General features: G+C 36.8%; 3 protein-coding genes and 6 pseudogenes across 5 annotated transcripts; all 9 read left to right on the top strand.

Moving 5' to 3' along the window:
• Positions 1 to 9,298: 9,298 nt before the first annotated feature.
• On the top strand, positions 9,299 to 13,538 carry LOC143548063 (casein kinase 1-like protein 10). The gene is made up of 14 exons (XM_077039329.1): positions 9,299 to 9,750; positions 9,847 to 9,887; positions 10,569 to 10,638; positions 10,762 to 10,910; positions 10,982 to 11,077; positions 11,179 to 11,249; positions 11,354 to 11,415; positions 11,522 to 11,585; positions 11,666 to 11,750; positions 11,873 to 11,999; positions 12,173 to 12,252; positions 12,335 to 12,395; positions 12,776 to 12,897; positions 12,970 to 13,538. Exons 1-14 carry the CDS (start codon positions 9,675 to 9,677, stop codon positions 13,249 to 13,251), a joined length of 1,386 nt encoding a protein of 461 aa, XP_076895444.1. The 5' UTR covers positions 9,299 to 9,674; the 3' UTR covers positions 13,252 to 13,538.
• A 326-nt stretch (positions 13,539 to 13,864) lies between these two features.
• LOC143548068 (putative disease resistance RPP13-like protein 1) lies at positions 13,865 to 16,168 on the top strand (annotated as a pseudogene).
• A 36,220-nt stretch (positions 16,169 to 52,388) lies between these two features.
• Positions 52,389 to 56,618, top strand: LOC143548061 (casein kinase 1-like protein 10; annotated as a pseudogene). The gene is made up of 14 exons (XR_013137880.1): positions 52,389 to 52,840; positions 52,937 to 52,977; positions 53,659 to 53,728; positions 53,852 to 54,000; positions 54,072 to 54,167; positions 54,269 to 54,339; positions 54,444 to 54,505; positions 54,611 to 54,674; positions 54,755 to 54,839; positions 54,962 to 55,088; positions 55,256 to 55,335; positions 55,418 to 55,478; positions 55,863 to 55,984; positions 56,057 to 56,618. The product of XR_013137880.1 is annotated as a casein kinase 1-like protein 10 (transcript).
• A 313-nt stretch (positions 56,619 to 56,931) lies between these two features.
• On the top strand, positions 56,932 to 59,256 carry LOC143548066 (putative disease resistance RPP13-like protein 1; annotated as a pseudogene).
• Positions 59,257 to 90,166: 30,910 nt separating this feature from the next.
• Positions 90,167 to 93,696, top strand: LOC143548060 (putative disease resistance RPP13-like protein 1; annotated as a pseudogene).
• On the top strand, positions 93,196 to 94,056 carry LOC143548065 (uncharacterized). Its single transcript, XM_077039331.1, has one exon. It carries the CDS (start codon positions 93,196 to 93,198, stop codon positions 94,054 to 94,056), a length of 861 nt encoding a protein of 286 aa, XP_076895446.1.
• A 9,505-nt stretch (positions 94,057 to 103,561) lies between these two features.
• On the top strand, positions 103,562 to 107,767 carry LOC143548059 (putative disease resistance RPP13-like protein 1; annotated as a pseudogene). Its single transcript, XR_013137879.1, has 2 exons — positions 103,562 to 107,116; positions 107,254 to 107,767. The product of XR_013137879.1 is annotated as a putative disease resistance RPP13-like protein 1 (transcript).
• Positions 107,768 to 110,372: 2,605 nt separating this feature from the next.
• On the top strand, positions 110,373 to 114,715 carry LOC143548058 (putative disease resistance RPP13-like protein 1). The gene has a single exon (XM_077039327.1). It carries the CDS (start codon positions 110,629 to 110,631, stop codon positions 114,586 to 114,588), a length of 3,960 nt encoding a protein of 1,319 aa, XP_076895442.1. The 5' UTR covers positions 110,373 to 110,628; the 3' UTR covers positions 114,589 to 114,715.
• Positions 114,716 to 131,490: 16,775 nt separating this feature from the next.
• LOC143548057 (putative disease resistance RPP13-like protein 1) lies at positions 131,491 to 138,241 on the top strand (annotated as a pseudogene).
• Positions 138,242 to 144,179: the final 5,938 nt, after the last annotated feature.

Below are 144,179 nucleotides of genomic sequence, written 5' to 3'. Positions count from 1 at the left end.
CTAATTTTGAAAGTTGTTCCAATTAGGTCACTGATAAAAACTTTTGTTCTAATCAGGTCATTGAACTTTCATTTTTGTTCCAATCCTATATATTTTACCTAGATATCAGGTAATCTAGGTTTTTTTTTTAATTTTTCAATGTTTTTACTTTGCATAATAACTTTTAAAGGTTGCGAAAATTAGTAAAAATGCGAAATATAATTTTAAAATTCCGAAAATTTGCAAAAAAAAGTTCGGAAAATTGAGGTTCGGGTTAGAACGGGTCAAGGCCGGAACGGATCAAAACGGGTTTCGGGTCAGTTTTTTAACCAACGAATCAGCGCGTTTTCAACACGTTACAACTCGTTTTAACATCAAAAGCTCGTTTAAGCGATTTTTCAGTTCGTTTCAGCACCTAACAGCTCGTTTAAGCGGTTTTTCAGTTTGTTTCAGCACTTAACAGCTCGTTTAAGCGATTTTTCAGTTCGTTTCAGCACTTAACATCTCGTTTAAGCGATTTTCAGTTCGTTTCAGCACCTAACAGCTCGTTTAAGCGGTTTTTTAGTTCGTTTCAGCACCTAACAGCTCGTTTAAGCGATTTTTCAGTTCGTTTCAGCACCTAACAGCTCGTTTAAGCGATTTTTCAGTTCGTTTCAGCACCTAACAGCTCATTTAAGCGGTTTTTCAGTTCGTTTCAGCACTTAACAGCTCGTTTAAGCGGTTTTTCAGTTCGTTTCAGCACCTAACAGCTCGTTTAAGCGATTAGGTGAAGTGACCTGATTGGAACAACTTTCAAAGTTTGATACTATTATATAGAGTAATCCCCGTAAAAAATGCAATTCGCATACAATTTTTAAACTCAATTTTATAATAGTAGTAATAGTTTATGCTAAATTTTAATGGATAAACGTTACCTACTACTTTATTAAAATGAATAATTTTTGAAAATTTAATGGCCACAGAATGTCAAAAACTAGTGTCTTCAAAGAGTAAAAAGAAAAAGAATTTAATAAATATGAAATCACTCTTTTTATCACAAGAAACTCACCACCTTGTTCTTCATTTTCTACACTTCTCTCTCTCTCTCTCCCCCTCTCCTGTATATAGCTCTCACTTACACTTTTATTCATGCTTAATGAGAGAATAGTTAAGAGTTTGAGGTGCATATTCCGGTTAACATAAAATCCGACGATCGGAGGTTGGGCACTTGAGCTTTAACAAGAATATCGGTCTATTAACTACACTAAGAACATAGGTTGAACACGGGTCTGACGGTGGGCCTTTGCCCACCGTCATTTGGCCTTGAATCTGCCCCTGTCGCGGAGGTGGTGAAGGTTCTGGCGACTGCGGTGGTGAAGATACCGAAGGCAACGACGATGGTTGAAGTTTGGTGACCAGGATCGATAAACACAAAATAATAGTTTAGATCATAAGCTCGATCTTTGTAATTCTCATTACCTCGAAAATTACAATTCTTAAACTCACCATAATATAACCCACAAGCTCGGGTATGTATACTAGTTTAAACATGAAAACCTAATTAGACTAGAATACAAATTCCTTATCATACGGAAATACTAAATAGTAAAACATATTTAAATAATAATTAATAAATAAATTCCTTGTTGTCCAAGTCATTGGCTCAACTTGTTCATCAAGTAATTTACTTCATGTAAACCAAGTTACGTGCTCAACTTAATAAACACAACACCAACTCATCATTGACTCAATGGGTCGATCTAACGGAAATTACGTCCAACAGTGGTGAAGGTTCTGTCGACGGCGGTGAAGGTTCTGACGTATAAGCTAGGGCGGCGTTAGGGATTGCTACTGATGCATGCCAAATTGGTAAATTTGTGAAAGGTTATGGTGCCGTCGGAGGTAAGAAGTCTGAAAATGATATGAAGGTGAAGGCAGGTTCCGTCGAAGGTGGTGAAGGTTCCGGCGGCGGCGGCGATGGTAAAGGTTCTGCCACCGTCGGTGGCGTTTCTGGATCTATTAAGAAGAAATTGTCTGGACTAACCCTGAACAAGGCTAGGGCGGGGTTAGGGATTGTTGCTGATGCATGCCGCATTAGTAAGTTTTTGAAAGGTTATGGTGTTGGTTCTCGTAGCATCGGAGTGAATGATGAAACTAAAGTGTTGAAGGACGGTGTTAGGAATGGGAAAGAAACAGATTCGGGTAGTGATGAGGAGAGGGCTAGTGAGGATGGTGCTGAAGAGAGTAAAGAAGATGGTGAAGATGGTTAAGGGGCTTCTGTGGAGAAGAAAAAAGGTGATTCGGATGATGAGGGTGGTTCAGGTGAAGTTGGTTCGGATGTTACTCTGGATAATGCAGATATCTTGAACATTTTTAACAATTGAGTGGGGTATCATTGGTAGTACTTTGGTATAGCTTTTGGAGGGGGATATAAAGTGATTGGAGGTAGGTATAGGTTAATATTGACTGAACAATTTTGATTGTGAACCATATTATATTGGAGGTATGGGTAGTATATGTTGAACAATCATTTAGTTGATGATATACTGTTTTGGTAAGCAATATGAAATTTCATTACTTGTTTTAGTTAAGTACCCTTGAAACATGTTTGTTGATTACTTGATTTGTTTATTTGTTTGTTTTTCCTACTTTGGTGCCAATGTTGAGACATGCCACCGTGAAATCTTGATCCGTTTGCTAAAAGTGAACATGTTTACTAAAAATGAAAAAAAATCAAAAATACTATAAATATAGACAAGTCAACCTTGATCTGTTTACTAAAAGTGATATCATGTTTACTAAAAATGCAAAAAATCAAAAATACTATAAATATAAACAAGTCAACCTGAAAAAGCTTTCAAAAGATACCCATGTAACTACGTAATTTTACCGATTTAAAGATATATCTCAACTCAAGTCTGTAAATTTTGTGTTATTGTATAGAAAATTTACACCCTAGAAAAAATTAATAAAAAACAAGAAATAGTCTAGTGAAATAAAAGAAGCATATTTGGAAGCTTATTAAAAATGTTGGAATAATTATAATGAAAATGAATTTTCCACTTATTAAAAATGTTAGAATAATTATAAAAGAAGCATATTTAGAAGCTTATTAAAAAAATAAGAAATAGTCTAGTGAAATAAAAGAAGCATATTTGGAACTCTTGATCATCTTTAATTGATTGGGGTAGCATTGTGAATAATTTGGTATAGCTTGCATTGGAGGGATATAAAGTGACATTGGAGGTATAGGTTGATACTGTGACTTTTGATTGAGAACAATTTTGATTGTGAATAAAATACTAAATCATTTGTGAACCATATTGGAGGTATAGGTTGATATAATAATTTGTAGCCACTCAATGTTCTTGATAAGCAATTTGAAAATTTCATTACTTGATTTAGTTAAGTATCCTTAAAACATGTTTGTTGATTACATGATTGTTTATTTGTTTGTTTTTCCTACTTTGGTGCTAATGTTGAGACATGTCACCAATGATGCTATAGGAAGGAGATATACGTAGGGGTGACAATTGTTATTTAATGGGTTGGTTGAATGAATTGTATTAAAATGTAAAATCATGAGTCAGAATGGGTCAAACTAAAAAAAGAAAATAATTGAAATGGGTCAAAATGGGTTGACATTTATCGGGGTTTTTTTATGGAACGAGAAAAACGGAGGAAATCTTTTAGTATTTTTACTTGTAAAATTTTTGATTCATATTTCGAGTTATAACTTTTTTAATTATATTTTTTTTTGAATTTTTCTGTGAAGGATTTCTGAAATCTCAACCCATTTTGACTCATTTCAAAACCTATCATTAAAATTCAAAAAAAAAATAAAAATAAAAAATCATAACTTGGAATATAAATCAAAAACTAAAAATGTAAAAGTACTAAAAAATTTCCTCCATTTTTCTTGTTCCATAAATAAAAACTCGAGAAATGTCAACTTGTTTTGACCTGTTTCAATCAAATTCTTTTTTTAGTTTGACCCATTCTGACCAATTATATACATCTGAATACAACTCATTCAACCTAATGAGTCATATTTGTCACCTCTAGATTTACGCAAGCCAGAACATATATTAAATAAGAACAACAAAGGGTTAACTAATCATTATTCCTCCATGTTCCCATAAGTAGAATAAATTTGATGGTTTTGGGTTAACAAGAACAAGATTTGCTTAGCATTTGAAACGTAAATCTGATTATTTTGGTTAAAATTATCCATCTAAGTCCAAGATCTTAGGTAAATTTGATGAATTACCCCCATTTTTTGGAAAAAGGCTTTATGTGTCCATACTAGTAATTATTCTTAGGTTGTCCACAATGATATCCCAACATGTGGATTACGTGGCAACGTCCCTTTAAAATGTAGTGTTGGTTAAGATAACATAAATATATACGTAATGTTTATACTTTTAAATCATTATTAATATAATTAGTATTTTACAATGGCCTATATTTATACTTCTACCAAAAAAAAGGTATTCTGCCCCTCAAAAGATCCGCTCATGTCCGTCTACTTGTTATGATTTAGCTTACTAACTTCCGTCAATGACATTCACATGAGTCACTAAAAAAATGCTTAAGCTTTCTCGTGCTCATGATTCAAATGGCGTCCATGGATCCGTGAATGGGGTTAACGGAAATGAGCTACTTTAGTACTTTCTAAATGACGGCAACGTAGGGCGCTTCTTTAAATGGGATTTACGAACCACCCAAAACCAAAAAAGCCTCCTCTCTTAATCGCTAACATAAACTAGTTTCATACACATCCGGTATCCGGTGGATGGGTAGTTTAATGTCAAAATGACAAAATCATAATTATTTGCATTTTAAACTAAAGCAATATATATGTTTAAGATACAAGTTCAACACGTTTAGTATCAACACAAATTGAAGTAAATGAATTAAATACAAGGCCCGACACCCCGCTAGACCCGATTTTTTTTATAAATTAAATGTATTTTTATTAAAGCAATATGTATATTTAGTGTTTAAACTCAATTACATAACCACTAGCTTGGTCTAGTGGCAAAGATGTATTACTCTCAACTAAAATGTTATGGGTTATAGTCTCATTTGAGACATGTTTAACCATATTTTTATACAAAATTTTTTACACTACCCAATTTATAACCAAGTAAGCTCGTATAAAAATTAAATTGTTTAAACTCAACAAAATACTTTTACTTAAAGCCCAAAATTTTTTTGGCATTCTCGAAGCCGGCCCTGATCTCAATTCTACCTTTGAAAAGATATTAAAATTGGTTATGTTTATTTATTAATGCGTTAACTCATCTAATCTATCACACAATGACATATTAACTCCCATTATGAGATTTACAATATTAAATTCGTCAAAAAGTTGTTCAACTGACATCTCAACCACTCTTTAAATTGATGCCTTTCAATGGGGAAAGAAAAATGGTTAACTTGGTTCACTCTTAACAAGTATATAACAGGAATTGAAATGCATACCCCAAATTCTTTTTAGTAAATAAATTCAACCAAACAAACTCAAATCTCTCGTTCCCACAACACCTTAAAAGAGTGATATTCGACAAGTTTAAGTATAAAATTACATGAAACAAATAAACATTCACAACTGTATATAACATTCACAATTAGTATTTTGTAACACCTATTTAATATTCATTACTAATATCATTATTTTTATTTATCTATTTTTATTACCATCACTTTAAGTTACTATTACCTATTTAGTTATTTATTTATTATAGGGATACACTTTTCCTTTATAGTCTAAAGGTTTAGTGTTAAACTTTATGTTTCTTTTACTTGGTTTTATGCATATGGTCTCCGAGCCGAGGGTCTCTTTAAAGATAACCTCTTTATCCTTTGTGATAGAGGTATGATCTGCGTATATCTCATCCTCGCCAGATCCCTGCTGAGGACTTGTTGTTGATGAGATTTCTGTATGGTTGTTGTTATATAACATGCTTTCCATAGTCTATTTTCCCTTTTCTTTCATTACCACATAATTATCATATCCACCATGGACAAATGTTTATCATACTTCCTTTCTAGAGTTTGAGAGTTTAAATTCTAAAAGGTGTGTACCATATTTTTTTTCTTTTAATGTTTTAAATATACATTATCATAAAGCAGTATTATTTATCATGATTTTAATCAAGCAACAACATAAAGTATTGTTATATGAGTTTTAGCTCAACTTGCATTGAAGAGAAAATGAAGATTTGGAATAAAGACTGCAAGTCTGAAGCCGATACCAACCGGGTTTTACCCCAGTGAGTGAGTTTCCCAGAAATATGAGATGGTGGGGCTGGACTATCTAACGCTGTTTGCGATCGTGGATAGTGTCGCAAACGAAACGAACAAAGCCTTGTTCATGTTCGTTTGTTAAGGAATTAATATGTTCACGAACAGTTCACAAACACTTACTGAACGAGATATTATGTTCGTGTTTTTCATTAAGAAAATGAATGTGTTCACAAACACAAATAAATTTGATGGAGACTAGAGATTGAGATCAATGTATTCAGCAATAAGAAAGGAAATGAAAAGAAAAAAAAATACAAAAACAATGTGAAAATATGGTTTTTTTTTATTTTATGCTACGGGTAATACATTAAAAAATATATAATGTGTTGGTTTCTCAATCTGTCCCGCCCACACGAAGTCCCTTTAGGGAAAGATTTAATGCACCCAAGCACACTATCAACGTCCGCAATAAGGGGATGCTCAGAAAGTAAGGAAGCATACATAATCGGAGGGGCCATGATGGAATGCTTAGACAACAATGCGTCCAAAGTATCCTTACCGACATGTGCGACCCCTGAAGAGCATAAAACTTTGACCGCAACAATGAAATGCACGTCCGCAACTTTCCGCAAACATTGTTTAACATTGGCGCACAACCAGAGTTATCAGACTCGGGGAAAAACGCATCACCACCCGGGGCATCACCAAAGGGTTGGTTAAAAAGCGATAGGATAAGCTCAAAGAAACTGTCACCGTCACCCCAAGATGATAGCGACCGTTGAATACTTCAGCATTGCAGAGACTTTCTATTGCCAGACCTGCGTTGTTGATGATTAGAAGGTCTGAAAACTCGTAATGCGCAACATGGTAACAACAAAAGTTTCACCCACACCTCAACAGACTCTAGTATAGCCGTCACCTTACCCAGAGCACCCACTAAGGCCTGGGAAAAAACCATACGACAACTATGAGGAATGTTTTAACAGTCGTGATAGGAAGAGTGAAGACACGCTCAAGGAGAGCTACATCCATCCCCACCGCGACAACTTCCCTCCAACATGCTGACGACAGATTAACTCCATTATGAGATTTACAGTATTAAATTCGTCAAAAAGTTGTTCCACAAACATCTCAACCACTCTTTAAATTGATGTCTTTCAATGGGGAAAGGAAAAATGGTTAACTTGGTTCACCAAGTATATAACAGGAATTGAAATGCATACCCCCAAATTCTTTTTAGTAAATAATTTCAACGTCCGTTAGTTGCTAAATTCAACCAAAGAAAGAGTGATATCGATACAAAACCAAATTCAAGTATAACACATTACATGAAACAAATAAACATTCACAAATCACAACTATATATAACATGCTTTCCATAGTCTATTTTTCTCTCTTTTTGATTACCACATAATTATCATATCCAGCATGGACAAATGTTTATCGTACTTCCAAACTTAAAAGTTAAATTTGATAGTGTATGCTTGCGTTAATAAATATAGTCAACACATCATTGTCATAATATGTCACCTTTCTAGAATTTGAGAGTTTAAATCCTAAAAGATGCATACCATATATATATATATATGAGAGGGTTATCCTAAAAATAAATAGTTTTCTAGGAAGACTAGAAATAAATCATAGCCATTGGATTATGTTGATCAATGGTTGAGATTTAAAACTACAAAAAACCGACATAGTTTCCTAGAATTACTCTTTCACCATTATAATCGACATAGTTTCCTAGATTTATTCTTGCACCATAGTTTGTAATGTCAAATGTCAAAAAATTGTCGGTTCTTACTATTTTTAGGAAACTCTTTATTCTTATTTAAACCCTTTTCTCTCTCTCTCTCTCTCTATATATATATATTCTTTTAATGATTTAATTTTACATTATCATAAAGCAAATATTATTTTCCATGGTTTCCATGATTTTAATCAAGCAACAACATAAAACTAGTTTATGAGTTTTAGCTCAACTTGCATAAGAGAAAAAATGGAGATTTGGAATAGAGGCTGCAAGTTTAAAGCCGATACCAACCGGGTTTTCAGTGACCGTTCGATTGATGAGTTTTCTCAGGAACATGAGATGGTGGTTTTGGACTATCTAACGCTGTTTGCGATCGTGGATAGTGCTGCAAACGAAACGAACAAACATGAACAAAACCTTGTTCATCTTCGTTTGTTAAGGAATTAATATGTTCACGAACGATTCACAAAAACTTACTGGACGGGATTTTATGTTCGTGATTTTTCATTAAGGAAATGAATGTGTTCACAAACACAAATAAATTTGACGGAGACTAGAGATTGAGACCAATGTATTCAGCAATAAGAAAGAAAATAGAAAAACAAAATACAAAAACAATGTGAAAATATGGTTTTTAATTTTATGTTACGAGTAATACATTAAAGAATATAAAATGTTCATGAACAACATATACAAAACATGAACGAACATTGATGAACACATTACCGAATGCTCACAAACACAATTGACCGAACAATGGCTTTGTTCAGGTTCGCATGTTTAACTAAGACCATGTGTAACAGATGAAGCCTCTATGGGGGCATTTTACGTCATGTGACGTCACGCCACCATATGACACCATATGAGTGTTTCTTTTCTTTTTTTTTTTTTTGCTAAAAATGATGTACCTGCTCAAACCATTACCTCATTATTATTAATTTTTATTAAAATATTATTAATTTTTATTAAATAAAATAAAAACCCACCAATCATCTCCTTGCTGGCGCTTTGTGGGAAACACTTTCTCCTCCAAAGCACCTAATGTTCCCGGTGCTTTGGGGCGCCATGAGAGTGGGAAGCGCCCACTTCACATGATGTAATCGAACGGAATTTGTTGTTCATGTTAGTTCATTTATTAAACGGACATATATAAACGAACTTATGTCAAACAGTTCACAAACTGTTCGCTCGCTGAACGTTTAGTTTGTTACTGCCCTAATCACAGACATAAGAGGTCGTCTTTTGCCATTGGGCTTTCGGGTGGGAAAAAAAAGTTAATAATATTGATAAGCAAAATTTGGTAACAAAGTAAAAGGTCGCGGTGCCCTACTAATCCTTGTTATCCGTCGTCTGCTTTTCTTCTTCACTTGTTTCCAATCTCAAACCCTAGACTCAATCAATCAATCAATCAATCAATCAATACATTATTTTATCACTGTTGTTGATGACTTCTTAATTACTTTTTTACACAAACCCACTATCTTATCTTAATTAATAATTATTCCCCTTTTTATCTATCCACTTCTAGGGTTTGTTCTTAATCAACCAATTCTTAATCTTCATACCAAAGTTTCTGTTTTTCGAATCTGGGTTTTGATTTTGATGGATCTAAGTGGGTTTTGAGGATCTTAGCTTTTGATGCCGTGAAACTGTTTCAACTAATTAACTTGTAGTTGAGTTGGTTGTTTGAAGAATAAGTTAGGGTTTAATAATGGATCATGTGATTGGTAGCAAGTTTAAGCTTGGTAGGAAGATTGGTAGTGGATCTTTTGGAGAGCTTTATTTAGGTAATAATAATTTATTTAATTTTATTTAGTTTTTTTTTTAATATTCTATGGTTATGTTGCATTTGTGATTGGTTTTGTTAATATTATTACTTGCAGGAGTGAATCTTCAAACTAAAGAAGAAGTTGCTGTCAAATTGGTATGTGTTTATGGTTTTTTACATTTATGCATGTGATGCATATTAATCATATGTAACTGTGTTTGTTTGCTTAAAGTGGCAAGTAGATTTTGCTATTTAAGGTTTTTGTGTTCTGTTTTGTGTATTACTATTTATGTTATGTGGAAATTTTTTACCAAGTTATGTTTTTAGAGTTTTAAGTTTTAATTAGATTGGAAGACTGTAAATGAGTATTTATAAGGATATAGCTACATTTAGCAAAGTGAATGAATTTAAAACACTTTATATATATAAATAGAATTATTTCAAAAGTTACAGAATTACCAAAGAGTTAGCAACTAGTAGTGAAATTTGTGCTTAAGTTTGACTAAACATAAGAGTAATTAGCTTACATTCAAATGTAAATGCCGTTAAGTTAATGGCTACAGTAACAGAGGTAAAATTTGAGGCTATAGGTTGACCAAACATAAGAGTAAATGACTTAAGTTTAAATGTAAATGGAAGAGTAAAGATCAGTAACTTAATACCTCAAGTAACAGGTAGTAATATCATTCATTTTTTTAATACTGAATTTAAAATTTAATTGATTTTACAGCAATGGCTAGTCAAATAAACCAGCAGAGTAATCAGCTAAAGTTCACCTAAAATATATTTCATTGCTCTTTTCGTGTGTGTGTGGCCTTATTTTGTATGTGTTCTCAGGAATCTGTTAAGACCAAGCACCCGCAGCTTCACTATGAGGCCAAATTGTACATGCTGCTTCAAGGAGGAAGTGAGTTTCATGTTTTTTTATTTTTTATCATTATTCTCATCTTTCTATTTGTATATATATATTGTTTTATTTATGTCAAAACACTAAAGAAACTTATCGTACGCTCTTTTTAAACTAACACAGCTGGTGTTCCACACCTCAAATGGATTGGAGTTGAAGGAGAGTATAATGCTATGGTCATTGATCTTCTTGGACCAAGTTTAGAAGATTTATTTAATTACTGTAATCGCAAGTTCACTTTGAAAACAGTGTTAATGCTTGCAGATCAGATGGTACGTATCACACCTTCTGTAGCTAGTTTAATTGAGCATACTGCATCAACATTTTTTATTGCTTTACGCAGATAAATAGAGTTGAATATATGCATTCAAGAGGTTTTCTTCACCGCGATATAAAACCAGACAACTTTTTGATGGGTTTAGGACGAAAGGCAAATCAGGTATTCTAGTTCACAAGTTATGATCTTTATAATGTTAAATTTGGATAGTTTTGTTTTAAACTTATTTATCAACATATGTCTGTTTGTTTATATTGAAACAGGTTTATATTATAGATTATGGTCTTGCAAAAAAGTATAGAGATGCTCAGACACACAAGCATATACCATACAGGTTTGGAATTGATTATGCCAAAACTTGAATGGAAATGATATTTTTATATTCTTTATTTTGCTTGTTTTGTATCATAACTAATATTTTCTTGTAATTTTTATCAGGGAAAATAAAAATCTTACGGGTACAGCCCGTTACGCGAGTGTTAATACTCACCTTGGTGTTGGTAAGTAATTATGCTCGTTCGGAATATTCCATGATTATAATATTTTTAATAATAATTTTCTCGGCTCAAATTATTTGTCATGATTTTGGTTTATTTATAATTGTAGAGCAAAGCAGGAGGGATGATCTGGAGTCTCTTGGTTACGTGCTCATGTATTTCTTGAGAGGAAGGTTGAATATATAACATTTTATTTAATTATTTCTTTTTAAAAATTTCCACTAACATTATACCTGTGTTTATGTGGTTGCAGCCTTCCTTGGCAGGGTCTGAAAGCCGGCACTAAGAAGCAAAAGTATGATAAAATTAGTGAAAAGAAGATGATTACTTCTATAGAGGTATTCTTAAGATCAAACATATTCTAAGCACTTCTTGATTATAATTAAGTGACATGGGAATCATAAGAATGCTCATTGTTAACTTCTTAATAAAGTGACTTTTAAATGAACAAAATCTACAGGTGCTCTGCAAGTCTTATCCAACCGAATTCACATCGTATTTTCATTATTGTCGATCATTGCGGTTTGATGACAAACCAGATTACTCTTACCTGAAAAGGCTTTTCCGGGACCTCTTCATTCGAGAAGGTGAAAGTCTGAATACTGTGTTTTAAGAGAATTTGTTGTTGATTCTCAATTCTTTATCATCACATAAACTATGCGTTATCATCGTACCATTATTATTCTTATTATTGTTATTGTTATTGTTATTGTTAGTTATTGCTATTGAAATAGATCTATGCGCGGTGTTTGTGTTTCAGGTTATCAGTTTGACTATGTTTTTGACTGGACTGTTTTGAAGTATCCTCAAGTTGGTTCTGGTTCCAGTTCTAGAGGACGGGTAAGAATTTCTTATATTATTTTTTATTTCATCAATCATTTAGATGTGCTTTCTGTAATTGTTAACTTCTACTACAAATCAGACTGCTGGCAAATTACCACTGAATCCAGGGCCTTCAGCAGAAAGAGGAGAAAAAACACCAGGTATGTTTTTTTTTGTTTATTTGCACTCTACTTTTTTTTGTAACTCTGTATTTAGGAGTTTTTTTTGTGTGTTGGTATATATATGTGTGTGTGTGTGTGTATACATATAATGTCAAGATTCTTTATGGTTTGTTTTGAATAATGGATGGTAGCAGGGGTGTTCAATATTCGAATCGGACTTGAAAATTTTGAAATTTGATTTGAATCATATTCGGGATTGTCGAATTTATTTCGAATCTGAATCCAGCTTTAAAATATCAGAATCTGAATATTTGACATTCGATTTGTTGAACACCCCTAGATGGCAGTGTTTGTATAATTATAACTTACAATAATGTGGGGTGGAAAGCCTGGTGATAATTTATATTTATATGTTTTAGTGAGAGCAGAGGTTAAAGATAGATTCCCGGGCACAGTGGAGTCATTTGCTAGACGTTCTGGTTTGCATGGTGATTATACAAGACACAGATCATCAGAACACACAACACCATCTAAAGAAGCGGTGGGTTATTTTAATTACATAACAAAATAATTTCATTCATGCTTAAAATTACATTTTCATTTGTGTATTCAGCATGGCGAGTCAGACAGAACCCGCATTACACGAACAAGTAGTACTTCAAAGCGAGCAGTCATATCAAGCAGCAGACCAAGCTCATCTGTCGAGCCAAGTGAGAGCCGGTCGAACCGGCTGGGTTCAGGCAGCGGTCGCATATCAACCACTCAAAGGCTCCACTCACAACCCGGGTTCGAGTCCAAGTCATCATCTTTCACACGGGCGGTACCCTCATCAAGAGGTGGTCGTGATGACGCCATGAGAAGCTTTGAACTGTTAACTATTGGCAAGAGGAAATAAAAAGCCGGTTGTTTGGTTGTGGGCTCATCCGAATAACCGTTCTCTCTCATTACAACAGAAATCTTTAAGAAAGATTTATTCCTGATCTTGCGGCTTTGAAGGAAGAGTGTATCTCACTTCGAGGTGGATGTTCATATGCTCTTGTCAAAATGTTTATGTTGAAGAATCATTGAAACTGGATTTGGCTTTTTATTTTCTTGTATTTATGTCTAATCAACCCTACAATTATGTCAGTTCACTAATATTTTGTGGATTAAATTTGAAAATATGGATATACTCTTGTTTTATTTTTATGCGTGTGATATTTTTCTTATCAATGTTATATTATATAGGTTTTGTAAAGGTTCCATTTCAAAATTTTTGTATTTAGCAGTTATTGTTAAAGGCAGACAATGATCAAGCAAAGAATATATTTTTTTCTTCAGAGGCAGATAGAAGAATATATTTTTTTCTTCAAAAGCAGATAGAAGAATATATACTGCTGCTTTTTCTTATTGGCCGACAATTGATGCTTTGAGTGTGCAAAACAATACTTGACATGTTGGTCATAAATCTAAATGAACCATTCACAACTTTACCCGTACGTTTCATCAACAATCTCACCTCTACAATCATGGCTGAAATGGTGGTTTCTGCGTTCGTCAATGTGCTCTTTGATAAGCTGGCCTCTGCAGCTTTGAAAAATTGCTCGCTACAACGGAATTGATGCTGAGATGAAGAAATGGCAGAGATCCTTGAAACAAATCCAACGTGTGCTTGCTGATGCTTCTCAGAAGGAGATAACCGATGATTCTGTGAAAAAAGGGCTGAAAGATCTGCATCATTTAGCTTATGACATAGATGACGTACTCGATGGTTGGGTTACCGAAGCCATGAGTCGTGAGTTCACCCACGACTCAAGAACCATCAGCAGCAAGGTAAGAAAGCTAATCCCATGTTGCACAAATTTCTCACGGAGTACCACGATGCTTGCCCAGTTAGATGATATTAACAACAAACTAGAATATCTAGTTAAGCAGAAAGATGATTTTGGTTTGAGAGTAGAGGTGGATTCCAGGCCAAAAATTAATAACAATAATAATAATAGAAGATTACAATCGTCTGTTGTTGATCTATCTGGTATTGTTGGAAGGCAAGCTGAGAAAGAAGCATTGGTCCAAAATTTATTGTCACTGGCTGCTGAACCATGTGGTCAAAACTATGGCGTTGTTCCCATAGTTGGTATGGGCGGGGTTGGGAAAACTACTCTTGCAAGACTTGTGTATGACGAAAAAGAAGTCAAGGATCACTTTGAACTCAAGGCATGGGTTTGTGTCTCCGATGAGTTTGATGGATTTCGTATAAGCAAAGAGATCTTTGAAGCTATGGCAAAGATAAACAAAGAGTTTACAAATTTTAATTTGCTTCAAGAAGCCCTTAGAGATCACATAAGGGGGAAACGATTTTTATTGGTGTTAGATGATGTATGGAGTGAGAGTTATGAGGATTGGAAAACCCTGGTTGCCCCATTTCATGCATGCGCTCCTGGAAGCAAAATCATCATGACAACACGGAAGGATCAATTGCTCAAATAGTTGGTTTGCAATCCTCTAAACAAGCAATTGCACAGCCTGTTAGACGACGATGCTCTGTCTTTAGTTGCTCGACATGCATTAGGTGTAAATAACTTTGATTCACATTCGTCACTCCGACCATATGCTGAAGGTATTGTGAAAAAATGTGGGGGACTACCTTTGGCTTTGATAGCAATTGGCAGATTGTTGAGAACAAAAAATGATGAAATAGAGCACTGGAAGGAAGTGTCAAACAGCGAGATATGGAGACTAAAAGATGAAGGTGGAATTCTCCCGGCCCTTAGAATAAGTTACCATGATCTTTCTGCACCCTTGAAGCAGTTATTTGCATACTGCTCCTTGTTCCCCACAGATTACCAGTTTGACAAAGAGGAATTGGTTTTATTATGGATGGCCGAAGGATTTTTGCATCTACCAACCCCAAGCGGTTTAACCGAAGAACTATCGGGTCATATATTATTTGAAGAGTTGTTGTCAAGGTCATTTTTTCAACGTGCGCCTAATAATTAATCGTTGTTTGTGATGCATGACTTGATAAATGAGTTGGCAACAACTGTTTCTAGTGAGTTTTTTTAAGGGTAGACAATGAGACAGAGAAGAATATTAAGAAGGAAATGCTGGAAAAGTATCGTCATATGTCATTTGGTAGTGAGGATTATGTACCTAACAAGAAGTTTGAGGCATTTACAAGAGCCAAAAGTGTAAGGACATTCTTGGCAACGTCTATTGGGGTGGATAACAAATGGAAACGTTTCTACTTATCAAATAAGGTTCTTGTTGACTTATTTCGTGAGTTATCATTATTAAGGGTTCTATCCTTGAGTAATTTTGAAATAAGCGAGGTACCAGAGACCATTGGTACTTTAAGACACTTGAGGTATATTAATCTATCTCGAACTAGAATCACACATCTACCGGAAAACGTGTGCAATCTCTATAACTTAGAGACATTGATCCTAGTCAGCTGTAATCAATTAAATCAGTTGCCTAATAACTTCTTGAAGCTTAAAAATCTGCGACATCTTGACATTAGAGACACTCCGTCTTTGAGTCAAATGCCATTAGGGGTTGGTGAGTTGAAAAGCCTACAAACCCTCTCGAAAATTATCATCGGAGATGAAAGCCAATTTAAAATTTCCAAACTTAAATATTTCAATAATCTAAGTGGGAAAATTTCCATTTTAGGTTTGGACAAAGTGGAAAATGCAGTTCAAGCACATGAGGCGAACTTCTCACAAAAACAGTTTAGTGAGTTGGAGCTTGTATGGAGTGATGAGCCATATGGTTCAAGAAACAAAGTGCTTGAAAAAGAGGTCTTAAGGAGAAAAGATACCAATGCTTGAAAAGGTCTGGATATACAATTGGGCGAATCTGAAATCAATTAGTGAACTCAACTGCTTGGTTCGCCTCACAGAATTGAGAATAGAAGATTGTGAAAGTCTGGAGTCATTTCCTGACTATGAGCTTCCCAATGTGACCTTGTTAAAGACACTAGAAGTAACAAATTGTCCAAGAATGGATGCTTCTTTCCCTCGTGGGCTTTGGCCTCCCAATTTATGTTCCCTAACAATAGGTAAGTTGAAGAAGCCCATTTCAGAGTGGGGGCCACAAAACTTTCCCAGATGACTTGTGGAACTATGGTTAGATGGGTTCGGGGATGCTTGTAGTAGTAATGAATTATTTTCTACTCGTCATCTTCTTCCTTCCTCTCTTACTCAACTTACAATTACTAAATTTGAGAAATTGGAGTCATTTACGTTTACGATGGGATTCCAACACCTCCAATCTCTCTTTTTTGACGATTGCCGCAAACTGAAGAAATTGCCGCATCCACAACACCTCCCCTCCCTCCAGCATCTCACTTTTAGTCATTGCCCTGAAATGACGGATCTACCCCAAGGACTGCTTTCTTCACTTTTGAGATTACAATTCCTCAATTGCCCAGGTCTGAAAGAAAGATACAGGAAAGGAGGCACTTGCTGGAACCTCGTCTCCTGAAGAAACATTAAATGACCCCGGCAGATTATGGATAATCTTGGGTTAAGTAGATGTTTCCCACGAGGGTTAGGTCCGGCAAAGATGGTTATTCTTCTTGACCTGCAAAACAGACACCGTGAGCTCGTCACTGAGAGAGGGGGGGGGGGGGGTTCCTCCTTGTGACCACCCTCCGGCGTGAGAATCAGACTAGATTGCTCTGAATATAAGTGTATATTAAGAGAAATAGATGGAGAAGATCAGATGATGATATACCGTTCCAAGGTGTTGGAGTATTTATAGCCGAAGGTAGGTTTCCAAGCAGGTACGCCCAGCTGTATAATATTCCTTTTCCACCAACTACGGGCTATGTACGTGCCACGATGGGAGTTGGTGGGTAGGCAGCGGCTGATAGTGACATGGCCGGCTGTATACTATTCCTTTTCCACCAACTACGGGCTATGTACGTGCCACGATGGGAGCTGGTGGGTAGGCAGCGGCTGATAGTGACGTTTTGTACTAGAGCGTACTCCTCCTCGTACTATTGTCGGTGAGCTGTCACCCTGTGATTGGTTCATGGGCTGCTTTGGTCAGATCTTGTCTATTTTGTCCATACCTTGGCAGGTATAGTACAAAAGATCTTCCAGAAGCGTACGGACTGGCTCTTTTGGGCGGGAATATTCCCGCCTTGCTCATTCCTTCTTCCGGTGACATTGCTGAAGTATAAGAGTTAGTGCCTCATGCGTGTAGCCTTACCGTTAGTGCGGGTAGCCTTCCTTCTTGGCTTGTACCCATAGCTGTGGGAACAGGCAGGGTACTGTACCAAGGGAGGCTTTCCTGCGGGAACAGCTGGCTTACTGCGTGTAAGGTCTTCATCTCTCTGAGCATGGTGGCTCCTGCGGGACCAGTTAGTCTTTGCGCAGACGTACCTCTTCAAGGTGTGACTTGCGGGTCCAACTGGGCTTTGCGGGGACCTACCTCTTCAAGTCCCCCCAGTCCATTGTTCTTCTCATGAATTGTTAATAAGTGAGGTGAACTTTTGGACTTTAAGCAAGGGGTTTTAAAGAGGTTTTTGTTTTTTAAGGTTTTCCGTGGGGATTCTTCCCGCGGTTTTCCTAATGTCACTTGCAGAAATTCCCGACTTTTCTGCCTGATCTTTGGTTATGATGCGGGTAGGTGTTTAACCTCTTCGCAAGTCGGGAGCGTTGACTTTCACTTGTATAGACTCTTCACGAGGTTTTGGTAGTTTTGGACATAGTGATCAGTTATGTTAAACTACCAATTCCACCTTGAAGTTTCAAACAATCTAGTTGTCCACGTTCCCGCCATGCGGAGGTGTTATTTCCCTTTCCACAAGCATGGCCCACAAGATCCTTCTTGGCTTCAATTCCCTGCAAGTGCTAAGTATGTGAAGGGTTTCGCCTTGACACTGTACCCGCACTTGTCTTATGGTCTTTTGCTTCCCAAGGTGAGGGGGTATATTCCCTCTTATTTTTGAATCTTTTTGAAATTCGAAGAGTTGGTGAAAGGATAAGAACAGTCCAAACTGTTGAAGGGACGTTAGCGTCTTCCGACGGTTTCTTCTGACAGTTCAGGATGTGCAGGAAGTTATGGCGACGTGACAGTATATGGTCATTCCAGACGCTTTTTCAGGCGCGTGGGCGCGAGTTTCTGGGCGCGTGGGCCCGAATTTTACGGCACACGTCCTGTGCCATAGCTGTTGCCAGCTTGCGCTTTCCACGTGTCGCCATTTCATTGCACCTGCGCTTTCTCTCTCCTCCGCATTAAATTCATCGCATTCATTGCGATGAGTATATAAAGGGGGGAGAGGGTGCATTTCAATTCACACCTTCACTTCACTCTTCTTCTTCTAAGCGATTTCCGGCGAATACTCTAACTTTTCTGTCGAGCATTCTCCTGAAATCGTTCTCTTTCCTACCTTAAAACATGTCTTCCGTTCACGATCCTGAGGTTACTGCCGAAGAGTCCGACGTATACCCTGAGAACCCGATGTCCGCGTCTGACAAGGACGACAAGAGTACTGCTGGCGAGTGCCAGTGTGCTCTTTCTGTCGATTTGTATCACTACATCGTCAAGAAGTTCATGCTCGAGCCCTACGAGCCTGAGTTTCCAGAGCCTCACCAGACGGTGTATGATGCCCCCAAGGGCAAGATAGGGGTTTATGCCTCATTCTTCATGTATGGGAATCTCAGATTCCCATTAACAAAGTTTGTATACCGTGTTTTGGAGAAACACGGTGTACACTTGACGGAGGTACACCCAATGGCGATCGCTAAGGTCCGCCATTTTGAATGGGTGTGCCACATTCTGGGCATCGGGCCCCGTGTCGACCGCCTGATGACCTTCTACTCCTGGAGGTGCATCCAAGGCTGGTATACCTTGGTCACCCGGATCAAGGGTTTGAAGATCTGCGCTACCGAGCGCAGTCTTCGGTCTTGGAAACGTGAGTTCTTTTACATCTCTGCCCGTGTCGTCCCCATTGTGATGACATTCAAGAACAGGAGAGCACTCCCCAACCTTCACGCCTCCAACTACCAGGAGACGGAATGGTTTACCAAGATCTCCCAGATCCAGACTCCGGTTTACCGCTTTGCGGAGTCTGGGATGGTGATGCTCGGGATGAGCCGGGTATGGAAGGATGCCGGTTCTGGGACGCCGCAAGTACCTATCATCCTTGAATACGGTTTGAATTCTACTCCTTACGGTATGCTCCGTCTTTTTTGCTGGCTTAGGGTTTTTCTTCTAACTGTTTCTCTTTTTATTTTCAGAGGGGAACAATTTGCAATCGCTTCTGCAACCGCGGGAGACTGGTGGTCCCGCTCGACTGGGTACTCATGATCTCGACGAGAACGAGTTGCCCATTTTGGAGCGAACGGCGGATAAGTTCGTGGAGGTTTACCCGCTGGGCCACGAGATTTTGAGCGCCACGCGGCCAGGTAAGGGATTCTTTAATCCTCGCCCTCTACATGCTCAGACTTCTGCTGGAGTTCCTCTGATTTTGTCATCTTCTGATGAGGAATCCGCAGATGGGCCTGTCTTCGTGAAGAAGAAGAAAGCTGCCGCCGTGAAGGGCAAGGCAAAGGTTACCTCCGCCGTCGACCTAGGAAATCAGTCTGACTCCGAGACTGAAAGCGAGGGGGCGGCGAGGAACCCTGGTGGTGGTGAGACGATTGTCTCGGAGGTTGAGACAGCTGTCACCTCCGAGCCACCAAGTTCTACGATGGTGACTGGCGTGAAGAGGGCAGTTCCATCGGGTTCGTCCCCGCCCGTCAGAACCTTCAAGATTAAGAAAACCCGTAAGTATACTTTTTATTTATCTTTCCCGCGTTTCTTTCCGCCATTGTTTTTAATATTGTTTTATCTTCATGCAGGCGTGGATGCAACCGCATTCCAAAGTGGTGCGGGAAGGAGCAGTTCTGGACCCACGACGGTAGGTTTGGTCAACCTACCTGAGGCGATGATCCAGGCGGCTACGCCTGTTTGCACTGTTGGTTCAGTTGCTCATCCCGTTGAGGCAACTGTTCCAATTGTGACGTCATCTCCGCCGGCTGTCAGTGCCATCTTCACCACATCCTTCACTGAGCCGGCGGTGATTTTTTCTGCGGGCTCTTCCGCAGCGGTGGCAACGGTTGTGAGTTCACCTCCAGTGAGTTCACCTCCGATGGTCTCTACCGCGGCGACTTCAACCATGCCTCCTCCGGCACCGACGACTACCTCGTCCATGGCCGGTTCATCAGGTATGTTCAGGGTTGGGGCTTCTAGCCAATCTTTGCCTCTTTCCCATCTCCCTGACCTCTTGGATGGATATCCCTTAGGTTTGGGTGATGGGTTTGGCGGCTACCGGCCTGTTGTCGACCCTACAGGTGCGTAGGGTTATTTTGGCCTATTATATTTTTTTTTATCATTTTTTCCTAACTGTTTTTTGTTTTTGCAGTTTCAGATTCCAATGAGGTGTATGTTCCACGGTGGAACATCCGCCGGGGAACAACCCTTCGAACGGCTGTGGACTGCGTCGAATGGGCGCGCCACGCCGCCCCAAGCGGTGCGTTAGGGGAGGCCATGGCTAGCTACCAGGAGGGTAGGCTAACCAATGAGCTTCGAATTCTCCTTGCTCGAATGCAGTCGCGCGTCGAGTTGCTTTGTCGTGAAAACGACAAGTTAAAGACGGCGCGTAGCCTGGAAGTGGCTCAGGCGCGTGCATTGCGGGAGGAAAACAAAAGGCTTGCCATGGTTGCTGCGGAGAAGGAGAAGGCCTTCAAGGACCTTGAGGTCGAGGTCCAGGCCCGGCATGAGGCCCGTTCCAAGGCTACCCAAGCTGTTAACGAACAGCTTAGGTTGGCTAAGGAAACTGCGCGGAACGCGACCGAGAGGGCCACCAAGGCTGAAGCTGTTGCTGAGCCTCTACGCACTGAAAACGAAGAGCTTAAAGCCAAATTAGAGAAGCTCCAGCAGGCCATGATGCCTTGGCCTTAGAAGACGCCAAGAAGATCCAAGAGCTTCTGGATCAGAAGGGTATGCTTGACCGCACTGAGCGTAAGCTGAAGGGCGTTGAAGAGGCTGCTGCTAAGGATGTGTTGCTCGCAAACCTTAACAAAAACGAAGCCGAACGCGCCCGTGATCAAGCTCAAGCCGCCCTCCAGGAAGCTCTGATCACCAAGGAATGGCTTCTACGAGAAGCGTTGTCGCAGGTATGCGTAATTCCGTAACTTCTTTACGCTTTTCTTCATACGTAGATAAGTTTTTGATATATTTTTATTCTGTAGGTTGTGCATCGGATCTTCACGAACACATCATATGACGATGCTATGAGCGCAACCCTCAACGCTTCTCATGAGGATGGGGAAAAGGCTGGTTTCCTGCTTGGTCTGGGGTTTGTTGAGCAGGGCATCCCGCCTTCCAACTTCCCTCTTTATGACGTGGACACTAAAGCTGCTTACGACCAAGCAGTGAACCAGTATGCTGCCTTCCCACATCCGGTGGTGGAGAAGGTGAACGAGATTGCTGCTGCTGATGATGGGCTAACTATTCTCAAGGCTTTCCTTGAACCGCCACAGCCAACTGATGGTGCGGGTTCAAGTGGGTTTGGAGGGAGTGGCCCTGAAGCTTGAACCCTGAGATCCCTTCCACCCGCTAGGATAGATTTACATTTTTGTAAGCGGGTAGATGCCCAGCCATTCTTGTAATATTTGAATTTTTATGGAATATAAATGTTTTTGTTAATGCCTTGCCTTGTAAACCTTATATGTTTTATTCATGCATATTTTAGTTTAACTTAGCAATTTTCTAAGTGTTTAGGATAAGTTAACCTGTCAACGTGGTAGATAATAAGTTCAAGTTTTGCTTCCTGTATCATGATTGTGCGGGTAAGACCGTCAGTTTCACTTAGTAGGATGGCCAAACTTTACCTATATCTGACCTGCGTGAAGGTTTTCCTCATCTTTTCCTTAGAAATTTTTACCGTTTTTATGTTTATGCGGGTTTTGCCGCCTTCCACACGCAACGACTTACTTCTTTCCACACTTATTTATGCGGTGAATACCGGCATATCAGTCTGGAAAGTTCATAAGTATAAACGTAAGGCTATCAACACAATGTGATAAAGGAGAATCATTTCCGTTAGAAGTGGCTCTATGCCTTTTCTTTACAAGTTTGGAATTGATCTACATGTAACATTTGCGTAATTGAGCTCCATTCCATGTTCTTGGGATGGGGGTGCCATCGAGCCTTTCGAGCCGGTATGCGCCTTTTCCCAAAACTTCTTTGATAATGAATGGCCCTTCCCAAACCGGGGCCAGCTTTCCTGGGCGCTCTTGGTTTGAAGGCTCGTTGTTACGCAGTATGTAGTCTCCGATATTGAAGTTGCAGAGTTTTACCCGCATATTGTAGTACTTTTGCATTTGTCATTTGTAATTCTCTTCAGGCGCTGCGGCTAAGTCTCTGCGTTCTTCGGTTAGCATAAGGTCTAACCGTCTTTCCGCATCATTGTCTTCTGGTTGAGCCAAGACCCTTGGTGAGGGTAGACCAATTTCGACCGGGACCATGGCTTCAGTGCCATAGGTGAGGCTGAACGGGGTTTCTCCCGTACTTGCCTTTTTCAGCGTTCTGTTTGCCCAAAGGACGTGTGGAACTTCGTCCACCCAGCCGGATCTATGTTCCAAGAGTCTTTTCTTTATGCCGTCGACGATGCTCTTATTTGCTCTTTCCACCTCACTATTACCCTGCGGGTGCGCCACTGAGGTAAAGGTGTGGGTGATTTGAAGTTCTTCCAGCCACTTTTGTAGCTTCTTGTCAGCAAAGTTGGTGCCGTTATCGCTCACCAAATTCTGTGGAAGTCCAAAACGACAAATAATAAATTCCCAAATAAATTTTTTGATATGTTTTGCGGTTGTTTGGGCTAAGGGTTTTGCTTCTATCCACTTGGTGAAGTAATCGATAGCTACCGCTAGGAACTGAACGTTCCCTGCTGCTGTGGGAAACGGGCCCGTCACATCGATGGCCAACTTCTGAAATGGCCATGAAGAAGTGACTGGAACAAGTTCATTTTTTGGGCGATGCGTGTTGGGTGCGTAAAGTTGGCAGGACCTGCATTTCCTGATGTATGCCAGCGCATCCGTATGTATCCCCGGCCAAAAGTATCCCGCGTAGTTTAGCTTAGCTACAACTGCGCGTGGACCTGCGTGTACTCCGCAGATGCCTTCGTGTACTTTCCTTAGGAGGTAATCAGCATCTTGGTTGTCCACACATCTTAGGAGTTGGCCAAGAAAATTACGCCTGTAAAGTATGTCATCAACGAGTTGATAGTTCAGTGCTTTACAGCGTATCTTTCTTGCCTGTGTTTTTGACTCTGGTAGTATACCCGCCGCAAGGTAATTTATGATTGGTGTCATCCACGTTTTCGTACCGGTTTGGATGACACAAATTTCCTTGTGCTGGACTGACGGTGTTCCAAGGAGTTCAATGCGGATGTCCTTTCCCAAGTGGGTGAAGGCTAACGATGCAAGCTTGCTTAATGCATCCGCATATTTGTTTTCGCTTCGCTTGACGTGTATGACTTTACAATCGTTGAAATCGCGCATAAGGGCTTTTGCTTGTGCGAGGTACAGGGCCATTGTGTCGTTCACGGCCTTGTACGTCCCGTTTATTTGGTTGGCTACTAACATGGAATCCACGTGGGCTTCCAAGTTTTTCACTCCCATCTTACGCGCAATTCTCAATCCGGCCAAGAATGCTTCGTACTCCGCTTCGTTATTCGTACTTGGAAAATCCAGTTGAATAGCATAAGTGTACTCTTGGCCTGTTGGGTTGGTTAGTATCAACCCTGCGCCTGAACCCTCGTTGTTGGCTGCTCCATCTGTGTAGAGTTGCCAGACATCATCTATGTCCTGTGCTGGAGAGGGTTGAGCCTCTTCCTGGCACTCTTTCTCCCGCGAAGCGGGGACTTCTGCAATAAATTCGGTTGCTCTATCTGTGGCGGAGAGGTATAGGATTAACTCCCCCGCTTCTGGTGCTGTGAGCGTTGGGAGTTCGATCAAGCAAGACCGAATCTCTTGAAAAGCTGCTTCCGCTTCTGGTGTCCAGCGGAAGTGCGTTTTCTTTAAACAGTTTCTCAATGTTGACACGAATGGCAACGACCTATCCGCATGATTCGCCAAAAAGCGGTTAAGTGCGACTAGTCGTCCATTCAGTGTCTGAGCTTGTTTGATGGTAGTAGGTGATTCCATTTTGATAATGGCTTCGACCTTTTCAGGGTTTGCTCTGAAGCCATCTTTGGTAACGATGACTCCTAAGAACTTCCCTTCTTCCATTCCAAAAGAACACTTGCTCGGGTTGAGCTTCATGTTTATCTTTCTGAGCGTGTTGAAAGTTTCTTCGATGTCTTTCAACATCGCTTCTGGCTCAGGGCTTTTGATGACCAAGTCATCCATGTAAACTTCCAAGTTCCTCTCAATTTAGGCATGAAACTCTTTGTCCATCAGGCGTTGGTATGTGGACCCGGCATTCTTAAGTCCGAATGGCATCATTTGATAACAAAACGTGCCATCGGGCATCCGAAATGCGGTTTTGTCCGGATCGTCAACGGCCATGTGGATTTGATGGTATCCCTTATACGCATCAAGGAAGCATTTAAGGCGAAACGGTGCTAATGAATCAACCTTAAGGTCAATTTCGGGTAACGGGTAACAATCTTTGGGGCATGCTTTGTTTAGGTCTTTGAAATCTATGCACATGCGCCATTGTTTGTTAGATTTCGGTACCATGACGGGATTTGCAACCCATGTTTGATATCTACTAACGCGTACGATGCCCGCATCAAGGAGTTCCTTAACTTGGGTTCTACACGCGTTAGCCTGTTCCGCCCCCATTACTCGACGCTTTTGTATGACCGGCGTAAAAGCCGGGTCACACTTGAGCTTATGCTCTGCCTTACTTCGAGGTACACCAGTCATGTCAGCTGGTGTCCACGCGAAGATGTCAGCGTTTTTCTGCAGTAAGCGTTTGAGCAAGGTGCGTGTGGGATCGGTGATTGTTGGGCCAATGGTAACAGCCTGGTCAGGGTATTTGCCATTGAAGGCCCATTCTTCTGGTTCGGTAATGGTTGGTTTAGCCATCTTTGGTTTGGGTTTAGATGAGACAGATGCGATGCATACCTGGGGAATACCGGTGATCATCGCTACACCCTCAGCTGTTGGCCACCCCATCATGCCGTGGACTGAAGATACCACGGCATTGAATCTTGCCATCCCGTCTCTCCCGAAGAGAATGTCGTATGTGTGGTGTGGCTTACTCATTACGACGAAGTCCACGTCTTCTGTGCGGGAGTGTTTCCCGTCCGTGAGAGTGACGGGGAAAGATAGGATACCCAGGGGGGTGTTTGTGCTGCCATCGAACCCTTCCATCGAGGCGTAGACCGTTTCCAGGCGTTCTTTGTCATCGTCGTCTAGCTTGTCGAAGAACTGCCTGTACATGACCGTTGACGAAGCGCCGTTATCAGCAAGAGTGCGGGAAGTGATGTAGTACCCCAGTTGGCTTTTGATGACTATAGGGCCTTCTTTGTTGGGCCCTACTGGCACTCATGGGAAGCGCACTTCAGCTTCCTTCCACGCACATGGTTCTGTCGTTCGTCGTTTTCTTCCTCTGACGTTACCATGAACCATGTGAATGCTGATGTCGACGGGCTTTCGTCCGTTGCCCTTGTACCGATTATCATTTCTCCCCCCATTCTTGATTGATGCCACAAGGTGTGTAAGTTTTCCATCTTTGACGAATGTTTCGACAATATCTTTCAAAGATGTACACTCCTCGGTGGTGTGGCCCTTTGTCCCTGGAAGTCACAGGATTTGCTCTGATCAGCGTTATGGCGCTGTCGGATCATTGGAGCTTTTGGCCATGGGAGTTTCTCAGTGGCAAATATCTCTGTGACGCTTTTGGTGAGTGGCGTCCATCTAGGATTCCGGCTTGATGAGTGCGTGTTATCCCTTCCGCCTAATAGAGGGCGAGAGCTGGATGAGGTGTCAAAGTTTACCCTTGACTGCCAAATACCAAGCTTCCTCTTCTTGTTTTGTCGGGCGGTGCGGACATTATTCTCTCTGGTCCTTTGCGTGTAGAGGTTTGTACTCTGGGGAAGATTCCTACCCAGTTGCTTCTCCGTTTCGGCAAAGCGCTTGGCTGCCGTCATAATGGCATCCCATGTGGATAGCATGCCGTCTTTACCCATGAGCGTGCGGATAAGCTCTGGGTATTCGGCGCCCTGGATGAAAGCGGCGCGAACAAGATCTTCACTTATGGTGCCCAGACTCAGCTTCTTTGAGTTGAAGCGAGTGATGAAGTCTAACAAAGATTCATCCTCCTCTCTAACGCAGTTAAGGATCGTCCACTGCTCTTCAGTATATTTTCTCTGTTGACTGAAGTGTTGGCTGAACTTGTGCTGGAAGTCCGCCCAATCGTAGATGTGGTGGACCGGTAAACGATCAAACCACGCCCTGGCCGCTCCGACCAGCATCATCTGGAACATATAACACCACGTGGGTTCCGTCCCGTTGCTGACGGTTGCCCCCGCTATGAATCTGTTCAAGTGATTGTCTGGGTCGGATATGCCATCATAAGTGCCGATGTTGGACATTTGTTTGGCACTCTTTGGGGCGATTGCTTCCTCAATGTCCCTTGCAAACTTGGACGTTCCCGCATTTGCAACAGTTGGCCTGAAGGTTTTTGAGAAGTCACGTGGGTTTCCCCCCGCGTTCCTTGGTTTAAAGGTTTCTCCAAAATTTCTTCTCGGATGGAAGTCCGTTTCCTTACGCTTCTTTTTCGCCCTATGACGAGGGTTTGCGTCGCTGTCGGACTCCTCCCAGTCATCGTCTAAGTACTCGCAATCATTGCTCATATTGATCTGTTGTCGAGTGCTTCCGAATTCGTCATTAGCCTGTTGGAGTGAACGTAAACGTTCATCCAACTCAGCTTGGAATTCTTTCTGACGTGCTTCTGCCCACGCTTTAACTTGATCAAGTGTTTGGCGGGGGAGCCTCGTCTGTTGTTTCTCCAACTGGGTATCAATGAATCCCAGGGGAGGATTGTTTACTGCACTTGTCCCGGCTTGGGTAACCGGGGTAGTGTTCGTAAAAATTGTGTACTCGCCGGTGTTCCCCCAGTAGCTGGGGTTACGGTTACCGGAGTTTCTTGGTCACTCGTTGGCCTTGGCATCGGAGTAACCTTAACCATCTTTCCAAAGGTTTTGAAAAAACTGAGAGAGAATTAGTTCTAGCTTTATGCACGGATGGCGCCAATGAAGAAACACTAAATGACCCCGGCAGATTATGGATAATCTTAGGGTTAAGTAGATGTTTCCCACGAGGGTTAGGTCCGGCAAAGATGGTTATTTTTCTTGACCTGCAAAACAGACACCGTGAGCTCGTCACTGAGAAGGGGGGGGGGGTGTTCCTCCTTGTGACACCCTCCGGCGTGAGAATCAGACTAGATTGCTCTGAATATAAGTGTATATTAAGAGAAATAGCTGTAGAAGATCAGATGATGATACCGTTCCAAGGTGTTGGAGTATTTATAGCCGAATATAGGTTTCCAAGCAGGTACGACCAGCTGTATAATATTCATTTTCCACCAACTACGGGCTATGTACATGCCACGATGGGAGTTGGTGGGTTGGCAGCGGCTGATAATGACATGGCCGGCTGTATATTATTCCTTTTCCACCAACTACGGGCTATGTACGTGCCACGATGGGAGCTGGTGAACTAGAGTGTACTCCTCCTCGTACTATTGTCGGTGAGCTGTCACCCTGTGATTGGTTCATGGGCTGCTTTGGTTAGATCTTGTCTATTTTGTCCATACCTTGGCAGGTATAGTACAAAAGATCTTCCAGAAGCGTACGGACTGGCTCTTTTGGGCGGGAATATTCCCGCCTTGCTCATTCATTCTTCCAGTGACATTGCTGAAGTATAAGAGTTAGTGCCTCATGCGTGTAGCCTTACCGTTAGTGCGGGTAGCCTTCCTTCTTGGCTTGTACCCATAGCTGCGGGAACAGGCAGGGTACTGTACCAAGGGAGGCTTTCCTGCGGGAACAACTGACTTACTACATGTAAGGTTTTCATCTCTCTGAGCATGGTGGGTCCTGCGGGACCAGTTAGTCTTTGCGCAGACGTACCTCTTCAAGGTGTGACTTGCGGGTCCAACTGGGCTTTGCGGGGACCTACCTCTTCATCTCCCATATCCCCTGTTTTAGCACAAACAATGTGGACTATCTCCATTCATAAAATTCTTGTTTTTTGATCTTCTTTTGGGTGAAAATTGTCTATTAAATTGTCCAGCTAATATTACGTGTGTTTGAGGAGTAATATTTTAACTTCAAACCCATTACAACCTATTTATTTTAATTCAAACGGCTTTAGTGGATTATAGATTTATTTTCGTACAATATTTGATTTTAAGTTACGTCATATTTAGTCAAATTCATATGGCTTCACTTTGGCTTCATTTGCATGGAACACTAGCGTATTGGTCTATGGTTTAATAATGTCAAGCTTGAAAGTGGATTAAGAGAGGAACATGCAACATCTGGTCAAGTCTGGCGTTGATTACTCACGTTAAACTGAGTTATTTTAAAATCCATATCAGATAGTACTACATTTGTTAAGTTTATGTGATCATCTTACTCTTTTACTCTTTTCTTGATTCGTGGTTTGCTGTATATGATTCATTATCCAGATTTCTCTATGTAGATCAAAAATCTGAACTCATTTATTTAGCCGATTTATTCAATGATTTGTTTATTTGTACAAGACTGATGATACTTTAATTATTGTATGATTATTGATGAAGGCCCAAGTATTGACGAACAGGCCATGTTATATTTGGAGGCCCCATAATCGTGTCTCTAACGGTGGCCCACGAAAACGGGCATAACTTGGCCCACGAAGCTCCATTTCAGGCCTATTACTAGTCAAATCGAAGCTTGAGACGAGGAGCCCATTATGGCAAACTGCCTTCCGAAGCCCAAAAACGCCTCCTAAATGAAGTTTTGGGCATTTTTATATTTTTTCAGTACTTTTTGTCTTTTTGTTTTTGGGTTTGTGTTTGGCCCATGGCCCATTTTAGGCCCATTTCGTATTTGGAAGTCTTTTTATATGCTTGTGATGTAATTCCAAAAGTTAGACTTGAATATTAATAAATTTCGTTTTCTCTTCATTTTCCCTAGACCTTTGGGTGGGATTTGGGAGTTCTGAAGTTCATCACGGGTATTCACTGAATCAACGTGATTCGATCTTCGTTTTGTTTATACCGCTGCATCAATTATTCTTTTAGCTCTTTTTTTCTCTCTCTTAAATTTACAAGTTGATGTATCAAGAAACTGACCATGATTATTATATCCATGGTTGATTTACTATAATTCGCAGCATGGAGCAAAACCTTAGAATTGATTGGAAGATAGATTGCAGATTGTATTATTGTGGTTTACTGTTCTCTCTTTTGTGAAAATTGTCTATCAAGTTGTTACACTTAATATGAAAATTAATATATGTACTCGTTTGACAATGCCAATTAATATTATGTGTGTGAGTACCAGTACTCTTTTATATCTTACAACCTATTTAATTTCAAATGGGTTTAGTGGATTGAATTTGCATGAAATATCTAGTGGTTAAGCATGTCTGTGAATATATATATATATATATATATATATATATATGGATCAAGAGAGAACTCCTCTAAAAGAGAAAACTATATAACTCCACTAGAACTATTGATTTTACTTAATAAATGGCTAAAAAAGGGTGTGGCTAAATGTACCCTCTGGTTGCTTGTCATACCCCCCCTGGAAAAACCAACTTTCATATTACCCCTTTAAATTATATAATTACCAAATTAGCACAAAAATAAGATTTCATATTATTTTTTTTACAAGTTGTGTTTTTTATGATTTCGAGTTTATGGTTTAGGGTTCGGGTTTAGGTTTAGGGTTTAGGGTTCGAGTTTAGGGTTTAGGGTTTAGGGTTTAGGGTTTAGGGTTTCGGGTTTAGGGTTTAGCGTTTCGGGTTTAGGGTTTATTTTTCAAAAGATAAAGAGGTAAAATAAGGATATTATAAATATATATACTATTAAAATTAAAAAAAAAATAGATTATAAATATTTACAATATTAATACTAAAAAAATATATTAATAGTAATACTTGATATGGACTAATATGTATATAAAGAATGTTAAGAGGTAATAGTAATTTATCTAATAAGTTAAGGGGGTGTATATTTAGTAAAAATGGTGTAGGGGGGTACGTTTAGCAACACCCCTAAAAAAAAGAAGGAGAAAAAGAAAAAAGAAATGGGTTTCAAATGAGGGAGGGTAAAATTGGAATATGCACAAAAAAACACAATCGGTCTTTCTTCTATCATCATTCAATCATCAAGCAGACTATCAATCGGATCATCTGTTTCGTCCAATTGACTATGAATTCAACAGAAAAACTTCGTCCAATTGACTATGAATTCAAGCAGAAAAACGATGAACACTATTAGGTAAGCAATAATACTAGTCAATTTCATACATTATCTACATCAATTAGGCACATTAAACTAAAATCACGTTCAACCGTCTCTGTTTTTGCTTTTTCTTGTTAATCGAAGAACAATATTGTTGATTAGTTACATAAGTGTTGATTAGGCATATATTGCGTCTATTATGAATGATTTGTGTATATACTGTATATTAGGTGTGTTATAGGTGCCCATTAGGTGTACAATGCGTCAAATCTGAACAGATCGTATGTACAGTGTCTAAACGTCCATAATACCAGTTATGAGTGTTTTGTATATGTGGTGTCATACATCAGTCCATTATTTACATTATTAATGGAATATTACATAGATATAATACATGAATGTTATATTTCACTATAGAATTATTAATTATAGTGCACATATGTACTGTTGAAAATAGTAATGGTAATGTTATTTAGCATGTATCTTTATACTGCACATGTAAATCTGTAATAAGAATATTAAGTCATTTTTATAGTTCAGTTGTGATGATAATGTCCATATGTAATGATAATGTTAAGGTAGTCATGTTAATACATAAATGCAATACATATTAAGATACTAATCTTCATCTTTGATGATAATGTTCTGAGTGTTTGTTAGATATAATACATATATGTAATAAAGATAATAATGTCTAGACTGATAGCAAAACTGTGGAAAATTACTAACGACGAAAGTGAAGACGTTTCATAAAACAATGACGAATATAAGAGTATTGATAGTATGGTTAGACAAGCTGATGCATTTTATTCATATAGTATTCTTATTACATATATTTGAATTGATTATATTACATAGGTATGTAGTACATGTGATCAATGAATGACAATTACCTATTTCAGAAATGTTGTTTTCAATCGTCTAATTTGTCCAAATATGTAACGAAACCGAACATAAATCATAAGAAAAAAAGTAGGCAACTGTTGTTCAAATTTCATAAATTATGTCATCTTTTAGGCTTACATTAATTATTGATGCATTAGATTCAATTTACACTTTATCATTGTTGATTAGGTGTTCTACATGCATCTCGTAGCAATACTCTGTTTTTTAATGAACACAGCATAACGTGACGAACATTAATAACATTGGTTGTTGATGAAAGTTATGAATGGTGTGTATATGTAGCGTCACACATTGATATCAATTTAGGTATCTTACATGAGTAGTCGAATATTGCATATATGTAGTATATAATGTATTTTATTGCATATTTTTAGTTATATTGCATATGAGTAGTGTTAAACACAAGAATGTTAACGTGAATGTATATATTTTAGTACATATAATGTGTTATAGTATTGTGATTGCATACTTTCATATCAATGACCTTACATAGAAATTTCACAGGCATGAAAAACAGAAAAGGTCACAAAAAAATGAAACAAACACCACTAGTGGACAAGGAATACAAGCATGAGAAGTATGGGGAAAAAACAATGACGAAGAGGGCCAACTTAGATATATGCTATGTTGAAGTTATGTGAAGTGATGATTATACAACATTTCCTATATTTTTTTGAAACACAGTTATATAATTGTATTAATTGTATCACATATACATAGTACTACTGTATTACATATATGCAGTACCATCTTATTACATATATGTAGTACTGCAGTATTACATATATGCATTACTTATAAACAATAACCGTTTAATTTAGTTTATAACTGGGTGACGAAGATATGACATCAAGGAAGTGACCAAGAATAAGAAACACTTTGTTGAAAATAAAATAGCATTTTATAAAAATGAAGGAGGACCGTCAAACATATGGCCTGGAAAAATGATAATGTTCGACTCTGCATAAACATTTTGTTTGTGTTAAAGCAGTGTTGGAGAAAGATAAATCTAAGATTAAATATAAGTAGAATGGGTTTTTCATAATCACAAATCAAATATATATATATATATATATATATATATATATATATATATATATATTATCTATTAAACATATAAGGAGGACAAAATGGTAACTGACACTTTTTCGGTGAGACGTCGGTATATTAAATGCATTCTAAGTTTCCGGCCGACTTCCCTACATTCGCTGATATTATTAGGGTCCGTTCCCTACATTTGCGGATATTATTAGGGTCCGTTCTCTATATTCGCGGATATTATTAGGGTCCGTTCCATACATTCGCGGATATTATTAGGGTCCGTTCCCTACATTCACGGATATTATTAGGGTCCGTTCCCTACATTCACGGATATTATTAGCGTCCGTTCCCTACATTCGTGGATATTATTAGAGTCTGTTACCTTTCTAACCATACCTTCCATACCTTTCTATACATTCTTAATTATAACTTCCATACGTACATACATCATTTATATATCATGTATATATATATATCTCATATCTTTAAACTATCCCTTGACGGAACATGCAGTATCCGAAGATCGTTCATGCATCGTCAAACATTCATTCATACATAAATCATATAAGGCATACACTTACCACTTAAGGTAAGTGTATTAACTAATCACATCGAGTATGCACACAACCTTGAATACATAACAAAGAATAGGACTAGAAACTCACCTGAATGCGATTACGTTGAGAGTTAATGGTAATCCTTTTATTTAGTTGTGCACGACTAACTGTATAACAATTACGCGTATTAATTACTATCTCTATCCATATCGTATTTCTAGTTTAATTATAACCCTCAACGAACGGGGGTCGGGGCAGCGCCCCTGGCAGCGGGGTTCTAGGGGCGGCAACCCCTAGTGGGGTCTAAGGAGCAGAGCCCCTGGCTGGGGTCGAGCTGTCAGGTCAACCTGGAAAAATTTTTATTTCTATTAACTGTCTTAACACATTTTCCATTAGAATTTTAAATTATTATCTACTTCGCTCACTTGTTGCTATAACGAATTAAGCCTAATTCATTATTTGAACATAGTCTGATTTGTGGCCTAATTCGTTATCATAACATAGCCTGATTCCTTACCTTAACTTAGAGAATTGGTGATTTGATTCGTTATCTTACATGATCTGATTCGTCATCCTAGTTCGTTAACCTAATTCGTTATCTTGACGTGACTTGATTCTTTATCTTAATGTAACGAATGGATAGATAACGAATTAAAAGTTCATTCGTTATCAAGTCGCACGAATGATTCCCATTCATTATGACTGCGTAATGAATGACCAGTCGTAACGAATTAGCATCAGTTCTTATCCAGACTTTGACTCAGGGTCAAAGTCAAAATTGTCAAGAACACGAATTGGTCAACGTATACCAGATCTGCAATTAAACCTTCGATTCTCAACGAAAGAACATGAAATTGGTACCATTGAAAGCAATCACATCGCCTACAAACCCCAATCATCCAAACATCTAAACATTACGTTCTAATGGGTGCGATTGATTCATCTACATTACGGGTTCTTTAGGTTAACAATTAACCTATCAAACGTTAACGGATATCAGTTGGATTTGTTGTGTTGGATTCGTTTTTATCATACTCAAACATATCTATGATTTCTAGACATAATCTGGACCTAAACGAACAAGTTCTCGATATAAACGTACCTTAAACGAGTTGGTTTACGAACACTGTCTAGTCTTGATGTTGTTTTGGTTCGTCACCACGATCTAGCACCAACGAGTTCGGGTTTTCACCTTCGGATCTTGGCTTGGGTTATAGGATAGTGTTTGTGTGTGTTTTTGATGGTGTAGGTTATGGTGTAGAGATGGATAAAAATGGAAATGATTAGGGTTTAAGGGTATTTATACTCCCTTAAGCCCATGGACCTAAGACTACTCCCATTAGCAAACTAGTGGGAGTTTGAAACACTATTTAAAAAAAAAAGGAAAAATGCCTAAGATTGGGCAAACCACTCGACAAACCAAGCTAGTTTGCCCATCCACTTGCAGGCCACATGTCACCATATTATTGGTTTCTATTTTAATTTATTTTTCATTTTCTTTTCATGCTAATTAATTATAACACTAAAATTGTTTTTCTTTAATAACTTTTAATTAATAAGTTTTTAAAAAAAAATCAAAAATACAGTCTTGTTTAGTTTTTTTTGTGAACACACTGGTATAAATTTTATTAAAAAACATTAGATTGCAAAAAAAAAAATATTTTTATAATAAAATAAATATTAATCATTACTGATTTATATTATCCGACACTTTATATTTAATGCTACGATTGTAATTTTGTTATCTACTTTATTAAGTGTGTTTGGTGAATATAAATATTTTTTTTAATTTTTTTATATTATATATATATTGTTTATTTTAAAGAAAGTAATTATTTTTATATTTCTAAACGCGTTTAATAAAAAACAACAATTATTAATAAAAACAATTTTAAATTATATTTATTTAATAAAAAGTAATAAAGTTTGGTTTGCTAATGAGTGTGGAAAGTTTGGTTTGGTTGGATTGGGTATGTGGAAGAGAGAGAAATTAGTTTTATAATAATAGATTGGTTTGGGTTGGTTTGTGAATGATGATAGTCTAAGGCCCATTACATCTCTCATTCCATCTTTTAATTTCCAAGCCCACCTTCTTATAGTTTATTTATCTAAACTAATACACGACACACTATAAATAAACTAAATATATTTTATTAATTCTTATCGAAAGTAGGATGTTACATTTAAAGAGTTTTTTGTTTCATTTATCAGGTAATTTAAAGCTTGAATCTTTTCATTATTTTTTGGTGATCAAAGATTAAATTGATGTTTTTAAGTATTTCTTATTTTGTTGATATGATCTTGCATAACCTGAGTCTTTTATGCAGAATTAATGGATGCTATGAAGAAAGTAGCAATGTTGGAAGTGGAGAATCCACTGTTTTCTACTCCAAAATATACATTTGCTACCATTTTCAAAATTCTTTGATCATCCATAATTATAATTTTTTGGTTTTAATGGTTTCATGAATCTTGCAATACTGTAGGAAATGAGCTTATTATTGTGCTGATGATAAGAAAGAGGCACTTGATTAGTTTTTTATAAGGGTTGTCAAATAAGTAAATGGGGTTGTCATTTTTAGTGTTTTTTTAGTACTTTTTGATATAGCAAAATCTTATAATCTATCTTGCCATATAGTTTTTAACTAGAAGGTCATTTATGCACAATTTTATCGGCACTCCATTTTAGTTTTAGAGTTGTGCACAACATGGGTCGGGTTTTTTTATTCAAACTGTACCAAACATTGAAAAACTGGTTTTTTAGTTTTGGTAAACTGTTCATTTTTTGTGTCAAATATGAAGTTCATTTAAAATAGAACGGGTCTACTGCGTTGAAAATCACAAAATAAGTTTTATTCAATGCACACAACCTTTTATTTATGTTGGCATGTCACAAATCTTTTGACTTTGAAATATTACTCTATTGTTGTGCAGGGCTTGAAACATTTTCTAATGACGCAAACATTTGTTTGAAAAGTTGGTGGGCGCCTCTCTTATGTTCATTGATCAAAGATAGTGGTAGTGATAATGACCCGGGTACTTCCTCTCATATGCAACTGCTAAGTCTTTTCTACCAACGGGCATATACAAAGGTATACCACGAACCAACCCTTAAATTTCAATCAACAATTCGCATACGATTTGTATATTTGTCATTATATTTTGTTCTAACATAATATTCATTGTCACAAAGTTACATACTAATAAAGTGGCTTTGGATGTCTTTAACAAACACAAATAATTAATTACTTGCAACATTTACATAGTTTTAATTTTTTTTTTTGCAGTTAAGGCCCCTAATATGTTTTACTGAAGTTTCAATTCTTTTTATATGTTCAATAGAGCTATGATGCCATAACTCACTTCGACTCAAGCTTTACATGCATTTGATAATCATCGATCAGAAAGGTACGAACTTCTTACTATGTTTTTCATTGCTTTTTTTTATATTTCAAGCAATGTTGTAAAAGTAGGTCTACAAGGCCGAGTACTCGCTACAAGGCATGACACCGAGGCGAGTTTTTTTAATTCCGCCTAGTTGTTAAGAATCGGTCAAAGTTGGTCAACCTTAGCCAGAATCATATATAGTCGGTCAACTTTGCCCGATTTTGACTTAAATAAATAAAGCATAATTCGTATTTCTGTATTATTAAAGAAATAAAATCATTTTTCAATTAATAATTAGCAATTTTTAGAATAATTTAATATTTAAAAATGTATTTCTCTTATTTATATTGATATTCACTTATTTTGTTATAAATATTAGTAAACTTATGGTATTTGACATATATATAATCTTCAAAAAATAATTTGCTTTATATTTACCATTTCCGAGTACTCTACACCCAACTCTCTCGCCGTTCGCCTAGCGGCTTTTGCAACCATGATTTCAAGCATATGTGTCAAAATTTAATTTTCAGCTTTCATGTGGTTGTTACTTGTTAGTAATTAAATGCATATATGCCTAAAGTTTTTGCGTTATGTAAAGATTGCAAAAAAGTTACCAAGCAAACCAGTTCGTGATGCAACTCTTTGTTGTAGATGGATGATGGTATAACATATTCTCCTTTAGTGGGTTTTCTTTTTCCAATCTATTTTTATAATAATGGAGATCAAATTCGTGCCCCAAAACTAACCAAAAGTGTCTCATTATGATTAAATAAACCAACTTATATACAATAAAACACTTCTGTGTTCTTCACATTTACTTTATTTTATACTAATTTGTCCCTCTCTAAGACATTTGGGCATAATATTTTTTTTATTTATGTTTTGAACTTTATGGCCAATTGAATCATTTTTAAAAACACCATTGCTATGCTATCTTATCTAAAAGTATTGTGACAATTAATTTAACTCAAAGCATATACAATCTTATGTCAAGTGATGATTTAGAGCACTTGTATTCTTTTTGTCAAAACTTTGTTGGGTAGTTTAAAAGTAGGTTTGTTAATGAACCGAATAACTTTAGTAATAAAATGAATGAATAGCCGAGCGTCTTCTAGTCCTTGCCTTTTTAAATCACCATCTGCAGGTACATGTGATGTAGTTGAGGCTATGGGTGCAGCAATAGCATGTGAAATTGTTCCACAAATGATGCAATTGTAGCAACTAATAGAAATACACTTGGCAGACCTACACTTTGGTGATCTTACTGGGATCAAAAAGGAAAACACTACTAAAGTAGGAAGCACAATGATAAGAAATGGAAATGTGATTTATGCTCTTAAAAACATGCATTTTAGTCTTATTTGTGGCCGGTATTGAATCTATAGGTTCATTTTTTTTGTTATCTGATTTAAATGCCCACTCCTTCTTTTATTGAATATAAAAAAATGCTTACTTAAAACTTTGGGCAATTTTTGGCGAGTTTTTCTTATCAGCTAACTATTCTGCCTTATCTGTTAAATGGAAACATATCCCAGATCATCGGCCCTTCGAGAGGTAACCAGGTTGAATTTGCCAACTCTAAATGTTATATAACTTGTGTTCATTAATACTTTTCACATATAAAAACTTGAATCACAAGAAGTGGCGATACATGTATGCAAATAATTAGCTTTTCTTTATGGGTGGGTCAAAACGATTTTGAGTTGAGACGGGCCATTTATACAATCGCTCGAAATGCGTTGCGCTGACCCACAAACTTTATTGTTCACTTCAAAAATACACCGGTTAATTAACGGGCCATTTCTGGAAAGAGTTGAAAGGTGTTGGGTTGACCCGCAAAAATTTTATTGTTCATTTTAAAAATACAAAAGCTAATTATTTGTTTTAAAATCAATACTTTTATAACAAGGATAATATTAATAAAAGAACTATAGTTTCGTTGAAAACTATGGTAAAGAAATCTCTCTTCAATTGCAGAAGCCAAAAAATTGTCTTATGTCAATTATGTAAATTCAAAATTTATTTTATTTATATTTTATTCGTATTTTGGCCCTTTAGTTTTGCTGAATAGTTGATTTGTTGGATGACAAACCATCACGAAGTAAACGTATTCCAGTATTGCGCTTTACCCTTTGAATCAAAAGTCAAAACCCTCTGCAAACTGTCCTTTTTTGACTTTCAACGTCAACTGCAACTGTGACTTTTAATTTCAAGTTTGAAGATGTGTGGACATAATTCCAATTTTCTTATTTAGAATGTTAAATCATTATGACAATATCCGGATCTAATGTTTTAGCCTGAATCGGTACTTTATTTTTGTTATTCTGGTACATAAGTGTAATTTGTTGTGTAGTTATTTATCTTATCTGTTTTTTTTAATGTTTGCAACTGTTTAGTTTACTTTTAATCAAGAAGTAAGATAACCTAATTTTATACACATTCTTTTTATAGAGAATAAAAACAATCTTATAGCCTTTCAATGTAGGTATGATGGCATTGGTTACAAGCAAGAAGAACAACTAAGAAGTAACAAAGGTGTATTGCTCTTTCTCACAAGAGCTTGGCATGGATTTTAAAGTGTAACAAGATTTTATTTCTTATGTTCCAAACTTTAATTTTATGATACATAAATTTTTAAGTTTATTTCTACAATTTTGATTTGGGTTCTTTTTTTCGGGTTTATTGGTCCATATATTAGAATTATCGAATAATGCTTTAAACAACTACATGTAACATGTTTTACATCGCCACATCGTGCCGGTTTGTCATTCTAAATGTAAATCTTGCTACAACCAAACCCATTACCAACCGAATCCTTGTTACGTTCCCGCCGCAAGTAAAAAAACTTCTGAAATGATCCAATACCTATATATATATAGTTTATGCCATATAAATTTTCACGGGTCACACCCTACAAACAAATGTACCCAAAGGAACATTGTTGGAACCATAAACCCATGAAACTCCTACTGCTGCATATATTCACATTCATCTTGAGATATAGTGTGCATATAAACCAATTCAATCAATGTTATCATGCAAACCATTAGTTCATTCAGTTTACAAGGTAGCAATAGATTGGTGGTACACTTCATGCAAACAAATCATGTAACATTCATGCAAAAAAACCTATCTATTGTTAGTCAACCCTCAACCATGAAAAAGTATGGGAAAATTTTGACCATTTGTACTACTATCTGGAGCTGCAGTAGATGAATTCTCACAACTAAGTAACAATATTTGGAAGTACATATATCATATAACTTACTCGCGAATACACACGAGATTTGTGCATAAAAAAATCCCATAGTTTGTCAAAAAAAACCATTTATTGTGTAAAGCGGTTCCACAAATCTTGTTTAAAACACGGTTTAAAAATCAATTAGCTGCTAATGGGTGGTCTATAACATACATGTGAAACCTGCCAACCTATCCCGTAGAACCTGTTTCAAAATCTGGACGACCCATTTGTAGATGGTCCATTCCGGTCCAGTCATATCGTTGCGTGATATATCAGATAATATAATTTTAGAACCATTACCAACATAGAGAATTCAAAACTAAATATGTTAAGACTGCGATAACCACGAAAGTATTCATAACCGAATGTATTTTTATAGTACAAATATTTAAACAAAAAAAATAGTCCTCATCAACAGTCAACCACATCTTTTTATTGCTCATTTCATCTGGTCAATATGCTTGCATCAATGCATGATTTCTTTGTAAACTTGTTAGTTGATGGTGTAGAGTTTGCACTGTGGTGTACTAGTTCACCTAATGGGATGATGGTAATGGTTATTTTGGGTAACCGGGAACAAAAGTTTACCCATATAAAGATCAAACGGCACCAGGCAGACCACATATCATCATTATGATCATAAATCATCTTCAAAACTGCATAATACAATGTTTTAATAGTCAACAAGTTGCATATATGTATTTTTTTTATTATTATTACATATATGTAATACTAGCAGTGTGGTATTACACATGTGTAATTCTCGATATGACACGTCAGTAATACACTTACCATTTTTGCCACTTGTCTATACCGTAGCCCTCCTCACCTTTTTTCAACCAATTTTCATATATGGTCTTTATCTTTTAAGTCCTTTTAATATATAACATTAAAATTATAGGTTTATTCCAACTAAATCCATTACTACATATAATAAGTATTCTCTATATGGATTGACAAGAGACGATTATTGAATTTTGAAGTATTAATTAAAGTGTTTATTATGGTTTATATTCAAAATAATAAACAATAAACATTCGATTCATAATATGTGGAATGAGAACAATCGACTTGGACTAAATCATGATAGCGTTAGCGGCTAAGGCTTAGCCTATAATACCTAAAAACACATGATTTTAAAATTAAAAGTTTTCGGGTTGACCCGAAACCTAGAATTCAGGCCCAAGAACCAACCTGGAATTACTTCGGTTCAGGTTCGGGTTAGTATTTTCTTGGGTTCGAGTTTCTCGGTTAGGGTTAGTTTGGGTTCAGGTACGGGTTTTCTTGGGTTGGGTTTCATGTTACGAGTAAAAGTGACAGCCCTACTTTCAACGATTATAAAACTTTAAATCTTCTAATATTCTTCTAACTCAGAATAATCGTTATTATTTGAACATGGTTTTAATGTTAGCATGTATTTTTCATTTTCCTGGCAAATACATTCATATGAATTAAACAAATCATTTTGTTATATTTAAATTTTCGGTTTTTATGTTGCTTGATTATACAATTTTTAATTGTAAAATATAAAGTCAATTAAAAATTTCTCATACACAGAATATTAATGACAACAAATTTATCATGATTAATCAATTTCAAATTGTAAAGATCTTAAGCATGATTATATCATCAAAGTTAAGGTATATAGTTTTTGGGATAATCATGGTTTTTTTTATAAACATGAGCAGATGTTCTCAAATGACATCATATTAATTGATTAAAAGCTATGATATTTTATGTATATGAATATTTTTTTATTAGTATCATGGATATATATTATCATTTATCTAGAGTTGGTATGTACTTGGAGAACCTTTTTTGTCACACGTACAACTATATATGGCTATATCAAGAGTTATAAGCAGGCCTATATGTTATTTTATTAAGAGTTAAAGCTAACATGAACTAAAGATTTTGTTTTTTTGATAAACAATGTATATCTGCTAATACAATCACAAATGTATTGTAAAATGAAGTTTTTACTTATTTGTAACATATTTGTGTAATCTTGGTTATGTAATTTCTGTAATTTTAATTTAATTGTCATTGTATTAACAATATATGATCAATTTGTTGACTGTATTTCACTTAATGGTCAAAAATTAAAATTTTCAACAATTACTCGTGTAATACATGGGCCTAAACTAGTTACATATATGTAATACAGGGAGAGTGCATTTAGTGCTGGACAGAAAAACCCAATAACCCAGATCGCAACCAGAATCTGCAATATTACATTCGGTTCAAGGTCATGTCATATTCCTTTTTATTTTGGTTTTGGTCCGGATATCGGCAAGGACAAGGGTTACCCGAGTTTTTCATGCCCGACCCGATTTTGTAATCAAATTTACAAAGATTATTTATGTTGATACCATATTTGAGGGCATGCTGATGTTCTTTCTTCTCTTTAGGCTTCAACCTATTAAAAATAATAGTCGATCATTATCATAATACTTGTTAAAAATCAAATTAACAAAGAAAAAACAAAAGCAGAAATCAAAGTTGATTCAAACTTGCAACATATTTCGTTGAAGAGCATTAATCATCTATTTATTTCATTTATTTTCAACTAATTTTCTTTAGACTTTAGTTGGAGGACATTCCCAATCAAAGAACTGACTAAGCCTACGTTGATAATTAACCACAAAAGCTGAAAACCAATGTTGTACTAATAAATTAAAAAGAAAGAATTGAGACCCAAATTTAACATATACTTCAAAATCGCAAAAAACAAATGAACCACATGCTTGCTAAATAAATAGATACTACACATGTGCAATACTCAGTATTACACACATAATACATGGTATGTAATACATGTATTACACATCGTAAAACTTAATCCAGTAATTAGGTTAAATCAAGCGCTCTGTATTCCTAATAAATCATATTTAACAATCGATTGTCTACTATTCATGTTGTAACTTGCTAGTAGTCAATTAAACTATCAAGTTAATACATGAAACAAGCATATTGTCCGTCAATTTATTAAGTAAAGCATAAAAAAGAAAGAAATTAAATATTCTAACTGAAATACTTGCAATTGACATGTTAAACGATTAAAATAATCGATGATTAGGGTTCTGAACATTCGAGTTGTCATGAATTGCGATTTGCAGGTGTTAATTTCTATAGAACGAAGGCTTGTATCTAGATCGTTGCTAAGGGAGGTCGACGAGTCCGTATAACAGAGGAGCAATGTTGTTGGAGCCAATTTACAATTATAACTTCTAGAGTTATGAGTTCCTTAGTTCTCACCTAAACAAGGAGTTCTCTCTTGATCCTTCCCCTATATATATATATATATGAGTATCATTATAGAACCCTTAAATTATTTAAGAACTTTAAGGAACCCTTGAAAACTAATGTTTTTTTATAAAAAAAATTTGTATGTTAATGTTATTTGAGTGTAGTTTTATCATTTTTTATATCTATATTTACGATTACAATTTTGAAAATTAGTTTTTATACATATTTATGTTTTATTTAACACATATGTAAATTTGTTAGTATATAAATTTTACACATATGTAAACTTGTGATTAATATATGCAATCAAAAATTTATATATAAAAGATGATAAAACTACTCTTAAATAATGTTAATATATATATATATATATATTGGTCAGATTGCAGAGTATATTCTTGTGGTTTACTGTTCTCTCTTTTTTGTATATATTTGATGAAGAAGTGACATAAAGGGAACATGTAACACCCGTTTCAGATATTACCCACATTTGTATCTAATGTGATTATTTCACTTTCTTTAGAGATCTTGCTACATTTGTGTTTTACTGCAAATGATACATTATCGAATTCTCTTTTTTTTATTTCTTAAATTGTGTTATGAACTCATTTGTTTCAACTGTTTATTCAATGGATTTTATAAACTAATTAAACGAATTATTGAATTGTTTTAAAGTTATTAACATTAAATTGATAACAAACAAACTTTTTCTGGACATAATCAAAGCTTGTAATTGAGGTTGTAAGCACAATCAAGATTTGTTAAAAAATGTGATTAACTGAGGAATCCACCCGAATAACTTCAAGACGTTATTTGTATACCGTTCTTGCAGAGACCATTAACATGGCGTTAAAAGTCAAAGACTGTTAGTTTCAGTGTAAGTAATTGCAAATATGAAAAGCATGATGTAGATTGTAGCGTGGTCAATTTGAAAGGCTAATTACATCTCGGCAGTTGGTCACTGGTGTTCAATGTCAGTTTGCTGCAAGGTCTATTAAAGTTGGTCAACGATCAGCTGATACCAGGTCAACTGCTATAAAGACTAAATAGTCAACAGCATTGTAGATTAAATCCTTGGCAAGTTGAATGGATGGATTGTTGGTAGTTGTTAATGAGTATGACAGGCGCTGTTAACAAAAGTCAACAGTTTGACTTCTGGTATAAGTCAAAGGCTCTATGCAGTAAACTCTATTGTTTGGTCAACGGATATATGGTAAAGTGTTCTTTTGAAGGTAGTGATTGATATTAAATGAAGAATCGTTACTAAAAGTCAACAATTTGATATAATGGTGAAGTAGTGTATTATTGGTAGCCAACTTTTTGAATTCAATTGCATTGATATTGATAGTTGTGAGCTGAAGTACATGTGACAAAAATGTTTGTTATAATACACAAATTATAAAACAATCCTTTATATTGGTAGTGTAAGTACCATTGTTAGGTTCAAGATTCCGTTCCTCAAGCTCCTTCATGACCGTCCTGCAGCCCGTAACCAGCCCGGTATGCATAGCCCTTCAGTTAATATATTGTATGTGATTAATTGAGGAATGAAACCGCTCTGTTTATAATAACAGAATAACTTTAGGGTGTTACTGCTATACCGGTTCTTGCAAAGACCATTAAACATGGTGTCGATAGTGGTTGAACAAGCTAGGAGATAATTTGCTCATAATGACATATGGAAAACTATTCAAAAGTAGTAAATCCCCTGAAGATTGTCAGAAATTGGATATGTCATTTGTGGTTTTTGAGATAGTTATGTGTATCTTGTATTGTTGTTGCTATATTGAGTGTGTTATGTAGCACTCATATTCTTAATTGTGCTATTATTTCCCATGTTTAGTCCCATTTAACTGATGTGTATATGTGATTTTTGTTTATATAATCAATAAAATTCACCGCTTACCATTTTCCTCTGATCACCGAATCCTTCAACAATATGGACTCCAGGGTTTGTACGCAACCAATAATAAGGCGAGCCAGTGATGAGTCAAGAAAAAAAGGGTATGACCCCAATCTATACCCCGAAAAGTATTGCGGGGGATGGCCGTCACCCGCTACTTCGACGGTTTGAATCTTCCAGCGGTAAGCAACAGAACACTAATATTGTTTGAATGTTGTTATGTTATGGGTTTTTAAAGGTTCCATGTCAAAATTGATCTATTTTGCTTCTATTTTGAAAATGTTACGAAAAAAATGTGGTCGTAGGCCTTTAGCCACACACATTTGGTTCAGGTCATATGTGACCAAAGGTCGTGACATTGTGGGTATGATATGGCCACACACAGTTTTTAGTGGCCTTATGTGGTTATAAGTATGGCTAAAGGGTACAGGCATTAGTTGCTGGCTATCGAGAAGCCTCTCCAATAAGTGTGGCTAAACGTTAGAAATGGCCACATGACTATTTACTATGAGTGACCATTGCACGTATAGAGCCACATGAATTCATGTTTCAGCCACATAAATTTTATAATAATGTGGCCAATAGGGTTGTATTAAGCTTGCATTGTGACCTATACCATGTGGATATAGCAAAGCAATGGCCACTTAAATTTAATAATAGTGTGGCTAATTATATCATATAGACACTGGATGTTACATTAAAAGTGGCTAAAAATGTTTACATGCCACTCAAATACTCATTTGTAGATTATAGTGTGGCTATTGTCTTACCGTTTGTCACACATAATGCTTTTCGTAATTTAAAGTGTGGCTATTGTCAAACTTTTCGTCACACATAGTGAGGTATTGTGGGGCCAATCATATCATATAGACACTGGAGATATTGTCAATGTGGCTAAAAATGTGAACTGGCAACTCAAACACTCTTTTGTAGTTTGTGGTGTGGCCATTGTCTTACCGTTTGTCACACATAATGCTTTTGTAATATAAAGTTTGGTTATTATCATACTTTTGGTCACACATAGATAAATGTGGCTATTTCATAAGTTTAACAAACCCAATAACATAAATTCAGAATGAGTTTACATTACCAAACCTTCACTAATAAGTTATAAATTCAAAATATTTAGAACTACTACTAATTACTACCGACCTCAAACTTTCTCATAAACTCATCAAATTGTTTTTGCCTCCTTTCTTCATTTTCCTTAAGTTCTTTTTCCATTTGTTCCATTCGTAGCACTCGTTCTTCCAACTCGTTTCTTGAAATCCTTTCATTTCCTTGTTATTTTTCCATTTCGGCTCTAACTTTTTGAACCTAAAATTGTTATAATATTAGCATCATAACTAGTAAAGGGTTAATGTGAGGCGAAACCTCAAAGCCAAGTAGGGGTGTTCTCGGTCCGGTTTTCGCAGTTTTTCGTCAAACCATAAACCAAACCGTTGGTAACGGCTTTTGATTTATGTAAACCAAAACCAAGCCGTATAACTTTTAAACTGAACCAAACCAAACCAAGCAGATATAAAATAATTAACTAATATATTACCCGAAAACGAGCAAACATACGAACGATCACATTCTTTGGCACCATTCTGAATGTAGCCCAATGTTCATCATAGTGCTCGATTAGTATTTTTATGATATTCCTATATATGAATCTCATGACTCGCAAACCTATAATATTGAAATAACCAAGTAAGTATATTTGTAACATAAATAATGAAAATATTAAAACTAAAAACATACCTATCCCAAATCTTTACAATAAATTTCTTTCCAGAGGTATCCCGAGGCACGATAGATGACGTGTCTCCCACAAGTATATATTTGTAGACCATCGACATCGTCACTACCAACAACATCCTCATGTGATCCATCAAGTGATGCCCCACCATGATGGTTTTCACCCTTCCTAGGTACCGTGGTACGTCCACACATAGCACGAAGACTATCACGCACAATCACATTAAACATAATGTATACACAAACTTGAATCGACGACTCTTGTTGATAATAATCAATGTCAGCTATAAAAAAAAGTCCTAGCATGTATTCACACATCGTATCATGGCAAATAACCCACACATTCATCATACAAGTTAACTTATGATCACTTAGTTCACGATACATATTATAGCATGTACAAACTGATTTTATTCACTAAGAAAAGATTAAGTATAAATTCTACAAAATTTACCACGGTAGAATATAAAAATTAGGTTTCTCAAACAATTTTTATTATATTTTTCTCATGCATACAAAACTCACAATAATTTAACCGTTACAGGTATGTACCAACAGTTCAGCAGATTGCACAACAAACACTTGTTTAATGGTTCTATCGACTTAATAATCCAAATTATGCAAGACCAATTGGGTTGTCTTCAAAACTCATAATACTAATTTTCAGAACTGAAACCAACCCCTTTAGTTTTGTCATTAGGGAGTTATGGTTTCGGAAAGACAGACCAGAATATAACTCCTCGAATCAGCTTTGACCAGTGTTTTTGTAAAATCATAAAAACTATTCAAAACTCGTCCAAAAATTACAAAATTTACCTTTTTGGAAACTAGACTCATAGAACTATATTCTAGAATCAACAATCGTTCAATAATAATCGTTTAACATCAAGTTACATACCAATAAATAAACAAAAACGAATCTGTCAGCAAACTGTTGTCATCAAAACTCAAACTCGGCCCTAACATATTTATGACATCTTTAGGGTTCAAATTCATCAATTAACCTTTTAGCGATGAAAGAATATATACTAAGCTTCAATTAAAAGTGAAATACATACCTTTTTAGCGATGAAAGAAGGTGTACTAAGCTTCAATTATAAGAAATAACACTTAAAATTGAAAATCTCCAAACTTGGTTCTTAGGGTTCTTCACACTCAACACGAATCCGGAAAAAATCGAGATAGAATTGATGGAAATCGACACCATATGTGAATTCCTCTCACAAAAATAATAAGATTAGAGCCCGAAATCAGATGATTTGGTTAAGAATTGAGTGAGTTAGAGAATTAAGGATGAAGGATTATGGTGGGTGTAGAGAGATGAAGAAGAATAAGAATAAGAAAGAATGAAGAAAAAGAAAAAAAGGTAGGTTAAATATGTGGTCAAATTAGATTAAACACGTTAAGCGGTTTTCAACACGTTACAACTCGTTTTAACATCAAAAGCTCGTTTAAGCGATTTTTCAGTTCGTTTCAGCACCTAACAGCTCGTTTAAGCGGTTTTTCAGTTTGTTTCAGCACTTAACAGCTCGTTTAAGCGATTTTTCAGTTCGTTTCAGCACTTAACATCTCGTTTGAGCGATTTTCAGTTCGTTTCAGCACCTAACAGCTCGTTTAAGCGGTTTTTTAGTTCGTTTCAGCACATAACAGCTCGTTTAAGCGATTTTTCAGTTCGTTTCAGCACCTAACAGCTCGTTTAAGCGATTTTTCAGTTCGTTTCAGCACTTAACAACTCGTTTAAGCGATTTTTCAGTTCGTTTCAACACCTAACAGCTCATTTAAGAGGGTTTTCAGTTCGTTTCAGCACTTAACAGCTCGTTTAAGCGGTTTTTCAGTTCGTTTCAGCACCTAACAGCTCGTTTAAGCGATTAGGTGAAGTGACCTGATTAGAACAACTTTCAAAGTTGGATACTATTATATAGAGTAATCCCTGTAAAAAATGCAATTCGCATACAATTTTTAAACTCAATTTTATAATAGTAGTAATAGTTTATGCTAAATTTTAATGGATAAACGTTACCTACTACTTTATTAAAATGAATAATTTTTGAAAATTTAATGGTCACAGAATGTCAAAAACTAGTGTCTTCAAAGAGTAAAAAGAAAAAGAATTTAATAAATATGAAATCACTCTTTTTATCACAAGAAACTCACCACCTTGTTCTTCATTTTCTACACTTCTCTCTCTCTTTCTCCCCCTCTCCTGTATATAGCTCTCACTTACACTTTTATTCATGCTTAATGAGAGAATAGTTAAGAGTTTGAGGTGCATATTCCGGTTAACATAAAATCCGACGATCGGAGGTTGGGCACTTGAGCTTTAACAAGAATATCGGTCTATTAACTACACTAAGAACATAGGTTGAACACGGGTCGGACGGTGGGCCTTTGCCCACCGTCATTTGGCCTTGAATCTGCCCCTGTCGCGGAGGTGGTGAAGGTTCTGGCGACTGCGGTGGAAAAGATACCGAAGGCAACGACGATGGTTGAAGTTTGGTGACCAGGATCGATAAACACAAAATAATAGTTTAGATCATAAGCTCGATCTTTGTAATTCTCATTACCTCGAAAATTACAATTCTTAAACTCACCATAATATAACCCACAAGCTCGGGTATATATACTAGTTTAAACATGAAAACCTAATTAGACTAGAATACAAACTCCTTATCATACGGAAATACTAAATAGTAAAACATATTTAAATAATAATTAATAAATAAATTCCTTGTTGTCCAAGTCATTGGCTCAACTTGTTCATCAAGTAATTTACTTCATGTAAACCAAGTTACGTGCTCAACTTGATAAACAAGACACCAACTCATCATAGACTCAATGGGTCGATCTAACGGAAATTACGTCCAACAGTGGTGAAGGTTCCGTCGACGGCGGTGAAGGTTCTGACGTATAAGCTAGGGCGGCGTTAGGGATTGCTACTGATGCATGCCAAATTGGTAAATTTGTGAAAGGTTATGGTGCCGTCGGAGGTAAGAAGTCTGAAAATGATATGAAGGTGAAGGCAGGTTCCGTCGAAGGTGGTGAAGGTTCCGGCGGCGGCGGCGATGGTAAAGGTTCTGCCACCGTCGGTGGCGTTTCTGGATCTATTAAGAAGAAATTGTCTGGACTAACCCTGAACAAGGCTAGGGCGGGGTTAGGGATTGTTGCTGATGCATGCCGCATTAGTAAGTTTTTGAAAGGTTATGGTGTTGGTTCTCGTAGCATCGGAGTGAATGATGAAACTGAAGTGTTGAAGGACGGTGTTAGGAATGGGAAAGAAACAGGTTCGGGTAGTGATGAGGAGAGGGCTAGTGAGGATGGTGCTGAAGAGAGTAAAGAAGATGGTGAAGATGGTTAAGGGGCTTCTGTGGAGAAGAAAAAAGGTGATTCGGATGATGAGGGTGGTTCAGGTGAAGTTGGTTCGGATGTTACTCTGGATTATGCAGATATCTTGAACATTTTTAACAATTGAGTGGGGTATCATTGGTAGTACTTTGGTATAGCTTTTGGAGGGGGATATAAAGTGATTGGAGGTAGGTATAGGTTAATATTGACCGAACAATTTTGATTGTGAACCATATTATATTGGAGGTATGGGTAGTATATGTTGAACAATCATTTAGTTGATGATATACTGTTTTGGTAAGCAATATGAAATTTCATTACTTGTTTTAGTTAAGTACCCTTGAAACATGTTTGTTGATTACTTGATTTGTTTATTTGTTTGTTTTTCCTACTTTGGTGCCAATGTTGAGACATGCCACCGTGAAATCTTGATCCGTTTGCTAAAAGTGAACATGTTTACTAAAAATGAAAAAAAATCAAAAATACTATAAATATAGACAAGTCAACCTTGATCTGTTTACTAAAAGTGATATCATGTTTACTAAAAATGCAAAAAATCAAAAATACTATAAATATAAACAAGTCAACCTGAAAAAGCTTTCAAAAGATACCCATGTAACTACGTAATTTTACCGATTTAAAGATATATCTCAACTCAAGTCTGTAAATTTTGTGTTATTGTATAGAAAATTTACACCCTAGAAAAAATTAATAAAAAACAAGAAATAGTCTAGTGAAATAAAAGAAGCATATTTGGAAGCTTATTAAAAATGTTGGAATAATTATAATGAAAATGAATTTTCCACTTATTAAAAATGTTAGAATAATTATAAAAGAAGCATATTTAGAATCTTATTAAAAAAATAAGAAATGTTAGATTTATTCTTGCACCATAGTTTGTAATGTCAAATGTCAAAAAATTGTTGGTTCTTACTATTCTTAGGAAACTCTTTATTCTTATTTAAACCCTTCTCTCTCTCTGTATATATATATATATTCTTTTAATGATTTAATTTTACATTATCATAAAGCAAATATTATTTTCCATGGTTTCCATGATTTTAATCAAGCAACAACATAAAACTAGTTTATGAGTTTTAGCTCGACTTGCATAAGAGAAAAAATGGAGATTTGGAATAGAGGCTGCAAGTTTAAAGCCGATACCAACCGGGTTTTCAGTGACCGTTCGATTGGTGAGTTTTCTCAGGAACATGAGATGGTGGTTTTGGACTATCTAACGCTGTTTGCGATCGTGGATAGTGCTGCAAACGAAACGAACGAACATGAACAAAGCCTTGTTCATCTTCGTTTGTTAAGGAATTAATATGTTCACGAACGATTCACAAAAACTTACTGAACGGGATTTTATGTTCGTGATTTTTCATTAAGGAAATGAATGTGTTCACAAACACAAATAAATTTGACGGAGACTAGAGATTGAGACCAATGTATTCAGCAATAAGAAAGAAAATAGAAAAACAAAATACAAAAACAATGTGAAAATATGGTTTTTAATTTTATGTTACGAGTAATACATTAAAGAATATAAAATGTTCATGAACAACATATACAAAACATGAACGAACATTGATGAACACATTACCGAATGCTCACAAACACAATTGACCGAACAATGGCTTTGTTCAGGTTCGCATGTTTAACTAAGACCATGTGTAACAGATGAAGCCTCTATGGGGGCATTTTACGTCATGTGACGTCACACCACCATATGACACCATATGAGTGTTTCTTTTCTTTTTTTTTTTTGCTAAAAATGATGTACCTGCTCAAACCATTACCTCATTATTATTAATTTTTATTAAAATATTATTAATTTTTATTAAATAAAATAAAAACCCACCAATCATCTCCTTGCTGGCGCTTTGTGGGAAACACTTTCTCCTCCAAAGCACCTAATGTTCCCGGTGCTTTGGGGCGCCATGAGAGTGGGAAGCGCCCACTTCACATGATGTAATCGAACGGAATTTGTTGTTCATGTTAGTTCATTTATTAAACGGACATATATAAACGAACTTATGTCAAACAGTTCACAAACTGTTCGCTCGCTGAACGTTTAGTTTGTTACTGCCCTAATCACAGACATAAGAGGTCGTCTTTTGCCATTGGGCTTTCGGGTGGGAAAAAAAAGTTAATAATATTGATAAGCAAAATTTGGTAACAAAGTAAAAGGTCGCGGTGCCCTACTAATCCTTGTTATCCGTCGTCTGCTTTTCTTCTTCACTTGTTTCCAATCTCAAACCCTAGACTCAATCAATCAATCAATCAATCAATCAATACATTATTTTATCACTGTTGTTGATGACTTCTTAATTACTTTTTTACACAAACCCACTATCTTATCTTAATTAATAATTATTCCCCTTTTTATCTATCCACTTCTAGGGTTTGTTCTTAATCAACCAATTCTTAATCTTCATACCAAAGTTTCTGTTTTTCGAATCTGGGTTTTGATTTTGATGGATCTAAGTGGGTTTTGAGGATCTTAGCTTTTGATGCCGTGAAACTGTTTCAACTAATTAACTTGTAGTTGAGTTGGTTGTTTGAAGAATAAGTTAGGGTTTAATAATGGATCATGTGATTGGTAGCAAGTTTAAGCTTGGTAGGAAGATTGGTAGTGGATCTTTTGGAGAGCTTTATTTAGGTAATAATAATTTATTTAATTTTATTTAGTTTTTTTTTTAATATTCTATGGTTATGTTGCATTTGTGATTGGTTTTGTTAATATTATTACTTGCAGGAGTGAATCTTCAAACTAAAGAAGAAGTTGCTGTCAAATTGGTATGTGTTTATGGTTTTTTACATTTATGCATGTGATGCATATTAATCATATGTAACTGTGTTTGTTTGCTTAAAGTGGCAAGTAGATTTTGCTATTTAAGGTTTTTGTGTTCTGTTTTGTGTATTACTATTTATGTTATGTGGAAATTTTTTACCAAGTTATGTTTTTAGAGTTTTAAGTTTTAATTAGATTGGAAGACTGTAAATGAGTATTTATAAGGATATAGCTACATTTAGCAAAGTGAATGAATTTAAAACACTTTATATATATAAATAGAATTATTTCAAAAGTTACAGAATTACCAAAGAGTTAGCAACTAGTAGTGAAATTTGTGCTTAAGTTTGACTAAACATAAGAGTAATTAGCTTACATTCAAATGTAAATGCCGTTAAGTTAATGGCTACAGTAACAGAGGTAAAATTTGAGGCTATAGGTTGACCAAACATAAGAGTAAATGACTTAAGTTTAAATGTAAATGGAAGAGTAAAGATCAGTAACTTAATACCTCAAGTAACAGGTAGTAATATCATTCATTTTTTTAATACTGAATTTAAAATTTAATTGATTTTACAGCAATGGCTAGTCAAATAAACCAGCAGAGTAATCAGCTAAAGTTCACCTAAAATATATTTCATTGCTCTTTTCGTGTGTGTGTGGCCTTATTTTGTATGTGTTCTCAGGAATCTGTTAAGACCAAGCACCCGCAGCTTCACTATGAGGCCAAATTGTACATGCTGCTTCAAGGAGGAAGTGAGTTTCATGTTTTTTTATTTTTTATCATTATTCTCATCTTTCTATTTGTATATATATATTGTTTTATTTATGTCAAAACACTAAAGAAACTTATCGTACGCTCTTTTTAAACTAACACAGCTGGTGTTCCACACCTCAAATGGATTGGAGTTGAAGGAGAGTATAATGCTATGGTCATTGATCTTCTTGGACCAAGTTTAGAAGATTTATTTAATTACTGTAATCGCAAGTTCACTTTGAAAACAGTGTTAATGCTTGCAGATCAGATGGTACGTATCACACCTTCTGTAGCTAGTTTAATTGAGCATACTGCATCAACATTTTTTATTGCTTTACGCAGATAAATAGAGTTGAATATATGCATTCAAGAGGTTTTCTTCACCGCGATATAAAACCAGACAACTTTTTGATGGGTTTAGGACGAAAGGCAAATCAGGTATTCTAGTTCACAAGTTATGATCTTTATAATGTTAAATTTGGATAGTTTTGTTTTAAACTTATTTATCAACATATGTCTGTTTGTTTATATTGAAACAGGTTTATATTATAGATTATGGTCTTGCAAAAAAGTATAGAGATGCTCAGACACACAAGCATATACCATACAGGTTTGGAATTGATTATGCCAAAACTTGAATGGAAATGATATTTTTATATTCTTTATTTTGCTTGTTTTGTATCATAACTAATATTTTCTTGTAATTTTTATCAGGGAAAATAAAAATCTTACGGGTACAGCCCGTTACGCGAGTGTTAATACTCACCTTGGTGTTGGTAAGTAATTATGCTCGTTCGGAATATTCCATGATTTAATATTTTTAATAATAATTTTCTCGGCTCAAATTATTTGTCATGATTTTGGTTTATTTATAATTGTAGAGCAAAGCAGGAGGGATGATCTGGAGTCTCTTGGTTACGTGCTCATGTATTTCTTGAGAGGAAGGTTGAATATATAACATTTTATTTAATTCTTTCTTTTTAAAAATTTCCACTAACATTATACCTGTGTTTATGTGGTTGCAGCCTTCCTTGGCAGGGTCTGAAAGCCGGCACTAAGAAGCAAAAGTATGATAAAATTAGTGAAAAGAAGATGATTACTTCTATAGAGGTATTCTTAAGATCAAACATATTCTAAGCACTTCTTGATTATAATTAAGTGACATGGGAATCATAAGAATGCTCATTGTTAACTTCTTAATAAAGTGACTTTTAAATGAACAAAATCTACAGGTGCTCTGCAAGTCTTATCCAACCGAATTCACATCGTATTTTCATTATTGTCGATCATTGCGGTTTGATGACAAACCAGATTACTCTTACCTGAAAAGGCTTTTCCGTGACCTCTTCATTCGAGAAGGTGAAAGTCTGAATACTGTGTTTTAAGAGAATTTGTTGTTGATTCTCAATTCTTTATCATCACATAAACTATGCGTTATCATCGTACCATTATTATTCTTATTATTGTTATTGTTATTGTTAGTTATTGCTATTGAAATAGATCTATGCGCGGTGTTTGTGTTTCAGGTTATCAGTTTGACTATGTTTTTGACTGGACTGTTTTGAAGTATCCTCAAGTTGGTTCAGGTTCCAGTTCTAGAGGACGGGTAAGAATTTCTTATATTATTTTTTATTTCATCAATCATTTAGATGTGCTTTCTGTAATTGTTAACTTCTACTACAAATCAGACTGCTGGCAAATTACCACTGAATCCAGGGCCTTCAGCAGAAAGAGGAGAAAAAACACCAGGTATGTTTTTTTTTGTTTATTTGCACTCTACTTTTTTTTGTAACTCTGTATTTAGGAGTTTTTTTTGTGTGTTGGTATATATATGTGTGTGTGTGTGTGTGTGTATACATATAATGTCAAGATTCTTTATGGTTTGTTTTGAATAATGGATGGTAGCAGGGGTGTTCAATATTCGAATCGGACTTGAAAATTTTGAAATTTGATTTGAATCATATTCGGGATTGTCGAATTTATTTCGAATCTGAATCCAGCTTTAAAATATCAGAATCTGAATATTTGACATTCGATTTGTTGAACACCCCTAGATGGCAGTGTTTGTATAATTATAACTTACAATAATGTGGGGTGGAAAGCCTGGTGATAATTTATATTTATATGTTTTAGTGAGAGCAGAGGTTAAAGATAGATTCCCGGGCACAGTGGAGTCATTTGCTAGACGTTCTGGTTTGCATGGTGATTATACAAGACACAGATCATCAGAACACACAACACCATCTAAAGAAGCGGTGGGTTATTTTAATTACATAACAAAATAATTTCATTCATGCTTAAAATTACATTTTCATTTGTGTATTCAGCATGGCGAGTCAGACAGAACCCGCATTACACGAACAAGTAGTACTTCAAAGCGAGCAGTCATATCAAGCAGCAGACCAAGCTCATCTGGCGAGCCAAGTGAGAGCCGGTCGAAACCGGCTGGGTTCAGGTAGCGGTCGCATATCAACCACTCAAAGGCTCCACTCACAACCCGGGTTCGAGTCCAAGTCATCATCTTTCACACGGGCGGTACCCTCATCAAGAGGTGGTCGTGATGACGCCATGAGAAGCTTTGAACTGTTAACTATTGGCAAGAGGAAATAAAAAGCCGGTTGTTTGGTTGTGGGCTCATCCGAATAACCGTTCTCTCTCATTACAACAGAAATCTTTAAGAAAGATTTATTCCTGATCTTGCGGCTTTGAAGGAAGAGTGTATCTCACTTCGAGGTGGATGTTCATATGCTCTTGTCAAAATGTTTATGTTGAAGAATCATTGAAACTGGATTTGGCTTTTTATTTTCTTGTATTTATGTCTAATCAACCCTACAATTATGTCAGTTCACTTATATTTTGTGGATTAAATTTGAAAGTATGGATATACTCTTGTTTTATTTTTAGGCGTGTGATATTTTTCTTATCAATGTTATATTATATAGGTTTTGTAAAGGTTCCATTTCAAAATTTTTGTATTTAGCAGTTATTGTTAAAGGCAGACAATGATCAAGCAAAGAATATATTTTTTTCTTCAGAGGCAGATAGAAGAATATATTTTTTTCTTCAAAAGCAGATAGAAGAATATATACTGCTGCTTTTTCTTATTGGCCGACAATTGATGCTTTGAGTGTGCAAAACAATACTTGACATGTTGGTCATAAATCTAAATGAACCATTCACAACTTTACCCGTACGTTTCATCAACAATCTCACCTCTACAATCATGGCTGAAATGGTGGTTTCTGCGTTCGTCAATGTGCTCTTTGATAAGCTGGCCTCTGCAGCTTTGAAAAATTGCTCGCTACAACGGAATTGATGCTGAGATGAAGAAATGGCAGAGATCCTTGAAACAAATCCAACGTGTGCTTGCTGATGCTTCTCAGAAGGAGATAACCGATGATTCTGTGAAAAAAGGGCTGAAAGATCTGCATCATTTAGCTTATGACATAGATGACGTACTCGATGGTTGGGTTACCGAAGCCATGAGTCGTGAGTTCACCCACGACTCAAGAACCATCAGCAGCAAGGTAAGAAAGCTAATCCCATGTTGCACAAATTTCTCACGGAGTACCACGATGCTTGCCCAGTTAGATGATATTAACAACAAACTAGAATATCTAGTTAAGCAGAAAGATGATTTTGGTTTGAGAGTAGAGGTGGATTCCAGGCCAAAAATTAATAACAATAATAATAATAGAAGATTACAATCGTCTGTTGTTGATCTATCTGGTATTGTTGGAAGGCAAGCTGAGAAAGAAGCATTGGTCCAAAATTTATTGTCACTGGCTGCTGAACCATGTGGTCAAAACTATGGCGTTGTTCCCATAGTTGGTATGGGCGGGGTTGGGAAAACTACTCTTGCAAGACTTGTGTATGACGAAAAAGAAGTCAAGGATCACTTTGAACTCAAGGCATGGGTTTGTGTCTCCGATGAGTTTGATGGATTTCGTATAAGCAAAGAGATCTTTGAAGCTATGGCAAAGATAAACAAAGAGTTTACAAATTTTAATTTGCTTCAAGAAGCCCTTAGAGATCACATAAGGGGGAAACGATTTTTATTGGTGTTAGATGATGTATGGAGTGAGAGTTATGAGGATTGGAAAACCCTGGTTGCCCCATTTCATGCATGCGCTCCTGGAAGCAAAATCATCATGACAACACGGAAGGATCAATTGCTCAAACACTTGGTTTGCAATCCTCTAAACAAGCAATTGCACAGCCTGTTAGACGACGATGCTCTGTCTTTAGTTGCTCGACATGCATTAGGTGTAAATAACTTTGATTCACATTCGTCACTCCGACCATATGCTGAAGGTATTGTGAAAAAATGTGGGGGATTACCTTTGGCTTTGATAGCAATTGGCAGATTGTTGAGAACAAAAAATGATGAAATAGAGCACTGGAAGGAAGTGTCAAACAGCGAGATATGGAGACTAAAAGATGAAGGTGGAATTCTCCCGGCCCTTAGAATAAGTTACCATGATCTTTCTGCACCCTTGAAGCAGTTATTTGCATACTGCTCCTTGTTCCCTACAGATTACCAGTTTGACAAAGAGGAATTGGTTTTATTATGGATGGCCGAAGGATTTTTGCATCTACCAACCCCAAGCGGTTTAACCGAAGAACTATCGGGTCATATATTATTTGAAGAGTTGTTGTCAAGGTCATTTTTTCAACGTGCGCCTAATAATTAATCGTTGTTTGTGATGCATGACTTGATAAATGAGTTGGCAACAACTGTTTCTAGTGAGTTTTTTTAAGGGTAGACAATGAGACAGAGAAGAATATTAAGAAGGAAATGCTGGAAAAGTATCGTCATATGTCATTTGGTAGTGAGGATTATGTACCTAACAAGAAGTTTGAGGCATTCACAAGAGCCAAAAGTGTAAGGACATTCTTGGCAACGTCTATTGGGGTGGATAACAAATGGAAACGTTTCTACTTATCAAATAAGGTTCTTGTTGACTTATTTCGTGAGTTATCATTATTAAGGGTTCTATCCTTGAGTAATTTTGAAATAAGCGAGGTACCAGAGACCATTGGTACTTTAAGACACTTGAGGTATATTAATCTATCTCGAACTAGAATCACACATCTACCGGAAAACGTGTGCAATCTCTATAACTTAGAGACATTGATCCTAGTCAGCTGTAATCAATTAAATCAGTTGCCTAATAACTTCTTGAAGCTTAAAAATCTGCGACATCTTGACATTAGAGACACTCCGTCTTTGAGTCAAATGCCATTAGGGGTTGGTGAGTTGAAAAGCCTACAAACCCTCTCGAAAATTATCATCGGAGATGAAAGCCAATTTAAAATTTCCAAACTTAAAGATTTCAATAATCTAAGTGGGAAAATTTCCATTTTAGGTTTGGACAAAGTGGAAAATGCAGTTCAAGCACATGAGGCGAACTTCTCACAAAAACAGTTTAGTGAGTTGGAGCTTGTATGGAGTGATGAGCCATATGGTTCAAGAAACAAAGTGCTTGAAAAAGAGTTCTTAAGGAGAAAAGATACCAATGCTTGAAAAGGTCTGGATATACAATTGGGCGAATCTGAAATCAATTAGTGAACTCAACTGCTTGGTTCGCCTCACAGAATTGAGAATAGAAGATTGTGAAAGTCTGGAGTCATTTCCTGACTATGAGCTTCCCAATGTGACCTTGTTAAAGACACTAGAAGTAACAAATTGTCCAAGAATGGATGCTTCTTTCCCTCGTGGGCTTTGGCCTCCCAATTTATGTTCCCTAACAATAGGTAAGTTGAAGAAGCCCATTTCAGAGTGGGGGCCACAAAACTTTCCAGGATGACTTGTGGAACTATGGTTAGATGGGTTCGGGGATGCTTGTAGTAGTAATGAATTATTTTCTACTCGTCATCTTCTTCCTTCCTCTCTTACTCAACTTACAATTACTAAATTTGAGAAATTGGAGTCATTTACGTTTACGATGGGATTCCAACACCTCCAATCTCTCTTTTTTGACGATTGCCGCAAACTGAAGAAATTGCCGCATCCACAACACCTCCCCTCCCTCCAGCATCTCACTTTTAGTCATTGCCCTGAAATGACGGATCTACCCCAAGGACTGCTTTCTTCACTTTTGAGATTACAATTCCTCAATTGCCCAGGTCTGAAAGAGGCACTTGCTGGAACCTCGTATCCTGAAGAAACACTAAATGACCCCGGCAGATTATGGATAATCTTGGGTTAAGTAGATGTTTCCCACGAGGGTTAGGTCCGGCAAAGATGGTTATTCTTCTTGACATGCAAAACAGACACCGTGAGCTCGTCACTGAGAAGGGGGGGGGGTTGAAGGGGGGGGGGGGGGTTCCTCCTTGTGACCACCCTCCGGCGTGAGAATCAGACTAGATTGCTCTGAATATAAGTGTATATTAAGAGAAATAGCTGGAGAAGATCAGATGATGATACCGTTCCAAGGTGTTGGAGTATTTATAGCCGAAGGTAGGTTTCCAAGCAGGTACGGCCAGCTGTATAATATTCCTTTTCCACCAACTACGGGCTATGTACGTGCCACGATGGGAGTTGGTGGGTAGGCAGCGGCTGATAGTGACATGGCCGGCTGTATACTATTCCTTTTCCACCAACTACGGGCTATGTACGTGCCACGATGGGAGCTGGTGGGTAGGCAGCGGCTGATAGTGACGTTTTGTACTAGAGCGTGCTCCTCCTCGTACTATTGTCGGTGAGCTGTCACCCTGTGATTGGTTCATGGGCTACTTTGGTCAGATCTTGTCTATTTTGTCCATACCTTGGCAGGTATAGTACAAAAGATCTTCCAGAAGCGTACGGACTGGCTCTTTTGGGCAGGAATATTCCCGCCTTGCTCATTCCTTCTTCCGGTGACATTGCTGAAGTATAAGAGTTAGTGCCTCATGCGTGTAGCCTTACCGTTAGTGCGGGTAGCCTTCCTTCTTGGCTTGTACCCATAGCTGCGGGAACAGGCAGGGTGCTGTACCAAGGGAGGCTTTCCTGCGGGAACAACTGGCTTACTGCGTGTAAGGTCTTCATCTTTCTGAGCATGGTGGGTCCTGCGGGACCAGTTAGTCTTTGCGCAGACGTACCTCTTCAAGGTGTGACCTGCGGGTCCAACTGGGCTTTGCGGGGACCTACCTCTTCAAGTCCCCCCAGTCCATTGTTCTTCTCATGAATTGTTAATAAGTGAGGTGAACTTTTGGACTTTAAGCAAGGGGTTTTAAAGAGGTTTTTGTTTTTTAAGGTTTTCCGTGGGGATTATTCCCGCGGTTTTCCTAATGTCACTTGCAGAAATTCCCGACTTTTCTGCCTGATCTTTGGTTATGATGCGGGTAGGTGTTTAACCTCTTCGCAAGTCGGGAGCGTTGACTTTCACTTGTATAGACTCTTCACGAGGTTTTGGTAGTTTTGGACATAGTGATCAGTTATGTTAAACTACCAATTCCACCTTGAAGTTTCAAACAATCTAGTTGTCCACGTTTCCGGCCATGCGGAGGTGTTATTTCCCTTTCCACAAGCATGGCCCACAAGATCCTTCTTGGCTTCAATTCCCTGCAAGTGCTAAGTATGTGAAGGGTTTCGCCTTGACACTGTACCCGCACTTGTCTTATGGTTTTTTGCTTCCCAAGGTGAGGGGGTATATTCCCTCTTATTTTTGAATCTTTTTGAATCTTTTTGAAATTCGAAGAGTTGGTGAAAGGATAAGAACAGTCCAAACTGTTGAAGGGACGTTAGCGTCTTCCGACGGTTTCTTCTGACAGTTCAGGATGTGCAGGAAGTTATGGCGACGTGACAGTATATGGTCATTCCAGACGCTTTTTCAGGCGCGTGGGCGCGAGTTTCTGGGCACGTGGGCGCGAATTTTACGGCACGCGTCCTGTCGACAGCTGTTGCCAGCTTGCGCTTTCCACGTGTCGCCATTTCATTGCACCTGCACTTCCTCTCTCCTCCGCATTAAATTCATCGCATTCATTGCGATGAGTATATAAAGGGGGGAGATGGTGCATTTCAATTCACACCTTCACTTCACTCTTCTTCTTCTAATCGATTTCCAGCGAATACTCTAACTTTTCTGTCGAGCATTCTCCTGAAATTGATCTACATGTAACATTTGCGTAATTGAGCTCCATTCCATGTTCTTGGGATGGGGGGTGCCATCGAGCCTTTCGAGCCGGTATGCGCCTTTTCCCAAAACTTCTTTGATAATGAATGGCTCTTCCCAAACCGGGGCCAGCTTTCCTGGGCGCTCTTGGTTTGAAGGTTCGTTGTTACGCAGTATGTAGTCTCCGATATTGAAGTTGCAGAGTTTTACCTGCGTATTGTAGTACTTTTGCATTTGTCGTTTGTAATTCTCTTCAAGCGCTGCGGCTAAGTCTATGCGTTCTTCGGTTAGCATAAGGTCTAACCGTCTTTCCGCATCATTGTCTTCTGGTTGAGCCAAGTCCCTTGGTGAGGGTAGACCAATTTCGACCGGGACCATGGCTTCAGTGCCATAGGTGAGGCTGAACGGGGTTTCTCCCGTACTTGCCTTTTTCAGCGTTCTGTTTGCCCAAAGGACGTGTGGAACTTCGTCCACCCAGCCGGATCTATGTTCCAAGAGTCTTTTCTTTATGCCGTCGACGATGCTCTTATTTGCTCTTTCCACCTCACCATTACCCTGCGGGTGCGCCACTGAGGTAAAGGTGTGGGTGATTTGAAGTTCTTCCAGCCACTTTTGTAGCTTCTTGTCAGCAAAGTTGGTGCCGTTATCGCTCACCAAATTCTGTGGAAGTCCAAAACGACAAATAATAAATTCCCAAATAATTTTTTTGATATGTTTTGCGGTTGTTTGGGCTAAGGGTTTTGCTTCTATCCACTTGGTGAAGTAATCGATAGCTACCACTAGGAACTGAACGTTCCCTGCTGCTGTGGGAAACGGGCCCGTCACATCGATGGCCCACTTCTGAAATGGCCATGAAGAAGTGACTGGAACAAGTTCATTTTTTGGGCGATGCGTGTTGGGTGCGTAAAGTTGGCAGGACCTGCATTTCCTGATGCCAGCGCATCCGTATGCATCCCCGGCCAAAAGTATCCCGCGTTGTTTAGCTTAGCTACAACTGCGCGTGGACCTGCGTGTACTCTGCAGATGCCTTCGTGTACTTCCCTTAGGAGGTAATCAGCATCTTGGTTGTCCACGCATCTTAGGAGTGGGCCAAGAAAATTACGCCTGTAAAGTATGTCATCAACGAGTTGATAGTTCAGTGCTTTACAGCGTATCTTTCTTGCCTGTGTTTTTGACTCTGGTAGTATACCCGCCGCAAGGTAATTTATGATTGGTGTCATCCACGTTTCCGTGCCGGTTTGGATGACACAAATTTCCTTGTGCGGGACTTATGGTGTTCCAAGGAGTTCAATGCGGATGTCCTTTCCCAATTGGGTGAAGGCTAACGATGCAAGCTTGCTTAACGCATCCGCAGATTTGTTTTCGCTTCGCTTGACGTGTATGACTTTACAATCGTTGAAATCGCGCATAAGGGCTTTTGCTTGTGCGAGGTACAGGGCCATTGTGTCGTTCACGGCCGTGTGCGTCCCGTCTATTTGGTTGGCTATTAACATGGAATCCACGTGGGCTTCCAAGTTTTTCACTCCCATCTTACGCGCAATTCTCAATCCGGCCAAGAATGCTTCGTACTCCGCTTCGTTATTCGTACTTGGAAAATCCAGTCGAATAGCATAAGTGTACTCTTGGCCTGCTGGGTTGGTTAGTATCAACCCTGCGCCTGAACCCTCGTTGTTGGCTGCTCCATCTGTGTAGAGTCGCCAGACATCATCAATGTCCTGTGCTGGAGAGGGTTGAGCCTCTTCCTGGCACTCTTTCTCCCGCGAAGCGGGGACTTCTGCAATAAATTCGGCCAAGACCTGGCCTTTTATGGCTGGTCTTGGCTTGTACTTTATCGCATATTCTCCCAATTCTATTGCCCATTTGGCTAGGCGTCCTGACAACTCGGGTTTGCCTAGAACTTTTGCAAGTTTGAAGTTGGTGAGAATGGTGATTGGGTGACATTGGAAATACCGTCTTAACCTGCGTGAAGCCTGTACGAGTGCTAAGACTAATTTTTCCAAAGTAGAGTACCGGGTTTCTACGTCTGTTAAGACGCGGCTAACATAGTAGATGGGCATCTGGATGCCTTTTCGTTCTACTAGCAGGACTGCCCCGGTTGCTCTATCTGTGGCGGAGAGGTATAGGATTAACTCCCCCGCTTCTGGTGCTGTGAGCATTGGGAGTTCGATCAAGCGTGACCGAATCTCTTGAAAAGCTGCTTCCGCTTCTGGTGTCCAGCGGAAGTGCGTTTTCTTTAAACAGTTTCTCAATGTTGACACGAATGAGAACGACCTATCCGCATGATTCGCCAAAAAGCGGTTAAGTGCAACTAGTCGTCCATTCAGTGTCTGAGCTTGTTTGATGGTAGTAGGTGATTCCATTTTGATAATGGCTTCGACCTTTTCAGGGTTTGCTCTGAAGCCATCTTTGGTAACGATGACTCCTAAGAACTTCACTTCTTCCATTCCAAAAGAACACTTGCTCGGGTTGAGCTTCATGTTTATCTTTCTGAGCGTGTTGAAAGTTTCTACGATGTCTTTCAACATCGCTTCTGGCTCAGGGCTTTTGGTGACCAAGTCATCCATGTAAACTTCCAAGTTCCTCCCAATTTAGGCATGAAACTCTTTGTCCATCAGGCGTTGGTATGTGGACCCGGCATTCTTAAGTCCGAATGGCATCATTTGATAACAAAACGTGCCATCGGGCGTCCGAAATGCGGTTTTGTCCTGATCGTCAACGGCCATGTGGATTTGATGGTATCCCTTATACGCATCAAGGAAGCATTTAAGGCGAACGGTGCTAATGAATCAACCTTAAGGTCAATTTCGGGTAATGGGTAACAATCTTTGGGGCATGCTTTGTTTAGGTCTTTGAAATCTATGCACATGCGCCATTGTTTGTTAGATTTCGGTACCATGACGGGATTTGCAACCCATGTTTGATATCTACTAACGCGTACGATGCCCGCATCAAGGAGTTCCTTGACTTGGGTTCTACACGCGTTAGCCTGTTCCGCCCCCATTACTCGACGCTTTTGTATGACCGGCGTAAAAGCCGGGTCACACTTGAGCTTATGCTCTGCCTTACTTCGAGGTACACCAGTCATGTCAGCTGGTGTCCACGCGAAGATGTCAGCGTTTTTCTGTAGTAAGCGTTTGAGCAAGGTGCGTGTGGGATCGGTGATTGTTGGGCCAATGGTAACAGCCTGGTCAGGGTATTTGCCATTGAAGGCCCATTCTTCTGGTTCGGTAATGGTTGGTTTAGCCATCTTTGGTTTGGGTTTAGATGAGACAGATGCGATGCATACATGGGGAATACCGGTGATCATCGCTACACCCTCAGCTGTTGGCCACCCCATCATGCCGTGGACTGAAGATACCACGGCATTGAATCTTGCCATCCCGTCTCTCCCGAAGAGAATGTCGTATGTGTGGTGTGGCTTCCTCATTACGACGAAGTCCACGTCTTCTGTGCGGGAGTGTTTCCCGTCCGTGAGAGTGACGGGGAAAGATAGGATACCCAGGGGGGTGTTTGTGCTGCCATCGAACCCTTCCATCGAGGCGTAGACCGTTTCCAGGCGTTCTTTGTCTTCGTCGTCTAGCTTGTCGAAGAACTGCCTGTACATGACCGTTGACGAAGCGCCGTTATCAGCAAGAGTGCGGGAAGTGATGTAGTGCCCCAGCTGGCTTTTGATGACTATAGGGCCTTCTTTGTTGGGCCCTCCTGGCACTCGCGGGAAGCGCAATTCAGCTTCCTTCCACGCACATGGTTCTGTCGTTCGTCGTTTTCTTCCTCTGACGTTACCATGAACCATGTGAATGCTGATGTCGATGGGCTTTCGTCCGTTGCCCTTGTACCGATTATCATTTCTCCCCCCATTCTTGATTGATGCCACAAGGTGTGTAAGTTTTCCATCTTTGACGAATGTTTCGACAATATCCTTCAAAGATGTACACTCCTCGGTGGTGTGGCCCTTTGTCCCTGGAAGTCACAGGATTTGCTCTGATCAGCGTTATGGCGCTGTCGGATCATTGGAGCTTTTGGCCATGGGAGTTTCTCAGTGGCAAATATCTCTGTGACGCTTTTGGTGAGTGGCGTCCATCTAGGATTCCGGCTTGATGAGTGCGTGTTATCCCTTCCGCCTAATAGAGGGCGAGAGCTGGATGAGGTGTCAAAGTTTACCCTTGACTGCCAAATACCAAGCTTCCTCTTCTTGTTTTGTCGGGCGGTGCGGACATTATTCTCTCTGGTCCTTTGCGTGTAGAGGTTTGTACTCTGGGGGAGATTCCTACCCAGTTGCTTCTCCGTTTCGGCAAAGCGCTTGGCTGCCGTCATGATGGCATCCCATGTGGATGGCATGCCGTCTTTACCCGTGAGCGTGCGGATAAGCTCTGGGTATTCAACGCCCTGGATGAAAGCGGCGCGAACAAGATCTTCACTTATGGTGCCCAGACTCAGCTTCTTTGAGTTGAAGCGAGTGATGAAGTCTAACAAAGATTCATCCTCCTCTCTAACGCAGTTATGGATCGTCCACTGCTCTTCAGTATATTTTCTCTGTTGACTGAAGTGTTGGCTGAACTTGTGCTGGAAGTCCGCCCAATCGTAGATGTGGTGGACCGGTAAACGATCAAACCACGCCCTGGCCGCTCCGACCAGCGTCATCTGGAACATATAACACCACGTGGGTTCCGTCCAGTTGCTGACGGTTGCCCCCGCTATGAATCTGTTCAAGTGATTGTCTGGGTCGGATATGCCATCATAAGTGCCGATGTTGGACATCTGTTTGGCACTCTTCGGGGCGATTGCTTCCGCAATGTCCCTTGCAAACTTGGACGTTCCCGCATTTGCAACAGTTGGCCTGAAGGTTTTTGAGAAGTCACGTGGGTTTCCCCCCGCGTTCCTTGGTTTAAAGGTTTCTCCAAAATTTCTTCTCGGCTGGAAGTCCGTTTCCTTACGCTTCCCTTTCGCCCTATGACGAGGGTTTGCGTCGCTGTCGGACTCCTCCCAGTCATCGTCTAAGTACTCGCAATCATTGCTCATATTGAGCTGTTGTCGAGTGCTTCCGAATTCGTCATTAGCCTGTTGGAGTGAACGTAAACGTTCATCCAACTCAGCTTGGAATTCTTTCTGACGTGCTTCTGCCCACGCTTTAACTTGATCAAGTGTTTGGCGGGGGAGCCTCGTCTGTTGTTTCTCCAACTGGGTATCAATGAATCCCAGGGGAGGATTGTTTACTGCACTTGTCCCGGCTTGGGTAACCGGGGTAGTGTTCGTAAAAATTGTGTACTCGCCGGTGTTCCCCCAGTAGCTGGGGTTACGGTTACCGGAATTTCTTGGTCACTCGTTGGCCTTGGCATCGGAGTAACCTTAACCATCTTTCCAAAGGTTTTGAAAAAACTGAGAGAGAATTAGTTCTAGCTTTATGCACGGATGACGCCAATGAAAAACACTAAATGACCCCAGCAGATTATGGATAATCTTAGGGTTAAGTAGATGTTTCCCACGAGGGTTAGGTCCGGCAAAGATGGTTATTTTTCTTGACCTGCAAAACAGACACCGTGAGCTCGTCACTGAGAAGGGGGGGGGGTGTTCCTCCTTGTGACCACCCTCCGGCGTGAGAATCAGACTAGATTGCTCTGAATATAAGTGTATATTAAGAGAAATAGCTGGAGAAGAACAGATGATGATACCGTTCCAAGGTGTTGGAGTATTTATAGCCGAAGGTAGGTTTCCAAGCAGGTACGACCAGCTGTATAATATTCATTTTCCACCAACTACGGGCTATGTACGTGCCACGATGGGAGTTGGTGGGTAGGCAGCGGCTGATAGTGACATGGCCGGCTGTATACTATTCCTTTTCCACCAACTACGGGCTATGTACGTGCCACGATGGGAGCTGGTGGGTAGGCAGCGGCTGATAGTGACGTTTTGTACTAGAGCGTGCTCCTCCTCGTACTATTGTCGGTGAGCTGTCACCCTGTGATTGGTTCATGGGCTACTTTGGTCAGATCTTGTCTATTTTGTCCATACCTTGGCAGGTATAGTACAAAAGATCTTCCAGAAGCGTACGGACTGGCTCTTTTGGGCGGGAATATTCCCGCCTTGCTCATTCATTCTTCCGGTGACATTGCTGAAGTATAAGAGTTAGTGCCTCATGCGTGTAGCCTTACCGTTAGTGAGGGTAGCCTTCCTTCTTGGCTTGTACCCATAGCTGCGGGAACAGGCAGGGTGCTGTACCAAGGGAGGCTTTCCTGCGGGAACAACTGGCTTACTGCGTGTAAGGTCTTCATCTCTCTGAGCGAGGTGGGTCCTGCGGGACTAGTTAGTCTTTGCGCAGACGTACCTCTTCAAGGTGTGACTTGCGGGTCCAACTGGGCTTTGCGGGGACCTACCTCTTCATCTCCCATATCCCCTGTTTTAGCACAAACAATGTGGACTATCTCCATTCATAAAATTCTTGTTTTTTGATCTTCTTTTGGGTGAAAATTGTCTATTAAATTGTCCAGCTAATATTACGTGTGTTTGAGGAGTAATATTTTAACTTTAAACCCATTACAACCTATTTATTTTAATTCAAACGGCTTTAGTGGATTATAGATTTATTTTCGTACAATATTTGATTTTAAGTTACGTCATATTTAGTCAAATTCATATGGCTTCACTTTGGCTTCATTTGCATGGAACACTAGCGTATTGGTCTATGGTTTAATAATGTCAAGCTTGAAAGTGGATTAAGAGAGGAACATGCAACATCTGGTCAAGTCTGGCGTTGATTACTCACGTTAAACTGAGTTATTTTAAAATCCATATCAGATAGTACTACATTTGTTAAGTTTATGTGATCATCTTACTCTTTTACTCTTTTCTTGATTCGTGGTTTGCTGTATATGATTCATTATCCAGATTTCTCTATGTAGATCAAAAATCTGAACTCATTTATTTAGCCGATTTATTCAATGATTTGTTTATTTGTACAAGACTGATGATACTTTAATTATTGTATGATTATTGATGAAGGCCCAAGTATTGACGAACAGGCCATGTTATATTTGGAGGCCCCATGATCGTGTCTCCAAAGGTGGCCCACGAAAACGGGCATAACTTGGCCCACGAAGCTCCATTTCAGGCCTATTACTAGTCAAATCGAAGCTTGAGACGAGGAGCCCATTGTGGCAAACTGCCTTCCGAAGCCCAAAAACGCCTCCTAAATGAAGTTTTGGGCCTTTTTATATTTTTTCAGTACTTTTTGTCTTTTTGTTTTTGGGTTTGTGTTTGGCCCATGGCCCATTTTAGGCCCATTTCGTATTTGGAAGTCTTTTTATATGCTTGTGATGTAATTCCAAAAGTTAGACTTGAATATTAATAAATTTCGTTTTCTCTTCATTTTCCCTAGACCTTTGGGTGGGATTTGGGAGTTCTGAAGTTCATCACGGGTATTCACTGAATCAACGTGATTCGATCTTCGTTTTGTTTATACCGTTGCATCAATTATTCTTTTAGCTCTTTTTTTCTCTCTCTTAAATTTACAAGTTGATGTATCAAGAAACTGACCATGATTATTATATCCATGGTTGATTTACTATAATTCGCAGCATGGAGCAAAACCTTAGAATTGATTGGAAGATAGATTGCAGATTGTATTATTGTGGTTTACTGTTCTCTCTTTTGTGAAAATTGTCTATCAAGTTGTTACACTTAATATGAAAATTAATATATGTACTCGTTTGACAATGCCAATTAATATTATGTGTGTGAGTACTAGTACTCTTTTATATCTTACAACCTATTTAATTTCAAATGGGTTTAGTGGATTGAATTTGCATGAAATATCTAGTGTTTAAGCATGTCTGTGAATATATATATATATATATATATATATATATATAGATCAAGAGAGAACTCCTCTAAAAGAGAAAACTAGATAACTCTACTAGAACTATTGATTTTACTTAATAAATGGCTAAAAAAGGGTGTGGCTAAATGTACCCTCTGGTTGCTTGTCATACTCCCCCCTGGAAAAACCAACTTTCATATTACCCCTTTAAATTATATAATTACCAAATTAGCACAAAAATAAGATTTCATATTATTTTTTTTACAAGTTGTGTTTTTTATGATTTCGAGTTTATGGTTTAGGGTTTAGGGTTCGGGTTTAGGTTTAGGGTTTAGGGTTCGTGTTTAGGGTTTAGTGTTTCGGGTTTAGGGTTTAGCGTTTCGGGTTTAGGGTTTAGGGTTTATTTTTCAAAAGATAAAGAGGTAAAATAAGGATATTATAAATATATATACTATTAAAATTAAAAAAAAAAATAGATTATAAATATTTACAATATTAATACTAAAAAAATATATTAATAGTAATACTTGATATGGACTAATATGTATATAAAGAATGTTAAGAGGTAATAGTAATTTATCTAATAAGTTAAGGGGGTGTATATTTAGTAAAAATGGTGTAAGGGGGGTACGTTTAGCAACACCCCTAAAAAAATGAAGGAGAAAAAGAAAAAAGAAATGGGTTTCAAATTGGAATATGCACAAAAAAAACAATCGGTCTTTCTTCTATCATCATTCAATCATCAAGCAGACTATCAATCGGATCATCTGTTTCGTCCAATTGACTATGAATTCAACAGAAAAACTTCGTCCAATTGACTATGAATTCAAGCAGAAAAACGATGAACACTATTAGGTAAGCAATAATACTAGTCAATTTCATACATTATCTACATCAATTAGGCACATTAAACTAAAATCACGTTCAACCGTCTCTGTTTTTGCTTTTTCTTGTTAATCGAACAAACAATATTGTTGATTAGTTACATAAGTGTTGATTAGGCATATATTGCGTCTATTATGAATGATTTGTGTATATACTGTATATTAGGTGTGTTATAGGTGCCCATTAGGTGTACAATGCGTCAAATCTGAACAGATCGTATGTGCAGTGTCTAAACGTCCATAATACCAGTTATGAGTGTTTTGTATATGTGGTGTCATACATCAGTCCATTATTTACATTATTAATGGAATATTACATAGATATAATACATGAATGTTATATTTCACTATAGAATTATTAATTATAGTGCACATATGTACTGTTGAAAATAGTAATGGTAATGTTATTTAGCATGTATCTTTATACTGCACATGTAAATCTGTAATAAGAATATTAAGTCATTTTAATAGTTCAGTTGTGATGATAATGTCCATATGTAATGATAATGTTAAGGTAGTCATGTTAATACATAAATGCAATACATATTAAGATACTAATCTTCATCTTTGATGATAATGTTCTGAGTGTTTGTTAGGTATAATACATATATGTAATAAAGATAATAATGTCTAGACTGATAGCAAAACTGTGGAAAATTACTAACGACGAAAGTGAAGACGTTTCATAAAACAATGACGAATATAAGAGTATTGATAGTATGGTTAGACAAGCTGATGCATTTTATTCAAATAGTATTCTTATTACATATATTTGAATTGATTATATTACATAGGTATGTAGTACATGTGATCAATGAATGACAATTACCTATTTCAGAAATGTTGTTTTCAATCGTCTAATTTGTCCAAATATGTAACGAAATCGAACATAAATCATAAGAAAAAAAGTAGGCAACTGTAGTTCAAATTTCATAAATTATGTCATCTTTTAGGCTTACATTAATTATTGATGCATTACATTCAGTTTACACTTCTCATTATGATTAAATAAACCAACTTATATACAATAAAACACTTCTGTGTTCTTCACATTTACTTTATTTTATATTAATTTGTCCCTCTCTAAGACATTTGGGCATAATATTTTTTTTATTTATGTTTTGAACTTTATGGCCAATTGAATCATTTTTAAAAACACCATTGCTATGCTATCTTATCTAAAAGTATTGTGACAATTAATTTAACTCAAAGCATATACAATCTTATGTCAAGTGATGATTTAGAGCACTTGTATTCTTTTTGTCAAAACTTTGTTGGGTAATTTAAAAGTAGGTTTGTTAATGAACCGAATAACTTTAGTAATAAAATGAATGAATAGCCGAGCGTCTTCTAGTCCTTGCCTTTTTAAATCACCATCTGCAGGTACATGTGATGTAGTTGAGGCTATGGGTGCAGCAATAGCATGTGAAATTGTTCCACAAATGATGCAATTGTAGCAACTAATAGAAATACACTTGGCAGACCTACACTTTGGTGATCTTACTGGGATCAAAAAGGAAAACACTACTAAAGTAGGAAGCACAATGATAAGAAATGGAAATGTGATTTATGCTCTTAAAAACATGCATTTTAGTCTTATTTGTGGCCGGTATTGAATCTATAGGTTCATTTTTTTTGTTATCTGATTTAAATGCCCACTCCTTCTTTTATTGAATATAAAAAAATGCTTACTTAAAACTTTGGGCAATTTTTGGCGAGTTTTTCTTATCAGCTAACTATTCTGCCTTATCTGTTAAATGGAAACATATCCCAGATCATCGGCCCTTCGAGAGGTAACCAGGTTGAATTTGCCAACTCTAAATGTTATATAATTTGTGTTCATTAATACTTTTCACATATAAAAACTTGAATCACAAGAAGTGGCGATACATGTATGCAAATAATTAGCTTTTCTTTATGGGTGGGTCAAAACGATTTTGAGTTGAGACGGGCCATTTATACAATCGCTCGAAATGCGTTGCGCTGACCCACAAACTTTATTGTTCACTTCAAAAATACACCGGTTAATTAACGGGCCATTTCTGGAAAGAGTTGAAAGGTGTTGGGTTGACCCGCAAAAATTTTATTGTTCATTTTAAAAATACAAAAGCTAATTATTTGTTTTAAAATCAATACTTTTATAACAAGGATAATATTAATAAAAGAACTATAGTTTCGTTGAAAACTATGGTAAAGAAATCTCTCTTCAATTGCAGAAGCCAAAAAATTGTCTTATGTCAATTATGTAAATTCAAAATTTATTTTATTTATATTTTATTCGTATTTTGGCCCTTTAGTTTTGCTGAATAGTTGATTTGTTGGATGACAAACCATCACGAAGTAAACGTATTCCAGTATTGCGCTTTACCCCTTGAATCAAAAGTCAAAACCCTCTGCAAACTGTCCTTTTTTGACTTTCAACGTCAACTGCAACTGTGACTTTTAATTTCAAGTTTGAAGATGTGTGGACATAATTCCAATTTTCTTATTTAGAATGTTAAATCATTATGACAATATCCGGATCTAATGTTTTAGTCTGAATCGGTACTTTATTTTTGTTATTCTGGTATATAAGTGTAATTTGTTGTGTAGTTATTTATCTTATCTGTTTTTTTTAATGTTTACAACTGTTTAGTTTACTTTTAATCAAGAAGTAAGATAACCTAATTTTATACACATTCTTTTTATAGAGAATAAAAACAATCTTATAGCCTTTCAATGTAGGTATGATGGCATTGGTTACAAGCAAGAAGAACAACTAAGAAGTAACAAAGGTGTATTGCTCTTTCTCACAAGAGCTTGGCATGGATTTTAAAGTGTAACAAGATTTTATTTCTTATGTTCCAAACTTTAATTTTATGATACATAAATTTTTAAGTTTATTTCTACAATTTTGATTTGGGTTCTTTTTTTCGGGTTTATTGGTCCATATATTAGAATTATCGAATAATGCTTTAAACAACTACATGTAACATGTTTTACATCGCCACATCGTGCCGGTTTGTCATTCTAAATGTAAATCTTGCTACAACCAAACCCATTACCAACCGAATCCTTGTTACGTTCCCGCCGCAAGTAAAAAAACTTCTGAAATGATCCAATACCTATATATATATATATAGTTTATGCCATATAAATTTTCACGGGTCACACCCTACAAACAAATGTACCCAAAGGAACATTGTTGGAACCACAAACCCATGAAACTCCTACTGCTGCATATATTCACATTCATCTTGAGATATAGTGTGCATATAAACCAATTCAATCAATGTTATCATGTAAACCATTAGTTCATTCAGTTTACAAGGTAGCAATAGATTGGTGGTACACTTCATGCAAACAAATCATGTAACATTCATGCAAAAAAACCTATCTATTGTTAGTCAACCCTCAACCATGAAAAAGCATGGGAAAATTTTGACCATTTGTACTACTATCTGGAGCTGCAGTAGATGAATTCTCACAACTAAGTAACAATATTTGGAAGTACATATATCATATAACTTACTCGCGAATACACACGAGATTTGTGCATAAAAAAATCCCATAGTTTGTCAAAAAAAACCATTTATGGTGTAAAGCGGTTCCACAAATCTTGTTTAAAACACGGTTTAAAAATCAATTAGCTGCTAATGGGCGGTCTATAACATACATGTGAAACCTGCCAACCCATCCCGTAGAACCTGTTTCAAAATCTGGACGACCCATTTGTAGATGGTCCATTCCGGTCCAGTCATTTCGTTGCGTGATATATCAGATAATATAATTTTAGAACCATTACCAACATAGAGAATTCAAAACTAAATATGTTAAGACTGCGATAACCACGAAAGTATTCATAACCGAATGTATTTTTATAGTACAAATATTTAAACAAAAAAAATAGTCCTCATCAACAGTCAACCACATCTTTTTATTGCTCATTTCATCTGGTCAATATGCTTGCATCAATGCATGATTTCTTTGTACACTTGTTAGTTGATGGTGTAGAGTTTGCACTGTCGTGTAGTAGTTCACCTAATGGGATGATGGTAATGGTTATTTTGGGTAACCGGGAACAAAAGTTTACCCATATAAAGATCAAACGGCACCAGGCAGACCACATATCATCATTATGATCATAAATCATCTTCAAAGCTGCATAATACAATGTTTTAATAGTCAACAAGTTGCATATATGTATTTTTTTATTATTATTACATATATGTAATACTAGCAGTGTGGTATTACACATGTGTAATTCTCGATATGACACGTCAGTAATACACTTACCATTTTTGCCACTTGTCAATACCATAGCCCTCCTCACCTTTTTTTTCAACCAATTTTCATATATGGTCTTTATCTTTTAAGTCCTTTCAATATATAACATTAAAATTATAGGCTTATTCCAACTAAATCCATTACTACATATAATAAGTATTCTCTATATGGATTGACAAGAGACGATTAGTGAATTTTGAAGTATTAATTAAAGTGTTTATTATGGTTTATATTCAAAATAATAAACAATAAACATTCGATTCATAATATGTGGAATGAGAACAATCGACTTGGACTAAATCATGATAGCGTTAGCGGCTAAGGCTTAGCCTATAATACCTAAAAACACATGATTTTAAAATTAAAAGTTTTCGGGTTGACCCGAAACCTAGAATTCAGGCCCAAGAACCAACCTGGAATTACTTCGGTTCAGGTTCAGGTTAGTATTTTCTTGGGTTCGAGTTTCTCGGTTAGGGTTAGTTTGGTTCAGGTACGGGTTTTCTTGGGTTGGGTTTCATGTTACGAGTAAAAGTGACAGCCCTACTTTCAACGATTATAAAACTTTAAATCTTCTAATATTCTTCTAACTCAGAATAATCGTTATTATTTGAACATGGTTTTAATGTTAGCATGTATTTTTCATTTTCCTGGCAAATACATTCATATGAATTAAACAAATCATTTTGTTATATTTAAATTTTCGGTTTTTATGTTGCTTGATTATACAATTTTTAATTGTAAAATATAAAGTCAATTAAAAATTTCTCATACACAGAATATTAATGACAACAAATTTATCATGATTAATCAATTTCAAATTGTAAAGATCTTAAGCATGATTATATCATCAAAGTTAAGGTATATAGTTTTTAGGATAATCATGGTTTTTTTTATAAACACGAGCAGATGTTCTCAAATGACATCATATTAATTGATTAAAAGCTATGATATTTTATGTATATGAATATTTTTTTTATTAGTATCATGGATATATATTATCATTTATCTAGAGTTGGTATGTACTTGGAGAACCTTTTTTGTCACACGTACAACTATATATGGCTATATCAAGAGTTATAAGCAGGCCTATATGTTATTTTATTAAGAGTTAAAGCTAACATGAACTAAAGATTTTGTTTTTTGATAAACAATGTATATCTGCTAATACAATCACAAATGTATTGTAAAAGGAAGTTTTTACTTATTTGTAACATATTTGTGTAATCTTAGTTATGTAATTTCTGTAATTTTAATTTAATTGTCATTGTATTAACAATATATGATCAATTTGTTGACTGTATTTCACTTAATGGTCAAAATTTAAAATTTTCAACAATTACCCGTGTAATACATGGGCCTAAACTAGTTACATATATGTAATACAGGGAGAGTGCATTTAGTGCTGGACAGAAAAACCCAATAACCCAGATCGCAACCCGAATCTGCAATATTACATTCGGTTCAAGGTCATGTCATATTCCTTTTTATTTTGGTTTTGGACCGGATATCGGCAAGGACAAGGGTTACCCGAGTTTTTCATGCCCGACCCGATTTTGTAATCAAATTTACAAAGATTATTTATGTTGATACCATATTTGAGGGCATGCTGATGTTCTTTCTTCTCTTTAGGCTTCAACCTATTAAAAATAATAGTCGATCATTATCATAATACTTGTTAAAAATCAAATTAACAAAGAAAAAACAAAAGCAGAAATCAAAGTTGATTCAAACTTGCAACATATTTCGTTGAAGAGCATTAATCATCTATTTATTTCATTTATTTTCAACTAATTTTCTTTAGACTTTAGTTGGAAGACATTCCCAATCAAAGAACTGACTAAGCCTACGTTGATGATTAACCACAAAAGCTGAAAACCAATGTTGTACTAATAAATTAAAAAGAAAGAATTGAGACCCAAATTTAACATATACTTCAAAATCGCAAAAAAACAAATGAACCACATGTTGCTAAATAAATAGATACTACACATGTGCAATACTCAGTATTACACACATAATACATGGTATGTAATACATGTATTACACATCGTAAAACTTAATCCAGTAATTAGGTTAAATCAAGCGCTCTGTATTCCTAATAAATCATATTTAACAATCGATTGTCTACTATTCATGTTGTAACTTGCTAGTAGTCAATTAAACTATCAAGTTAATACATGAAACAAGCATATTGTCCATCAATTTATTAAGTAAAGCATAAAAAAGAAAGAAATTAAATATTCTAACTGAAATACTTGCAATTAACATGTTAAACGATTAAAATAATCGATGATTAGGGTTCTGAACATTCGAGTTGTCATGAATTGCGATTTGCAGGTGTTAATTTATATAGAACGAAGGCTTGTATCTAGATCGTTGCTAAGGGAGGTCGACGAGTCCGTATAACAGAGGAGCAATGTTGTTGGAGCCAATTTACAATTATAACCCTAGAGTTATGAGTTCCTTAGTTCTCTCCCAAACAAGGAGTTCTCTCTTGATCCTTCCCCTATATATATATATGAGTATCATTATAGAACCCTTAAATTATTTAAGAACTTTAAGGAACCCTTGAAAACTAATGTTTTTTATAAAAAAATTTGTATGTTAATGTTATTTGAGTGTAGTTTTATCATTTTTTATATCTATATTTACGATTACAATTTTGAAAATTAGTTTTTATACATATTTATGTTTTATTTAACACATATGTAAATTTGTTAGTATATAAATTTTACACATATGTAAACTTGTGATTAATATATGCAATCAAAAATTTATATATAAAAGATGATAAAACTACTCTTAAATAATGTTAATATATATATATATATATATATATATATATTGGTCAGATTGCAGAGTATATTCTTGTGGTTTACTGTTCTCTCTTTTTTGTATATATTTGATGAAGAAGTGACATAAAGGGAACATGTAACACCCGTTTCAGATATTACCCACATTTGTATCTAATGTGATTATTTCACTTTCTTTAGAGATCTTGCTACATTTGTGTTTTACTGCAAATGATACATTATCGAATTCTCTTTTTTTTATTTCTTAAATTGTGTTATGAACTCATTTGTTTCAACTGTTTATTCAATGGATTTTATAAACTAATTAAACGAATTATTGAATTGTTTTAAAGTTATTAACATTAAATTGATAACAAACAAACTTTTTCTGGACATAATCAAAGCTTGTAATTGAGGCTGTAAGCACAATCAAGATTTGTTAAAAAATGTGATTAACTGAGGAATCCACCCGAATAACTTCAAGACGTTATTTGTATACCGTTCTTGCAGAGACCATTAACATGGCGTTAAAAGTCAAAGACTGTTAGTTTCAGTGTAAGTAATTGCAAATATGAAAAACATGATGTAGATTGTAGCGTGGTCAATTTGAAAGGCTAATTAAATCTCGGCAGTTGGTCACTGGTGTTCAATGTCAGTTTGCTGCAAGGTCTATTAAAGTTGGTCAACGATCAGCTGATACCAGGTCAACTGCTATGAAGACTAAATAGTCAACAGCATTGCAGATTAAATCCTTGGCAAGTTGAATGGATGGATTGTTGGTAGTTGTTAATGAGTATGACAGGCGCTGTTAACAAAAGTCAACAGTTTGACTTCTGGTATAAGTCAAAGGCTCTATGCAGTAAACTCTATTGTTTGGTCAACGGATATATGGTAAAGTGTTCTTTTGAAGGTAGTGATTGATATTAAATGAAGAATCGTTACTAAAAGTCAACAATTTGATATAATGATGAAGTAGTGTATTATTGGTAGCCAACTTTTTGAATTCAATTGCATTGATATTGATAGTTGTGAGCTGAAGTACATGTGACAAAAATGTTTGTTATAATACACAAATTATAAAACAATCCTTTATATTGGTAGTGTAAGTACCAGTGTTAGGTTCAAGATTCCGTTCCTCAAGCTCCTTCATGACCGTCCTGCAGCCCGTAACCAGCCCGGTATGCATAGCCCTTCAGTTAATATATTGTATGTGATTAATTGAGGAATGAAACCGCTCTGTTTATAATAACAGAATAACTTTAGGGTGTTACTGCTATACCCGTTCTTGCAAAGACCATTAAACATGGTGTCGATAGTGGTTGAACAAGCTAGGAGATAATTTGCTCATAATGACATATGGAAAACTATTCAAAAGTAGTAAATCCCCTGAAGATTGTCAGAAATTGGATATGTCATTTGTGGTTTTTGAGATAGTTATGTGTATCTTGTATTGTTGTTGCTATATTGAGTGTGTTATGTAGCACTCATATTCTTAATTGTGCTATTATTTCCCATGTTTAGTCCCATTTAACTGATGTGTATATGTGATTTTTGTTTTATATAATCAATAAAATTCACCGCTTACCATTTTCCTCTGATCACCGAATCCTTCAACAATATGGACTCCAGGGTTTGTACTCAACCAATAATAATGCGAGCCAGTGATGAGTCAAGAAAAAAAGGGTATGACCCCAATCTATACCCCCGATGAGTATTGCGGGGGATGGCCGTCACCTGCTACTTCGACGGTTTGAATCTTCCAGCGGTAAGCAACAGAACACTAATATTGTTTGAATGTTGTTATGTTATGGGTTTTTAAAGGTTCCATGTCAAAATTGATGTATTTTGCTTCTATTTTGAAAATGTTACGAAAAAAATGTGGTCGTAGGCCTTTAGCCACACACATTTGGTTCAGGTCATATGTGACCAAAGGTCGTGACATTGTGGGTATGATATGGCCACACACAGTTTTTAGTGGCCTTATGTGGTTATAAGTATGGCTAAAGGGTACAGGCATTAGTTGCTGGCTATCGAGAAGCCTCTCCAATAAGTGTGGCTAAACGTTAGAAATGGCCACATGACTATTTACTATGAGTGACCATTGCACGTATAGAGCCACATGAATTCATGTTTCAGCCACATAAATTTTATAATAATCTGGCCAATACGGTTGTATTAAGCTTGCATTGTGACCTATACCATGTGGATATAGCAAAGCAATGGCCACTTAAATTTAATAATAGTGTGGCTAATTATATCATATAGACACTGGATGTTATATTAAAAGTGGCTAAAAATGTTTACATGCCACTCAAATACTCGTTTGTAGATTATAGTGTGGCTATTGTCTTACCGTTTGTCACACATAATGTTTTTCGTAATTTAAAGTGTGGCTATTGTCAAACTTTTCGTCACACATAGTGAGGTATTGTGGGGCCAATCATATCATATAGACACTGGAGATATTGTCAATGTGGCTAAAAATGTGAACTGGCAACTCAAACACTCTTTTGTAGTTTGTGGTGTGGCCATTGTCTTACCGTTTGTCACACATAATGCTTTTGTAATATAAAGTTTGGTTATTATCATACTTTTGGTCACACATAGATAAATGTGGCTATTTCATAAGTTTAACAAACCCAATAACATAAATTCAGAACGAGTTTACATTACCAAACCTTCACTAATAAGTTATAAATTCAAAATATTTAGAACTACTACTAATTACTACCGACCTCAAACTTTCTCATAAACTCATCCAATTGTTTTTGCCTCCTTTCTTCATTTTCCTTAAGTTCTTTTTCCATTTGTTCCATTCGTAGCACTCGTTCTTCCAACTCGTTTCTTGAAATCCTTTCATTTCCTTGTTATTTTTCCATTTCGGCTCTAACTTTTTGAACCTAAAATTGTTATAATATTAGCATCATAACTAGTAAAGGGTTAATGTGAGGCGAAACCTCAAAGCCAAGTAGGGGTGTTCTCGGTCCGGTTTTCGCAGTTTTTCGTCAAACCATAAACCAAACCGTTGGTAACGGCTTTTGATTTATGTAAACCAAAACCAAGCCGTATAACTTTTAAACTGAACCAAACCAAACCAAGCAGATATAAAATAATTAACTAATATATTACCCGAAAACGAGCAAACATACGAACTATCACATTCTTTGGCACCATTCTGAATGTAGCCCAATGTTCATCATAGTGCTTGATTAGTATTTTTATGATATTCCTATATATGAATCTCATGACTCGCAAACCTATAATATTGAAATAACCAAGTAAGTATATCTGTAACATAAATAATGAAAATATTAAAACTAAAAACATACCTATCCCAAATCTTTACAATAAATTTCTTTCCAGAGGTATCCCGAGGCACGATAGATGACGTGTCTCCCACAAGTATATATTTGTAGACCATCGACATCGTCACTACCAACAACATCCTCATGTGATCCATCAAGTGATGCCCCACCATGATGGTTTTCACCCTTCCTAGGTACCGTGGTACGTCCACACATAGCACGAAGACTATCACGCACAATCACATTAAACATAATGTATACACAAACTTGAATCGACGACTCTTGTTGATAATAATCAATGTCAGCTATAAAAAAAGTCCTAGCATGTATTCACACATCGTATCATGGCAAATAACCCACACATTCATCATACAAGTTAACTTATGATCACTTAGTTCACGATACATATTATAGCATGTACAAACTGATTTTATTCACTAAGAAAAGATTAAGTATAAATTCTACAAAATTTACCACGGTAGAATATAAAAATTAGGTTTCTCAAACAATTTTTATTATATTTTTCTCATGCATACAAAACTCACAATAATTTAACCGTTACAGGTATGTACCAACAGTTCAGCAGATTGCACAACAAACACTTGTTTAATGGTTCTATTGACTTAATAATCCAAATTATGCAAGACCAATTGGGTTGTCTTCAAAACTCATAATACTAATTTTCAGAACTGAAACCAACCCGTTTAGTTTTGTCATTAGGGAGTTATGGTTTCGGAAAGACAGACCAGAATATAACTCCTCGAATCAGCTTTGACCAGTGTTTTTGTAAAATCATAAAAACTATTCAAAACTCGTCCAAAAATTACAAAATTTACCTTTTTGGAAACTAGACTCATAGAACTATATTCTAGAATCAACAATCGTTCAATAATAATCGTTTAACATCAAGTTACATACCAATAAATAAACAAAAACGAATCTGTCAGCAAACTGTTGTCATCAAAACTCAAACTCGGCCCTAACATATTTATGACATCTTTAGGGTTCAAATTCATCAATTAACCTTTTAGCGATGAAAGAATATATACTAAGCTTCAATTAAAAGTGAAATACATACCTTTTTAGCGATGAAAGAAGGTGTACTAAGCTTCAATTACAAGAAATAACACTTAAAATTGAAAATCTCCAAACTTGGTTCTTAGGGTTCTTCACACTCAACACGAATCCGGAAAAAATCGAGATAGAATTGATGGAAATCGACTCCACATGTGAATTCCTCTCACAAAAATAATAAGATTAGAGCCCGGAATCAGATGATTTGGTTAAGAATTGAGTGAGTTAGAGAATTAAGGATGAAGGATTATGGTGGGTGTAGAGAGATGAAGAAGAATAAGAATAAGAAGGAATGAAGAAAAAGAAAAAAAGGTAGGTTAAATATGTGGTCAAATTTGATTAAAAAATGAGAGAGAAATTCAAAATTTTTTGAAGAAAAGAGAGGGTGAATTTAATTTGAAAATTTGAGGAAAGTGAAATTAATAGGAACTTAGTAGAATTAATTATTTTTATTTTTAACAATTAAAATAAAGAGTTGTTAGTGGAAATATATATATATATATATATATATATATATAACAACTAATTAAACCTTAAATAGTATAAGAAATTGTATCTTAAATATAAAAACATATAAAATAAATACAAGTGATATTATAGTTGCTCTAAAAGAGTTGTATAAGTGTGTACTAATTAGTGTTAACGCCCAATAAACCATACGTTCATTAGTGGGTCATATTAGTTATTGATCGGTGTTAGTGTCCCATTATAGCATTTATCATGTCACAGTTGCTCTAAAAGAGTTGTATAGGAGTGTCGTTAGTCATGGTTAGGTGTTAACGCCTGAAGCACACCATACTTTCGTCAATAGGCCTTATTTGGCTATCATTAGTCATAGTTAGATGTTAGTGTCCCTTGGTTACGTCATAGTTGCTTTAAGAAGTTTGTATAGGACTATCATTAGTCATAGTTAGATGTTAATGCCCAAAACATGTCATACATTCATCAATGGGCCTTGATTGGTATTAGTGGCCATTATAGCATCTATCATGTCCCCGTTGCTACAAGAGGGTTGTATATGAGTGTAGTGAGCCATAGGCATGTGTCAACGCCCAATAACATGCCATACTTTTATTAATGGGCCATATTGGGCCTTGATTATTGTTAATGGCCAGTATGGTCTCTATAATGTCATAGTTACGTTAACAGGTTGTATAGGAGTGTAGTGAGTCATAGTTGGCCGTCATACTTTGCATTAATGGGCCGTATTAGGCCTTGATTGTTGTTAGTGACCCATTGTAGTCTCTATCATATCATAGTTGCTCTAAAATGGTTGAATATGAGTTTAGTGAGTCATAGTTTGGAATAATATGTCATACTTTCATCAATGGGCCTTATTGGACCTTAACTGGTGTTTGTGGCCCATTATAGCCTTTATCACATCATAGTTGCTCTAAGAAGGTTGTATAGGAATGTCATTAGTCATAGTTAGATGTTAATGGCCGATAACATGTGATACTTTCATCAATAGGTCTTATTGGTCCTTGTTGGTGTTAGTGGCCTATTATAGCCTTTTTCATGTCATAGTCGCTTTAATGGGCCATTTAGGGCTTGAAATCTCTTAGTGGCCTATTATGGCATGTGATATGTAACATTAGATATTTAAGGGTTATATCGTGTTATAGGGAGTCATATTAGACCATAATAGACAAAAACAAGTCATACATGTCCTAATGGACCATATTGGGCCTTGAAATCTATAATGGCCCATTATGCATATAATTTTAAATTGTGTCTTAAGAGGTACAACCTGCCTAACCCGTTGATATACATTAAACATAGGGGTGGCAAATGGGTTGGGTTGGGTCGAAATGGGTTATGGGTCGGAACGGGTTATGGGTTGAAACGGGTCAATGTCGGAACGGGTCAATAAAAAAAGGGTTGTTATGGTTCGGGTCGGAACGGGTCAGGGTCAAAAGATTCGGGTCATTACGGGTCCGAGTCAAAATGGGTCAAGGTCAAAACGGGTTTCGGGTCGTTTTTTTAACAAGGACAACGAAGGAAATGTTTTAGTTTTTCCGTTTTTTATTTATATTTTGTCTTATGACTTTTTTATTATTATTTTTGAATATTTTATTAAATTGTGTCTTAAGAGGCACAACTCGCCTAACCCGTCGATATACATTAAACATTGGGTAGCAGATGGAATGGGTTGGGTCGAAACGGGTTATGGGTCGAAATGGGTCAGGGTCATTATAGGTCCGGGTCAAAATGGGTCAAGGTCGGAACTGGTCAAAACGGGTTACAGGTCGTTTTTTAATAGGGACAACAGAGGAAATGTTTTAGTTATTTACTTTTTCCGTTTTTTATTTATATTTTGACTTGTGATTTTTTTTTATTATTTTTGAATATTTTTTTAAATTGTGTCATAAGAGGCACAACTCTCCTAACCCGTTGATATACATTAAACATAAGGGTGGCAAATGGGTTGGGTTGGGTCGAAACGGGTTATTGGTCGGAACGAGTTAGGGTGGAAACGGGTCAGGGTCGGAACGGGTAAATTAAAATAAAGGTTGTTATGGTTCAGGTCGGAACGGGTCAGGGTTAAAAGGTTCGGGTCATAACGGGTCCTAGTCAAAGTGGTCAAGGTCGGAACGGGTCTAAACGGGTTTCGGGTCGTTAAAAACGAAAAAAGTAAAAAAAAAAAAAACTAAAACGTTTTCTCCCGTGTCAACGTTCAGCATAAAAAAACTGAGAAATAAGCCTAAACCGAAACCCAACTCGTCGAGTACAAACACTCGTGTTGGCTCGCTTAAGCAATTTTTAGTTCGTTTCAGCACTTAACAACTCGTTTTTATAGCAAACAACATGTTAAACAGCTCGTTTCAGCGAGTTTTCAGTTCGTTTCAGCACTTAACAGCTCATTTTTATAGCAAACAACATGTTAAACCACTTGTTTCAGCGAGTTTTTAGTTCGTTTCAGCACTTAACAGCTCGTTTTTACAGCAAAAAGCATGTTAAACAGCTCGTTTCAGTGATTTTTCAGTCCGTTTCAGCACTTAACAGCTCGTTTCGGCACTTAACAGATCGTTTCAACGCGTTTTGACCAATTTTTCAGCAATTCAGCAATAAAAAATCAGCAGTTCAGCTTGTTTTTGCCTGTTTTAGCAGGTTACATAACCAATACTTCAAAACATTTTGTGTTTTCAATCCAGAAAACAAGTATAGGCAAACGTTTAGTGTTTTCAAAACTAGTATATAAGTATGTCCGTGTTTTCAATCCAAAACCTGGTGTCGCATGTAATAGAGTTTTCTCAAAACCAAATGAATGCATTTGACTCGCTAACTGTTACCTAGTACAAGTGTTTTAAGTTATGAGAATATGTTCAACAACACATGACTCTAAGACCCACGTATGAACTCATGCACAAACACAAACTTGACCCGAAAAATCGTTGGTCATAATAAGTAATGTCAACAGTACCAAAGTTCTTAAATGTATCCACGCATCATATCATGGCAAAGCAACCAAATATCCATCATACAACTTAACTTATGATCATTCAGTTCACGAGAAAGATTCTGGCATGTACAAACTGATTTTATTCACAAAGAAAAGATTAAAAATAAATTATACAGAATTTACCACAGTAGGATATATGAATCAGGTTTCACAAACAATTTTTATTATAGTTTTCTCATGCATAGAAAACTCACAATAATTCAACCATTACAGATAGGTACTAACAGTTCAGCAGATTGCGCAACAAAAACTAATTTAATGGTTCCATCAACTCATTAAACCAAATTGTGTAAGACCAATTGGGTTATCTTTTAAACTCATAATACTAAGTTCCAGAAGTGGAACCAACCCGTTTGGGTTTGTCATTAGGGAGTTATGGTGTCCGAAAAATGAACCAGAATATAACTCCTCGAATCAGCTTTGACATATGTTTTTGTAAAATCATAAAAGGCATTCAACACTCATCCAAAAATTACAAAATTTACCTTTCTGGAAACTAGACTCAGATTACAAAATCACTGTTTAACATTGAGTTACAGACCAATCAATAAATGAGAACGAATCTGTCAGCCAACTGTTCTCAACAAAACTCAAACCCTAACATGTTTATGACATCTCTAGGGTTCTAATTAATCATGTTAAAAACCCCCGTTAGATCTGATCGCAGGATGGTTGATGAAGTTTGGAGCAAGAAGCAAAGTGATGAAAAAGAGTAATGAGCTTCAATTGATGTTTGTGGATTAGGTTTGTAATTGGGAGGAGGTGAAGGTGATGATCACATGAAGCATAAAGTGTGGCCATTAACTAATAATAGTAACATTTATTGTTTTGCTGTCACTATTAGCTTTTAGCCACACATCAAATATTATAAATGACTATCAAATAATGCTTTATGGTCACATAAATAGGTAAGCGTGACCATATATATTAGCTTTTAGCCACATATGAAATAATTAAAATGTGACCATTAAATGTTACCAGTCACGCGTTTTGTTTTAATGTCATCGTTAGCTTTAAGTCACACATAAAAGCATATAAGTGGCTAACAAAAATGTTATATGGTCACATTGACCCGTAAGTGTGACAATATGTATTTGCATTCAGTCACATCATTAAAACCTATTGTGGTCGTAGATCACATTCGGCCACACTTTTCTAAGTGTGGCTAGTAACTGTCACATTTGTTTTTTTGTTAAAGTGTGGCTAAAGGTTTCGTCCGGCTGTGTACAGTGTGACTAAGGTTCAGAACATGTATGTTTTTGTCACATAAACCAAACATGTGTGGCTAAAAGTTCTAGCAGGTGTGTTTTTTTTGTCACACAAATAAAAGTTGTGTGGCTGAAACTATGATTGGTGACCTTTATCCACACATTTAATCTGAAGTGTGGCAAACCGATTTCAGCACATGTGTGGCTAAAGCCCTTTTTTCACGTAGTGGTTTGAAAATGATAATCAATCTAGTACTTCATGTAAATATGTGCCACCAAATAAAAGATCATTTTCTCAAACAACAAATCATTCACAAAGTCCTCAGTATACAACTCTTTTGATATCAACCACTATGATCACTATCAACAAAATTTTGTTGATCCATATTATACTAATGTTTTTGATGGTCGGGGTCACACATCAAATGTGTTTTATTATCATGTTCCTTTCCAAGGATCACCTTTCCCACTGCACTAACCATATTATAGTTCTGATGAGTTCTATAGTGCTATTAAGAGAAAATGTTGTTTTGTTTGTGGTAATTCTTCTCACGTTGCAAGACATTGCAAGCATTGGTTAAAGCAACAACTTGATATTAAAAGGCGGCTTAGTCAGTCCCCAAAATGTGTGTTTAGTAGCCCAGATTCAAGGACTGATCAAGCTGATAGTGAAGCCAGTGAAGTGGACGTGAGATCCCGTGTTAATAAAGAAAAACGCAAAAAGAAACCTTTTTGAAAAACTAAAAAGGATAAAATAAAAAAGGATCCTAAGACTGAAAAGTTTTAAAAGCAGTTTTAAAATTTTGAAAACAAACGTACAAAATCTTCAAAACCAAGGAACAACTTTGTGCTTGGAATCCTAGGGACTGTTCTTCAAGCGATGAGTCGCCAAGATATAATTTGTTTTCAGGAAATAAAATCAAGTTTGGTCGATTTACGATTGACCTTCCCGAGACTACTAAGTCTCGGGAACCCATGTCTATTTAAACGCTTAGTGCATGTAGAGTCAATTAAGGAGGACTGTCAAGGGTATTTGGTACTTAGATAGTGGTTGCACCCGACATATGATGGGAGACGAACCCTTGCTATTTGATGCTAAACCATTCGATGGAGGATTCGAGTCTTTCGTAAGCGACATGGGAGGATAAACTTCAAGGAAGGGAAATGGTACTTTGTGCTTCAACTACACTAAACTTGTTCAAATGAATCAACCACAACTTGTCGAGCGTTTCTTAAGTGATGGATCCAGCATCAGCTGCTGCTGGGTTTCGGTTTGAATCTCTTCAACTTTGGTATATGATGTGATAATGCATGCTTAAGATAGTCCATCTGACAACAGCTTTGCTGACCTTTTCACTAAAGCCATCATCCAATTTTGATTAAAAAAACATATCTATCTTTTTGTATATATTTTTTCAAATATGTCATAATTTTAGAGGGAGAAAATGAGTTATGTTTAACTCACCAAAAAGATTTTATATTTTAATCATATTTAGTTAAGAAAATTAGAAAAAGATTCAAAATATATTCTCTCGTTTAGAGGAAGCTCCTGCTTAAAGGGAGTCGGATATTACAAAATTATAAAATTTTGAGAAATTGATCCGACCTTTAGAAAATTATAAGAAATTATTTATAATGATCCTAGCACATGAAAAGAGTAGATCAAAAGCCAATAAGATCATTGCTAAATGTGTAGATAGGCTTGACAAATGAGTAAGTGTCGTAGTGATATAAACCTAAATACCTGCCTATGCTAGTGGTTACACTCTTATGAAGCGGCCGCCGACTTCAATATAAGTCATATCGATGAAGGCAAAAATGTTATTAGTCAGTCATACACGAACCCGTTAGTGATTGGTCAAAATAAAAATTGTTCTTGCTTTAAATAATAAATATTGAAAATCAAATTATCGTTAAAGCAGAAATACTTCAATATGCTCAAAAGTATTTAAAATCAACAACAAAAATGTTGATAATTTGTCAAACAAAAAGAGGTATATTAGAACCACGTAATGTAGGGCAAACAAGTAAGTCATAAACACTTTATATGAAGGCTTGGAAGTCCGAGTGACATGTAAGTCCATGGTTCAACCTTTAAAATTGTTTGAAAGAAAATTTGCAAAAAGTTTAAAGAAACTCAAAATGTTTTGATCAATCATTAGGGGTCGGAGTCAATTTGGGGTGATACTGATGAACACAATCTATGCCAGAGGTATGATGGATTTTGTAATTTTTCGGATTAACAGGGGACCGCATAAGTATCGTGCTTAATTCATACCTTAACGTATCACGTTGACATCAAAATACTTGTTAAGTTTATAGTTGAAAAAATATATCTACAATCGACTTTGGGTTCTTGGCATAATAATATCCAAATAGAAGTGTAATCTAGGACGTTATCGATCAATGTGATTCCATGTTGTGATCTTTCTCGCAAAAATACTATAGCATTAGAAAATTCTGTAAATATTATTGTAATATAATATTAAGTTCATCTTTACTCCTATCTTTTTCATTTTTCTTGTTTTATTTTATGTTTCAACTTCAAAATATCATGTTTATATATTCGAAATATTACAATATATGAAAATACCAAAAAGATTTTAAGTTTTTATGTGTTCGTACATATTTTATTAAACGTTTGTTTTATTCAAAATCATATGTTTTGTTGTCAAGGTCACTCATGCAAAGTTCATTGGAAACCTGAGACTTAAGCAGATCATTTGCAAGTTGAGAGACTGAAATTGGCATTTTATGAAAAGTCAAGATAAAATAAAAATTTCAGAGTTATTCTGCAAATACTTCAAACCAAGGGCATGATTTGAAAAAGAAAATTCTTCTTTGACCCTCAAAAGGTTCTGTGAACGAATCTTATTCGCTCTAAGTTTTGTGTACATGGATAGGTAGGTCCAGATCAAATGTCCTGGGCTGCAGAGACTGAAGTTGCAGATGCTGAAGCGCTTAAAAGAACACGAGAACGTGACAGTTGGCTCGGTTGAACCTAAAAAGAAGTTGATCGTGTCTGAAGATCAGTCGACACACCTAATGCAACGATCAAAATTGCAACCTCTTATAAAAACGAATAATAATTATATACATTAATGTAACATTTTCAAAGTCTGAATTTTCAACACTTTAACAGTTACTGGAATAATATAATGTATTTGAATTTATAATATTTAGAACTAACTTTCAAAGTCAACAAGGTGGCAAAATTTGAAGCAAAAACCAATTTTAATTTGAAGCAAGCCAAATGAAAAGTTAAAGTTAGTTTTGGTTTGGTTTGGTTTGGTTTTCATTCCAACACAAAAATACAAAGTCATCTTAAAAAAATGTTTTGGTCGGCAGATAGGACCGTCTCTGGTGGTAATCTGACTCTGAAAAGCAATGGCTGAAATTAAATATCAATATTTAAACTTAAAATATAAGACCATAAGTACAAAACTATAATATAAGCCTTCATCTAATAACGAATGAAACCCCAGTCCACTATCAACAACTTCGTCTACACCAATTTCAACAATCTCACCACCAAAATCAATGGCTGAAATTGTTGTTTCTGCCTTCCTTGATGTGCTCTTTGAGAAGCTGGCCTCTGCAGCTCTGAAAAAGATTGCACGCTACAACGGAATTGATGCTGAGATGAAAAAGTGGCAGAGATCATTAATCCAGATACAAGATGTGCTTGCTGATGCTTCTCGGAAGGAGATAACCAGCCAATCTGTGAAACGATGGCTGAAAGATCTCCAGCATTTGGCTTACGACATAGATGACGTACTTGACAGTTGGCTGACTGAAGCCGTGCATCATGAGTTCACCCACGAGTCAGAAACCATGACTAGCAAGGTAAGAAGGCTAATCCCAAGTTGTTGCACAAAATTCTCACGGAATACTACGATGTTTAACCAGTTAGATGATATTTCCTCCAAACTACAAGATCTACTTAAGCATAAAGATGATTTTGGCTTGAAAGTGGAAGGGGAAACCAGACCAAAAAATAATAGTAGTAATAGAAGAATTCAATCCTCTGTTGTCGATCCAACTAGTATTGTTGGAAGGCAAGCTGAGAAAGAAGCATTGGTCCAACAGTTATTGTCACCAGATGATGAACCATGTGATCAAAACTATAGCATTGTTCCCATAGTTGGTATGGGCGGAGTTGGGAAAACTACTTTAGCTAGACTCTTGTACGATGAAAAGCAAGTCAAGGATCACTTTGAACTTCAGGCATGGGTTTGCGTTTCAGATGACTTTGATAGCTTTGGTATAAGCAAAGTCATCTTTCAATCTGTGACAGGTATAAACAAGGAATTCGCAGATTTAAATTTGCTTCAAGTAGATCTTGTAAATCACCTAAGGGGAAAAAGATTTCTATTGGTGTTAGATGATGTGTGGAGTGAGAGTTATGAGGATTGGAAAACCTTGGTTGGCCCGTTTCATACATGTGCTCTTGGAAGTAAAGTCATAATAACAACACGGAAGGATCATTTGCTCAAACAGCTGGTTTGCAAACCTCTAAACAAGCAATTAGACAGGCTGTTAGATGACGATGCTCTGTCTTTAGTTACTCGACATTCATTAGGTGTAAACAACTTTGATTCACATTCGTCACTCAAACCATATGCTGAAGGTATTGTGAAAAAATGTGGTGGATTACCTTTGGCTTTGATAGCACTCAGTAGATTGTTGAGAACTAAAAAAGATGACATAGAGCACTGGAAGAAAGTGTCAAACAATGATATATGGAAATTACAAGATGAAGGTGGAATTCTCCCGGCCCTTAGAATAAGCTACCATGACCTTTCTGCACCTTTGAAGCAGTTGTTTGCATACTGCTCCTTGTTCCCCAAGGATTTCCTGTTTGACAAGGAGGAGCTTGTTTTATTATGGATGGCAGAAGGGTTTTTGCATCCACCAACTTCAAGTGATTCAAATAAAGAACGCTTGGGTCATGAATTCTTTGAAGAGTTGTTGTCAAGGTCATTTTTTCAGCATGCGCCTAGTAACGAAGCAATGTTTGTGATGCATGACTTGATGAATGACTTGGCGACATCTGTTTCTAGTGAGTTTTTTGTAAGGTTAGACAATGAAACAGAGAAGAATATTAGGAAGGGGATTTTGGAGAAGTGCCGCCATATGTCATTTAACCGTGAGCAATATGTAGCATACGAGAAGTTTGAGGTGATCACAAGAGCCAAAAGTTTGAGGACATTTGTGGCAACGTCTGTTGGGGTGGTTGAAAAATGGCAACATTTCTATTTGTCGAGTAAGGTCCTTGTTGACTTATTTCGCGAGTTAGCATTGTTAAGGGTTTTATGTTTGTGTAATTTAAAAATAAGTGAGGTACCAGAGACCATTGGTGCTTTAAGTCACTTGAGGTATCTTAATCTATCTTGAACTAAAATTACACAACTCCTGGAAAATGTATGCAATCTTTATAATTTAGAGACGTTGACCCTATTCGGGTGTGATGAACTGACAAAGTTGCCAAACAACTTTTTAAAGCTTAAAAATCTGCGACATCTTGACGTTAGGGACACTCCACTTTTGAAGAAGTTGCCATTAGGAATCAGTGAGTTAAAAAACCTCCAGACTCTCTCGAAAATCATTATTGGAGGTGAGAGCAGATTTGAGATAGAGAAACTTAAAGAATTCAAGAATCTATGTGGTAAGACTACCATTGTAGGCTTGGAAAAAGTGGAAAATGCGATTCATGCACGTGAGGCTAACTTTTCACAAAAGAGGCTTAGTGAGTTGGAGCTTGTATGGAGTGATGAGCCATATGTTTCAAGAAACAAAGTGCTTGAAAAAGAGGTCCTGAATGAGTTGATGCCTTGTAATGATAAGTTAATACAACTAAATATTAAGTCATACGGGGGAGTTTCCAAAATGGGTTGGGGATCCCTCGTTTCATCGGTTGAAGCACGTGTCGATACATGACTGTAAACGATGTACATCTCTACCGGCAATTGGACAGGTACAATCTCTGAAGGAGTTGTTTATTGAAGGCTTGGATGGGGTGAAAGTTGTGGGCATGGAGTTACTTGGAATTGTTGGTGCATTCTCTTCACTTGAAATTCTTAGTTTTACACATATGAATGCGTGGGAAAAATGGTCAATGAATAGCGAGGCTGTGTTTCCAAGCCTGAAGCATCTTTATATAAAAGACTGTCCTTATTTGGTTGAAGTTGAACTCAAGGCACTACCTCCATTGAGTATTCTAAAAATAGAAAGATGTGATAGTGGTGTGTTAAGAAGGCTGGTTGAAATAGCTTCTATGGTCACAAAGTTGAAAATAATAGGCATTTCAGGGCTTAATGATGTGGTGTAGAAAGGTGTTATAGAGCATGTTAGGGCAGTTGAAGAACTAAATATACTTGGGTGTAATGAAATAAGATATTTATGGGACTCAGCAGCAATTGCGAGTAAATTTCTTACAAATTTAAGGTATTTGGAAGTGTGTCACTGTGATAATTTGGTGAGGTTAGGAGAAAAAGAGGATGATAGTTGTAGGAATAACCTCCTAACATCTCTTAGGATTTTGGAGATATCTTTTTGTGATAATATGGAACTTTGCGGTTGTCCAGAAAGTGTTGAGGCATTGACTCTCTTGAACTGTACTTCAGTTACAGCTATATCCTTTCCAACAGGAGGGCAAAAGCTAAAGTCACTTAAAATTTGGGGTTGTAAGAAACTATTGGAAAGAGTGTGGGGAGGAGAAAAGATGAACAACACAAGCAACACACCAATGCTTGATTATGTAATTATAGATGGTTGGGCAAATATGAGATCAATCATTGAACTGAATAGCTTTGTTCACCTCACCACATTGTTAATAAGAGATTGTGAAAGTCTAGAGTCATTTCCTGATAATGAGTTGCCGAGTTTGACCTCCTTAAAGAGACTGGAAATAACAAATTGTCCAAGAATGGATATTTGTTTTCCTCGTGGAGTTTGGCCTCCCAACTTGAGTTCCCTAATAATAGGTAAGCTAAAGAAGTCCATCTCAGCATGGGGCCCACAAAACTTTCCAGCATCACTTGTCGAACTATACTTAGATGGGGATGATTGTAGTAGCGAATTATTTTCTCCTCATCTTCTTCCTTCGTCTCTTACTGATCTTGGTATTATTGGATTTGAGAAACTGGAATCATTTACGATGGGACTCCAGCACCTCACCTCACTCCAACATCTCTCGTTTTCCAATTGCCCTAAGCTAAAGAAAGTGTCGCATCCCCAACACCTCGCCCGTCTCCAGCATCTCACATTTTTCAACTGCCCTGAAATGACGGATCTACCTGTAGTGCTGTTTCCTTCGCTTTTGAGTTTAAGAGGGTATGGTTCTCTGAATCTGAAAGAAAGATACAGGAAAGGAGGCAGCTTCTGGTCCCTCATCTCCCACATCCCCTGCATCGACATATGCTAATGTCATTCTATGGTGAAGTCAATCTGAAGGTCTGAATACATGGCAGTAGGCTTGATCTCCAATTTCAAGGTTGCCTAACTTCAATTTAACATAAATATCGACATATCAAACAAATGTTCAGTTAAACTATTACTACTAATACGAACGGTTAATAAAAGTTATAAACTGTTCCCACCACTAATTAAAACCAGGTATGTATCATAATGCCAGCTCATATTAAATTCAAACGGGTTTACTGGATTAAAAATTTATTTTTGTACCGTATTTAGTTATGTCCTATTCATCAAAATCATATGGCTTCACTTTGGTTTTGTTTGCATGGAACACTATTTTGATATAGTTTTGTTAATCCAACAGACTCACAATATTAATTTGATGTTTATAGCATATTGGTCTATAGCTTGATAACGTCAAACTTGAAAGTGGCTTAAAAGAGGAACATATAACAACTGTTCATGTGCTACATTTTAGAATCCATTTCCGATAGTACTACATTTGTTTCTTATGTGATTGTCTTAGTTTTCTTGATCCGTGGTTTACTGCATATGATTAATTATCCAGATTTCTCTATTTATCTGAACAAATTTATTTTGGCAATTTATTGAACAATTTTAACAAACAAGAGAATTATTGTGAAGTTATATTCTCCATTAATGACAATGCCAGATAGAATTTTGTTGATTTGTAGAAGACGATGATACTTTAATTTTAGTATGATATTCTTTAGCTCTTTTTTTTCATTGACAAGTTGATGTATGAAGAAACTGACAATGATTATATCTATGGCTCATTTGATGCTGCAGACTCAATTGTGATTGGAAGAATTTCACACTTTCTGCTAGAGATTTGCTAGACTTCACGGCATGGCCGGAGCAAGTCAAACTTGGTACATTAGAATTGTATATTGTAATTAGAATAGACATGTACAAGGGTATATATAAGAGACAGCGTTACACTGTAATCCCTCTAACATAGCATAACATAACATAACATAACATAATAATAAACTGTGTCTAATATTCCCCAGAAGCTACGGCCCGGTGAGCTATCCTTAGCTTGGACCGTAAGAAGAGAAATTGCTAAACATATGTCAGTTTGCTGAAATAGTAAACAGATGCCTATTAAATATGGTCAACAATCAGTTGATATCAGATTAACTGCTATGAAGCCTCTACACCATTGCAGATTAATTCCTTGGCTCGTTGAATGGATATATTAATGGTGGTGGTTAATGACAGGTGATGTTAACGGAAGTCAACAATTTGACTTCTGATCTAAGCGCAAAAGTCAAAGGCTCTATGAAGTAAAGTCAACCATCTGGTCAACCTAATACGACAGGGAGTTCTTATTATTAAGTTATGAAATCAATGGACTGATGAGGAGTTTTCTGCCAAATTAAAGGTCAAAATGGATCAGCATTTGTGTTGATTTGTGTAACAGTCAACTGCCTGATGTATAAGAAAAGTCAACGTTCAGTTGATAGGGTGTTGAGGAGAACCATCACAAAAGGTCAACAGTTCAATATAATGATGAAGCCTTGTATTGGTAGTCACCTATTTGAATTCGCCGGCACTGATATTCATATTTGTGACTTGTGAGCTGAAGTACATGTGCAGAAATGTTTATTAATTATTACACACATATTATAAAACATGAGGTGATGTATGGATAGTCAATATTATTTTGGCCTAACTATAAAGTTGGGATTGCCTGATCTAACAGACGAAAACAATATTTCATAACGAAAGTATAAGTACTAGCGTTAGGTTCAAGATTTGATTCTTTAAGCTCCTTCAAGACAGTCTTGCAGCCCCTAACAAGCCTGATTTACAAAGGCCATCAACGAAAATATGTTGTATGTGAACAATTGAGAAACTAACCTGTTTTGCTTAAAATTAATACCGGAATAGCTTTTTAATTAAGGCACTAGTGATATACCGTCCTAGCAGACCATCAAACATAGTGTCGAAAGTGGTCGAACAAGGAGATAACTTGCTCGTAGTGATATCATGGAAAACTATTCAGCGGATGACATTACACTGAAGATGGTTAAAAATTGAAGGTGACATTTTTGTGTTATCAAATATCATCCTATGTTACAAATACCATCTTGTAAATTGTAATGGAAATAAGAAGTTATCAACAATTACAGCCATAACCTATTTCGGTTGGAACATTTATGACATGGGCCAAACAAATACTTTTTTATTATTATTTAAAAATAAAAAACTTCTTGTATTGATCCCACAAAGTTGGATCGACCCATTACCTGACCCACTCGTTTTTTGCCAGGCGAATTATTCCGACTATTCTATCTAGTTGTTAACTAGAAATTGGACTAGTTAAGAAACGCTACTGTTATAAAGTTAACGAATATTGAAATACTAAAATATTCAAGAAATTTCTGTTATGATAGTTAATGTGAAGAATTATAATTAACTAAAAAATATTTTAGAATGGTTTCGATGACTATTCAACAATTTTAAAAGTTCAAGTGATAAAAGTGAAAATCAAAGTTCAAGTGATAAAAGTGAAAATCGAAATCTTTTGTTGTCATGTTTTCATAGAGGGGCCCCATATGAAGAAAAAAGTGCATATCCATTCCCAAAAGTCAAACTAAACATTAAAAAATGAAAAATTAAGAATTAGCTGGGTAACTTCTAGAGCGAATATATCATTGTCACCATTGTCACCGTAATAAGCAGTTTAATTATTTTTGAGAAAATATAAATTAATAAATAAACTTAAACTTAAAAGGTAACTAGTATTTAGACCCGCCGCAACGGGGCTGTGAAACCGAAAACACAATCTTATCACGCATTTGCTTTGATTACGCATCTCCATGACGTCAATGAATTCAACCCCGAACCATAAAATGAAGTATGTAACCAATTATGCTTAGAAGCCCAAACAATCGCATATAGTTGATACAAAGTATACTTAAAAGCCCAAACAATCCAATATAGTTAATACATCGTTAACCAAACAAAAATAAACAAAACAATGGCTATATACTACCAAAAGTGAGGGACTTTCATTAATAAACATACCATAAATCAAATACATCAAGTCATCAACTAATTCAGTGATAAGCAAGAGTAGCAGACTTCACCTTACCAAGTATTCTGTAAAAACCCAAAGGAACATAAATAGTCATTTTCCTTGCCAATAAAAAATTATCAAATTACTATATTTATTGAAAAGTCATGCACAACTAATTGTTCTAACTTTTAATTATAATCTATGCTCTGGTTATAAGAATGGGTCAATCTAAACCCACTAATCCATCTTTCTAAACAATTATTTGTAACTAATGAAGGCCAAGAATTAATCTCATAAAAAAATTGTAATACATACATAGTCAGATCCATACCAGAATCAATCTTCTTATTGATCTTAGTAATTCGCCCCATCAGTAGCCATTATGTACTTCCTGATTCAAGCTTTCATAGATCATATCCATGTTTCATCGCCTACAGTTAAAAGAGCGCAATATTCTGTTGAACCCAACAGATTAGCTCACTTAAGCCAATTGGTTCACTCGTTTAACCCAATTACACATTGATGACATCAAAAACACGAACCCATAAAGGCTCAACCAACATCATCGACTATCAAGATCGCGAAATAATCACAACTGTAACATTTACCCCCATTTAGCTGGTGGTTATACCGACATGTCTTTTGATCCAACAATTAGTCATTTGCCATGTAAAATTAGCGAATGACAAAAGAATAATTAACTGGCACGCAACATTGAAAATGAAAACATCCAATAACACAACGGCACCTTAAAATGAACCTGTCAACTTAACGCTTTTGTAACAATACAATCTGTCTGTGAACGTTTTGGCATCATATATACTTTACCATGAAATCGGCCATCGATTAACATAGCAAATAAGACAACCTAAAAAATGATCAAAGCGAATAAAAAAGTGGCTCAGATGAACCGGTGTTCGTCATCATAGCCTTGTCACCCAAAATAGATAGCATTTGCATTCATTACCAACACCGACATCTGAGTGAAGATCCGAGCACCTCTCAGATGACCCACGTGCACCATCATTGAGATAAAAGCTAAAATATAGTGAGAAAGCCAATACATAGCAAATAAAATTGTGGCTCGGATGAACCAAGGCTCGTTATCATAGCCTTAACACCCAAAAAAGATAGGATTTATTTATATTCATTAGAGCATGCACTTCATGGCCGCCTACAGTTCCGAATCGGAACCTGCCAATGATAACAATTTCCCACAACAGACAACGGCCACCATCTCCGGCATCACCAACATTTAAACCGAAAGCCTAATTAGGGAAATGCATCAATTCATAAGCAGCAACATATGTGCATGCACAAAGTATAACACAAAAGCCAATTGCAGAGGCTCATATATGAAACCGGGTAATGAAAATGGCTGCAAAATCACAGTTGCATAGTCCATGACCATGCCATCCGGAGGGAGCAAACAGCCATCGGTCAAACAACGATCATCGTTGTGCGCCGTCGCCTAGGGTTCCCAAATGGAACCCGGCAACAACCGTAACACCACACCACCGCCTGTTCTAATGGGCGTAACAGATTTCACTTGTGGGACCGGCGTTTGGTTTTGATGAAAGAGAGTAGCCAAAACGTGGCAGCTCTTTTGAAGCTTTGTGGGTTTGAAGGTCCAATTAAAAGTTGGAACACCTTATGCTTCAGATTGTACAACCTTCGATGTCCCTCTAACTAAGGAGGATATAGTACAACTATGACAGCAGTATGTACAACTTACTAATGCCAAATCCAGTTGAAATTGTATATTTATAAATTTGGTAAAGCTAATAATTAAGGACTGGACCATTCACACGAGTCTCGACAGGCCACCAAGATCTTATCTTGCCTACACGAATACCTCAGACTCATTAGGCCGAACTACTGTTGATTCCTTAGCCCACAAGTTCGATTTTCTTGCGTTTTGGGCCAAAAGTGAATAAACTAAACAACTAAAATTAAATAAATGGATATAAACTTAGGGGCTGTTTCGGATTTCTTATTTAAGGTAAAAAGACCTTTTAATGATAAGTTGAAAAGGTCTTATGGCTTTATGATAAGGAGTTTCTCAAAAGGTATTTGGATTAACATAAGACAATAAGTTATTTTTTTTAAAAATGTTTGGTTTAACTTATTGATTTAAATGACCAAAAAGGACATAATTATATATTATATGACAGAGAACCGTTCAAAAAAATATGGTCACATAATTGACAGTTGAAATTAAATCCTAGCCATAGAAAATACATCATTAAATCTTGGCCGTACATGGTCACATAATTGACAGTTTTCATGAAGGTTACCGGCGGTTACAATCTCCCCTCACACTACGTTCTGTATCCCCACGTCTTCCTCCTTCATCGGAGCAGTTAACAAAAATGCTTCATATATTGCGCTGTCTCCCAATTGACTCAATCGCCTGAAAGCATTTACCATAAGATTATTGCAAATCACCGGCGGTGTTGATACTGGAATCCATGGCGGTGATGGAGCAATTAAGAGGTTCAGAGTGCCGATGACAAGGCGAATTGAAGATTGAAAGAACGGCGTTAGGGTTATTTTGGCGAGAAATGAGGTTTTGACCTTCTTAGGTTGACATCAATTAAAAATTACCCGCTAATTTAAGTTGCAATGAGTTCATTACTAAAACATCTCTCTCATTCTATAATGAAATATGCACAGGTAAATTATTGACAAAAAAGAGCATTCTTTTTTTTTCAATAAGCTTTTGTTTGTGCAGATTGTGATCTACAATTTGAGTTTACTTCTTTTTTGAGGGAAGATGAGTTGACCTGTTAAGTTTAGTCAACACTTACACCTTTAATTATGATTGAAAATTAGCTTTTAGGTTAGATCAAGCACTAAATGATGTATGCACAGTTTGTGTAATATGTGGGGAAGATGATGGGCTGTGAGCATTTCAGTTTAAGCAATGGACTGAGCTGTGAGCTCCGGTGTCATTTGCCATGATAAAATTGTAAGAGGAGAATATTATGGATTTGCATTTGTATCCACCTTTTCCATTGTAGTAAATTAGTTATTTAAATTACAATGATTATATTGAAATGTGTTACTTTTATCAAAAGAACCATGAAAAAAGTATTTTTTTTTTAAGTAATCGTTCCAGAAGACCAGATATCTAAGAGTAATATCTATTCCTATATACATGTCTCCCTGTAATTGGTCTTATTTGATAACAAAGGATCATTATTCTGTGTTAATATTCCAGAAGACTCCCAGTTAATAATATTTTCATATAATTATCTTCGGTTAACCAAAAAAAGTGAAACTTTTATTGGTTAAATATACGGTCTCCAGTGTACCATTTCAGTTGAGAAGAAAAAAAAATGCAAGATAGTATTGCTTTGAACATAGGAACAAATGATGTGTATGAGTTTTGATCTTGAGTAAATAAATTTAGTAAGCAAAAAATTCATTTTGTAAAAAAATATATATATACATGTAGTTCATCATGTCATATTTGTGAATGCAGAAATTAGAGCACACAATGCAGAATTAGGGTGATGATATTTTGTCATTTCAACTTATGCACTCGTGTGCCCGACTTTTTGTTTAAGTGGAACAATTGGGAGCCAAAGAAGGTTAATCTGGTGGCTTTGAAAGATTTTTGTAGGATAATTATTTTAAGTGGATTTATTCCCACTGAAACAGGAAGTCTTTCAAAGCTTCAAACAATCTAAGCTGTTATGTGAATATCTTATGTAATTGATCTTTGTATCTTGAAGTAACTGAGATTTTGTTTCTATATGTTGCAGGTATGTTAATTGTAACTCTCTTAGTGGAGACTACCCACATGATCACTTAGAAATTTAAAGAACCTCTCAATTTTGTAAGGCTTCCTGTTTGAACATTTTATATTTTGTTATTGAACCTTTTATTTGCTTTCGTTCTTTGTGTTTGTGAAGCAGCATTTCCACAATATTCTGGTCGGGCAATCCCATCTAATGGTGCTCTTGATCAATTTGGAACCAACTCGTGAGTTCTGAATTATCTTTTCATGCTGATATAGTTTTATAAATAAGATTAGAAAATCACTACTGTGATACATGGTGCATGAACCAATCCACTCGAACTTGAAAATTTGAGACGAACCTGAACACAACCCAAACCCAAAATCCGCGCCAGACACACAAACTCGAACACGACATGCATACTCGTAGGTTGACTCGAAAAACGGCCCGTTTGACCAGAATTTTTAGATTTATTTTATATTATTTTCGCATATCGGTAAACAATACAACCGGTGAACTTAATTGGTTCGATCTTCTCGATTCATTAAGTAATATTCTAATGGTACCCAAAGAACATGATAATGGACCGATCAATTAGAAACTAAGAACTGAGGTTTGCCATGTTTCTCAGTTATAAATCATTTGTAACAGAATATGTCATTCTCAAACCTAACATAAGTTACAATGTAATTAGATAGGGGTGTGAATATCTGACACGACACGAAATAACACGAAATTTGCAAGTTTGGGTTTTGTATAAACGGCTTTGGGTTGAACCTGCTAACATGTTTAACTAGCACAGGTAGTGTCCGTTTCTGCCAATTAAGCAGTTTGCAGGTTGACCCGTTTTACCCATTAAATTTTTATTTTTTAAGAAAATGTGTTTTATGCAACTAATTAAATTAGCTGACTATCTTATGCCAAAATTTAAAAATAAAAAGGAAATTGACATAGGATTTTATAATTAAAACGTAATATGTTTTATATAAATTTATATTTTTTTGTTTCAAAAGTGTAACATTGAAGTATTAATATGCGAAATTAATAAAAAATAAATCTAAAAATATAGGTCAAAAGGGCCGTTTTTCGAGTCAACCTACGAGTATGCATGTCGTGTTCGAGTTTGCGTGCCTGGCGCCAATTTTGTGTTCGGGTTGTGTTCGAGTTCGGGTTTGTCTTAAATATTCGAGTTCGAGTAGATTGGTTCATGCACCATGTAACCTCTGCACAGGTGAAAAGAGTGTCTTGGTCAAATCTTACCATGTGGTCAACGTCTTTTGCAAAGACAAAGGGGTTTTATACTTTTATGGCATGTTGCAGTTAAGAGTTTGAAGACTATTTTCACAGTGCTAAACATTTTGTGTGTTTTTTCAGTAAGGCCTGTGGATAGTTGAATTATAACCATTTAAAGGCTAGGCTTTACGGGCCAATACGAGTACTTCATGTGTAAATGACCCGATTGTTTAGTTCTACTTGAGATTTGGGCACGTTGACTCATATAAATTTACAAATCATTCAAAATTAATTTCTAAAATTTGGTTTTTTATCGATTTAAATGAAATTTCTGTGCATCTTGTGCGCAAACCAGTTTTGCGCAGATAATATATGTCAACGAAGTGAAACATCGTATTTTTACAACAGATTGCATCATTGTTTAAAGACATGGTTCCTCCACTCCTTCAATTCTCTTTAGGTTCTTTGGACTTTAGGACTCTATTTTGTAACCTTATCTTTTTGTAATAATTACTTAGTTCTTTTCAGTTTTGAACATTTTCATTACTCTTTTGTTTGAATATTTTGCTTAACATTCAATTTAAATAATTTGGAAAACCCAGACTGGAGGGGTAGATTATTCTTAGGTGTTTGGTTTAATATGCCTTTATTAGAGAGAGTTTACTGAAGACCATCTATATTGGGATCTCAAAATCATAGAAGAATCGAAGTGGTAATGGTGTATTGTTGCAAATATTTGATACCAGGGACATGAAAACTATAATATGAGTGTTGTATCAGATTTTAGACTCTTGGATACATGTCTCTTGCTGCATTAATTTAGAATTCGATTGAAGTTTATGATCTAAAGCATGCGTTTTGGGGAAATTTATAGAAATGTTCTTCAAGTTTCATCATTATTTCACTAACATTTGTTTTGATGTTGATTTGTTTAGTGTTAGAAAAACGCAACCTTAATTGCTTTTTGATTATTCTTCTAGAATACCTACTCTTTGGAATTTTTATGAACAAAGGGTAACTTTAGCGGTTGCTTAGTTTTAGGTTAGATCATTAATTGATTTACAGTATTGAGACAACGTGAATGAATGTAGTCGTCGCATTACTTTGTTGATGTTCCCGTTCACCGGACGGGTAAACTACTAGTTAGCAATGGGTGGAATGAAACTTGGAAGGGTGGAATGGGTATTCTAATCCTATAAGTAGATAAGTTAGCAAACTCCAACTTATTGAAAACCATTATTTTGGCTTTGTTGATAAAGAGAAATGGAAAAGGCCTTATGTGTTCCCAAACACTTTGATAACACAACAATGATTTATTCAACAATTATAAGTGATAAGGAGAGGAAAATAAGGAATCACAAACACACCCTTAAACGAGGCAAAGTCAACTTGGTTTTGACTTCTGGGGTTAACATATTTAGTGGAACTAGGCCAGATCTAACTGTACAAATTGCAAAACAATAATTGAAACTTGCTTGCACAACATCATCCATTTAATCTACAATCTCACCACCACAAATCATAACCAATGGCTGAACTCTTGCTTTCTGCTTTCCTGGGTGTGCTCTTTGAGAAGCTGGCCTCTGCTACTGTGAGAAACATTGCTTGGTACAAGGGTATTGATGCTGAAATCAAGAAATGGCAGAGATCGTTAAACCAGATCCAAGATGTGCTTACTGATGCTTCTCAGAAGGAGATAGCCAATCAGTCTGTGAAACGATGGCTCAATGATCTCCAACACCTGGCTTATGACATAGATGACGTGCTCGATGATTTGGCAATCGAAGCTATGCACCGTGAGATCACCCATGACTCACAAGCCATCACCAGCAAGGTAAGCAAGCTAATCCCAAGTTGTTGCACAAATTTCACACGGAGTACTAGGACACATGACAAGTTAGATAATATTACCGCCAAATTACAAGATCTAATAGAGGAGAAAGCTACTCTTGGTTTGAGTGTGAAAGTGGAAACTAGGCCAGAAAATATAAATAGAAGATTACAGACCTCCGTTGTTCACAGCGTCTATTGTTGGGCGACAAGCTGAGAGAGAGGCGTTGGTCCACAATTTATTGGGGGGTGAACCATGTGATCAAAACTTTAGTATTGTTCCTATAGTTGGTATGGGTGGAGTTGGTAAAACTCATCTAGCTAGACATTTGTATCACGATAAGCAAGTTCAGGATCACTTCCAACTCAGGGCATGGGTTTGTGTCTCGGATGAGTTTGATAGCTTTGGTATAAGCCAAGTTATCTATCAATCTGTGACAGAGGTATACAAGGAATTTGCAGATTTAAATCTGCTTCAACTAGATCTTATAAATCACCTACGGGATAAAAGACTTATAATGGTATTAGATGATATATGGAGTGATAGTTACGAGGATTGGGAGACTCTCGTTGGCCCTTTTCATGTATGTGCTCCTGGAAGTAAAATTATCGTGACAACACGAAAGGAACAACTACTCAAGCAGTTGGGTTACGATCATCTAACCAAGCTGCAGAGCCTATCACATGACGATGCTCTCTCGTTATTTGCTCTACATGCACTAGGAGTAAATAATTTTGATTCGCATTTGTCACTCAAATCACATGGCAAAGCTATTGTAAATAAATGTGATGGTTTGCCTTTGGCATTAATATCGATTGGGAGATCTCTAAGGACAAAACACAATGAAGATTCTTGGAGGAAAGTCTTAGAAAGTGAGATATGGAGATCAAAAGATGATGTAATTGTCCCGGCCCTTAGACTAAGCTACCATGACCTTTCCGCGCGTTTAAAGCAATTGTTTGCATATTGCTCCCTGTTCCCCAAGGACTTCCTGTTTGACAAAGAGGAACTAGTTTTGTTATGGATGGCAGAAGGGTTTCTGCACCAATCAACTCCAACCGATACAACAGAAGAACACTTGGGTCATGAATACTTTGATGAGTTGTTCTCAAGGTCGTTTTTCCAGCGTGCGCCTAATAATGAATCATTTTTTGTGATGCATGATCTGATGAATGACTTGGCCACATCAATGGCTAGCGACTTTTTTGCAAGGTTAGACAATGAGACGGAAAAGACTATTAGGAAGGAGATGCTGGAGAAATGTCGCCATATGTCATTTGTTCGTGAGGAGTATGTAACTTACAAGAAGTTTGAACCATTCACAAGAGCCAAAAGTTTGAGGACATTCTTGGCAATGTCTACTGGGGATGTAAGAAGTTCGCAGAGTTTCTACTTATCAAACAAGATTTTGGTTGACTTACTTCCTAAGTTACCATTGCTAAGGGTTTTACGTTTGAGTGATTTCCAAATAAGTGAGGTACCAGAATCTATTGGTACTTTGAGGCACTTAAGATATCTTAATCTATCTCAAACTGGGATAACACATTTACCTAATAATGTTTGCAGCCTCTACAATTTACAAACATTAATCGTTTATGGTTGTCACAGATTAGCTAAGTTGCCGAACAACTTCTCTAAGCTTAAAAACCTTCGGCATTTTGACATATGGGATACACCACTTTTGAATAAGATGCCGTTAGGTATTAGTGAGTTGAAAAGCCTACAAACTCTCTCCAAGATCATTATCGGATGTGAAAGCGGATTGGAAATAATCAAACTTAAAGGCTTAAAGAATCTACGTGGGAAAATTTCCATTGTGGGTTTGGACAAGGTGAAAAATGCAATACATGCACGGGAGGTGAACTTTTCACGAAAGAGGCTTAGTGAGTTTGAGGTTATATGGAGTGATGTGTTAGAGGGCTCTGGAGATGAGATGATACAGAAGGAGGTCCTAAATGAGCTTAAGCCTTGTAATGATAACTTAAAACAACTCAAAGTATTGTTATATGGGGGATTAGAGTTTCCAAATTGGTTTGGGGATCCCTCGTTCGTTCAATTAAAACATGTGTCACTACGTGGTTGTAAAAAATGTACATCTCTACCACCAGTTGGGCAACTACAGTCACTTAAGGAGTTGTTTATCGAAGGACTTGATGGATTGAAATATGTGGGTTTGGAGTTGCTTGGGACAGCTCATGCATTTCCTTCACTTGAAGTTGTAAGTTTTAAAAATATGCATGGCTGGGAGAAATGGTCAACTAATCGTGGAGTTGTGTTTCCATGTCTGCAACAACTTCATATAGAAGATTGTCCTAATTTGGTTGAAGTCTCACTTGAGGCACTACCGTCATTGAATGTTTTAGAAATAAGTGAATGTGTTAATGGTGTGTTGAGAAGTCTAGTTCAAGTAGCTTCATCAGTCACCAGATTGAAAGTAAAATCTATTTCAGGGCTTAATGATGTGGTATGGAGAGGTGTTACAGAGTATCTCGGGGCAGTTGAAGAATTAAGCATCTGCATGTGCAGTGAATTAAAATATTTGTGGGAATCAGAGGCACAAGCAAGTAACGTTCTTGTAAATCTAAAGAACTTGAAAGTGTTGAATTGTGATAATTTGGTGAGTTTAGGCGAGAAAGAGGATACTTATAGAAGCAACCTCCTAACACCTCTTAGGCTATTGAGTGTATCTAACTGCAACAATATGGAGCATTGCAGTTGTCCAGATAGTATTGAGATGTTGCTTATAATTGATTGTACCTCCATTAAAACTATCTCCTTCCCAACAGGAGGGCAGAAGCTCAAGTCACTTGTCATTAGTGATTGCATTAATTTATTGGAAAAGGAGTTAGGAGGACAAAAGATCAACAATAGAAGCAACATGCCAATGCTTGAAAGTGTATGGATAAATGGTTGGCCAAACCTGAAATCAGTCATTGAACTCAATTATTCGGTTCACCTCATCAGATTGAGAATAGAAAATTGTGAAAGCTTGGAATCATTTCCTCACAATGAGTTAGCCAGATTAAATTCATTAAAGAGTCTTGGAATAATAAACTGTCCAAGTATGGATGCTTGTTTTCCTAGTGGGGTTTGGCCTCCCAGATTGCATTCCTTACAAATCGGGAAGTTGAAGAAGCCCATTTCAGAGTGGAGTCCACAGAATTTTCCAACCTCGCTTGTCCAACTATCCTTATACGGTGAAGATGGAGTGAGTAATTGTAGTCAAATTTCTCATCTTCTTCCTTCATCTCTTACTTCCCTTTACATAATTAAATTCAAGAAGCTGGAATCAGTTTCAATAGGACTCCAACACCTCACTGCCCTCCAACGTCTCTATTTTTACAGTTGCCCAAACATGATGCTTCTACCAGAAATGTTGTTGCCTTCACTCTTGTGTCTTGAAATCACCAATTGCCCAAATCTGAAAGAAAGATGCAATAAAGGAGGCCGTTACTGGTCCCTCATCTCCCATATCCCTAGTATCCACATATACCCTTAATCATGAAGTCAATATGAAGGTCTCTCTCCCCCCCCCTGCTTAAACTATATACATTAAAATAACTGATTTAATTTTCTTTTTTCAAAGAAAAAAAATTGTAAGTATGACTCAATATCTGGTTGTTAGCATGTCCTTGCTTTACTAATTTGCTTTTTGTGAATATGATGAGAAAAATGGTGAACTGAGATTGTTTGTACTTTGTAGTATTTAATTTATGTATTCTGTTTTTACAGATGTGACAATGCCAAATAAAATAATACTATTTAGCAAAACCATATATAAGGAATTTTTCATTCTATATAGCAAAATCATATCAAAAGAAATTATTTATTTATTTATTTTATATATTAAAGGAACTTTTTATTTTTTGCGGTGTTAACCGCTCTTTTAACAGCTTTTTGAAGGAACCCGACAACGTACTCAAGCAAGAGTGTTTTGGAAAACAAGTAGAAAATTTGAAAGAATCAATATTTTGATATGATGGATTATGGATCACACAAGAGGAAGGAGACCTGATGAAGGTAACATTCTGTTCACATATGAAAAACTCCAAAAAAAAAGTATATAAATACGGTTACAATTTACTTGAATATTATGTTTTTATGAGTTTCAAAATAATTAATATTTACAATTCACTATTGATTGTGCTTTTTTTAAGATAAAATGGTTGTTGAAATGGAACAATCAACACGGGTCTTAACAAAGAACAAACAAAAAGAGGTATGGAATTGATTTTATACGGAAATGTTCACCTCAAAGCATTTTTTGTTTGGGTGTTAGTTGCTAACATTACACGAATCTAACATGAAATTCACGGATTTGGCTTTCTTATTAACGGGTTCAGATGCTTCACGGGTTGACCCGTTTATTTTACCTTTTTAATATGTAATTTACGCTATCAATTAAATTGTTTGGGTATCTTATGCTAAAATTTAAAACTAAAAAGGCAATTGACATAAGATTATTTAATTAAAATGTAATTATTTTAAGTAGAATTGGTATTTTTTTGTTATAAAAATGTAATTTAAAGTATTAATATGTGAAAGAAAAAGCTTTTGGCTCAAATGAATCAAGTTATAATCAAAAGTGTAGGAAAAATAAGAAATGTGAGAAACCATAATTGATTATTTGTCATGTGTCAATTGGGACCAAAGAGGGAATGACATAAGGTAAATAACTTATATCTTTTTCTCCACACACATGTCAATTCCTTAATCTTTCTATAATGTCCCTTTTCCACATGATCACAATTTTTCTTATAAAAAGGTCACCATAAAAACGAATATTTTTTATCTTTAATATGAGTACATTTGTCGCTATATAAAAAAAAATACGTTTTCTAGTTGCTTGGTTTATCTACTTATCGTTGTACCTTTTGTCATTGTGTCTTTTGTTCGTCATTATGTCTTTATATTTATCGTTGTGTTTCTTTTGAATGGATATATTAACGGTGGTGGTTAATGACAGGTGATGCTAACGGAAGTCAACAATTTGACTTCTGATCTAAGCGCAAAAGTCAAAGGCTCCATGCAGTAAAGTCAACCATCTGGTCAACCTATATACGACAGGGAGTTCTTATAACTGTCAATGAACTGATGAGGAGTTTTCTGCCCAGAGGTCAAAATGGATAAGCATTTGTGTTGATTTGTGTAACAGTCAACTACCTGATGTATAAGAAAAGTTAACGTTCAGTTGATAGGGTGCTGAGGAGAACCATCACAAAAGGTCAACAGTTCATGAAACATTGTATTGGTAGTCAACTATTTGAATTCGGCAGCATTGATATTCATATTTGTGAGTTATGAGCTGAAGTACATGAGCAAAAAATTTTATTATAACATGCATATTATAAAAGATGAGGTGATGTATGCATAGTCAGCATTATTTTGCCCAACTATAACGGAAGTATAAGTACTAGCGTAAGGTTCAAGATTTGATTCTTTAAGCAACTTCAAGACCGTCTTGCAGCCCCTAACAAGCCTGATTTGCAAACCCGCCACTGAAAATATGTTGTATGTGATTAATTGAGAAATTAACCTGTTTTGCTTAAAATAGCGGAATAACTTTTTATGACACTACTGGTATACCTGTTCTTGCAGACCAGTAAACATGGTGTCAAAAGTGGTCGAACAAGGAGATAACTTGCTCATAGTGATATCATGGAAAACCATTCAACGGATGACAATACCACGAAGATGGTTAAAAATTGAAGATGACATTTGTGTCTTATCAAATATCATCCTATGTAAAAATAGAGATTCTTATCAAGTACCATCCTATGTTGCAAATACCATCTTGTAAATTTGTAATGGAAATACGAAGTTATCAACAATTTCAACCAGAATCTATTTTGGTTGGAACATGTTTTGACGTTGACCAAAGTATTATTATTATTTTTTTAAACGACTTGTTTTGATCCCACAAAGTTGGAGGCCTAAGCAAGAAACACTTCTGTTATGCAGTTAACGCAAATTGAAATATTAACTAATTAAAATATTCAAGAAATTTCTGTTGTGGTAGTTAATGTATAAAGAATTATTAATTAACTAAAAGTATTTTAGAATGCTTTTGATGACTATTCAACAATTTTAAACGTTGAAGGAATAAAAGTGAACTTTGAAATCTTTTGTTGTCTGTTGTTCATAGAGGTGGCCCCATTTGAAGAAAAAAGTGCACATCCATTCCCAAAAGTCAAACTAAACATTAAAAAATAAATAATGAAGAATTAGCTGGGTAACTTTTAGAGCGAATATATCATTGTCATCGTAATAAGCAGTTTAATTATTTTTGAGAAAATATAAATTAATAAATAAACTTAAACTTAAAAGGTAATTGGGTGAAGTTAATAATTAAGGACTGGACCATTCACTTTGGAAAATTTGAGTCTAGAGGTTCCCTCAGACGAGTCTCGACGGCCACCAAGATCTTATCTTGCCTACACAAATACCTGACTCATTAGGCCGAACTACTGTTGATTCCTTAACCCACAAGTTCAATTTTCTTGCCTTTTGGGCCAAAAGTGAATAAGCTAAACAACTAAAATTAAATAAATGGATATAAACTTAAACGAGGCAAAGTCAACTTGGTTTTGACTTCTGGGGTTAACATATTTAGTGGAACTAGGCCAGATCTAACTGTACAAATTGCAAAACAATAATTGAAACTTGCTTGCACAACATCATCCATTTAATCTACAATCTCACCACCACAAATCATAACCAATGGCTGAACTCTTGCTTTCTGCTTTCCTGGGTGTGCTCTTTGAGAAGCTGGCCTCTGCTACTGTGAGAAACATTGCTCGGTACAAGGGTATTGATGCTGAAATCAAGAAATGGCAGAGATCGTTAAACCAGATCCAAGATGTGCTTACTGATGCTTCTCAGAAGGAGATAGCCAATCAGTCTGTGAAACGATGGCTCAATGATCTCCAACACCTGGCTTATGACATAGATGACGTGCTCTATGATTTGGCAATCGAAGCTATGCACCGTGAGATCACCCATGACTCACAAGCCATCACCAGCAAGGTAAGAAAGCTAATTCCAATTTGTTGCACAAATTTCTCAATGAGTACTAGGACACATGACAAGTTAGATAATATTACCGCCAAATTAAAAGATCTTATAGAGGATAAAGCTACTCTTGGTTTGAGTGTGAAAGTGGAAACTATGCCAAGAAATAATAATAGAAGATTACAGACCTCCGTTGTTCACGCCTCTATTGTTGGGCGACAAGCTGAGAAAGAGGCGTTGGTCCACAATTTATTGGGGGGTGAACCATGTGATCAAAACTTTAGTATTGTTCCTATAGTTGGTATGGGTGGAGTTGGTAAAACTCATCTAGCTAGACATTTGTATCACGATAAGCAAGTTCAGGATCACTTCCAACTCAGGGCATGGGTTTGTGTCTCGGATGAGTTTGATAGCTTTGGTATAAGCCAAGTTATCTATCAATCTGTGACAGAGGTACACAAGGAATTTGCAGATTTAAATCTGCTTCAACTAGATCTTATAAATCACCTACGGGATAAAAGACTTATAATGGTATTAGATGATATATGGAGTGATAGTTACGAGGATTGGGAGACTCTCATTGGCCCTTTTCATGTATGTGCTCCTGGAAGTAAAATTATCGTGACAACACGAAAGGAACAACTACTCAAGCAGTTGGGTTACGATCATCTAACCAAGCTGCAGAGCCTATCACATGACGATGCTCTCTCGTTATTTGCTCTACATGCACTAGGAGTAAATAATTTTGATTCGCATTTGTCACTCAAACCACATGGCAAAGCTATTGTAAATAAATGTGATGGTTTGCCTTTGGCATTAATATCGATTGGGAGATCTCTAAGGACAAAACACAATGAAGATTCTTGGAGGAAAGTCTTAGAAAGTGAGATATGGAGATCAAAAGATGATGTAATTGTCCCGGCCCTTAGACTAAGCTACCATGACCTTTCCGCACGTTTAAAGCAATTGTTTGCATATTGCTCCCTGTTCCCCAAGGACTTCCTGTTTGACAAAGAGGAACTAGTTTTGTTATGGATGGCAGAAGGGTTTCTGCACCAATCAACTCCAACCGATACAACAGAAGAACACTTGGGTCATGAATACTTTGATGAGTTGTTCTCAAGGTCGTTTTTCCAGCGTGCGCCTAATAATGAATCATTTTTTGTGATGCATGATCTGATGAATGACTTGGCCACGTCTGTTGCAAGTGAGTTTTTTATAAGGTTAGACGTTGACACAAAGAAGAGTACTACAAAGGAAATGATGGAGAAGTATCGTCATATGTCTTTTGTTCGTGAGAAATATGTAGCTTACGAGAAGTTCAAGGGATTCACACGAGCCAAAAGTTTGAGGACATTCTTGACAACATGTGTTGGGGAAGCAGAAAGTCGATCATTTTTCCACTTATCGAATAAGATTCTCGTTGGCTTGCTTAGTGAATTAACATTGTTAAGGGTTCTCTGTTTAAGTGGGTTTTGTATAAATGAGGTACCGGAGTCCATTGGTACATTAAGACACTTGAGATATCTTAATCTATCTCGAACGGAAATCACACATCTACCCAAAAATGTTTGCAATCTCTACAATTTAGAGATGTTGATTTTATATGGTTGTAGGAGTTTAGTTGAGTTGCCGAATAACTTCTTCACGCTTAAAAACTTGCGACATCTTGACATTAGGGATACTCCGCTTTTGGATCGGATGCCGTTAGGGATCAGTGAGTTGAGAGGCCTACAAACTCTCTCGAAAATTGTTACCGAAGGTGAAAGTGGATTTGAAATAGCCAAATTAAAAGAATTCAAAAATCTATGTGGGAAAATGACCATTGTAGGTTTGGACAAAGTTCAAAACGCAATCCATGCACGCGAGGTCAACTTCTCACAAAAGAGGCTTACCGAGTTAGAGCTTGTATGGAGTAATGAGCCATGTGATTCAAAAGATGAAGTTCTAGAAAAGGAGGTCCTAAATGAGTTGAAACCTTGTAATGATAAATTAACACAACTCAAAATTAGGTCATATGGGGGATTAGAGTTTCCAAATTGGGTTGGGGATCCCTCATTTCTTCACTTGAAGCATGTTTCAATAAGTGATTGTAAAAGATGTACAACCATACCGCCACTTGGGCAGCTACCGTCACTCAAGGAGTTGTTTATTAAAGGCTTGCACGGGGTGGAAGTTGTGGGTTTGGAGTTATTTGGGACTGGTTGTGTATTTCCTTCCCTTGAAATTATAACTTTTAGAAGTATGCATGGGTGGAAGAAATGGTCAATGAATGGTGGCGTTATGTTTCCATGCCTTAAACAGCTTCTTATAAGAGATTGCCCTAACTTAATTGAAGTCACACTTGAAGCAATGCCTTCATTGAATGTTCTTGACATACATTATTGTCCTAATCTGGTTAAAGTCTTAATTGGAGCACTTCCTTCATTGAATGTTCTAAAAATAGTTACATGTCATAATGGTGTGCTGAGAAGGTTGGTTCAAGTAGCTTCAGTAGTCACCAAGTTAGATGTTCATGGTATTTCAGGGCTTAATGATGTGGCGTGGAGATGTGTTATAGAGTATCTTGGTGCAATTGAAGAATTAAGCATCAAGTATTGTAATGAATTAAGATACTTATGGGAGTCAGAAGCATTTGCGAGTAAGATTCTTGTGAAGTTAAGAAAATTGGAAGTGGTTGGTTGTGATAATTTGGTAAGTTTAGGAGAGAAAGAGGAGGAAGGTGATCGTAGGAACAATCTCCTGACATCTCTTAGGATGTTGGAAGTATATAAATGCAAGAATATGGAGCGTTGCACTTCTCCAAATAGCATTGAGACATTGAGCGTAAGGTCTTGTAGTTCAACTACAGCTATCTCTTTACCAACCGGAGGGCAAAAACTCAAGTCACTTGACATTATAAAGTGTGAGAAACTATTGGAGAGGGAATGGGGAGGGCAAAAGATCAACAACAATAGAAGCATTATGCCAGCGCTTGAACAAGTTAAGATAACTGGTTGGGCAAATCTGAAATCAATAACTGAACTGAATTACTTGGTTCACCTCACGACACTGATCATATTAGACTGTGAAAGTCTAGAGTCATTTCCTGATAATGAGTTGCCCAGTTTGAACTCATTAAAGGATCTATCAATAATAAACTGTCCAAGCATCGATGCTTCTTTTCCGCGTGGGTTTTGGCCTCCCAAATTGGGTTACTTAAAAATAGGAAAGTTAAAGAAGCCCATCTCAGAATGGGGTCTACAGAATTTTCCAACCTCACTTGTCCATCTAGATTTATATGGTGACAATGGAGCAAGTAGTTGTAGTCAGTTTTCTCATCTTCTTCCTTCATCTCTTACTTTCTTAGAAATAAATGAATTTGAGAAACTGGAATCATTTTCAATGGGACTCCAACACCTCCAACATCTCATTTTTCACAAGTGCCCCAATCTGAAGAAGTTGTCGCATCCAGAGCACCTCACATCCCTCCAACATTTATGTATCTGGCATTGCCCAAACATGATGGATCTACCAGAAGTGTTGTTGCCTTCACTTTTGAGTTTAATTATCTGGGGTAATTGCCCAAATCTAAAAGAAAGATGCAGTAAAACAGGTTGTTACCGGCCCCTCATTTCCCATATCCCTTGTATCGACATAGGAAAGCACCTCAATCATGGAGTTATATGAAGGTCTGTCTCTTTAATGTTTTAGAATTAATTAACTGAATTGTTTGGATTTTTGAACAAACTCTTTTGATGGAATATATTTAACAAAAATATAGTTAAAGGAGATACTTTGGTACTGTAGTTGGTTTCAAATTATGTCTTAATAATCAGTAGGGTCAATACCTTTGGTTTAACATCCAGTTCTTTCTCTTCTTTTATTTGTTAAATTGAGTTTTTAACTTATTAGTTTTTAATAGTTTATTTTAATGACTTTTTTTTAATATGAACGAATTACTGAATCACAATTTAGTCATGTACATCTTGTGACTCGCAATTTCAGTGTTCCAAAAATATGTATATTTACACATGAATCATTGAATTACAGTTGTACCTATAATGACAATGCTAGTTAATATTTTGTTTTGTAAGTTGATCTGAGTACACTGACCATTATTATATCCATGGCTGTGCAGACTCAATTGCTATTGGAAATATTCATGTGACTTTTGTGGATACTACTAGTGATTTGTGCACCATTGGAATGATTTCAACCTTCAAATACAAAAGATGAGTCGACTCGGATCTTATTTGTTGCAATGGGTCAAAGGGTAAAACATTAAAATGTTTCCTGGTTACCAACTAATTAAAGAGTGTAAAAAGGCATGTAGGTGATATTGCTACAAATATGTACAATATTAAAATGATCTGGTGTAATATTTTAAATTAACATATAGTTATATGTGTATTAGTGTATAAATGGAAGAGCAAATCAGAAATTAGCCAAGAAAAGTGTCTTTACTTTTTATCATACTTGCCTCTAATTAACGGATTACATTAAATTTTGTGATTTTAAATTACTACTGCTCTTGTTATGAGACGTATCTGAAATTTGATACACAGGTCTGATGCAGAATTCTGAATTAGATGTAATGCTATCAAGTTCCATTAATTTCGTAAGCAAAAAATACAGAACAGATTGAACAGGGAGGAGAAGAAGCTGAGAAGTTGTAAAATAATGGCAAATGAGGAATTACATGCCTCTTTCTCCTTATCATAATTTTGTATCTTTAATATACTTCAACTTTTTATGAAACAAATTACATAAATAAAACTTATATTTTTATACTGTAATTTGATACCGGTTTTGATTACTTAGGAAGTTATCTTGTTTTTTTTTCTTTATTGTTGTTGCATAGAATTTGATTACCTTTATTTCTCTTTTTTTAATAGGCAGAATTTGATTACTTATGGCAGTATTTTTGCACATTTTAGTTTCAGGAAAAGCAAAAATCTCACTGGTAGTGGTATAGAAACCAAAGATGTAGTGCAAGAACCCAAAAACAGTGACACCAATACCGTGAGTTTTCTAGCCAATCAGATATGACTAACAAAGAAGTAGATGAATTTGCGCCTCTTTACTACACGTAGCCGAAAACAAAAATGATAACAAAATGTATACATTTTTGACAAAATTGTCATCCTCAACTTAAAAATAATAATTTGATTAATTAGTTACTCCCATAAAAAGAACTATATACAAAAAGGTCATCCTTAACTAAATAATATCAGTTTGATTAGTTACTCCAAGCATACCCTTTAACCCATTTCGTACAAGAATACCCGTGTATTACACGGGTTTTAAAACTAATAGTATAAATAAAAAAAGGTTAAGATTTTAATAGAAAATAAAAGAGTCAATTATTTGTGAGGATTTATTTATTAAGAAGGGGAAAAGGGCACCCATCACTTGAACCCCCCACATCACAAGCTACCATCTCAATTTATCCAATTCTATCACTTGATCAGTGTATCATTTGCAACACCCATCACTTTAACCGTTCTATCACTTAAGTTTTTTTAAAATTTAATTAAGAAAAAAACCAACAATTTTTTTAAGTACATATTATTAAATATGGAAGTCAAATGAAAGTAAAAACGCATTTTCATTAAAATAAAATAAAACGCATTAGTATTTTTGCTTTACGGCCATCATAGCAAGAAATGCAAGAGTAGAATCGGACAAATCAGAAGTCACTAATCAATTGGGTGGGAACAAAGTGCTTAAACCCTCCACTTGGTTTTTTATTCTTTTTTTTAATGAATATTAGGTGTAGTAGAGTAGAAGAAGAAATGTATGAATTGTTGTAAAGCCTAATAGCAAGATCACATGTGTAAAATAGAGAGAATGTAAAGAAAATGAGAGAACTCTTTCATTGAGTATATCATAACAAATACAAGAAGTCTTTATTTATAGGGTCATAATATGGATACAAAGTAAATTCTAATATGGGAGTTAGAATGTGGATGGTCACCGCAATATCAATGTTCATAACACTCCCCCTTGACTATCCAAGTTGTAAAGAAAATAATCGTACTCCATTAATTTGTTTGGTGATGTTGCCTCGTTAAAAACCTTGCTAGGAAAACCCATTGAGACAAAACCATAGCCAAAGGAAAAAGAGTGCAACGCGTATTATACTCCCCCTCATTTATACATCCTTGTGACAGATTTAATCTTGTGAGAAATTTTGTTTTAAGACTTTTGTAGTTAACAATCCGCCACTTGGTCTTATAGTGTACACTTCCTTATTTGGAGGAATGATGTATAATCTTCGTATGTGACTTGTACTGCTTCATCTTGTAAACAAGTGACATAAGATCCATGACTTTGCTATATTATATTCCTTGCATTAATACAACTAACCAAACCTTTTTTTAAGGGTTAGTAAAATATAAACTCATAATTACATTGCATATATCAAAATATCTATGTTTAACTCATTTTGATGTCTCTTACTTGAAACAAATTATATCTTATCAATAAATAATGTATCTAGTTGTATATAACTAGCAATAAATACTATACAATTGCAATAAACTATAGTACATCTTGATCAAGAGGTTGGATTTAGAATTAGAGTAATTTGTTTCATATGAGATGAACTTTATTCATATTAAAATGCTCCAACATTTTATATATGAAGTTTGATTGATAAAAATATCATTATAGAAATGCTCTACACGCATACCATCTCTATATAAGATACCATGCAACCATCAACATGATATTATTTATTTAATATTAAAATATTCCATACATGAATCATACTCATATCTCTTTTCCAAGAGATAATCACCGAGTTGATTATATCATTTCTGACTCGGTTTTTATAGTTCACGTATAGAACTTGTTAATTTCTTTAGCTTTTAGCTTAAATGCTTCATGCACGTATAATTTGTCATGAACTTCCTTCTATGTTAACCAATCATGTATACAATATACGACTCAAAAGGTTTTGCAATCCATCATGGATTTCTTTCCATGTTAACCAATCATGTATACAATTTTACTCTTCAAGAGTTTGGCAAATAAAATTCATTTGGTTAGCACATGTTTTTCTATGCCATATTTAAAGATATCAAGAATTATTTTAATTTTATTCCATATTGTACCATTCTTGTACATAGTTTATTCAATATCATCATATGCTTATTAATGCATAGAAATAACATCCTTAAGATGCTTACTTTTAACCAACAAATCGTGTTAGAAAACTCACCATGAGTTCCATGTATATTCCATTCATCAATGTATACAAATGTATACAAGAATAATATGTACTCGGATCCAAATTTATATAATACAGTCACATCGTTCTCGAGAACTTATTATATACGATTTTGGCAAATTTAATCCTTCAAGGATACATTTCATTATCATAACAATTATCAGATGCATATCATTTCTCTCTTGTATTACCAGATTAAATTGTGTTGCATCCACCACTAGAGAATATATCTCCTCATCGTCGTGCCATTAATTATGTCATAATTTTATTTTTTTTCTTATCACGATTTCGCAATAAAGACACTTTTATATATAATACATATTACAACAATTAGTTGTATGGACCACTTGTCCAAAAACTAGAAGATTCATGAGAGAATTCAGTTTTGCATCTGTTCATTTTGGCCAATCATTTTAATATCTCATTTATGGGCAGAACTTAGTTCTTGATCCTCAACATTTTCATTATTTCAAGCGCTAAACAAAATAATCAACGACGTCGATTTTTTTCGATTCCATATATATCTAGACATGATATAGTTTGTTGAGATCTCTTTTATTTTCAGGTACCTGAGGTTCTTCTGGAACCATCATGTCTATCGTCTCTTAAAGAGAATATTTCATTATACCTTGACTTGACCATTTTCATTACTTGCTCCATTTTCGAGGGTTTTTATTATTTGAACCGAATAATCTATCACGCTTCAGACGTGCCATAGACTTATCACCAATATATGATTGTCCTTTCAATAACATTAATTGGAGCACTAGCAGTTGTTATATGTGACTTAGCTAGTCACTCTATTTAGATCAGTGAATGCATATGGTAGTTAATTCGCTAATTCTTGTAAATGAATTATCTTTTTAACTTCTTGTTTGCATTTTTTAACTTGAGGATCAATATAATGATAATTCATTACAACTTTTTAATTTTCCAACTGCTTCTTATTTCCCCCTCGTGTTGGAAATATTATTTTGTTTAAGTAAAAATCAATATTGAGTCGTAAACAAATCCCACATTGATGACTCTATATACATAATTATCAATATTTTTCCATATCCAACATATATTCTCAACCTTCCTTGATGTCTCATATTTGTGCACTGTGTTGGAGTAATTGCAATGTGTTATGCATTTTTTAAAATTATAAATGGGAAATATTTGGTTCCTGACCGAAAACCAATTGTAATGGGGATGAGGTATTATAATTTATTGGTCTTATGTGAATTAATATTACCTTGTGTAAACACACATGTTCCAACAAACAAATATGAACTTTTACTCTTATGATTATTGAATTTGTATTTAATCATAGACGTTTGTTCATCGTCTTCGACAAAAAAAAATTGTAACAACAATAATCACATGTTGTTAACACTTATTCCAATAATCATTAGTAATATGGGAGTTAAGATCACCTTTAGAATAGTGTGCTTGCTATCAATGTTGCTAAAGTCGCTAGGCGGTCTCTAGGCGGCCGACCCCCTTGGAGGGAGTACTCGGAGTACTCGGGGAGTACTCGGAAATGATAAATATAAAGAAAATTAGTTTTTGGGTAATATATATATATTTCAAATATCATAGGTTTACTAATATTTATAACAAAATAAGTGAATATCAATATAAAATAAGAGAAATATATTTTTAAATACTAAATTATTCTAAAAATTGTTAATATTTAATAAAAAAAAATTATATTCGTTCTTTAGTACTATAAAAATACGATTTATGTTGTATTTTTAAGGTAAAATAGGCCCAAGTTAACCGACTAGATGTATTTATGGCTGATGTTGACCACCTTTGAACAATTTTTAGTAACTAGGCGGAGTTAAAGAAACTCCCCTCAGCACCATACCTTGTAGCGAGTACTCGGAGAGTACTCGGCCTTGTAGACCTACTTTTACAACATTACTTGCTATTAGCTAAGTCACAAGTCACGCAAACTTCAGGTTGCGAATTTGATAACCATTTAGACGATGCGTCGATTTTAGAAACACTAAATGGTATCATATCGGGATATACATATCCTTTATCATTTTCATAGTATATAAGAGATTTACACCCAACTTAGTTGGCTAATAATTAACTACCCCTTGAGAGCACACATTGTATGTTAAGTACCATGAAAAATCTTCTGGTTCTTCAATATTTTCACATCACCAATGACTCGGAATGGTCTAACCGGTCAAGCCAATATATTAAACGATCATGATCCATAAATTTATGGCGTGACCATATATGCTTTAGTTTCACTCGTGTTTGTTTAATACACGAAAGAAAATACGAGAGTATAATGTATTATCATTTCAAGCATAGATGTTAAAATACGTTTCCTGTATTTTATTCTCATATAATAATTCCGTTGTCACTTCTTGTGCTCACTTTTATTATTAACATGGTTGACCTCATTGTTAACGCATGGGTCATTACCGTTTCCTCATTAACCATGATCATGACTTTTATAACGATTGCTATGTCATCACATTCACTTCAAGGAATGGTGTCATCATTATAATTTCCTTAGTTACATACATGATAACATCCTTTACCTTGATTATATCATCACATTCACTTCAAGAATGGATTAGAACCACATAACTTTCATTGTAATTTTCAAACCTCGTAATATTGCTTCTTTTAGGAACATAAGTAAGGCGTGACAAATGGAAAATATTTTGATTCAATCTTTGCTTATAAATGATTTTCTCATCACATAATATCAATTAATAAGTAATTGTGATGGAGTATGCTTATTTTTCATTTCAGAATCATTCAATGTAAGTTTATAATGAGCTATTGGGAGTGTGACACATTGGGTGCCATTTCTTTACATTAAATTATGTCAATAAACTATTGGATCTTTCACCATAAGAAAAACATGTATATAATCATCCACGAGATTGATTATAAAACACCAGTTCTTTATTTCTTTAATAAATAATCTATAAAATACATATAACGTAAAATTAAAATCATGTGATTCTCAATATCATCGTATAAACAAGTTATATTCTTGCAACATGTTGAGAATACCAACTAACAATTCACACATTTTACTATCATAAAACATTTTAATGATAATCATAAAACATGTTCAATATAAACTAGTAACATCAAATAAGCACTACACATCAAATCCATCAAAAGTTATTATAGATTATCAATATGTAGAATGTGTTCATTATTAGAATTGTATAGCAATGAATTTAATTTGTGTGACATGAATTGTATAAAAACAATGCATTTAATTGAGAAGAGTAATATTATATAGTTTAAGGCACAAAAATATATATCATCGTCACATACAAATGCATATCATGGTATATATAACAAATCACAAATATATATTCCTGCAAATATTATTCACTAAAATTTATAAATATAAACATCTCTATCAAGTTTCTTTGATTTTATAATAATATGTAATCATGTAAAATGCGTGCTTGGACGAGAGTAGTACTAGGATGGATAATTCCTCTTTCACGCAGTTCGTTTCCAACACCCCTTTACTTATCCGATAATTTAGCAACCCAATATCACATGAAATATTTGCTCCATATAAATTAATAAGTTTCATATTAAATTAAAGCATAATTTCATAATGCATGGAAAACTAATCATGCGTCATTTTGTTAACTATATACGACCGCAAAAAGAAAAAAATTATGAATTACATTTGAGACAGGTAAAAAACAACATTCTCATGTTGGGGCTTTAATCTCATATTTAATCAATACGGATTACAGACCATACACAATAAACTAGTGCGCCACATGAAATATTAGTATAAACTAATTGTTGGTCCATACATTAGTATAGTAGCATACAGTTTTCGTGAACCCCGAATTATACAAAAAAATATAACATAAAAGATCAATTATACGAGTATTAATTCTCATATTATTCAAATAAAACTCATATGTAAGTTTAAAATTAAAATCATATATAGAACATAAGAAATATCAATAGTCATACCTCATACATACTTATTATGGTATTTTTGTTAATATTAATTCAAGCACTTAAGTAGTCTGTTGATATTTTTCTATGACACATCAAATTAAAAACATTATAAACACTTAATTGTAACATCTTATACAAACATTAATAGGGTAGTTTGACAAGGCATAAGTGAGAAAGCATAAGTTATAGATAGTTAAGTCTTTTAAAGATAACTAAAAATTGTTTCATGGGGCACCACCCAATATAGTCGTTTAATTTATATTTAGGGATATATAAGTAAAAACAACCGATTATTTAAACCAGTGGTTGTTTTGCATGCTATCGAAAAATGACGTCTGTTCAATAATTAATTTCTTCACTTAAGGACCCACTTGTTGAAGAAAAAGGGACTGCTTCTCATGTTTAACAAAATTGGCTAGAATATATTCTCTTAACAAAAATCTTAATTTTATATTATGAGTTTGGGTTTGACCACCAAACTAACTTTACCTCTTATATATTTCAGAAAATAAAAATCTATTTGAATTTAGTAAAAGATTTTTAAGTCAATAATGATCCTTACATAGTGTTGTTGTATTCATGGTGTATAAATGCATACGATGAACATAAAAAAAATAATAATAAGTCATTTTATTACCTCTGATTTATGATGACATATGATGATTACAAGCACTTTTGGTCCATAAACTCTCTTCTTCATTTTGAGGCATTGCATAGCATATTACACATGAGACACCTCCAAATGGTAACGGCCTACTATAGAACATTGTGGTGAAATAAAGTTATACAGACATGAGATATAGAGTCGTGCTGATAACGTAATATAAAACAACGGCCTAATAGCAAGATCACATATGTAAAATAGAGAGAATGTAAAGAGAATGAGAGAACTCTTTCATTGAGTATATCATAACAAATACAAGAAGTCTATTTATAGGGTCATAATATGGATACAAAGTAAATTCTAATATGGGAGTTAGAATGTGGATGGTCACCGCACTATAAATGTTCATAACATGGTGAAGAAACACTAAGTGAACCCTGGACAGATTATAGATAATCTGGGGGTTAAGTAATGTTTCCCACGGGGATGAGGTTCAGCAGAGAAGGTTGTCCTTCTGGAAACCTGCAAAACAGACACCGTAAGCTCGTCACTGAGAAGGGGGGGGTTCCTCCTTGTGACCACCCTCCGGCGTGAGAATCAGACTAGATTGCTCTGAATATAAGTGTATATTAAGAGATTGCTAGATAAGATTGAGATATCAGATGATGTCCTTACCATTCCAAGGTGTTGGAGTATTTATAGCCGAAGGTAGGTTTCCAAGCAGGTACAGCCGGCTGAATAGTATTCATGTTCTACCAACAGTGGATTATGCACAGGCCATGCTGGTTGGTGGATAGGTTACGGCCAACAGTAATAAGGTCGGCTGTATACTGTTCCTTTACTGCCGGCTACGCACTGTTCCACCAACTGTAGGCTGCGAACGTCCCATCGTAAGGGTTGGTTAGTAGGCAGCGGCTAATAGTGACAAACAGTACTAGAGGGTGCTCCTCCTCGTATTGTTGTCGGTGAGCTGTCACCCTGTGATTAGTTCATGGGCTGCTCTGGTCAAACAGTCTGTTCCGCCCATACCTTAGTAGGTATAGTACGAAAGACCTTCCAGAAGCATACGGACTGGCTCATTTAGGCGGGAGTGTTCCCGCGTTGCTCATTCCTTCATGTGACTACTGAACGAATGCCTTGTGCGTGTAGCCTTGCTGTTAGTGCGGGTAGCCTTCCCTGATGGCTTGTATCCGCAGCTGCGGGAACAGGCGGGGTACTTCACCATTGGGAGGCTTTCCCTGCGGTTACAGCTGGCGTACTGCGCGTAAGGTTCTTTGAGCATAGTGGGTCCTGCTGGAGCAGTTGGTCATTGCGCAGACGTCCCTGTTCAAGGTGAGTCTTGCGGGTCCAACTGGGCTCTGCTGGGACCTACCTCTTCAAGTCCCCCCAGTCCAATGTTCTTCTCATGAATTATTAATAAGTGAGGTGAACTTTTGGACTTAGCAAGGGGTTTTGAAAAGTGTTTAGTTTTTCGGTTTTCCGTGGTGATTCATTCCGCGGTTTTCCTGATGTCACGCAGAAATTCCCGACTTTTCTGCTTGATCTTTGGTTATGAAGCGGGTAGGTGTGTAACCTCCTCGCAAGTCAGGAGCGTTGAGTCCCACTTGTGAGGATTCTCCATGAGGTTTTGGTAGTTTTGAACATAGCGATCAATTATGTTAAAACCACCAATTCCATCCTGGAGCTTCAAACAACGTAGTTCTCGACGTTCCCGCTATGCGGGGATGTTATTTCCGTTTCCGCAAGCATTGCCCAGAAGATCCTTCTTGGTTTCAATTCCCAGCGGAGTGCTAGGTACGTGGAGGGTTGTCTTAACACTGTACCCGCGCTCGTCTTATGGTTACTTTACTTCCAAGGTATTCCTGGCGTCCATTCCCTGCGGGTACTAAATATGTGAAGGGTTTTGCCTTGACACTGTACCCGCATCCGTCTTACGGTTACTTGGTTGCCGAGGAATTCTTGGCTTCAATTCCCTGCGGGTGCTAGGTATGTGAAGGGTTTTGCCTTTACACTGTACCCGCATCCGTCTTACGGTTACTTGTTTGCCAAGGTAAGGGGTATTTTCCCGCTTACTTTTGAATATTTTTGAATTTTGAATTTCGAAATTCGAAGAGTTGGTGGAATGATAGGAACAGTCCAAACATCTGAAACGTCGTGCGACGGTTTCTTCTGACTGTGTCAGGACGTGCAGGAAGTTATGGTGACGTGACAGTACACGGTCATTCCAGACGCTTTTTCAGGCGCGTGGGCGCGATTTTTCGGGCGCGTGGCCGCGAAATTAATGGTATGCGTCCTATCTACAGCTGTTGCCAGCTTGCTTTTTGCCACGTGTCACAGTTTCATTGCACCTTCGTTTTCTCTCTCCTCCGCATTAATTTCACCGCATTAATTGCGATTAGTATATAAAGGGGGAGAGGGTTCTTTGTAATCCACACTTTCAATCTTCTCTTCATCTTTTAAGCGATTTCCGGCGAATACTCATCCTTTTCAGGCAAGCATTCTCCCGAAATCGTTTTCTTCTTTTCTTCACAAGATGTCGTCTCGAGATGTTGAATCTACAGCCGATGATAAGAGTACTGCTGGCGAGTGTCAGTGTGCTCTGCCTGGCGATCTGTACCGGTATGTCGTCAGGAAGTTCATGCTCGAGTCTCTCGAGCCTGAGTTTCCTGAACCCCATCATACCGTGTACGATGCCCCCAGAAGCAAGATCGGGGTTTATGCAGCATTCTTTGTTTATGGGAATCTTAGGTTCCCATTGACAAAGTTTGTTTACCGTATCCTTGAGAGGCACGGTGTTCATTTGACCGAGTTGCACCCCATGGCGATCGCCAAGATTCGCCACTTCGAGTGGGTGTGCCGGATACTGGGCGTTGAGCCCTATGTTGACCGCCTGATGACCTTCTATACTTGGAGGTGCATCCAGGGGTGGTACACGTTGTCAACCCGGATTAAGGGTTTAAAGATCTGTGCGACCGAGCGCAGTCTTCGCGCGTGGAAGAGGGAGTTTTTCTTCATATCCGCTCGCGCCATCCCCATTGCCATGAAATTCAAAAACGGGCAAGCACTTCCCAGCCTTCACGCCCCCAACTACCAGGAGGCGGAATGGTTTGCGAAGATATCTCGGGTCCAATCTCCGGTTTACCGGTTTGCGGAGTCCGGGATGGTGATGCTGGGGATGAGCCGAGTGTGGAAGGAGGCTGATGCGCGCAAGATTCCGATCGTCCTCGAATACGGTTCGAACTCTGTTCCTTACGGTATGCCTTTTTCCCTTTTGTTGATTTTGAATTTCTTCTAACTTCTTTCCTGTTTATTTCAGAGGGGAACGACCTGCAGTCGCTCCTAAACCCGCGGGAGGCTGACGGTCCCGCACGGATGGGTACTCGCGCTATAGATGAGAACGAGTTGCCCATCCTCGAACAAACGGCGGATCGGTTCGTGGAGGTCTATCCGCTAGGCCATGAGATCCTTAGCGCCTGTCGGCCAGGTAAGGCGCTCTTCGACCCTCGACCCCTCAATGTTGAAACCTCTGCTGGAATTCCTCTAATCGTATGTTCTGATGAGGAATCCGCAGATGGTCCTCCGTTGGTGCGGAAGAAGAAGGCTGCCGGCGGGAAGGGGAAGGAGAAGGCCTCCACTGCCGATCCAGCGCCTCGGTCTGATTCGGAGACCGAGAGCGAAGAGGTGGCGGGGAATCCCGGTGGTGATAAGACCACTGCTCCGGAGGCTGTGACTGTCACCTCCGGAGAGCCCAAGAAGACGACGGTAACCGGCGCAAAGAGGCCGGCTCCATCGGGTTCGTCCCCGCCTCTCCGTACCTTCAGGCTCAAGAAAACCCGTAAGTACAATTTTCTTTTGCTTTTATCTCCATAGCTTAATATCGTTAACACTTATCTTCTTTACGCAGGCGTGGATGTTGACGCATTCCAGGGTGGAGCGCAGAGTGGTACCTCCACGCCAATGACGGTAGGTCCGGTCAGCCTACCTGAGGCGACGACCCAGGCGGCTGCGCTTGCGCCCACTGGTTCAGTTGCTCACTCCTTTGAGCCGACTGTTCCAGCCGAGATGACGTCACCCGCCGGCCGTGAGTGCGATTTTTACAGCATCTTTCACTGAGCCGGCGGTTACGATTGCTGCGGATTCCGCGGCAGCGACCGCGTCGGCTGCTACGATGCCCCCGCCATCGGCAACGACGGCCGATCCATCAGGTACGCATGGGGGTTCTCGCATCTCTCCGCCACCTTCCCATCTGCCTGACCTCTTGGATGGATTTCCGTTGGGTTCAGGTGATGGGTTCGGCGGCTATCGGCCTGTAATTGACCCTACAGGTGCGTAGGGTTCTTTTGGCCCATTTTTTTTACACATATTTTTTATCATCTTTTCCTAACTGCTTTTTGTTTTTTGCAGTGTCGGATTCCAATGAAGTGTATGTTCCACGATGGAACATTCGCCGAGGAACAACCCTTCGCACCCCTGTGGAGTGCGTGGAATGGCCTCGTCACGCTGCTCCTAGTGGTGCGTTGGGGGAAGCCATGGCTAGCTACCAGGAGGGTAGGCTAACCAATGAGCTTCGGGTTCTCCTTGCTCGGATGCAGCCGCGCGTCGAGCTGCTTTGTCGTGAAAACGACAAGTTAAAAGCAGCTCGCCTTAAAGAAGTTGCTCAGGCGCGGGCCATCCGGGAGGAGAACCAAAGGCTTTCCGCTATAGCTGCGGAAAAGGAGAAGGCCTTCAAGGCCCTTGAGGTTGAAGTTCAGGCACGACTCGAGGCCCGTTCCAAGGCTGCCCAAGCTGTTAATGAACAGCTTTGGCTGGCTAAGGAAACTGCGAGGAACGCAACCGAGAGGGCCACCAAGGCTGAAGCTGTTGCTGAGCCTCTGCGCGTGGAGAACGAAGAACTTAATGCCAAATTAGAGGCTCTCCAGCAGGCTCATGATGCCTTGGCGATGGAGGATGCTAAGAAGCTTCAAGAAATCTTGGACCGGAGGGGGGTGCTTGACCATACCGAGCGTAAGCTAAAGGGCGTCGAAGAGGCTGCGGCTAAAGAAGTGTTGCTTGCCAACCTCAACAAGAATGAAGCCGAACGCGCCCGTAACGAAGCTCAAGCTGCCCTCCAAGAGGCTCTGGTTGCCAAGGAATGGCTTCTTCGAGAAGCGTTGTCTCAGGTAAGTTTTCATGTCTTTACGCTTTTCTTTGTAAATAGGTTCTGACACTTGTATTTTTTCTTTGTAGGTTGTGCATCGTGTCTTCTCAGAGACATCTTACGACGATGCTATGAGCGCAGCCCTCAACGCTTCTCACGAGGATGGGGAAAAGGCCGGCTTCCTGCTTGGTCTAGGGTTCGTTGAGAAAGGCATCCCGCCTTCCAACTTCCCTTTATTCGATGTAGATACTGAAGCCATATATGACCAAGCAGTAAATCAATACGCCGCCTTCCCGCATCCGGTGGTGGAGAAGGTAAACGAAGTTGCTGCTGCTGATGATGGGCTAGCTATCCTCAAAGCTTTCCTTGAACTGCCACGCTCTACTGATGGGGCTGGTCCAAGTGGAAGTGGCCCTGAAGCCTGATCCTGAAGATCCCTTCCCGCTGCTAGGATAGATTTAGCTTGTATAGTTTTATTTTCTTGTAGGCGGGTAGTTACCCGGCCATTCTTGTAACGAGTATTTATGAAATATAAATCTTTGTGCGGCTATTACCGCTTCTTTCATTGGATTCCTTGCTTTATAAACGTTATATGACTTGCATACTTTAGTTTAAATTAGCAATTTTCCAAGTGTTTCAGAATAAGTTGAACCTTTGAACGTGGTAGATAATAGGTGTGAAGTTTTGCTTCCTCTTTCGTGATTGTGCGGGTATGACCGTCACTTGCACTTAGTAGGATGGCTAAACTTTACCCATATCTGACCTGCGTGTAGGTTTTCCTCATCCTTTTTTAGGATAACCTTTGAACGTGGTAGATGATAGGTTGAAGTTTTGCTTCCTTGTTCGTGATTGTGCGGGTAAGACCGTCACTTGCACTTTCAAGGATGGCTAAACTTTACTTACATCTGACCTGCGTGTAGGTTTTCCTTATTTTTAGCGTTGTGTTTATGCGGGTTTTGCCGCCTTCCACACGTAACGACTTACTTCTTCCCCATTTATGCGGTGAATACCGGCACCAGTGTGGGAAGTTCATAAGTATAAAGGTAAAGTTATCAACACATTATAAAAGGAGAATCATTTCCATTAGAAGTGGCTCTAGGCCTTTTCTTTACAAGTTTGGAATTGATCTACATATAACATTTGCGTAATTGAGCTCCATTCCATGTTCTTGGGATGGGAGTGCCATCGAGCCTTTCAAGCCGGTATGCGCCCTTTCCCAGGACTTCTTTGATAATGTATGGCCCTTCCCAGACCGGGGCCAGCTTTCCCGGGCGTTCTTGGTTCGAAGCCTCGTTGTTACGCAGTATGTAGTCTCCTATGTTGAAGTTGCAGAGTTTTACCCGCGTGTTGTAATACTTTTGCATTTGTCGCTTGTAGTTCTCTTCACGCACTGCGGCTAAGTCTCTGCGTTCCTCGGTTAGCATAAGATCCAACCGTCTTTCCGCATCAATGTCTTATGGCTGAATCAAGACCCTTGGTGAGGGTAAACCAATTTCGACCGGGACCATGGCTTCAGTGCCATAAGTGAGGCTGAACGGGGTTTCTCCCGTACTGGCCTTCTTCAGCGTTCTGTTTGCCCAAAGGACGTGCGGAAGCTCGTCCACCCAGCCGGACCTGTGTTCCAATAGTCTTTTCTTTATGCCTTCGACGATGCTCTTATTTGCCCTTTCCACCTCACCGTTACCTTGCGGGTGTGCCACTGAGGTAAAGATGTGGGTGATTTGAAGCTCTTTCAGCCACTGTTGTAGCTTCTTGTCAGCAAAGTTGGTGCCGTTATCGCTCACCAAATTCTGTGGAAGTCCAAAACGACAAATAATAAATTCCCAAATAAATTTTTTGATATGTTTCGCGGTTGTTTGGGCTAAAGGTTTTGCTTCTATCCACTTGGTGAAGTAGTCGATGGCTACCACTAGGAACTGAACATTTCCTGCTGCTGTAGGAAATGTGCCTGTCACATCGATGGCCCACTTCTGAAATGGCCATGAAGAAGTGACTGGAACAAGTTCATTCTTCGGGCGGTGCGTGTTGGGTGCGTAAAGCTGGCAAGACCTGCATTTTCTGATGTATGCCAGTGCATCCGTATGCATCCCCGGCCAAAAGTATCCCGCGTTGTTTAGCTTGGCTACAACAGCGCGGGGACCTGCGTGTATTCCACAGATGCCTTCGTGTACCTCCCTTAGGAGGTAGTCAGCATCTTGGTTGTCCACGCATCTTAAGAGTGGGCCAAGAAAGTTACGTCTGTAAAGGATGTCATCGATGAGTTGATAATTTAGTGCTTTACAGCGTAGTTTTCTTGCCTGTGTTTTGGACTCCGGTAGTTTTCTATAATCTGTCCAGGGTTCACTTAGTGTTTCTTCATTGGCGCCATCCGTGGGGATGAGGTTCAACAGAGAAGGTTGTCCTTCTGGAAACCTGCAAAACAGACACCGTAAGCTCGTCACTGAGAATGGGGGGTTCCTCCTTGTGACCACCCTCCGGCGTGAGAATCAGACTAGATTGCTCTGAATATAAGTGTATATTAAGAGATTGCTAGATAAGATTGAGATATCAGATGATGTCCTTACCATTCCAAGGTGTTGGAGTATTTATAGCCGAAGGTAGGTTTCCAAGCATGTACAGCCGGCTGAATAGTATTCCTGTTCTACCAACAGTGGATTATGCACAGGCCTTGCTGGTTGGTGGATATGTTACGGCCAACAGTAATAAGGTCGGCTGTATACTGTTCCTTTACTGCCGGCTACGCACTGTTCCACCAACTGTAGGCTGCGCACGTCCCATCGTAAGGGTTGGTTAGTAGGCAGCGGCTAATAGTGACAAACAGTACTAGAGGGTGCTCCTCCTCGTATTGTTGTCGGTGAGCTGTCACCCTGTGATTAGTTCATGGGCTGCTCTGGTCAAACAGTCTGTTCCGCCCATACCTTAGTAGGTATAGTACGAAAGACCTTCCAGAAGCATACGGACTGGCTCATTTAGGCGGGAGTGTTCCCGCGTTGCTCATTCCTTCATGTGACTACTGAACGAATGCCTTGTGCGTGTAGCCTTGCTGTTAGTGCGGGTAGCCTTCCCTGATGGCTTGTATCCGCAGCTGCGGGAACAGGCGGGGTACTTCACCATTGGGAGGCTTTCCCTGCGGTTACAGCTGGCGTACTGCGCGTAAGGTTCTTTGAGCATGGTGGGTCCTGCTGGAGCAGTTGGTCATTGCGCAGACGTCCCTGTTCAATGTGAGTCTTGCGGGTCCAACTGGGCTCTGCTGGGACCTACCTCTTCACATGGATAATATTTAAAGACTTATTTGGTTTATATAGTTGAAACAATTTTGTTTTATTTTAAATATTTACAACTGTCTTTTGCCTGTTGCTAAGGTTTCATTTTTCATTCTTTCCTAACTTGGCAGTGATCACCATCATTGAAATGCTCCTTTCCAAGATAAAAATAGTGTTCCATGAATCTATGATGGAGGTCCATCACGATAGCACGTACCCTGATATAGAGGAACATATATATTTGTAAGAAAAGTTATATATTAATTATTATTTAAGGAACTGATGGCTTTAAAAATGTTTGTATAACTTGTTTGTTTATATAATTGTATTCACTCCATTATTTAAGGGTGCACGTCAGATCAATTAAACAGTTTATTTTATTTTTTTCCCTTCCAAACCAAGTCATAGATTGAATCAAACCAAACAAAAAGTCCAAAATCAGTGTATTAAAATATTTAGGGGATACCGCCCCTGAATGCTGATTGGTGATTTCGATCTGAGTGCGCAAAACAATATATTAGAAACGTTGACGACAAATCTGAACGAATGACTCAAGTGAGACCACTATTTAAAAAAAAAAAAAAAAAAACTCTTGACTCTCAAGTTTTCACAATATCACCTGGCCGTTTCGTCTACAATCTAACCATATCAATGGCTGAACTCGTGATTTCTGCCCTGCTCCCTGTGCTCTTTGAGAAGCTGACCTCTGCAGCCTTGAAAACCATTGCTCGAAGCAAGGGCATTGAGGCTGATATGAAGAAATGGCAGAGAGCATTAATCCAGATCCAAGGTCTGCTTACTGATGCGTCTCACAAGGAGATAACCAGTCTACCTGTGAAACAATGGCTGACTGAACTCCATCATTTGGCTTATGACATTGATGACGTGCTCGATGATTTGGCAACCGAAGCTATTCACCGTGAGCTCAGCCGCCAGTCCGAAACCACCACCAGCAAGGTAAGAAAGCTAATCCCAACTTGTTGCACAAGTTTCTCTGAGAGTACTAGGACATATGACAAGTTAGATGATATTACCACCAAATTACAAGATCTATTAGAGGAGAAAGCTGCTCTTGGTTTGAGTGTGAAAGAGGAATGTAGGCCAAAAAATAATAACAGAAGATTACAAACCTCTATGGTCGATGCATCTAGTATTGTTGGACGACAAGGGGAGAAAGAGGCATTGGTACGCCAGTTATTGTCACCATGTGATCAGAACAATAGCATTGTTCTCATAGTTGGCATGGGTGGGGTTGGTAAGACAACTCTAGCTAGACTATTGTATGATGACCAGCAAGTCAAAGATCACTTCGAACTCAAGGCATGGGTTTGTGTTTCAGATGAGTTTGATGTCTTTGGTATAAGCAAAGAGATCTTTGAAGCAGTGACAAAGGTAAACAAGAAATTTGAAAACTTTAATGAACTTCAAGAAGCACTTAGGGATCACCTAACAGGAAAAACATCTCTATTGGTACTAGATGATTTATGGAGTGAAAGTTATACAGATTGGCAAACCCTAGTCAAACCGTTTTGTGTATGTGCTCCAGGAAGTAAAATCATCTTAACAACACGGAAGGATAAATTGCTCAAAAAGTTGGGTTACAATCCTTTAAACAAGCAGCTAGATAGGTTGTCGCATGACGATGCTTTGTCTTTATTTGCTCTACATGCTCTAGGCGTTAAAAATTTTGATTCTCATTCGTCACTCAAACCATATGGTGACGGTATTGTAAAAAAATGTGGTAGATTGCCTTTGGCATTGATCGCCCTTGGGACATCACTTAGAACAAAAGAAGATGAAGATTCGTGGAAAGGGGTGTTGGAGAGCGAGATATGGAACTTACCGGTTGAAGATGAAATCATCCCAGCACTAAGACTAAGCTACCATGATCTTTCTTCACCTTTGAAGCAGTTGTTTGCATACTGCTCCTTGTTTCCCAAGGACTTCCGGTTTAACAAAGAGGAACTCTTTTTATTATGGATGGCAGAAGGGTTTTTGCACCCGTCAACTCTAAGTCGTTCAACAGAGGAACACTTAGGCCATGAATACTTTGACGAGTTGTTGTCAAGGTTGTTTTTTCAACATGCACCTAATAATGATTCATTGTTTGTGATGCATGACTTGATGAATGACTTGGCGGCATATGTTGCTGGTGAGTTTTTTGTAAGGTTAGGTAATGATATAAAGAAGAGTACTAGGAAGGAGATGCAGGTGAAGTACCGACACATGTCATTTGTTCGTGAGGAATATGTAGCTTACGAGAAGTTCAAGGTATTTGAAAGAGCTAAAAGTATGAGAACTTTCTTTGTAACTTCTATCGGGGTGGAAGACACAGGGAAATGTTTATACCTATCAAATAAGATTCTCGTTGACTTACTTCCTAAGTTACGATTGTTAAGGGTTCTAAAATTGAGTGGTTTTGAAATAATCGAGGTACCAGATTCCATCGGAACATTGAAGCATTTGAGGTATCTTAATCTATCTCACACTTCAATCACACATTTACCGGAAGAAGTTTGCAACCTCTATAATTTACAGACGTTGATCCTATCTGGTTGTGATCAATTGTTTAAGTTGCCAAATAGCTTCTTAAAGCTTAAAAAGTTGCGGCATCTTGACGTTACACGCACTCAACTTTTCAGTGTGTCGTTAGGGATTGGTGAGTTGAAAAACCTACAAACGCTCTCCAAGATCATTGTCAGAGGTGAAAGTAGATTTGAAATAGCCGAACTTAAAAACCTAGAGAATCTATGTGGGAGAATTTCCATTGTAGGTTTGGAAAATGTAGAAAGTACAATTCATGCACGCGAGGCAAAACTTTCGCAAAAGAGGTTTAGTGAGTTGGAGGTTGTATGGAGTGACGCATCAGATCGTTCACGAAATGAAATGCTTGAAAATGAGGTACTGAATGAGCTAAAGCCTAGTAATGAACATTTAAACTGTAACACCCCAACCCGGAACAGGCTAACGTGTTACTATTACAGATATCAAATCAACGCCACAATCCAAAATACAACAAAAATTAATGCAACCTACGTCATATTATTAAACAAAATGAATTAACTTTTAGAAGCTTGAACTTCATTTTTTTTATCTCTCATCACTAAATTCCCAGAATCCCGGATTACCTGAAAACAAAATAAGAAAAACAAAACAAGAAAACACGGCTGAGCCAAAAATTGCCCAGTAACGGAAAGAACAATAGTATAGGTAAGGACAGACGTAAGAGAATAAATATACGAACTTCAATTCAAACTCGAAACCAACCCTTTTTACCTAAACATATACTTAATAAAATTCGGATGTATGATCCGACACTTGGCCAGAACATGGTCAAACGCATGCGGAAATATATCAGAACTATAACAAAAACACCCAGAGCCAGAAACATATAACTTGTAACATATAATGTGTGACGTGTAACATTTAAATGAACTATAATTTAATGCGAAACATAATCCGATACACGATCGGGACGTAATCTGAATATACTCAAATTTAATCAAATGCATATACACATATCAAAACGGACCAGAAATATAGCGAAACAAAATATAATTACTAAAATACACGACGATGATGTTAAAATAAATAGGTCGTGTAATACGGAAGCACCCAGAGCCTAAACAGAGGGGTACACAGCTAGCTAGTCCATGCACCAAAGAGACGGTGTGGGTGACGTGCACACATTGTTCCATCTCAAACAGAAGTCAGGAGTCAGGAGTCAGAAGTCGGAGCTAAGATCGATCTATACGCCTCTAAGTGGCCAAGGTACTACATGAGTACTTTCAGAGACGCCGTGAACTTTGATTACGCACTGTCACGATAAGTGCCATGTCAGGAGTCAGGAGTCGGAGCTAAGATCGATCTATACGCCTCTAAGTGGCCAAGGTACTACATGAGTACTTTCAGAGACGCCGTGAACTTTGATTACGCACTGTCACGATAAGTGCCATGTCGTTGACGCCCCAACGACAAGTCAGAAATGCTCGGGTAACAGAGTACTGAACTAAAGTCGTATAACTAAAAGATATTTAAACAGGATCATGCAATAATGAATTCAAAATATATATAACCTATTGCATGCTATAAAATTAATATAACCATATCATACGAATAAACCGAACTAGATAACAAAAATCCGCACTACGAAGTGACGGACATCGAATATAAAATGGACTAGAACCAATACTATGAGTGAAGAAAAACAGAATCCGTACTACGAAGTAACGGAATATATATATAATACTAAGAGTAAACGATAACAGATTCCGTACAACAAAGTAGCGGACTATAATTAATACTAAGAGTAACAAAAACAGAAACCGTACTATGAAGTAACAAGAAACAGAATCCGTACTACAAAGTAACGGAATAGAGTTAATACTAAAAGTGAATGAAAACAGAAACCGTACTACGAAGTAACAGAATAGAGTTAATACTATGAGTGAAAGAAAACAGAATCCGTACCTTAGTTTAGCAAGGAAAAGCAACGCAAAAGCAGGGCAAAAACCTAACGAGTTGCCTTTAACTAGATCAAGACCCTACACTTTAATTATTAAATCAGATTCATGAAACTTCAAGTTAGTTGCCTTGTTAGTCGGTTAACCGATGATCCGGCGACGGAGAATTTAAAGATCTTCATCGTTTTGTTCCATTGGTATTTCAAAATAATAAATCAATACAAAAATCAAGTTGACTTTGTAACCATTTATCAAAATTAATAAATTACTACTTTGGTTATAGCAAAACTTCTGGATCAATATAGACACCAACTTACAAAACATTTTATATGGATTTAATTATGATATCTATTTGTGAAAAATAATCCATATTATAGCAATTTGATTATAACAAATTATATGTGCACAAAAGCCGAACAGAACTCTTATTTTACATGTGTGACTATTTTCTTTATTAGTAAAAGAAATCTCCGATTTATTATGTGTGTAAGTCGCCGGAACAAACGAAATCACATAAATGAGGAACCATACCTCGACCTGGTAGGGGTTTGAAGAATGTAGAATCGGGAACTGCGAACCATCGATGGTTACCGGGACTATCTAATCGCGAATGGAGGTTGTTGACAGAAGATAAATTTAAAGGCTAGCAGAGGTTGCCGGTGGCATATGATTGCAGCAGCGGTGGCGGGTGACGTTTGATTCGCGGCGGCTGAAAAACGGAACGTGGCTGGCGGCGGTGAGGGATGTGGTATGGGCGTTTGAACGGGGACGGTGGGTGGCGTGAATGAGCAGGGAAGAAACAGTGATTTAGGGTTTTTGTGATGTTGATAGAGTTAGGGTGCTTAAAAAGAAACGAATCGATCATCTCAGATATATCCGAAAGTTTGAATTTGAAGAAGCCAACTTGATGATAAATGGAAATTTAAAATAATGCACATGTGGTTAGTCTTGAGTTTGAACCCATCCATTATTATTATTATTATTATCATATATATATATATATATATATATATATATATATATATATATTTATTATCCAATATCAAAGTTCGGGTTATTATATAAACCAACTCAAAATTGTGTCTTACGGGGGATTAGAGTTTCCAAATTGGGTTGGGAATTCGTCGTTTCAACATTTGAAGCATGTGAGAATACTTAATTGTCAAAGATGCACATCTCTACCACCACTTGGGCAGTTACGGTTACTTAAGGAGTTGTATCTTAAACGCTTATATGGGGTGGAAGTTATAGGTTTGGAGTTACTTGGGACTGCCGGTACATTTCCTTCACTTGAAATTCTAAGTTTTGAAGATATGCATGGGTTGAAGAAATGGTCAATGAATACTTGGGTTGTGTTTCCATGCCTGAAACAACTTCTTATAAACAATTGCCCTAATTTGGCTGAAGTCACTCTTGAAGACCTACCTTCATTGAATTATCTTGAAATTACACATTGTCCTAATTAGGTTGAAGTCAGACTTGAAGCATTACCTTTATTGAATTCTCTACATATGACTAAATGTGATAGTGGTGTGTTGAGAACGTTGGTTGAAATTGCTCGAGCAGTCAAGAAGTTGGAAATAGATAGTATTTCAGGTCTTAATGATGTGATGTGGAGAGGTTTTATGGAGTATCTTGGAGCACTTGAAAAATTAAGCATTCGCCGTTGTAATGAAATAAGACACATGTGGGAATCTGAAGCGGTTGCGAGTAAGTTTCTTTTAAACTTATGGAACTTGAACGTGTTTGGGTGTGATAATTTGGTGAGTTTATGAGAGAAAGAGGAGGTGGATAATTGTGGTAGCAGCCTCCTAACATCTCTTAGGGTGTTGCAAGTATCTTATTGTAAGAATATGGAGTATTGCAGTTTTCCACATAGCATTGAGATGTTGAGTGTCTTGTTTTGTGATTCAGTTACTTCTATCTCCTTACCAACACGAGGGCAGAAGCTCAAGTCAGTGGAAATCTGGGTTGTAACAAACTATTTGATAAGGAGTGGGGAGGACAAAAGATCAACAACATAAGCAGCATGCCAATGCTTGAATCTGTATATATAGTTGGTTGGCCAAATCTGAAATCAATTAGTGAACTCAATCACTTGGTTCACCTCACTAAATTGAGAATAACAAAAAGTGAAAGTCTGGAGTCATTTCCTGACAATGAATTGCCCAAATTGACCTCGTTAAAGGAACTGGAGATAACAAATTGTCCAAGAATGGATGCTTGTTTTCCTCGTGGGTTTTGGCCTCCCAGATTGCAATCCTTGAAAATAGGGAAGTTGAAGAAGTCCATCTCAGAGTGGGGCCCGCAGAATTTTCCAATATCACTTGTCAAACTAGAGCTTTACGGTGATGGTGGAGTGAGTAGTTGTAGTCAGTTTTCCGGTCTTCTGAAGTCATCTCTTACTTATCTTAGAATAGAAGAATTTGAGAAACTGGAATCAGTTTCAGTGGGACTCCAACACCTCACTTCCCGTCAACATCTCTGTTTTTACAAGTGCCCAAACATGATGGATCTGCCAAAAGTGTTGTTGCCTTCACTTCTGAGTTTAGAAATCAGACATTGCCCAAAACTGAAAGAAAGATGCAGTAAAAAAAGCTGTTACTGGCCCCTCATCTACCATATCCCTTATATCTACATTTAGCCAGGTCTCTCTCTCCCCTAAAATGCTTTGAAATTAAGTAACTGGGTTATTTTGCTTTCCAAAAATAAACTGCCAATATAGTCTCAATATCAGGACATGCTTACTGTTTTTATTTTCTTCTTTCCTTTTTGAATATAATGAGATTAAATAGTGAACTAAGATTGTTTGCCGTATTTAATTTATGAATAAGTAGAAATCATGAACATAATAATCAAGAGTGAATACTGTATTGTGGCCCTGGGTGGCTCAGACAACCCCTTTTTTTCTCAGCAATGTAAATTTATGTGTTTTCATCCTAAAATTTTGAGCCTGGCCACCCTAGTCGAAAATTTTGAGCCTGGCATGGTCTATGAAAATTTCTATACGTGTTGAGTGCGGCCACCCGACGTTTTCATCCAAACTTCGCCACTGATAATAATTAAAAGGAACAAAGAATATGAACACATGGAAATCCTGAATCACTTGAATTTGTTTGGACCCATATGAGTTTGTTTGTACTTAAATATAATGTTTTTTCAGTTTGTACTTTGCTTGTAGTATTAGATTCTGTTAATGCCAGTTAGTATAATGTTTGTCAGAGGAACAATTCTCTAACGTACATTCTTATGTCTTTTCGTTCGTGTGAGACTATCTTTTTTAAACCGCTATATGAAAACTTTAGTATAATTATCTTTTAGCTTTCTTGTTATAAATTCACAAATGATGCAACTGACCATGATTAATTCCATGGTGATGTGATTAAGGCTGAAGAAGTGAGAATGTTGTGAAGGAACCGGTAGAGGATTCAGAAAAACAAGTATAAAGTTTGAAAGAAAGTTTTTATGATATGACGGGAAGACATGGATGAAGGTAACATTTTGTTCACATATGGTTACAGTTTACAAGAATCTTATGTAGAAATCCTAAATCACTTGAATTATGTCTCCGTCCGATCAATAAGCCACTGTTTCACAAATTTATTTGTTATCTCTCCTTCCGATCAATAAGCACATTTTCAATAAGCTCCTTCTGGGTCAGGATTAACGACTCCTATATTTTCTCGATCTCGGAAGGATCAATTTCATCGTATGGAGCAAGTTTTTCTTGGCTGGCAGAGGCGGCGGAGGTAAGCTTCTCAATGAGCTCACCGACGACCAAAAGCACCACGTCTACGCCACCCAATGATTTATGGTGGTGAGATTGGTGTAGTGAAATTTGGTGGAAGTTGTAGGTGTTGTTTATACTTTATATAGTAGGTTCAGTCTGTCATTGTTGTGTTCCGATTATGTATTTGTCTTCCCTCACAAAATCACGCTTTCCATTTTAATAGGCATGTGTTGTGTTTTATGTTTTGTATTAAACTCGTTTACTGAGGGGATTTTTTGGTGGGAACGTTGGTTAGTTTCACGCTGAGAGATGCTATGACTCAATTATATTATTCTTAATAGTAATAATTTCAAATTAATAACTTGATTTCAAATAGAGTTACATGCATAGGTGATAACTAGTAAATGGTGACTGTGAGTTTAATGTCAACTTTAACTATCTACTTGGTGAATTTTGTTTAAAATATGCAAAATGCAACAGATTACAGAACTGGTACTTGTTTTGCGTTGTTCATGTGTCGTAACAAGGTGGTGTGGCAAGGAGAGTTATTGCAAGGTTAGTTGGGTTACATCAAACGATTATACATGTTATGAAGGTAATTAAGTAATGGTTGTGATATGTGTATGATGGTGCGGGTGACAACCAACAATGGTGTGAGGGATTATATCGTAACTTAACAAAACACATTAACGATTTATGTAAGTTACTCTGATGATATGATATCCGAAACAAGAGAAACAATAATAACATTGTCTGAAGAAGCAAATCACTCTGCCACCAATCATCACGGTATATGTCCGAGCATACGTTCCAAACCTTTTACGGTGAGGTCATGGAAAAGAGCCTTTGCAATATCAACCTTCCCACATTTACTTAATATAGAGACAGGTAGTATCTTAATAGTTAATATAGATCATTTTGTTCAACACAATCTCCTAAGAATAGATAGTCGATATATCTTATTGATAAAAGTTCACACCACACCACCACCTAGTCAATGACACAATCAATCATCACCCTTTTACAACAAAACAAAAGAGATTAAACAAATGATCGATGCATCCAACCAAGAAACAAAAATCATCTTAAAAACAATAATGTGTATTTGACAACCCTTCTATTTTCGAAATAAAAAGCAGGTTACAAATTGTCAAACTTCTTTTCAACTTAAAAGAAACGACTAAAGTTATTTACATGTTGTGAAATTTTATATAGAATATGATTAAGACTACGTGACATACATGGAACCGTTATAACTTGGTTAAAACTAACACAGTCTTCCTTTCAAGTTTAACTTGCTGCTGCAAAAAAAGCACTTTAACCAGGAAAAACACACAAAAGCCATGAACTATTATATATTTATAAAAAAGTTTAAAAATCATTTATAATATTAAAAAACTCACAAAGTGAGCATAGGTTCAACAAAATAATACCTACAAACAGGGCCGGCCTAAAGGTATGGCAGGGTAGTCGACGGGCCAGGCACAGGCCCGACACCCCGCTAGGCCCGAAATTTTTTTTATTAAAAAAATTATATATTTTTTTTATGAAAAAAAATATGTATAATCAATGTTTCAACATAATTACATAACCACTAGCTTAGTCTAGTGGTGAAGGGGTATGACATATAATCAAAAGGTTGTGGGTTCTAGTCTTATTTGAGACATTGTTAATCTTATTTTTATACAAAAGTTTTTTACACAACTCAGATCATAATCAAGTAACCATTTAAAATTTAAATTGTGTAAACCCAACAAAATGTTCATTTTTCTTAAAGCCCAAAAAAATTTTCGCATCTTTGGAGCCGGCTCTGCCTACAAATATAGAGTTTTTCAAAGGGAAACAAAAAAACCACGCAATAAGCAACATTGGCAAGGCTAATGATGTCATTTGCAGAAAGAGGAACAAGTAAAAATGAAGTGCTTTTCAGTGAAACTGAAAGAAAGGTTGTTATTTTGACAAAAAAAAAATTACATCTAACCAAAATCCAAAGAAAAATAAACAAATAATACATCCAACTAAAAGCATACATGCAAAAGCGAGTAAATACCATTTTCAATTTGTAGACACGGTGTGAATGAATTACAGTTTAAACAGGTTCTGGACCAAGTTATCGAGCTTTGACCAACATATTAGTTTCAGTGGTGGATCCAGAAAATTTTTTTACAGGGGTCGGAAATTTTGCTAGTCGGTAATTTTATGGGTCGGTTGTCTATAGTTATCGTTGAATATCAAATTTTTTCGGTACATTCAAGTCTGGTCGGTCACATAAAAACAAGGATAAAACAAAATTAAATTGTAAAAACAAAACAAAATTACGTCAGTCAAGATTGAGGCAATAAGGCCCCGAGCCGATACACAAAAGCGCACCAATTTACATATAAAATATAAAACATGAATAAACATTGTATATTTTTAATATGTCAAAAACATATAACTTAATATATATGTGTATAAAATATTTGTATGTAAAGTAAAAGAATAAAATAATAAAATAACAAATTAAAGTAAATAAAAACTAGTTAATCGAAAAAGAACTACAAAGCCTCAGTAAATCACTAACCAATTAAAAAGTTACTTTAGGTTTATTTTAGTTATTTCAAAAAACTCAAATTTAAACATGTGCATACACTTAATAAATTCCATTTTTATATCAAGTTGTATTCCCAATAGGGGTGTTCATCAGATCGGATAAAGGGTTATTCGGTTCGGATTATTCGGATTTGAAAATTTTTGGACCCTATCCGAAATCCGATCCGATCCGAATTAGGAATATTCCTATCCGATCCGAATCTATCCGAATTCAATTTGGATCGGATTCGGATAATATCCGAATAATCCGAAATAAACCTTAAAAATTTCTTATATTTTAGTTCCTAACATTTAATAGTTTAGAATCACAATAAACATACAAACCGGAAAATACAAATTACTCTTTAACACAAATATAAATTTAAACTTCAAATAATAGTCTAATAAATATACCAAACCGGAAAATACCACTAAAAACATGTTTTTTATTCGGATTAAACGGATATCCGAATAATCCGAACAATCCGAATTTTTTAAAATTCCATATTCGAATCCGATCCGAATCCGAATTAGTTATTTGGATATTCGGATTGATCCGATCCGAATATCCGAATAAGAATTCGGATCGGTTTATTTGGGTTTCGGTTTCGGTTCGGATTTCGGTTTTTTTCAGATTTCGGATTTCTTGAACACCCCTAATTCCCAAGACTCCAAAGTCTACTCAAGTCTCGAACCATTAAGTATTTCTTTTGGCCATATTTGTAATTCTTCTTCACCGCTACAACTCCTCACTCGCCGGACTTTTTTCCGGCAATATTAATTTCTTCTTCATCATTCTATCTTTTCTCCTTCTTTTCTCGTTATTTAACCGGGGTCGGTGTCTAAATTTTAGCTAAAGTGAATTGTTGATGCATACAATATTTTGTATCATTTTTACTAAAAAAGTTATAAGTTATAGTGTTATTACATACTTTTGTACTCATACTCGACAGCCTATCTATTTATCAGAACTTCCTAAATCATTTGAGCTTTTCAATCTGTGATTAATTGGCCTTCCATTTCACCATGCAAATAATTTTTTTCCCAAATAAAGTTGGGCGTGACCACATGTTGAATAATGTGTTTATCCATTGTCATACCAAGATGACAAGATTCCATCTTAAATTTTAAGGTTTTCAATCTTTTTTCTCAGTTAAATTAAGTTGCAAGTGAACCACTTGAATATAATCCGGTGCCAAAGGCAGATTTCCCTTCTCACTTTGTCGATTCAGGTAATGTTTTTTTTAACTAGTATAATTAGGAAGAAAATAGCTGAGAAGGAAACACGTCAAACGTGTCCAAATGAATAAAACCTCCCAGATTATCTTAAAAAAAAAAACAAGATTAACATAGACTGATAGACCCACACATATTTAATTATTTTAAAAAGCAAAAAAGATGATAACATCGGGCAACAAGTTTTTCAGATCAACCCAACCGAATTTTGACATGCAACATTCCCATGGCATTATCATTAGCCCTAAGTGCCCAATTCAACACAGGGACAGATTCACGGGAGGGTCAGAGGGGTCAGTTGACCCCCCGGTGGCCATGTCTACGTTAACCTGTATATGTGTAGAAGAAACCTTTTTTGGTAGCTTGACCCTTTAAAATGCATCCACAAGATCAATTAAACCAAAGAAAAAAGTGTGAAATACAAACTTCAGAAAGCCCTGGCAACGGTTTCCGGTGAAGAGAAGGACCAAGAAGACAAATGAAGAAGAAATGGTTTTAGAATTTCAATTTAAATATAGATATAGATTTATTATTTTATTATTATGTTAGATGAACTATGAGGCTATGCGTAGTGGAGGGGCTATAAATTGGACGAATTGTGACACGTGGCGCCCAATCAGCAAAAGGTAGGAATTTGTTTTTTGGTTTAATGGTTTTGTAGGCCTATATATATATATATATATATCTCACAAACACAAATATAATAATAAAAACAAAATAAAGTGAGGCGATAAAAACCCGTCGCCCCCCCCCCCCCCTACATTTCGCCTAGGGGGCGGTGTTCGCGCCCCAAATCGCTCACTTGTCGCCCCTTTCCTCGCCCACTACGGATAGTCTGAATGCGACCATTCCGTGCCTCTCTTTTATTTATTCTTTCTATAATGTTTATTAAAATTAGTTTTCTCACCAAAATTTGATTTTTATTAGTTTATTTTAAGTTTTATTTAGGTTTTTTTAACGAAAAACTAATAAAGCCTGGCTATCCGTTAAGCTAAAATATAACTTTCGTCAATTTTTTTATTAAATTTTAAAAGATATATAACTAGATTAAGTTATTGACATACATAGCAAATTTAT

Source organism: Bidens hawaiensis, unplaced genomic scaffold (assembly GCF_021521415.1).
Source record: "Bidens hawaiensis isolate Kalapana, Puna unplaced genomic scaffold, B.hawaiensis_p1.1 tig00014902_1, whole genome shotgun sequence".
Taxonomy (NCBI): Eukaryota; Viridiplantae; Streptophyta; class Magnoliopsida; order Asterales; family Asteraceae; genus Bidens; species Bidens hawaiensis.
The sequence above is the reverse complement of the archived record's forward strand: the minus strand, read 5'-3'. Positions and strand labels throughout refer to the sequence as shown.

Bases quoted from the DNA above. Each gene is read 5' to 3' on its own strand.
- LOC143548058 (XM_077039327.1), top strand. From the start codon at position 110,629: ATGGCTGAACTCTTGCTTTCTGCTTTCCTGGGTGTGCTCTTTGAGAAG.
- LOC143548065 (XM_077039331.1), top strand. From the start codon at position 93,196: ATGGAACTTTGCGGTTGTCCAGAAAGTGTTGAGGCATTGACTCTCTTG.
- LOC143548063 (XM_077039329.1), top strand. From the start codon at position 9,675: ATGGATCATGTGATTGGTAGCAAGTTTAAGCTTGGTAGGAAGATTGGT. The intron at 11,250-11,353 runs GTTTGGAATTGA...AATTTTTATCAG, and splicing joins CACAAGCATATACCATACAG to GGAAAATAAAAATCTTACGG. The intron at 12,898-12,969 runs GTGGGTTATTTT...TTGTGTATTCAG, and splicing joins CAACACCATCTAAAGAAGCG to CATGGCGAGTCAGACAGAAC.